Below are 140806 nucleotides of genomic sequence, written 5' to 3' on the forward strand. Positions count from 1 at the left end.
CAGGCAGAACACACGCATTGGCCCGAACGAGCGGTCACGACGGCCGTGCCAAAAGCGTGCGCAGCTTAGACTGTTAAATCCACCCCCCCCCCCCCCCCCAAGGTGTTAATAAAAAAAAAAAAAAAAGAAAATGTCCCACATTGAGTGTTATTGCGGACCATGCACCCGGCGGCTGTGGCGAGGTCGTTACGCATACTCGTCGGAACGATCAAGTGCTCCTACGGGGTCTATTACTCCTATAGATTACCTTTATCCCAAAGTCCTTTTCAAGGATTTCGTTAACGTCGTCGTGGCCCGGAGTTGCGTCATCGGTCAAATGGTCACGCACGCTCTCGTAGGCGCCCTTGATTTCGTCAAATTTCGCGGCGCTCGCAGTTGCGCTGCCGCTGTCCGGGTGGTATTTTCGGGCCAGCTCGACGAATGCCGCTTTCACCTCTTTCAAGCTCGAGTCTTCGTCTACGCCCAGAACTTGGTAACATTTCTGCGAGCCCAAAAATGAGAATAAGGACGATGCAAAAGTGTCGTGTGAACGAAATCAGGTGTTCGCGCGATGGTAGCAGCAAGACGAATGCATCGACAAAGCCATGAACGTGGCGCACCTGTATGTGTTTATAACTGCTGGCTTGTCGAAGAAGTGGGGGAGGTTTGAATTCACGAATGACACCCCGTCGTATCCCGAGTGACGGCCGTGCGCGAAATGATTTGCACGTCGTCAGCATCTCAACGAACAGCATCGGCCATTCCGAAACCGCAGTAACCGCAGCTGGAGAGGCTTGATTTTGTTTGCTGCTCGACTTCGAGAATGGCTAAATGTGAAAAATTAAACTATTTGATTTTTTCAACTCTACTGTTTAAAGTTCATATTTGTTAAAAAAATAAATTTACAAAAATATTAGCTTTCATTCACTAATAAAAATTCTCAGTACGTTTCGAAGTTAAACGTTATCAGCAACAACACAATTGACGCAGACATCGACCTCTCTCCGTGAAAATGGCGACAAGGTCGGAGGACGTTCTCGGCGAAAAATGGGATAAATGTGTGGCCGACACATTAATTAAGATCGGTGAGTCATTTTTAAGATAGCAGAAGCATTTATTGTCAGTCGCCGTAAGCGTCCCCATTCGCTAAAGCAGTCTCTGAGATGTTGTCGGTCTGTTTTTACGCTCAAAGCATGTTACTCCGGTACGTTGTTCCCGTTATTGCGAAGTAAATTCTGTAAAACCGTGGCTAGCGTTACGTTCACACATACCTATAATCATTGCTGACGTTACACCTAGACGCTAACGGGTATACCCCGCCTGGCTGGAGCAAGGATCACGCCCGCTTCACAGCTCGCGGTGGGAGCAGTCAATTTTTTTCCCTACCGGCGAAACCGCTACTGCTCGCTGACTGCTGGAGTTACTGGTAATAATAATTCCTTAAAACAATTACAGCTGATCTGATTTAGCTCCGGCGATGGCTACGTCTGGGCGTAACTTTAGCAATGGTTGCAATTACGTCCCGACCTCGCGTCCTATTCACACTGTGAGAAAGCTTTTTTTTCCCCAAACACTTCCTCTCGCTGACTATCCAGAGCTACTGGTTACTGTTACTATCAGGTGCTATCAATAACTACGAATGGCCGGACGTAGCTACGTGTGGACGTAACGCCAGACGCTTACTTTCGGAGAAGGAAGTTAGAAGAAAAGGTTGCACTGCAACGCTGCACGTATCCCTCAAAGCTTACACGGCTTTATTTACTATACGCCTAGGGAGGTTGGTAACAGGCGGCTGAAACTGCACTTTTCGATTTCAGGTACCGGCTTCGGTGTTGGGGCCATCTTCTCCCTAGTGCTGTTCAAAAGTGAGTAAAACACTGCGGCTTTTTGCCTCGCAATCTCTAACAATGTGTTTTGTCAAAATACATGCGTGCAATGTCGTCGAATCGCTTTAAAGAAGCGAAACAAAACAGAGTGGTGTGTGATTTCAACTGCTCCTCTGGTTTCGTCTGCGTAGGGCGTGCCTGGCCTGTCGTGTTCGGCATCGGTAGTGGGTTTGGAATGGGGTACAACAACTGCCAGCACACCTTCAACGAGCCCACCCTGCTACGAGCCTTTGCGCTTAAGGTGCGTATTGTGCTGTGCTGCAATGCACTGGTACGGATGTTCTGCTGAGAATGGTGTGAATCTAGCGACTTGGTTCATTATACTTTAACACTGAGGACACAGTCCCAGAAACAGACTATGGGTGATAGGGCAGCTTGTATGAACTACGGCCGAATGCTGCGAGGAATAAAATCTGCATCTAGCCAAAAAAAAATGTACCTATACGAAAAGGTGTCATCTGCAGTACCCAAGATAGCTTTAACTTTAAAAACAGGCGACACTTTTCACAAGGTGTAGTTCTTGTCTGTCGTTGAAATGTAGAATAAAAAATATCAATGCACGTACGAAATATTAGTCGAAACAGAGCAAATTATGAATAAATACACTTAATTACAAAATACAGCAAACAATCTGAAATGTATTTCATATAAAGTTCATGAGGCTTCGCACAAATTGCGCCATCCAAGAGCTGGCACATCAAACTACTAGTTTATTGAACTCGTACCACCTAATTTTCCCTTCGACACACGAGTACATGTACTGTGTTTAAGCTAGGAAGCTTGGTTTGTGCAGTACCACTGCCAAGCATAATCCGTAGCTTTGTCTTTTGTACTTGATATTACAGGTCTAAATTTGATTGCGCATTAATTATTTTGCAATCGTTAACTACTCGGGTGCTAATGACTTCCATGTTCTTCATACTGTCTCTGATGTCTGCTCAGAATGGTGTGAATCTAGCGACTTGGTTTATGATACATTAGCACTAAGGACACAGTCCCAGAAACAAACTACGGGTGATAGGGCTGCTTGTTTCTTTAACTGTGTTTAGTACCCTTGTTAACATGCAATGCAATCATCACACATTCAATTGCTGTCGTACTTTGCTGTAATCATCTGCAATTGGGCGTGTTTGTGATGATTAACTCAGGGGTCATTGAAGTTGCCCTTGCAATGGGGTCACTTAACAGTTAGATGCAAATCTCAGTGGGATTTACATCTGAAAACAATGTTGGTTCATCCAAAGCAGCACTCACTACCACTGAACTATGAGTGCACAATTTTGTCTACATTCGAACTTGGATGTGTCAAACTCTGGGGGATGGGACGATAGCACTGTATTATGCATTATTCGATGTACAAAAAAAAAGAAGCATCTGTTCTGTATACGCGAATTCGACTGTGCTATCCTGTTAGACATTTAGAAGTCCAAGAAACAGAACATTAGCTCACGATAAATCGCTTCATCATCACAAAAAAAGAGAAGTGGTATTGCTACATAGATCAAGAGAGTCCCATCCGGTTTCAAGAAAACCACCCCAGGCCCTGCTCCTTTTTTTGTGTGTGTGTGTGAGGGATTGGCCTACGGCGTAAGAAAGAAAACGCCTTCAAAGGTACAGCATTGCTCCCATCTTGCGCAAAAAATGCGAGAATAAACCAGTGCTGGTGCCCCCTTGTGCAACGCTTATGATCTGGGTGTCTCCCACGATGGAGCCCTGTCTTCCTGCTAGGCTTTGCTCTTTAGCCTGCTACTGCACAAGCGACACATGCTGAAGTTTGATTCCTTTTCATTCAATTTATGGGGAACAGACAGTGAGCTGTAGGCATAGGCTACAGTTGTCGTATGATCAGATTGATCTCTGCGTCATTTGTTTTACTTGGGGCTGCCTGTATCTTGACTTTGGTTACTTCGGTGCCTCGAAAATGCATTTTCAAACTTAAACGTAATTGCCTGGTGATTTGTTTCTTCTGCGTCCTCTACGGCTGTGTGCATGCTTTCATGGTAGCTTGCTTTTAGGAGGTACATTTTAGCAGTTCGTGCACTTGACGACTTCCTTGAAAAAAGGCGTAGTGTCATTTTCAATTGCTGCCCCACGGATGCAAGTTTGGTACCTTCAACAGGGATGTATCAATGTGCACTGGTTCAACGTTATTTCAGTTCATTGCCGACAGTGTAAATCGGGTAACGTGGAGAAAATTAAGTCAGCAACATGGTATTTTCTACATGTAGCAGAGTGCTAACATGTGCAGTGTACAATCAATAATTAACTCTGAGTCTACCTTGAACACTTTTTCGCCACTTATTTTGTTGCACCCCCCCAGAAATGATTCTCTGACTAAAAGGTGAGGGCTTAATGCAAGTTTGGCTTGAGCACAGTCAGCTTGACAGAGTTTTTCTTGTTTATTAGGCTTACATAACCTAATTTTTACCAGTTGACCATAAATGATAAACCTGAATGAACCTCTGATGAATTGTTTCTTGAAATAGCATTGCAGCCTTTATTGTTGACATAACGAATTAGGCCCTTCACACGAAGGACAGTAAGTTTTCAGCAAGATAGTTAATCATGAAACGACAAACCGTATTACATGTATGCTTAGGCTCGCAATCATTTTTTGTTTCATCGAGCTTTGCTGTTGCATTCTGTGCAGCTTTACTGCTGTGAATATCTTTTAATGTTAATGCCCTTGGTGCAAGTGCCTTCTCCCATATAATAGAGCACACTATTCAACCTGACCCAATGCTATTGAACCAAAACCAAACACAGCACACAGGTGCCTGTTGCACTTTAATGCAGAACCATCACGTTTAAAGCATTGACGAATGGGAATACACATTAGTTGGTTTCCTTTCATGAAATTTGTCAAACGCTGCTACTTTAGCCGCTCCATACGTTGCTCCCTAACAAACTTGAATTTCTTAAAAATATTATAGTACGTAGTAGTATGTGTAGAGAAGAGAACCACTTTTCATGCCCTAGGTATACTTACCACGTGTGGTAGTTAAACTCTCGCTCTTAATTCGGGTTCTAATGATTCAACACTTCTGTTTGTGTTGTGTGCCTTACAGCATTGTCATGGGCAGCGGAATGTTATTTCCATTTAAAGTAGTTTCATTTGAATAGCTGAAAAACGTTTGGCAGCAGTGTCATAAAATCATGTCGAAATAGCTTTTAGGTTGCTTCGTTAAGATATTTGGCCTCAAAATTGCATTTTCAAATCAACCTGTTAGCTGAAATGACGTTTCAAATTGCTGTGTGAGAAGATGGCATTACTTGTGTTTGACAGTCCAAGTAGTTGCATACAATAATCTGGGTGAAAACACTTTTTTTTTTTTTCAGGCAAAACAGAAGGACGCACACACGCCAGCAGCCACTGCCCAGAAGTGATCTCCCCTGGTCGCCTGCCACTTTCACATGGGCTGCAAAATTCTAGCATTATGTTTAATTAATAAAGGGTCAGTTGAATTTTTTTTTCTCATTTGTTGTTTGTCACTGGCAAATTAGTTTCATGTGGCAGTCCACTGGCACAGCCTGGTTTCACCAAGCAAGGTCCCCCTGCTACCAAAAGAAAAATTAAGTGACCTTTTCGCAAAGGGTTTCAATATTTTCAAATTTTTTTGTTTGAAATGTATGTAACAGCATGTCTGATTGCACAGCCTGCTGCGAAATGCCCTATTTGTAGACAAATACAGGAAAAGCTCGTTAGTTCGAACTAGTAGGGGACCATAAAATTGTTTGAATTAAGCGGAGTTCGAATTAGCGGGCGTACGGTAGAATGAATGGAGATTGCGCCACACTGCGCGAGCAGAACACAAAGAAGCCACCTCCGGGCCTTTTATCGTGAATTAAGCGCTAGCAAAGACCAGTGACCGCGGCACAAAGAAAACCTGCAACGGCATGCGCCGGAGCACTGGACCGGCGGCGTGGCGCCTGCTGTGGAAACAAAATAAGCTGTTGCAGCAGCATAGCATGATTTTTTGTTTCGTTGTGTTGCATCTGTAGTAAATGTGGTTTGATTTGGATTTGCAACACATTGCAATATATCTGGGCCGAATTCTTCTGCGAGGAGCGATGGAAGCCAGGGGATCCCAGTTTGAATTAACCGTGCTGAATACTGACGCGTTCGAATTATCTTGAGTTTTCCCCTAATGAAATATGCAGGGCTGTGCCGGGACCAGGGCTTCAGTTCGAATTAACGAGCTTTCACTGTAGTTGAATGAGACCTTCTGTGTGAAAAGACATGCCTGCTGGCTTGGCCACAACTGTTTAGCTGGTACAGCTTAGTACGTGTAAAGGGACCATGCAGACAGCAACAACTTGCCTCAGTCAAATAATTGCCGTAGCAGGATATGTGAAGTTCAACTAAAACTATTTTAGTTAAGACAGATATTTAAGGAGGGTGGCCATGCCCCTGGGGAAGCAATACAGCATTTTAGGATGTGAAGGGATTGTCTTGTAGAAGGTGTAAGGCAGGTGCGAAACCAGATTCAGTAGGCATGAATGATGGGTGGGTGGTTACCTAATATCTTCCACTGTGGGGTACTTGGGAGATTGCGGATGTGATGAAAGGTGGGATAAGAGGGGAGGGAGAGGGTTTGTACCTGAGGAATGTATGTGCCATATAGTTGTAATTTCACCTTGTGTCTATACAGACTTCGCAGGGCTGTTAAAATTACAAATTTTAAAATTTTGTGGGTTTCAAATGTGAAATAAATGTGCTTGAAAACCAAAATAGTGCTTGCATAGCGATAAGGCAAAAGAAACATGCAGCTGTGGAGCAATAACTTGTAGCAAAAATCGCCAGAGGTAAGAGTGTGGCACTACCTTTGTGTGGCTATAATAGTGCAAAGCCATCCAAATCAAAATTATCAGCAATTCGGTAGGCTGCAGAGCACAGAGTTAAGAGGACTCAAGTAGTCGAATTTCAGCCAATATAAGCAAGCTTAAAATTCATCCGACGCCAACAGGGAACCTGCAGCCATGCTGTTGTACAGGTGACGTCCTCTAATAAGGTTTGCATAGGTTAAGATTTCTGGTTCATGCCTGGCTGCATCTATCGACATGTAGTCAGAACGCTTACCCATTTTTATGTGCACCCTCAACTTCATAGTACTGTCTGTTGGTAATTTGGAATTTGTTTCAAAGCAAAGTTCTCTGTAATAAATAGGTTTCCAGCCAAACAAAATTAACTTGAGGTATGAGCAACCAAACCTTTCCAATAAAGCTAAGTTGCATTGCAACTTTATTTAATTGGAAGCCGTAGCTACAGCAAGTTGTGGCACTTTATAACTGCAGTAGTAACTACACATAGGTCACTGGTGACGGAGAAATCTGTATACATGAACATATCGATGGCTGGCAGGGGGGAACCCTGTGGTTTCTTCTACCGCAACCAAGTTTGTTGCCATTGAAACAATGCTGCGCAAGCTAATCCGTCAGATTATTCAATTACAAGTCCCCTCTCCCAGCTGATGCATTGGGTTATACCTGGGGAAAAACTGCCAGCATTCTTCATGTTGCAGCAAGCATCTCCGTCATGATGATTTCATGGTAGAATTCCAGTGGTTCTGTAGCACATAAAAGAGGACTATGGATCTGCCAATCAGCTTAGCACGGGAGGCCGATCATCTACTAAGTTGGTGAATCAGTCAGTACGCAAGCACCTCAAACAGCGATTGCATTCACCATATCAATGTATTGTGCCAAAAAGCCCGAGAATAAGAGCCCAGGCTTGATTGGTTGTCCAAGGCCAGGTTTGCCTAACCTCATTTATGACTTTGTGCGGTGTGCTTGGTGATGGTGGCCAGTTTATCGAAAAATGCTCTGACTCTAAACTGGACCCAGTAAACTTACTCCACGACTTCATAAGACTTGGAGGAGTTCCACAAGCTTCAAAGATGACGCATTTTGAAGAGGACATTGGACTCTTTGTGAAAAGGTGTGTTCCATCTCCTACTAGGGCTTAGGAGCCGCAGGACGTGGCACTAAGTGGTAATTTTCAGTCTTTCTGATATGGCATAGTGTTGCTAAGGCAGAGTAGTTAAGATGATGATTATATCTATTGATCGGGCTTAGGTGTTGAAGAACCTGTCCGGTGGGGGAGTCCCATGAGAGGCAAGTCCACCGTGGCAAACGCACTATCTCTGAAGCTACAGCAGTGCGAGGTTAAAATTAACGTAACTAAGTGAATGAGACAGCGTATGCAGCTTGGTGCACAAGGCACCTAGCCTGACATGTTTGCAGCAACTGCTTACTGCGAAAGCAGTATACCTCTAACCAGCCAAGGAAATTTTTGTGTCCGCATCAGCACAAAACTCCTGGGCTACTACTGACTACACAAACAAACAACCCAGGCTACTACTGGTTACACCCAGGCTACACAAACGAACTACTGGCACCACCAGGGAACGAACCTGGGCCCGTATAGAGAAGTGGAGCGAGAGCCCATCGTTTTGACTAAACTACGCCCACACATGGAGACAGGGAGACAGAAGTCGGTTTGGATGCAGCATCTGGGGGAGGGGGAGGGCACTTTTTGGAGGCGATACATGAACTAAGAGCGAGAAGGAGCTAGTGAGAGATGGCTCCATAACCATGCATGCTGCCCTCCTCCTCACCCTTCGAAAGACGCTCCTCTCCGTTTTCTTTCTGCCGATGCTGCTGCATTTGGGACACCGCCCCAACGAATCCCAGGTAATGGCTGGCAGAGTCTCTGGTTTCACTCTTTGTAGAGCCATGTGTGTGAATTCAAGTGATGCCGCATGGGTAATCGGTGTAGGTGGTGTTGACAGCTTCGCAGTCCAACCACCTTTACAGCGTGAATTGGAGCCAATTTTTATACTGCCAAGATGCATCTGAAAGCATTTGAAGCAAAGTTTTGGGTGGTCATGCTCAAACGTTATTCTCGGTTGGGGAAGTACGTTTTAATTCACAAGATCAATCTTATGTTGTACAAATTTTTATAAGTGCTGGCAAAGGTCACACTATCGTGGGAAATTTGGAATCCTGTAGCACAAGCACTGCAAATGCACAGCCACATCTGTTTTTGCTGCGGCCAGAAAAGCATTGAAAATTTGTACCGCAGACCCATAGCCGGATATTCCTTTTTCTCTCAACAGTGAAAAGAATAACACAATACCTAAACAGAAAGCACTGGTCTGAGTTTAGTACCACTTATAAATTTCAACATAAGGGTAAGGCAGCTATTTTTTGAAATCAGCTTATTTTTATGGTGAAACTTTTTAAAATAAAATTAGGTACTGGATAAAATTTATGCAAACAATTCACTGTGATGCAATCTTTTCTTGTTGAATTAGAGAATTTTACAATTTATTCAAGAAAACTAAAAAAAATTTGTCCTGACATGGGCAAATTTTGAGTTTGCATTTAAGTTGTGTTTGAGGTAAATAACAGCAGTATTGTGCCACCTAAAATGACAGTGAAGTGAATTGGTTGAAGATTGTGGCTTCTGCTGTTAAGTTTAACCTGTGCAATTTCTTTCAATATTTTGTACAAGTCTAGAGCCTTAGCTCATCTGTAATGGGCAACAAAAAAGAAAATACCATGTGTTGTTCATGGATTCTGCTGGTGATCATGACATCATGCTGGTTGTCAATGTCTTCGATCATGCTATCTCAGCCTTCATTTTTTTTTTTTCATGAACAGGTCTTAAGTTTAAAAAATACTAGCAACATAGCAACATGCTAAATTTACCCCTCCGCTCTTGCCAGCATATGGCCAAAGACAGCGTAAGCAGAACAGCAAGGAGAATGCTCCGAGACATGGCCCCCTAGAGCACAGCTTTCTCGTTAAGAGGCACGTGTAAATCAGCTGGAAAAACTCAGAACATGGCCTGTGCTTTCTAGATTTTAATCTGGTAGCACTTGCACTTTGGTACACAATTGCATTTGGCTGTTGGGCTCTTGCGTTTCAGATCAACGTAGATCATGTGTCAGGTGCATGGATTCATGCTCCACTGTACGACTGTGCGGACGAAAAACTTTTCCCATGAAAATACTGCTCACCTCGTGGTGTGGTGCTTGGGTGTCTGAGGCAATGCACAGCTTGTGTGAGTCTTGCCTATCAATTTCTTTCGATGTGTTGCCCCATTGCCTCAAACTAGAAATTGAATTCTCGTGCAGCTACTTTTAAATGAGTGCTAGGTTCCTTGCAATCCAACTGACATGACAGAACTTTTCTGCTGCAGAAACAGCCAAAGAATGCACTCGAAGACAAACCCAAACAGCGTGTTCTGTTGCTTCTGGTAGAACTGACAAAAAATTCGGCCACCTTTATAATTGAGATGCGAAGACCGAGAGAACAGTGGAGCTGGTTGCCGTCTCTCTCAACTAGGAGAACACCTGCAGGTCAGAGGTTTCGTCGTCACTAGCCACAGCCAATCCCAACACCTGCTCGTCGGCTCCTAGCCCCTTCACACTTGGCCTAGCATTTTCCTCCTCTCCACTTTGCCAAGCCAATTTTTGAGCGATGCTCGGCATGGCTGGAACTCAAGCTTAAACAGCTCCGCTGTTAAAAAAGGGGCAGAGTTTACACATACCTGACATGCTATTTCACAGACCGCAACAGCAGTTTGTGTCAGCCCAGTGTGACGCCATCTTTTTTGTAAATCAGCTGGAGTGCTCATCACATTCTTTGTAAACTGGAATGGCAACATCACTGGAATGCAGACTGTAATTAGTGCTGGTTCGAAGTCAGTGTGAAAAATTTCTGAATTCTGAAGCAACACCTCCAGCAGTGATTACACACAATTTTTGAAATTCTTGAACGGTTGTCTTGTAGGATCTACTTTACAAGCAGGTGATAACTGCTATATGAAATGACGCTATGATAATTTTATCTTGGTAAAAAAAAAGGGACACTGCAAAAGGAACTTTTGCTAATGCAAAGTGCAACAAAGCCTTTCGTGATGCAAAGGCAAAGATCCAATAACTGCTTATTGATTACAAGGAGAGGTTGGTAGTAACAACTGCGGTTACTACAGGCTCTCGAATACTGTCTACAGTCTGGGATTCGTTGATTGACTGTAGGGTTTAACGCGCCGACACAATGCAGGCTATGAGGTGCACCGTAGTGGAGGGCTTCAGATTAATTTGGCCACCTGGGGACCTTTGACGTGCACCGAAATCTCGTATATACAGGCGTTTGGGTTTCCGCTTCCATCAGAAAAGCGGCTGCCGCGGCCGGGAATCGAACCTGCGTCCTCATGCTGAGCAGCACAATGCCTTAGCCGCTGAGCCACCACGACGGGTAGACTGGGATTGGTAATGTTTGCGGAAGACCAAGGTGACAGTGGACTAGGAATTAAATGGAAAGAGCCAGACTACAACAGTCAAAGCAGAACAGTGACTCCAGGGAAGGAAAGATTAAATATATGCACTGAAAGCAATGCATATAGTCCTTTTCACTAGTTTTTGAGCTTGATTACCAGCTGCAAAGGCTGCATTTTTGATGTAGACAAAATATAAAAACGCCTGTTTGTGCAGATTTCTGCACATGTAAAAGGACTCAGGCGACCTAAACTAACGCGTCGCCCCCGTTAATGGCACGACTCATAGTGCCAATACCACATTGGAAACTTGGGCCGAAACAGAAGAGGTGAGATCTTTTTTTTATTTTGAAGGTGATGACAACAATGTGTATTGTATGTACAGCTTTAAGGTGAGTCGCTGGGAACGCAGCCTCTACTCTTGGTTTAGGAGTCTGGCATGTCGCCTCCAGGAACCATCTGTAAAAAAGAAAGGGGGGAGGGGGAGGCTTAATTACGTCAGATGTATTAAACTACACCGGTGGCGGAAGAAAATCAGTATTTGCCAATGGCAGGTCTCACCATGGTAATGTTGTTGCCATTCAAGAGAATCTGGTCAAGCTTCGTGATCCGCCTGCCTTCAGGTGTGCTCTCGCTGCACACACACACACAAAAAGAGAAGCCACTGTTAGTACACAGCACATTTGTCCCCCAAAATGTCACGATGTTTCAACACCAACGCGTTTACTTACTACTCTGTGACGTCTTCCAGCACCATATCTAGAGATTTGCAGTAAAGGGAGACTTCGGAACGCCCGCACTAAGGTTGGAGTGCAAAATACACTGTACAGGAGCGATTGTTTCTGACAGCAAACACATACCATGCACATACTCCGGACAGCAGAGCGTAAGACGCAATGAGACGACAAGACGGAAAGAACTACCAACCAACCACGGCAGCCTCGTGCCAGGAAATAAAGGATACTGACGAAGTCGTCAAAGCCACGGAGTGTTCCCACAATTTCCTTGTCGCTTTTCATGATTATGTGGATCTTAGATCCGATACATTTGTCAATCAGCTCTGAAATGAACAGGAGTTGCATATGAGGAGCAAGTCTTCGTGGCCTTGGCGCGAGCCGAGGCTGCCATATTACGACTGGAACATTCTGCGTTGTAGAGAAATCACTTTACCCAGAGGTAACAGACTGGACGGATTCACAGCCGACACAGACATTTCCAACTATGGTTCTGTTAACCGTTCACAGGAGCTGAGGTAACCGCGCAAAACGTTGTCCTATCGCTTTCAGTTGCGTGCTCGTCCTGGATTATTATGGCTGGATAGTGGATAGTGGCAGAACGGCTATGGCTTCGCCATTGGCTACCGTTTGTTTACGGTTTGCGTTTTAGCCAAGGAAAGCCAAGCTCCAGATTAAGCCCATAAGCCCTGGGCACACGTGCGTTGTGTTGTTTCCACGAGTGATCGTGTATTTTCCTGTTCTGCGCGAGTGCACGCAATGCGGCCCCTCACAAACGAAGAAACTCGGACGTTTTTCGATAAGCTGTCAAAATAGTATGTTCACACTTCTGTTTAGTTGTATATATTTCGCTAAACTGACTAAAATCGTCGCACGTTCGATTGCTCATGTGTCATAACCCAACTTGCCGCCGGCTCTCTTCTCTTCCTCAGCATATCCGAGAACATCAAGCTTCTTATTGACAGACCAGATGGAACCTACTGTTTCCGACTGCATAAAGACAGAGTGTATTACGTCAGGTAAGGAGGAAAAAACGAGTCGGGCGGTACTCGCCTACTGTCGCGCGTCTACATTGACGGTTTATGCACTTATGCAGCGAAAAAATTATGAAGCTGGCCAACAACGTAGCTCGAGAGAACCTAATCAGCATGGGAACGTGCTTTGGGAAGTTCACGAAGTCTGGCAAGTTTCACCTGCACATCACTGCCTTGGACTACCTCGCACCGTACGCTAAGGTGAGAACGTAACTCTGGGCACTTCCTTGCTTCATTCGTTGCTGAGATGTGTCTATTAAATACTGTTAGTTGCGTTTCGTGACCGAAAACCAAAACTTTTTGCAGCAAAAGGTATGGCTGAAACCAAGTGCGGAGCAGCAGTACCTGTATGGCCACCACGTCTTGAAGTCCGGGCTGGCGAGGATAACCGAAAACACAAATACGTACGACGGCGTTGTCGTCTACTCCATGAGTGACATTCCACTGGTACGGCTGGTGCTGTTTTTATGTAATTAAACTTCGTTAATGCGCGCTTGAAACCGTAGTTTCGCTTTTAACGTTGCCGCCTCTGGCCATGCCAACTTTTTGCATGTTTTCATCTGTTAGGCGGTTATTCTGGCAGCATTTATGCGACAATACACTCAGTGTGTTGACACTAAATTGAGTTTCCACAGAGCAAAACTACACTGATTATATACTGATTGCTTTTATAGCATAGTTCATTAAGTCACTTATCATGTTTCCTCTCAAAGAACAAAAAAAGTCTCGATTAATTGTGACAGTACAGTGTAGAAAGAAACCCGTTGTCACGTGTATCTGGTTTGATTTGCATCAGGTACTATGAGAGCAGGCACCTGCGAGGCCATGCAGTTCCAACATGTGAAGGCAACGAGTGGAAAGTTAATTTGTTTCCACTATTTTTTAATGTGCCATTAAGATACGCAGTCTTTACTAATTGTTTCCAGCTGAGACTGGATTTGAACTGCTGCATAGCAGAACTCCAGCTGGGACATAGCGAAACTTCTTGCGTCGTGTATGATCTTGGCTTCCGAAGAGCTGAACGATTGGATAGTCGCCAATGATTCACTGCAAGTGTGGCTGCAGAAATCAAAGTCACGGAGGCAGAAAATAACTGGTGATACTGTGCTAGAGCCTAGATTTCTCCTCTCAGTCCTGTTTGTAGAGAAGGGAGAAATCCGAGTACAGTGACTAGCATTGCTTAAAAAATCGGTTTTTGCAGCATCCGTGTTGCAGCACTCTGAATCAGCATCGCTCGGATGAGACATGCAACTTGGAGGTGCTGAAAGTAACCATTGGAGTGCACTCTAAACAGCTGCTAGACACCGTGCATTGGCCGTTTGTAAGCTCTGTATTAGATTTTGTGCCCTCTTGGCTTCATGAGACCAATCTTGTGAAAAAGCTCCCATGTGTGACCTGTGCATCCTGACAGCAGACATTCGACAAAATCTGCATACGTGTTTGATGTTAATGCAAGGAGGGACCTCTTAAAGTGACTCCAGAGGCACCACACATTGCGCAGTGGCGCTGACATTCTTTTTCTACAAAATTGGAAAGGACTTTAAAAGTGACAAAGAAGAAACGTCATTCAGAGTTTTGACCAGACGTAGGACGCAGATAAGGTATACTGGGCCAGTTGGCCCAGGATTTTTTAAGTGAAAACCAGTGGTAAAAGAAGACGCTGCACAAGGAGATGAGAAACACACGAATCACTAGTGGCTGTCCTCGTGTCTCTTCTCATCTTTGTGCGGCTTCTTTTACGACTGGTTTTCACTTCAAAATAGGAAACAGGGTTCAGCAGGTGTATCACGAGCAGGCGACGACTTGATGTCTTCAGCAGTGGGCGTAAACAATAGCCCCAGTTTCAGTTGCTGCATTATTATGCCTTTTAGCACAAAACCAACCCACTGACTGCCCGGTTTTGACTGCTTTTCAAAACATGTTGTGAGTTATGAAGGAAGCGGCTCAATTGTGAATCACCCACGATGTTTATTCTCTCTCTCTCTCGCTCACTCGTTGCAAATTACTCTGCAGTCCTAGCATTCCTCCAACCAGCCAGAAATGTAGTGGTGTACGAAAAGCTCAGCCTTTCAAGCAAAACAAGTTAGTAAGTTGTCTTTGTGTGAGCTTTACAGGGACTCTGCAACACCCTTTGAGCAGTGCAAGTCAACCTGTGCAACATTTAGATTTCACTGCCAGGAATACTTGAGCCAAATGTTAGACGTGCATGTGAAGCGGTGAGTGGTGGTCGGAAAAACCAACCGTGCTCTCTTCAGTTTTCCTCATGCACCCTTGGCATGGCCTAAATGACGTCAATTGCGGCCGTGGCTGTTCTATTGGATGTCGCTGGTCAACTTCGCACTTATTCATCACGGGCTTAACTTCGCCCGTGATGATCCACCATCATCGGTGCCGTGTACCAACCTCTTCTATGCCTGAACCTGTATGCACAGTTTTGGCGTTTCTTTTGTGCTTTGAGTGCGTGTGGAGTTTGAGTGATGAACTCAATACTCCCCTTTTGGCGAGGCGACTTGACAACAAACGTTTATTGCTTGAAAAACACCCTAGCTAGCAGCCTGAGCGTGCGCTTGCGAGCATGCAGCTATGCCTGCTTTTTCGTGGCACCAGACTGGAAATAGACTCCTCCCAGTTGCGCAGAAAAAAAAAGGAAACTCCCCGGCCTGTGATATGTCGAAGGCCACCAAAGAGAACGCTACGAGCCGCCCCTATCTCTGGGAGAGAGCGTGCCGCTTTCGTCGCGTTGTCCACGGTCGAGTTGAAAGGGAACAATTATGCGCGATTTCTTATCGCGCATAGTTTTGGTGATAGCGAACGGATTCTCATAATTCTTGTGGGAGGAGATTGCTGGGACAATAGACTTTACCCGAGAATACATTCCTAATAGTCGATAGCAAGTGCTGCAGGGTCCCTTTAAGGTGGGAGCTTGTCTGTGCAGGTAACTGTATCCTTACATCGCATGCTTTGACTGACACCCACATTGATGCTAGACATCTGGAGCTTACCTGTGATTGTGAATCTCAAATCAAATGCGCAAAACTGGTGAGTTCTACATCATGTTGGCATCTTTGACAGCAGCATTGCATTCCCACGCTGTGAACTTGACTTTGCTGCAGATCTAGCACCTACGTACCAGTGGCACATCTTTTAAAATGCCACCTCCCCCTCCCCCCCCCCCCCCCCCCCTTTTTTTATTTTCAGGGCTTTGGTGTTGCAGCAAAGTCCACAGAGGAGTGCAGGCGTGCAGACCCCATGACCATTGTTGTTTTCCACCAGGCTGACGTTGGAGAGTACATTCGGGCTGAAGACACACTCACATGATGAGCCAGATATAAAATGTCACGCTGTCATTGCTTTGGAAACCTCCTGGGTGTTTTGTTTCATTTCAGTCGTGACGAGTGAGTCTATTTAGACTATCTTATGTCACGCTACTTGGAAGTGTGAGCGGTGCTTGCAATATGTTGCGATTGTTGTTTTGAGGCATGGAGTATGAATGCAAAGTCCTGCGCCACTTTGCATACTTTACATCATCACTTGGTTCCTACCGTTTTTGGCGAGTCTTCAATTGAGGGATAAAACTAAGGCAAGGATGGCTTGTACGTTCTGGTAATCTGAAGGTAATAGTTGCAAATACAATAGTAGTACGAGTATGAATGAGGCAGGCTGCCTGGTAATGCTACCAGGCACTCCTAATAGTGCCTGGTAGCATATACTGTCGCAACTCCAACTCTATTCTCAAATGGGGCTTTATGTCGTTCACTAAGAAAGTACTGAACATTATGGAATGCTAATCAAGTTAGCATTGGTGTACGCAATATTTTGTTTCGAGGGTGAGGGGTGGGAGAGACAAAATAGGAGAGAAAGGGCATGAAAGGAGGAAAACGAGTCAAAAATATATTAAAAAGGATCATGAAGTCTGAACAAAAAAATCAAAGCTTATTGAAAAAAATTTTGAAAGGCCAAGAGCACACTTCAAATAATCTTCTGGCTATTTTGTTCATTTTCAGGGCATTGAAAAATGACATAGCCTTGATGAGAGCAGGCAACCAAGCTGCATAAGCTTAGTGCATAGTTTGCAAAAGATGGAATAATTACCAGTGGTCTTTATCTAATGACAGACAGAGATAGTGGCGTCAACCATCTTGTTGCATCTCCTGCCTGAAAGTCTCATCAATGGAAAACGTTACCCGGGAACCACACTTTGTGATCGGATATAGTCTCTGTCAGTATTCTTCCTTTATGTAGTTCAAGGGCATTATTTAATTTTCTAACTGGTGATGTTACTAAACTCCTATTGCACAAAACACCATCCGAAGGAATGTTTCTGCAAACTTGTTCGCAGCACTACCAGAGTAAGCGACATGGGGCAGACAAGGCAACTACCAGCATCCAACCGGATGACCATTCTCTTGATGAAAGATCAATGCATGAACTGCACAGATTACCTTTCTGACATGGTTGTTGTTGGATCTAGACTTGTAATACCGGCACCTGTTGCGTAAAAAAAAAACATGGCTGCCCACCGCGTGTCCACGAGTTCAGTGTCCTGAAAACAAATAAGCCGCAACAGCTTTGTGGTGTACTTCATAATCTTTTAGGAAGATGATGCCATCCATTATGGTGTGTGAGGCTGGTAGCTTTCACATTACCAAAAACTAGGTCCGGTGCTTTGTAGCATGCTCAAACTGCACATGGCATTATGTTGTGCATCTACCTCTGTAAACGGCAAGCGCAGGCCATTGCACGAGGCTAGTCTTGAATTGCCAAGCTATAGTTTTCGCTGAACCAGTTCAGATTTGATATAGCGGAGATGCATCTGCTTTTGTTAGCCCCGCAGAGCTTGAAACAATTGACAAGTGCTCGCTTGGAGATGGTCCGGTGGTCATGACTTTCACTGTTGGAGCTAATGGCAGCCCATTCCGAAGTAAAGTTGGTCGTGGCTGCCACTGATGCCAACACAGGATGGAAGCTGCTGAAATCAGAGGTTGAAACCCTCGCTGCTGGGATGTTGCACACGTTGCAATGGGCGTTGGAAAATTTTTCCCACGGGGTTCCTACACTGTAAAAGCTGTACTGCTGCTTTGGAATCCGTCAAGATTACGACTTGTCGTGGCTTGCCCAACCACCGCAAAGCAGTACACTCGCTTTCTGTAGAGGAAATCGCGTGGTCTATTTGAGCAGTCCAGGAAAGCTGGAATCGCATATGCTGTTCCGCTAGCTCCGTGGTGCTGATTAACTGAGCCATCTGTGACAACTTGCAGCAGATTCGGGCAGGTTTTCTGTAAGTGATCAGGGACTGGGGATCTGGTTTCTTCACAGGGGTACTGCGCTTGGCTCATGTGAGAAACGTAGAGCTTACAGTTGATGCTGTCATAAAACCACTGTGGAATCAGTCTGCTTTTTCTTGGTACTGTGGGCACAAAAGTCTCAAGGTGTTGAGTGCAGCGTGTGTGTGGGAGATGCTGTGCTTGTGCAAAGCCACGTAATTAATGGTTTTTCAGCATTAGTATCTCCCAGACAAGTAACCTGTGTTGGGTCAGCAAACTGACGCTCTTGAAGGACCTTCTTGTTCGCTGCTGCTTTAGGAACTCCAATTGATATTCTCGGCACTCTTTTGTGTTATGCTCCAATGCACTTTAACTGTGTATCTAAACAGGCTGGGGGAAAAGATAAAGAAGCAAACTTAAAACCGGGGCTTAGGGCAGCTGAAGCATGGATGATGGACAATTTTATCAAAAATGAAACAGTTGTGTTCACTGCCCATTTCCAGTGTAGTCTACTGTCAAGGGCGACTCCATGAAACCATGTTCAGGCGACTTGATGGTTGCCTGGATTTCCCAACCTTTAATTCAGGCAGGCAAACTGTTGCCAATGCCCAGGGAACAGAAGCAAGACTTCTACACTGACAGCATCAAGAAGACTGAGAAGATTGAGCGCGTTTCGAACAGTACAGTGAGCGACCCCTGCCAGCCGCTTGTGTTGGTACCCAAAAAACCAAATGCACACATTGTCAGCCCACAGAAGCATGTGTGTGGGCTGTTGGTCTCCAGGTGGTTTAGCTGCAGCTACTTAAAAAAGTGCAGGGCACAGAACATTACCCTGGGGGGTACATTCTGCGAGGTGCTCGTTTCTGTGCTCGGCACACTCCCTAACCATACTTGCATGTGCCGGTTACTGAGAAAGCCTTGCATGAAATAAGGTAAGCTGTCCGACGCCCTACTGGCTGTACTATGTCCTGTGCTTCCTCCCTTTTTGTGGCCCTCTCAAATTTTTTACTTTACGTTGAAGGTGCACCAACTCGCCCACCAAGTCCTTCTATACTATGTAGTCTTTCCACTATCAGTCTTTACAGCACACAATCATAAGCTTTGGAAACATAAAAAAACATAGCCAAACTTGTCAATTCACGAGGTGTTTAGGCAAGGGTGTTCTTGCCATGCTCTTTAGGAGTGATGCAACACACAACCAATGTTTTGAAATAGCATTCACTTACTCCACAGACCTTTGATCAGCTTGGCATACATTTGGCCTAATTTTCTTTAGTACACGATTGTCTCAGTGGGGCCGAAAATCACATGATCGCATAGGCAAAAATGATTATGCCCAAGGGGTGTCAAGAGAATTAATCAACCAAAAATTTGATCACTTTCAAGAAAAGTTGCTGAAAACAAATAATTCCATCCAGCAAAAATACCATCCATTTGACTTGTTTACTACCATTTACCTATTTAGATCATGTTGAATTGCTTGGTTCTCACTGGTTGGCAAAAAAAAACATGTCAGAGGCCATCCAGCTATACAGCGACACGTCTTTTTTTCACCAACACGTGCCGATTTGCACATTGGCAGTGTGCGTATTGTTGACTACCTGCTGTACATTTGCGGACATGCGAAAATAGTATCTACTGAATATAATTTATTGCTATCCTAAGGCCTCCAACAGCATGTATATGTAACCGGCACCTAAAACTTCTTCCCCAGCAGCAATGGTAATTTTTTGCGTTTAACGTTCTGTCAATAAACTAATCAAATTTAGCTTCTCTGCCATTAAAACTAATCCCTGGCTCGCTTCCATACCTTGAAGATCACTACACAGTATCCGCACTTTGACTGTTACCAGACTTGGTTGATTAGGGGATGTTATCTTCGGTGTTCTTCAGCCTATGTGGCATATGTTTGCAGGCATTTTGTTTCTCTGCAGCTTCATGCCACTTGTCTTCCTTGAGCTCTCTTAAAACTCATTTTACACACTGTTACCACTAGTGTCTTTTGTGGTGATTCTGAAAAAGCACAAGGATGCAGTTTGCGAGCCTAAAGAAAAATGGGAGCGGAAGCCCAAGCAGTCAAATTGAACAATGATGTGACACTTTATTTACAAAAAAATAAATTACCGGGTCTTGCACGTGCTTGTGCTCTCTCAAACAACATGGAGATTGCTTCTGGAGGAAGATGAACATCAGGATGATGATGGCTTTTTCACATCACTTTCCACAACATACAGCTGTACCTGAAATTCAAGAAAAAAAAGACACTTTGCAGTAAGCCCACATTTGCTACTGCACTGCTACTACCCCCTCGAGAAATTAAACAAAAAGGAGGGGCTTCATGCAACGGCTACTCTCATATGCTTTTTTTCCTGGGAGCCTCAAGCAGACCTGGGCACGAATATGACAGCCTCAATCCTCTAGCAAATATATTCGCACTGAATTGGGGGTGAAGGGGAGGTGGGGTGAGGGGTAAAAAAGAAAAAAAAAATGACCAGCAACTTTAGAAAATTTGATAATAAAAAAATGAACAGCTATATTGCCTAAGTGAGAGCCCAAATATTCTGTGGCAAAGTTACAAACAATATTTACAAACTGGTCTCTATCACGCTGAACTTAAATCGTCTATGGAAATAATTTATATAGCAAACAAGATTTGGTAATTGTTCTATTTTGCTCGGATAGTGTTTCTAGTGTTTCTGTCTTGTAAACTTGAGGGCATGGCAAAGGAGCAAGACATTCACGGCTCTGCTAGTAACAGCCACTTAGAAAAAGCCACAGGCTGCAGATACATGCAACACAATGCAGCACATTTCTGACAAAGCATGTTCGAAACATTCCAGCCTTTGTTGGTATTCTTCTGGCGAGCACATATTCTAATGCCACTCAAGTTTTCTTTTCGACACACTCAACTTAATCTATGGCAGCCTTATCGTGAAGGCGTTTTGTATTCAATTTAGGGTGTCAAATTAAATTTATGCACTGTTAAGCCTAGTCTTCTGGAAGGATTTCCTAGCCAAAAAATATTGATTGCATCATAGGGCACTAGCAGCCAGCAATGACCAGGGCATTTCGGACTAGAGGACGCCCCCCAAATAACCAGTGCTCTCAACCATTATGCACCAATGAAATGTTTATTCTCTCTCTCTCGCAGCAACCTAGAGCTCAGTGTTGAGTTCTGGTAACGCAAGCAAGGTTCTGCCAAATATTTTTGCTATTGTTGCTATGGCTGCACTATACTCAATTACGTAAATGAAAAAAGTGAGTTATTGCTGGAAGTTATTTCCACTTTTCTGCCAGACTAAAATGCCATATACTGTACAAGAATAGATGACGCAAGTTACATGTCAGCAGCACACAAACTGCCTCTCTGACTTCACTACTAGTCATTGGTATTTATAACCTAGTACTATCAACAGAAAACTTTCAACTTTCTTACGTGACAAAATTGCCTAAGAATGCTTTGTTTTAAACTAGAGGGGGGTTGGGGGGCAATTACAATTTAATTATGAGTGATTCCTATCTTGCCCATATTTTCAAGACGACTGGAGAAAATAAGGCTCACTAGAATAAATAAGATGCTACTAAACCTCAACACTGCGGCACCGTGGTGACACACATTTAACGCACACACACACACACAAAACTAGTCTTAAAACTTTTAAGGTGACTTTTAAAAGGGTTCAGCAAATGTTTTTGACCTGCAGCCACAAAGCGGAGCAATATTCAAGGCTACCCGAGACACCATCCTCCGGAGATTTTTCAGGTGGCATGGGCAGGCTCATTTTTAGACATCGTTGTGTACCACCAATATTGCTTGCTGCGTACCTTTCCCACGGTCGTGTTAGTGCACTTGAGTGGCACTATGCTTCCACCGGGTATGTCGACATCCTTGTCATCTGCTTCTATCCAGGGAAATGACTGCATCAAATACATCAGGAGACCACACACTGATAAGAGTAAACAATGATGTACACGGCGTGCATGCTTCAGTGCATGCGCTAACATGTCGAAACTTTAAAAAAGCGCAACACTTGAAAAAAAAAAAAAAAAAAGTGACACAAACGAAGGGAACACAGGATGAGCGCTTGTCCTGTGTTGCCTTCATTTGTGCCGCGTTTTTTTTTTGAAGTGTTGCGCTTTTTGATGGTTTTGACATGCCATATCACCAACTAGCCCAACTCGCTATTCTGCTGCAGCATGCACTAACTTTGCAAACGTTTGGTGCGAAACTTCCATTCCTTAGCATTAACTTTGCCAAGGCTGAAGACTTTGGGTATGGAAGATTTAAGAAGGCGATTCTTATGGAACCACAAGTGGTTCCATAAGAAACCACCACGTATTCAATTGACCTTTCTCTAGTCCCCCTTCCCGCCTCCCCTCACTTCAAATTAAGTGGCTGCCATTCACAAATTGCACCCAATGGACAAATCCATGTAGATAGCCATCACTTCCCTCCTTGTATCCAATATGGATGGAATAACAAAAGCAGCAGCAGTTTTCTCTTTATGGTAGCAACGTTAGGACAGGAAACAATACCAACAGAACTAACTTGGTCGGCAAAGTTCCTGCAAAGCTGCAAGCATTTAAGTGAAAACTACTGCTAAGTTGGCACATAAAAAGCAAGGCATGTGGCATTTTATGAAAGCCTTAAACATTACGAAGGCACGTAACTTCTATTGTGCTGAACATGACGTGGCTTGTGAACAGACTCCAGCAGAAGCAGATAGGTACACCCTTTGTCAAAATTTTTTAGGACAATCCTAAGCCTTCCGGACCACAAAGCATTCAAAGAATAAGCTTCACCTTTAAATGTGACAAAATTATGTTATGATAGTAAGAAAAATCTATTTTCTCCAGCTTTCCGGCATAAAACGTTTCAGCCCCACTCGGGACTTCAGCTTGTTCATTGAATTTTTCGCGGCCTCTGCACTTTCAGCATGACCTAGAAAATTTTGACTGAGACTTTACCTTCAACACGGCAAGTTTTTCAAAGCTCTGGTTACCTTGGGGTTTCAAGCAACAATTTTTTCGGCACAGCTGTGTGTAGTTTTCACTCATGGTTTTTAAAGAGAAGAGGAAAAACAACGCTTGCCTGATCATCAGGATCGTCGCTCAGTGAAAGCCTCATGGCTGTGCTCTCGGCAACATGTAGCTGGATGTTGAATGAACAGCCTTTAGTGAAAGGGAGAGGAGGGGGGGATGGGGAGGGAGAAAAAGAAAAAACAGCATGAGCCTCAAGTAACGACCAACCATCAGCAAATAGTGCCACTTCGTCTCACTGCAGCGGTTTGTTAAAGGAGCCATGAAGAGAAAATACAACTTCGTTTAATTTGAAAGAACTAGGATTCAGTATCTCACTCAGCTCCATTACAGCCACAAAAGACGTTATTTTAACAAAAGCAATGCAAGAAGTATTTAAAAACTTTCAAATTTTGCGCCACAGTGACGTGTTATTAGCAAGAATGACATCATACGGGCCAACAATAAAACAATTTTCAGTGCGTTAACTGCACGTTAGCATTCGAGTGATGCGGTCAAATGGAACTAGAGGCCCCATTACAAACGTCCAGTCATGTGTCGTCGCGACAGGTCAGTTAGGCAGCCGCCAAACGCACAAACAAGGTTCCGTGACGTCATAGAAAAGTTGAGGGAAATTGGCTAGGGGGTCGCGACTGCTTCACACGTTTTCTTTCATATCTCCGTTATTTGTTCGAAGATTGCGATGATATTGGTATCATTGTTATCGGGACTAAGCTGTCTTTCTAATAAACCGAACTTGTATTTTGTCTTCACGGCTCCTTTAAGCATCACCTTCACCAGTGCCTTAAAGGGGCCATGCAGCACAAGTTTGGTTCATTCGCAAGATTGCCTCGTTAGAATCATACTGACACTACTTTTAATGCAAAGTTCGCTCAAAGAAGCTGCATAATAAGGAAAGAGGGAATGGCCATGCGACCCAGAAGCTCATTTCCCGCAACAGAACCTAAGATGTTATATGCCCAGCTGTGCGATTGGCTGAGGCCGGCAAAAGCAAATGCAAAGTAGGCGGGGCTTATAAGCTTGCCGAAAGAGCTATTTGCGCTTAAATGTAATGCATATTCCTTTTACAGCAGTAAGAATGGTGGGGGCAAACAATGAAAGTTACGAAAATACACGTAAGCATTGAAGTACCGATGCGCACTGCTGCTGGTACTGGGCGCACTATGCTCGTTTCAGCTGCCCAGCAGTCCGCCACTTTGGAGTTGTCTTACACGACACTGCCCCACTGGTGTAAGCGACGCTGTCTTACGTGACCCTGTTTGTTGAGCATACCCCAGGTTTCACAAAACAATTATTTTCTACTGTAACAAAAACAAGCCAGGTGCAAATACGGTCAAAAATAAAGCAACGGCGTGCAACTGTCCGCGGCTCAGCGTGGTAGTGCCATCTGGGAGGACTCACGGTAAGCAAGGCTGCAGAGCATAATGATGCACTGGAAACTCATTTGAATACCCGCTCTTATGATTTCATGGCAGATGTCACCAAAACACATGATTTGGCAGGAGAATCAAAATTTTAAGTTACATTGAATAATTTTTCAGTGAATAAAGCACCGTCTGCTGCTGGACAAGCACTGGGGGGACTATAAAACATGAAATCTTTCGAATAGAGCAAACTTGTATTTTGTCTGCATGGCCTCTTTATTGATACTTAAAAAGCGCTAACTAGTCCCAATGTCACTCTCAACCTTTTTAAATTAACGGAGCAGCACTTTAATAATAGCGAGCCACACAAGTGTGCTCACCATAAACATTACAGCTATCTTTCGTGTGGCCTTATTAACTGATTTCAGCAGCCTTGAAAAAGGCACACAGCAGTCTGTAGAAGCTAAAAATAAATTCATTTTGTTGTACACACACCATTAGAATGCAACAACCAACTTTTATGCCAAGTGGTAAGTTGTTTATATAAAAGCACGTTATAATGGAGGTACTTTTTTGACTCATTCATCATATGATGAATCAGCAGAGATGCACCACTCTTTCAAACAGTCAGCAAGCAAGGACACATAATTGAAAGACAGGATCAGCTACATCTTCGGTCCAACCTTTCATTTTAGTCATCTCCTTCATGATGACTTTCTGTGTACAAAACATTTTCCTAGACATCCGACCTGTCTTTTGCCGTGCTTCACACCCTAAATACCTGGGGTGGAATTCGCAGTTTTGTCCATTTCATGTCCGTTTCAAAGTGTCCATTCTGAGTGAGCCCTGAATGGCTGAAAGCAGATGACCAGGTGTGACGCAGCCCATCTATTAGTCAGAGGCCTTGAGAGTGAAACTAGGTCAAGACTGAAACAAATGCAAAATGGACATTTTCGAAACAAGCACAACTCAGAATTCCACTCCAGGTCAGTGATGTGCTCTTTCCCACCACAATTCTCCATCACTAAAGGTCAGTGGGCCTTTAAAAATAGTTTCGTATGAGTGACTGCAAGCCACACTTGAGAATATACTGTACACAATGTAGCCTGTGAAAATTTAATAACATACAGCGCCAAACTGTCATCAATAAAAGCTACAGTGGCCATAAAAGACACACAGACAATCTGGCATGTAGGCTGAAATGATGCCAAAAAAAGCAGACTTTTGTTTGGATGTCAGCATGATATAGCATCTTTAAGTTAGAGCACCATTTCTTGCTTAAAAGGGTTCAAAGTGTCCAACAGCTGCATAATCCCCTCAACCACAATGACTCATCCTTCTATGAGCTCTTTACACCCATATAAAAATGCCAAAAAATGTGAGCGTTTCTTAATACTGATGGTTGTTGCAGTCACCCTTGGAGCATGCTTCTTTGCCTAGCATGAATATGAACACAAGCTGCCAACACATTTATGATGCCTTTCTTCCCACTTCACCCCAAGTGGAATGGAACAGTCAGTGCTGTCCAAACATGGCACATTTGGTCCCTACCCAAACAGTCAGTTTCTCCATTGTCTACTGGCACTCCCAGCTGCAAAAAGAACCCTGCCACGTAAGCAGAGCACGAACCTCGTGGATTGTCCTGCAAGACGGAGTCACAGGTGCCGACCTTGAGACAGATGGCACGGGCCGCTGCTTCCACATCAAGCAAGTACGTGTCTTCCCTGACAAAGAGAAATAGGCAGGGAAAAATTTGCGTGAGATGACAGTAAGGAGATGTTAGTGCCAAGAGATCACCAGTTTTCTCAAAAATATATGCAGCTCACCCCGTGTACCGACACTGCAGCTGGTTTTGGTTTCAGCCAGCTGCCGAGCTGTGTGTGTTGTGGTTGTGAGCGAATTATGCAGCCAAAGATGATGCCTGGTTGTCTTATTCCCGACCACTGTTTCTGCATGCAATGGATGTCGCAATAAATGCTGCCTGCAAGCAGCGTGTACGCCAAGCAAGGATTTTTGAAGACCGTGAAAAGGAAGAACAGTGCACCAGGTTAATAGGAGTTTGATAGAATGACAGGATGCATGAGGTGGATCCTTAACCGTTACAAAAATCCCGACTCAAATTAATGCATAACAAGGATACGAGCATATTGAAGTGAATAAATATGTACCGCTGGCTACCGATGCAATTCATGGTATAATACCAACAAAAGTTCTCGCCACTGATGAACCCCTCTCCCCAAAAATTTCGTGCATTTTCAATACTTTGTTTCCCCTAAAACAAATGTACTCTGACTACCCATGTTGCATGGAAACAGTAATTTGTGAGAAACTAACTCCACGTTGCTTTCTAAGTTTCTTATTTGACACTCATGTTCCCAAAAAACAGGCATATATACTCTGAATAGACCTTGCTGAGAGTGCGGAATTGCATTATAAGCTGGTCATGCCAGGAGAGAGAAGATGGGACTGGAGGGTCGGGAGGCAATGAAGAAGTTTTAGTGGAGCATTGAAGGCAAACCAAGCTTTTGTTTAAGCAAAAACATTGGATCACTAGCCCCTTTTTTGGCATTTCGGTGACAAAATAAACAAACATTGGACAATTAGTAGGTACCTTTCTTGATGTCTGGTACAAAAATTAAAATTTAATTAAAATTAAAATGCAGTAGAGAATTCTCGATTTCTCCACTCATTCGTTTTTTACATAAAGCAGATTTTGAAACTTGTTAGCAGGTAGTATTGAGCTCTAGCAACAGGACTATAAAGAGTAACCTAACATAAGTTGCCAAATGCATCATTTACATATCTGTGAGCACATTTGTTATGTTACTCACACCAAGCTTTTAGTGCAAAAGCCTTATAAGATTCTGCAGGAACTTCTTTAACTTAATGGAGCCTCACCCGTAAAATCTGATTTGTGAAGCCTTCTGTATTTTCTGGTTTATGACTCGCTTGTGCGAATATTGATCCGCAGCATAGGGAGAGAGTGACATAGATAGGCAAAAGGCTATCCCACTTTGAAATCTAATGTCATCAACTGGTACCTATTGGAAATGTATGCTGCTTTCGCACGTTATGCAGTGATTGGCGTAGCTAAACCATTTTTTAACTAGATCTACCAAGCCATTCTGTAATACCTTGAGGAATGGAGTGAAAAATGGTCCGCCTATTGGTGCCATCTGGGCACTTCCGTGCTTTCATTTTCGTCTCTTCAAGGAATGCTTGCCGCCGAGTGTGGTATTTTTGACAGTGACATACGTCAACATTTGTCTCCCCTCTGAAGGGATAGCACGATACTTCAAAGAATGATATGAGAAATGGTCTGGTTATTGGTACCATCCGAGCACTTCTGTCTTTCCATTTTTGTCTTTTCAAGGAACACTTGTACCTAAATTAGGTATTTTTGACAGTGGCATAGGTCAACTTTTCTTTCCCCTCTGAAGGGGCCATTTAGGTGAAGTCTTGAAATGGCTGAATGGCCGGGTGTGTGTATAGCTGCAGTTGGTGTCAGCAGCACACTCACTCTTCCTTGAGCTGCCTGGAGGGCCCACAGCGAGACGAAGCGCCTTCCACGGGCACGCTCACTTCGAAGACAAACTGCTCCAGAGGACGGTGGTTGGAGTCCACAATGTGCACCACCATTTTGTGCAGCTCGTTGCGCTGCAGCAGCTTGTGCATGGTCATGACGCAGCTGTCGATGTAGTCCACAATCTGGGGATGAGACGCGAGCTGCGCAGGAAAAAGATAACGCTCGATCAACCAAATCATCCTTCAGCTCTTTCAGAGAAGTTTTGTTTTCCGTTTACAAACACCAAAATCATCAACAGAAGACGTGGAATCCGATTTTCCGTAGCGCTCCCAAGAACTTTTCCCTGCAGAATTTAGGCTTCAAAGCTTCGGATAAGAACGTGTTGCTAGTGGTAAAGACATATAGCATGCCCACTTGGGCTTGGGCTGAGTCAAGCCTGTAGAGTGCACTGGAAGTAATTAAGTCACACCTGTTATACTTTCCGTGCCAACTCCACACTTGCTTCTGTTAGCAGGCTACCACAAGAAGCACATACGCACAGGCTTGGACATTGTGGTAACACGTGTTGCACAGCAATAAGCATCCGTTCACATGTTTGTTTAGATGTATCAAATGTACACATTATAGAGTGTATGCACTGTTTACCACCAGTCCACAGTGATAACATGCAGCAATTTGTTTTACGTTTGATTGCAAGCAAATAAGCGAGACGATAAAGCATGCACTCGTTGTTGACTTCTCAAATACACGACTTGAGGCTTGCGAAAACACTCACGTGAACGGGAATGTTGTATTTCCATGATTTCTGGAAAAGCTCCTCAGGATAGAGCTTTCTTGAGTAGAGGATGTTGTGGATCGCAACTTCTAGAAGCTCTGCCACAATGTCCGCCGACGCTGCAAATGAAACATTGTTTAGCATTTAAATCGTTATTTCGTCGCTCGCAAACTGCTTTTAAAACGCCGCCCAAGCGTGCATGTTAGAACAGAGTGGCGGCGGCTGCTAAGAACGTCATATTCCGCCAGTGGTTGTGCGGCATTCAACAATTCGACTCGGCCCGCGTTATTTAATACGGGCGCATTTCGCCAAGGTTAAAGGCGGTCCCCGGCCAAGGTTGCGCTCGAGATAACGATGTAATTGCCACATGCCACGCTGTGGAGCGCGAAAGCGTCGCGCCTCCGGTTATAGAATACAAGTAACTAGCATGGTTAAATGGAAGTGTCGACAAGAACGCCAAGTAAGTACTGAACAAGGGCAAACAAATCCGTGTCGAAAGCGCGTAAAGTTTAGCTCGGGCGTAGTGTATTTTATGTGACTTTAGCTTGCGTGCAGCGGTGCCTAACGCTTACGTGATAACCGTTTTGTAGACATTGCACGGCACAAACCTTGATGTTCGCTCATAATGGCAACTGTTGCAAGTACCGCAGAACCACACCGCAGCGAGAGAGCGGCCCCGCTCGCGCCAGAAGTGCAGGTGTTTTGACCAGCGCACAGCTGCCCGCGGCCCTAGAGGCGCACGCAAGTCTGTTCTTCTGGTTCTTCTGTGAAGCGCGCGCGCTGCGTCGCGCACTTCACAGCTGCGGTAGCAAGCTGTTACGACCGGTTCAATATTGCGGTCGCTTCTAGTTTTCACGAGAAACACGTTCAGCAGAAAGCGGAACCAATTTCTCAAAATTGACGGAAGCGGAGAAGCCGGAGAGGCCAGAAAATATATTTGCGGCGTGCGATGAGCCGCGCCTCCTGATTGGTCGCCTGCCGTCTCATTCATCCAATGAAACTGGCGCTTTCGGACCAGCTAGCCTGCTTCTAGTTGACATGCGTACTGGCAGTGTTTCGTGATGATTTTTGTGTTTGGGGTCTCGTAAGCAAAGCTTTTATTTTTTACTCCACGCTCATAGTGCCTTTTCATATACGTGTGTGTGCGTTTCCGTAAAAGTATGATGCTCGGTCGAGTGACAAGACATGGAGACAGCCTTCAAAGTGCCTGATGGCCTTAGCTTGCTCTTAAAAATGTGAGTACTACCCCGCTCCGAGTCACAAGGGCGGATTTTGACATCTCAAACAGAGGACCCCTGAAAGGGCATTGTTTAATCGGAGTGCGGTACTTATGTAGACTGTGTATACAAATACCGTTGTTCTGAGTTCACTCTATTGTTGTGGCGCTTAGGGCTAGTCCCTAGAAGCCGTTTTGTTGTTGCCCATCCTATGAGCATCATTGTGTGGTGCGAAGACTGCTCGTGCACCCTCGCGAGCTCTTTCACGCGTTTGCTCTCGCCTCCCTGTCGCTATCGCGCTCGTGTTTACATCTATGGCGCCTTCCGTACTATATTTATTGGCGGTTCATCGCCGTCGAGTTGTATCATCCGTTCTCGGCAACGGAGGGAATGAAAACACTCGGGACGGTGACATTAACACACAATCGATACATCCTCCCTTGACGAGTAGGGTAGCCGCCGGTCGCGATCATTGCTCGAGCTCCGGTGGAGCTTGTGCCCGTTTCATCACCCTTATCGCGACGTTTCTCTGGGGCACCGTGTTGCGTTCCGTCGTGCTCCCTTTTGTCTCTCTCGCTGCACTTTCGGTAGTTATTTTTTACCCCCGATCCGCCAGGAAGCGGCGATCGCTTATCTGCGAGCGATACGCAAGGCCCAGCGGTGATGCTCCCCGTCTGCATGGCGCTGCGAATCGAGCCAAACCCTTGTTCCAAGATTCGGACCTGTGGAAAGACACAGCGCGAAAAAAATGGCCATGGTTGAGGCTGTGGCGGCGTTGAGAGCCGTTTTTTTGTTGCTCGTGCTTTTTTCGCCGCAAGTCTCGGACGCGGCTACTGTTAAAAAGCGTCTGCCACGGAAATCGATATATCGAGCAGCTCGGCCGGCCGCGCTTTACGGAACGTGTAGCGGTAGTTTCACGCGCTGGCTTTGGCCGGGAAGAAAAAGAACAGACGGTCGCCGCCCGTGACGACGCCAATTACGCCGATTAAAATTCCGCCGAGGAGAGAAGCACCGGCGTGATATCGGCCTAGCGTCCCGTGTTGCTTGGGCCTGTCGGCCAGAGGCGGCGCTTTGAAGAACGAGCTCTTCACACTTTCCCGCTCGCGTCGATTGGGCTTCTGTTTTCCTTTTGTTATGCCGGTGCATGCATTTATTCTCCTTGCCTCCTCGCCCTCATCACTCCGTTTTCGCATCAACATCGTCGCGTGGGTTACCGCTGTAGTACGAACAAGATTCAGAGTGAGGGCTTGTGCTTTGGGGAAAAAAAATAATGCATTCCGACTAAAGAAACACCCTAGAATTTACGCAGTATGTAAAAGATACTAGAAACGTTGCTCCCTGTTGCAGTTAAACCATGGTGCAAGACTTCCAGCCCTCAAACTGTGCAGTAAACGTAAAGTAGTGAAGCTATCATGAATGCAGAGAAAAACGAGAATTCTGCCATTTTGGTACCTCCCGAAGCAATTATAAATTTTGGACCTACAAGTGATATTAACGAAATATTAATCCTCGCAACCATAATTACCTCGATGTCTACTCAGATGTCCAGCTACCGTGCCTGAGCTTATTTGTATTATTGGGCTGCCCCACTGCATCATCTGGTGCTGTCGGCCTGTTGTTTGTATGGGCAACAAACCTGTGGAATTGTCGGAAAACTCGCTCAAAGATGATGCCATTGTGCCGCTTCACTGCATGGCATCGATGTCGCGGACTGTCACATAACTTGTGAGGCATGCAACCTCCACTAAAAGTTGTTAACACAAGCCAGCAATGGTGCTGCTAGCATCAGTATTGCGTCTTCGCACGATAAATGTAATAAAGAGGGGAAAGACGCTCCTTTCATGGCCGAGCCAGAAACGTAATCCCATCAGTAAAAGGCAGCCCACTGATCAATATTCGAGAGTGGTCCAGTTCGGCGAAAATTCGTTGGCAGAAGTGTGATAGCACCAAAAATCCCATTTCTTGATTGGTGTCAACATCAGTCACTAATTGCAATTCTCGTCCCTTCATGTTGAAGTTATAAAGCGCAAACGGACAAAGGACGTAGAAGAACACACTGGACGGGCACTCCTTTTCAATTAAATACTAGCTGCGGGTCAGCGTAACTTAATAAGATCGCACTAAATAAGAGCAAGTCAGTTGTGAGTTATCCTGTGTATTCTTCTACGTCCGTCATTTGTTTGCTGCGTAGCACTTCAACATGAATATGCACCAACTCTCGCAACTGTCCATTTCGTTGTCTCATTCCTTGGGCTGTGGGCATGCGTATGTGCCTTCCTAACAACGTTCTCGCTTTCCTTGAGGGATGCGCCACTGTGGCTCGTTTCACCGGGAGGGATGACGCAGACTGTGTCACAACTGTGTACACCTTCTGTGCAAAATTATATACAACACAACTAGTAACCGCCCAAAGTGGGGCTTACAAAATGTGGGCCGAGGTCTAGCCAGCAGGACACCTTCCTGTGACCAAGAACAAGATGGACAGCAAAAGACCCCCCTCCCTCTCACGGGAGATAACATATATGCCCTCAGTGAGGGAAAAGGACAGATAAAAGAAGCAAGAAACAGCAAGGTAGGGTACATTGCGCCCTAACTGAGCAAGGGGCGGTCAGATAACATAACTGTGTGCGTCTGCCACTGACCTATGTCATAGAGAGCCGCATTCCCTGTCCTGGGTTGGGCATTGCCGAGCTCGCTTCCAGGCGCGCTTCCTGACCTGATGACTTAATTGTTAACAGCCCCTCTGGAGTGTGATGACTTGGTTGCATTTCTGTCATGGGGCGCAAATAGAAAAAAAGGGAAGAAATCAATCTACAGCTGTCCACGGACAAACCTTGCAGTCCGCATTAGCTGAAGTCTTGGGCAGTAACTAGTTACTAGTAACACATTACCAGTAACTAGTTACTTTTGTGATAGAGGACTTGTAACTGTAACACTTTTACTTTTTTACGCAGTAACTGTAACAGGAAATACCGTTACAGTTCCGTCCGTTTTTATCATAAAAATTTTCCAACTGCACCACTCGTTAAAGGCCGACGTAGAGTTTGCACTTTCCAGTTATTCAAACTTTTTTCTTTCTCGTATGCTCACTACCTTTCATCTTTCCACAACAGGGCTACCCTCACAGTATAGGACAGGAGTTCGCTAAGACGATTACCTTCCCGGCAGAAAACCGAGGTTGGAAATGATATTTTTTAAAACTTTTCCTTCATCTTGAGTGGAGCGGAAACAACAAAAAGAAAGAAACGGAAAACTAGACCCCCGAAAAGAGGGAACCTTTTGGATTCCTCGACGCTTGCATCAACAAAACGGTGAAACAAAATGAGCCGTACACGAGGATTGTTATTGTTGGGTTTGAGTGTGCCCCCTTTTTGGGTTCCCTTCATCTAGGGTCCGACTTCGTGCAATTTTAACTACCTGCATGCATTTGTACGGTTCTAATAAATGAACTCATTAATTTGGTTTGTGATCTATACTTATTGTTATGCTCAGTAACAGAAAAGTAACGATGTTGCTTTTTCACAGTAACTGTGACTGTAGCAAGTTACTTTTGGAAACTGTAACTGTAACGGTTATTTTTTAGCTCAGGTAACTTAGCTGCGAGGTGTCATGTGTCTGCTGACACAAGTAGGCTTTGGCTGAAAATGCAGATATGCAGTACCTGAAACCCCCATTGGTCGCAATGTGTCATGCAGCTGCAAATTCGTATGCAACAGCCCGACGTTAGGCCTAATGTTTAGCTTTGCGGTGTAACGTCAATCAGTACCTGCAGCTTGCAATACAATGAGTTTGATGTTGCTTGGCACGTTTTTAGACTCGGCGTTAAGTTCATGTAACATTACGGCTAAATTTAGGCCTAACGAAATTGTCACGGGCCTAGTAAAGGGGATTGGCCAATGGAGGTAACAGCTGCCATCAAAAGCTTGCATCTGATTCACCGATTCCAATTTGACTGTGATGTCAACGTGTCCACCCACAATTCCTTCACACCCACTAAAGGGCCACTGGCCACTGGTAGAGAGGCCAATTCACCGTTTCCCATTTCTTGTACGACGTCAACTTAAAGGAACAGTCGGGCAGTCAATCAGACATTAATTATTTCAAATTCACAACCCATAAGAAGGGCTTGCGTGCCTTGGGCGTTTTTCCTAGCAACACTCCCGTTCAAGCTCAAATGTCACAAGAAGCGTATATGGGTCTATTTATTTTATCATTGCTACTAGCGACAGCATTTTCTTGCTTGGTTATTTACCAATAAAAATAAAGTACAGCTACTGCTTATTTCTGCTAGATCGGCTTTGATTCTGCACGGGCTAGTAGAGCCCTGTATCGGCATAAAATTTAAACACGCTATGCAGAGGGAGCAAAAGCTGAATGATGCAATGAGTATGTCACTTGAGTGCCTTGAGTATGCCTTGAGTATGCCACTCACTGCTGCATAGGTTCAGTGGGGTTTTTAAGTAGTATTTCTTTATCCTCATGAACAAATACAACCAGTTGGCATTTCGTGGTTCAGAGTCAGGGTTGCTAGCCTTGATCTTGGTCGCTGTACAGCCCAAATTATGTCGGTGGACGTAAAACTGGAGTTTATAAACGCTTCATAATGTTTGCAAAAAAACCACTGTGGTGTTTGAGGTAGGGAAATTATCCTTTGGCTAGTTAACGACAAATTTCGTTTGTCAGGTCCTTTGTTTTCGTTACAGTTGTAAGCATCCTGAAATTCTTGGAATAATCCTACGTGCTTAATTTCAGCATCGTTTCATGAGACATGTAAAACTTGTCATTCAGAGAGGGTTCTATTTCCTTACACTTCATACCAAAGAACTTTGTACGTTGTGTTGGAAACTTGGCTGAATGTGATTCACTAACATTCTCGCTCCCTTGTTCATCACACCATATTTTTCTGCTTTGGTGATGCTAACCAGACAACTACAAGTCCTTTGGTCTCCGGTTCGATTCCCAGCCACGGCGGCTGCTTTTCTGATGGAGGAGAAAAGCAAAAACGCCCGTGTGTACGAGATTTCGGCGCACGTTAAAGATCCCCAGGTGGTCCAAATTAATCCGGAGCCCTCCACTACGGCGCGCCTCATCGCCTGCATTGCATCGGCGCGTTAAACCCTACAATCAATCAACTACAAGTCCTTTGTTTGAAAACGCCATTTGGTATTCGCTGTAATGGACTAAAACACTCACTTCGTGTATTAGTATGCTTTGATACGGTATAAACGGTAGCTAGCTTAATCTAAAAGCTGTAGCTGCTTGAATGTGCTTTACTCAAATTGCTTCATTTTGTTTTTATTGCTAATTAAAATGTAGAAGCTCAAACCCTGCTTTGGTGCACATGCCTTAAAAATATGTGAAGACCGCGCATGCTTTTCTGGCGGCCACTAGGGATTTAATTTGTTTTCGCCCTTCCTTTAAGAATGCAACATTGGGGCTCAGCTTGTTTGTGTAGCAGGCACTTGAGTGGTCTCGGACGTGGCCTTGTTTTCACTTCCTGTTTAAAATGCCTAGTTCGTAGTTTAGGCTGCATCCAAAGGCAGAAGGAGCAGAGGAAATTTCATTTCAGCTTTTGTGTTGACACAGTTCGTAATTTCTTTCACCTGCTGTTTTGGTAAGCCTGCGAAGTAAAAAACAGTTTAGAAATGTTCCTCTTCTTGTCGTCCTGACATTTTTGAATCAATGTGGGAACAACTTGTAAATCTGGACAGATAATGACATTACACAGTGAGACATTTTCCTTCTGGGGAAAGCTTCATACAGAGAAGAATAGCAAGTTGTGCTAGGTGGTATGTATTTGTCTTGACGGAAAAAAAAAAAAACAGCCTGACTAGGACACAATGCACTGAGTGAGTTCACAGGTCAAGCACTGTCACGTTACAATTGCTGCTTTACATTGCAAAGAATATGCCTTCGTTGGCTGCCAGTGATGCCATCTATAAAAAAAGCATTTCATTTTTTTTTTTTTTGCGGGTCTCTCTTGCATAAAAGCTGTTTGTTTTCAAGAACCTTTATGTGTTTGATTTTGTTGTGGATAGAGTTTAGTTGAGAGTCAGTGCTTGTCCCATGTATCTCATTCGTGCACATAAAGGGAACAGAAAAGTTGTGCTGCCACGTTGCATGACTTCCAAGGTAGGGACACGCTATGTTGTGGTGGTACATAACGAAGTCAAATCATTCCATGGTCTGGTCATTGGCTGATTTTTTGGCTTTGCTGACAGCTATGATTTTAATTCAGGAGTGTTGCAATGAGGCAGACGGAGGGGTTTTGTACGAGGACAACATTAGCGTGTACAAAAAAAGAAAGTTGGCCATTACGTGTCGACCGCAGTATCGTAAACACAAATACGCCACTTAGCAACAATTGTTTTTTAATGCAGAAAATGCGAAAAGAGTGGCAACTGGTATTGTGGCTCTGCACATTTTCCTGTGCTGTAACTCGTGCATCATGAATGTGAATTGGGACGCAGTATTGGAACAGCTTGTCTAAACTTGTTTTTGTTATTTCTCAAAAGAACAACAACAACAAAAGAACAGGAAGATGGGCATTTTCTAAATCAGCCTGGTATTCTTGTAGGTGGTATCTCCCTGGCATTTTGTGATACGCTGTTATGTCTAAAAAGGCAAAAGAAGACAAAAAATAAATGTGCCAGCTTTAATTATGTTAAAGTGAACAAGGCACCATTTGTTTCTAAAAAGGCTGAAAGAGCTGTGAAAAGTATGATGTTTCAGTTAAAAGAGAACATAATCAGCCCTTGGTGTCCCTTTATGAACGAGGGCCTTAGTAGTAACTAGGCCATCAAATAAACTGCACTTTCCTTTAGCCTTTATTTAGCGACACTGGGAGTAACCAAGAAACCAAAGTTCTCACTCTAAGAAACCATATGCAAATAGACAGGAACAAATAAAAAGCCCATGCACCTGTTTTCATGAGGGCAGTTGCTTGTCTTTAAAAGTGTGCGTGACTGATGTTAGTAAAGCACGCTATTCAGTGAGCACTGATTTTCAGCCAAAGGTCGCTGAAAAGCACATAAATTCAAGGTTAATTTTCCTTCGGGAGGCATTGGTCTAAATGTAGGCTGTGACATCCACTGAAATCTTCCATGAGAACATGTGTATATGTACACTAGAGGCATAGGTGTGATTCATTGTAAGCTTGGTCAGCAGCCTAATTCATGTGCAGTTTGTTCTGCTTTCGGTATATAACACTGAATATGGCCGTATCGAGGCTTACATCTGGTAGTTCCAGATAAAATTTCCCAAGCTTGCTACCAGGATTCAGACATTTTATCCTCCAACACGTCATGAGTGCAGACCGTCAAGTTCATGTTTCCACGAGGGAATCTTGTAACATTTTTACAAGCAGCTACGTTATGAGGGATGCCAACAAGGCTTTGATGGATCATGGCTTGAAGAGCACTGTGCTCGCCTTGTTGGGAACTTGAACATTGGAGTTCTTCATCTTCAAGTGCTCTGAGTGGTGTGCTTGCAAATATTGTGGATATTGTGGAGAGCGAATTCTTTGGAAGAGAAACCTAAAAGAGAGAGCGGTGAGGACGCTTTCTCTTTCCCAATGGGCATGGAATTATACAGGGTGTTGCGACGATAACTGGAACACTTTAAAAATTTTTCCTGAGCGATCCGCCGCTCTGTTCGCGCTCAAACTTCACACAAAGGTCGCATTTTGTGGTCTATTTTGTTTGACACCGGGAACAACAACGGTACTTACCTGTTTATTCTGAAAATAAATAAAAACGATTTTCGCCTATGGGAAAATTGCCGCTGATTTGGACGTGCGAGCCAGCGCAAGTTGATGTTGTAACGGCGGAACCACCTGCAGAGTGAAACGCATGTTTGGGATTCACGTACGGAGCCAAATTGTGCAGCAGACGATCAGAAAATGCACCTAGAAATGAGCTAACAGACGATCAGAAAACCCGGTTTTCGGGCTCGCACGTCCAAATCGCCGCCATTTTCCCATAGGCGAAAATCGTTTTTATTTATTTTCAGAATAAACAGGTAACTACCGTTGTTGTTCCCAGTGTCAAACAAAATAGACCACAAAATGCGACTTTTGTGTGAAGTTTGAGCGAGAACAGAGCGGCGGATCGCTCAGGAAAAAATTTTAAAGTGTTCCAGTTATCGTCGCAACACACTGTATATTTCAGGGTCAATGACATACATGTACATCATCGCTTGTATGTTTAAATAGAAAGCCTTTTTCGATCATTTCTCTCGCTTGGCATGTGCTGCCACACTGGGGTAATATGTGAAATTTCTTTTTTGATCCAATGGCTCTTGTTTTCTTTCTTTATGCTTTACTACAGTTATGCGCCGGCTATCGCTTGCGCATCTGGTCAAGCACGGGCGCGCACCGGCGAGTTTCGATTTCGTCCTCGGAGCACTTCCCGCTTCTTGCGCCTGCAAAACTGACGTGCTTCTTGCGCTTCTCCAAAACATTCTTGCGCCCGAGAAACTTCTTACGAATTTTTTTTTTTTTGTGTTACTCATGAGTAAACCACGTGTATGTAACAACACCAAACAATTTTTTTTTTTTTTTTTCACTTTATGGTCACCCTAAGAAAATTCTGACAATTTTTTCTCGAAATAGATTCGTCCAAAGAATGTAAATCAGCAATAAAAAAAATCTACCCTGGGGGGTTGCATTTGGCAAAAGAATTTGACCCTCAAAGGGTTTAAGGACGGGGAAAGGGCGCTCCTGTCGGGTTGTAGGTCCCCTGCAGAGAGGCTATGAACTTTGAAGCGCAGAAAAGAAAAACTGTGGAGGCTACTAGACACACAGATGGCGTTCCCCTGTTGTTGCAGTCCCTGCCTGGAGGCCGTGCCATGAGTCTCCGGAAGCGTCCCCGCCCCCCGGGGAGTGTCTCCTAAGGCTGGCCGGGGCAGCAATGTCTGCCAAGGCCCCGTACTACTACAGTGAGCTGGGGCCCGACAAGAGCCCCCTGGGGGGGGCGCTGCCACCGCCAGCACCCCCAGACGAGCCCCCCACAGGGGGGCTCAATGGCGGCGGCACCCCGCCCCCTGGTTCCTCCGATTCCACGGCCGCGGACACCTCGCCCGTCCTGGACCAGGGCGGGGGCTTCTTCAACCCGCTGCTCTCCATCGAGCCGGACGTTTCCGTGCCGGACAGCCCACCCAAGCACGCAACTGGCAACAGCAACAACAACAAGAAGAAGAAGAAGGCCAAGAAGAAGGGCGGCTCGCCCAGCAAGTCCAACGGCATCTACGGCACAACCACGGCCTATGCCAAGCAGCTCCTCTTCGGCTCCTCAAAGTCGTCCAGCACGGGTGGCGGCGGCGACAAGAAGAACCGTCGGGGCTCGGAGCCCAACATCTACGAGGAGATAACGGACGCCGAGGAACAATATGCGGCGGCGCGCAGTGAGCAGTGTCTGCGGGCGGGCGGCGCCCCCACCATCCCGCGCCGACCGCGGCCTCCGCCCTACGACGGTGCGCCGCCGCACGTGCGCGAGGAAGTGACGCGGGTGCACCAGACGCACGCGCACATTCTGGAGAACCTCAACCTGGACGTGGAGACCATGCTGATGCCGGACGCAGTGCTGCCCAACGAGGTGCGCGGTGGGGGCTGTGGGGAGATGCAGCGGGGGGGCGGTGGGGGCAGTGGGGACTACGGGACGCTGGGGACCAAGCTGGGCCGGTCGGGGGGAGTGGATGCCCACCACGCGCACGCCACGTGGAGGCGCGTGATGAACGAGTATGTGGAGCACCGGTCCGCGCCGTCTGACCTGCACGGGGGCACTCTACCGGCCAGGGCGTCCAAGCTACACCGAATTCCTTACGCTAGTCACAAAAGTGAGTGCATCGCCATCCCGTTCATTCCTAAAATGTTCTCCTCCACTGTGCTGCTTGTTAGTTCAGTTGATTGTTCATTCTCATTTAATTTATTAGGAACAAAGCAAAGGCGAAACAAGCAAATTTACATCAATTGACAATCGGTGTTTCCCCCATTACCGTGTCAAAGTATGGCTGGGGCTTGATAATGCTCCAGAGGGGGGTGTATAACAAACTCTTGCCTGCTCTTGCTGTAGCCTAAACCGAACCTTGAACTTGGCAACTCATTTGCCCTTGCAGAGCTCTCCTTGATTTAATGTCTCCCCCTCTTTCGCCAGCCCCACAATCAATGTGCCGGTGCCCTCATGGCATGTATGTCCGGCCTTTCAGTTGAAACCCTTAGTTGGTGTGGGTGTCTCTTTAGGTGTGTTTCATGTTTCAAGCATTGACTTTGAAGGTGACACATGGCTGTGTGTGAAGAGCATCCACTTGTCCCTGGTGGGTGAAGATTTTTTTTTTATGGTAATAACCTGTGCCTTACGCTACATTGGGCTTACCACACAGCCTTCTAGTCACGTAGCTTTGCTGGTTGCACTTTTGTTTTTGCCTAATTTTTGACCACAGGCACCGTTGCAAATGAATGCACTTGAGCATCGCTCATTCCTTTCATTGTAGCGGCCAATAAAAGGTGCCAATAACCACCGTTGCGAATGAGTTGCTAGTATTGACTGAAATAGCAGAGTCTGCACCGGCACGTGCATATTGAAGACATCAGAAAATTTAACGAACTGGAGAGGCTTGATGGCAAAGTAGATAGTAGGCTGCCAGTGTGCAAAACTGCTATAGCGAGGCAGGTTTGCCAACCATCGAATTACAGGGTGCTCTCTCTGCCATCCTTTTCACAGGCCGCGAGACAAGCCTACGGAAAAAAAAAAAAAAAATCTGCTATTTCTGTGTCATTGTGCCAAAGTCTCAGAGGAACAGTGCTGTTAATAGTCCCTGCGCATGTGCCTTGACAATTTACGAGTATTGGCAACACCTCATCTGGCTGCCAGCCTGTGCACATTTTCTTCCGATGCTCTAACCCAAAAACCTCTCTTGACCTTTTTCAGTCTGACTTCCTTAGTAATCATGCAGATGTACCAGGTGTTTGGCATGTGTATTAACCTGAGCTTCTTTTTTTCCGTGATCTTTTTTCCCTTTCTCTGTGGTGAGGGTTGACAGCTTGTGCTAGGCTAGCCCAACTTCTACAAAATGTGCTGCTTGAGCGTATATTGATGCCTTGGTTTCTTGAACGAATGATATGTAAGCTGGGGTATTTCTCCTTTTATGCACGGTCCTGTTCGTAACAGCTTGCATACAATGTGAGAAACACTGAGTTGACGGTTGCAGCATTCGCATGCTTACAGGTAGGATTACAAACAGATTCGTAAGAAACCTAGCAAGTAATGCTGGTTGTGTTGGGCAGGATAACCCAGGTTATTGTTGAATAGGCCAAATTTTGTATTGAAGCCAAACATGGCAATAGGCAGCAACAATAGGTACATAATAAATGCACTTGGTGTTGCAAGGGGTTTGTTAATTAATTTTTTGAGTTATCTGGCAGACTATGTAGTGGACCATCACAAATCGTGACATCACAATCGGCACATCACAAATAGCATAGGTGTTGCAATGCTAGCATGCCTGACGCTGGGGATTCCATGGCCCGTTTATTCAAACGCATCACTACATCTTTTTTGGCATGCTTGTTACGCACGGGTGATTGCCAGACATTAGGCAGCAGACATTAAGCAGGCCATCGTATTTCGGAGAAGTTTCAGGGTGCATGGGGATGGCATGCTATGGTGTGACGTGCAGCATTTCGGTAAGGCAGTAACTCTCGGTTAATTGGGACTTGCTTCTTTTTGAGCAATGTCAATCGTCAGCTGCGAGTTCAGTGGGCTGTGAAAGCTCCAGTTCTTTCTCGGGCTTTTTTCCACTGTTGACATCAGGTATTGTACTTTCTACATTCTACAAACAACTGATGAAAGGGACGGTAGACATTGTAAACAGGTAGTCCAAAAAATCAATTCAGATGAGCCGCAAGAGAGTTTTATCGAAAAAGGCATAATAAATTGTATTGAACTGCTGCGGGAAGTTATGTGCATAAAAAAACACGCAGTTTTCTCATGGATTTAGTGTAATTGCTCTAAGTTCGAATTGTGGAGGAAATAAGAGCTTATTTCACACATCACGCAACATGGATGTTGCACGTGCTTGAGTAAGTTTAGCTGCTTCTTAAATTGAAATAAATGGAGAAATCTGCGGTGTAACGGCTTCATAATTTGAAATTTAGAGAAAAACTATACAAATTTGTAACCAATGTAGGCCTAGAAGCCTAAATAGACAGCTGGGTGACAAGAATTTGAACAGGCAGTAAGAAACGCTTAAGTAAGCACGTCGCCATAAGCCATACTAATGATAAAGATTCTGTGAAAAGTTTAATGTCATAGCTAGTAGAAAGGTGAGGTACAAGCAGCTATAAAGCTTTTAAACTCATGGCAAAGAGGTTGAAAACGTCATTAGTTTTAATCAAAAGATATTTAAAATGTTACAGACCGTCTTTCTTATTTTTATGGTAGATAACTAGGTGGCTTGCTTTATACAGACAGCTGTCAGATGAGGTGCCTACTTGAAGAATAGGGGTGCACTCCTCCAAGCAAGCTCTCATTGGGAAAACGTGGCATTCCTCAGGGAGTGCCTCTGTCCCCTCTGCTGGTCGTGGTGGTGGTGGGGGCTAACGGGGGACTACTCCCTTCCTCCCCTCCCCCTTCCTGGGTCTGTTGCACGTGCCTGGCACTCAGCATTCCAGCCGTGCCAATCGGCCGCACCTCCTCCTTCCGCGATGGTCGCTGGGGCCTCCGCCAGCCCTTACGGGCGCGCGGTGATGCCCCCCAGCGATGTGGCCGCCATGCCCCCGCTGTCCGAGCCTCTGTACATGCTCTACGACGACGCGCACAAGCGGAGAACCACACCGCTGCTTGCCGCCGCCGCCGCAGGTTGGTGGTGGGACTCTCTCTCTCCTCCCTCCCTTCCTTCTCCTTCCTTCTTGCTTGCCCTTGCACTCACTTCTGCGCTTACACTAAACCACGAGTTGCAGCCTGCATTTGTCTTCGGCAGCATTGCTCAAAAGTATTCATGGGGTGTTGGCCACCTCACTAGTATTTGTGTTCACAATGCACAGTACTACTGTTAATGCATTATTTATGCCACTGACCTGTTATGGTTAGTGTGGAGGTCTTGACAGCATGAATGGCCGGCAGTGATGAGGATCGCAGGCTGTGTGGAACATGATTGTCCCAAAGGTGAAACCTTCCCAGTGGCAGGTGTCCAACTTTGTTATTCAACTGCCGTGAGTTTAATTTGCCAGATGGTTTGCAGCACTGTTAACAGAAGGTGGCATGTGAGTTCAGTTGCTGCTTTTCTTAGTTTTGGCTGTAGTAAGAAGCCATGCTGGGAAAAGTAGTGTTAAACGTGCGGTGCTTTGTGCACACCCTTGCAAGGCATTCACGGGGTCAAAGACAAATAGAGATTTTCCCTTCCAAAAAAGCCACCATATTAAAAAAAGCATTTTGCTTTGTCTATCAAGCAAGGAGGTAGACTGTTGTAGCCTCGGAAGGTGGTGGTGATCTTCTTTTTGGATGCATACCACTGCATGGTAGGGAGCAGATGGATTGGCTGGTTAGGGCATGATTACAATCTAAAGAAATAGCACTAAGGGCAGGACGTAGATGTAAGCAATACGGATGCAGCACTTAACAGCCATTTGTTTTATTGCTTGCAACCACCTTAAATGCATAAACTGCAAAGCAATGGTAAGGGAAGGACAACACACAAGTAAAAAATACCAAAAGGAAACGGACAAAACGGGCTAGGTTGTGTGACACGTAGCCTACATTCTTCACTTGTTCACAAAATATACAGTCTCATTTTGATACAAAAGCAGTGAAGGTTTGTGTACACATGCATTGCCACACTCAAAGAAGGGGAGGAAATCAAATATTTTCTTGCACGCTGTGGTCAGCAAATCGTTAGGTGGCCCTGAATTGATCAGTGGGGCTCACACCACTGAACCTTTAGTGAATTTTACTGTTCTTTAAGCCAAATGTTATTGCACCTTCGTGTCTGACAACTGTAGCTTCGACTGCATGACAGGAGAATTGTGTTGGCAATGCACTTTTTAACAATCCTCATGCATACCTTGTCATATGCGTCTTTTTACAAGCATTGTTCTTTTTACCGTCATTGTTCACTTTTGCGAAGACACCACTCAGTTTGAAAAACACTGAATCTTGTGCAATACTGGGTGGACATAAAGATTGACAGCAGTGAAGGTGTAAATCAGAGATTAAAACTATGCTGAATAAAGATGGGGATTATAACCAGAAACTCCAGGTTGATCAATGTGTACTTAAAGGGGCCCTGAAAGGCATTTTGAGCACACTAAATGAACTAGCGCAACCGTTAGATTGGGTCGTCAACGTCCTCTGTGCCAAGTATTACTATTTTACGCGCAGCGGAAAGCTCACACTTTTGTTGCAAAGTTTGTCGTTTTTTTCTCACCCTTTCCTTCGTGTTTTTGGACGCCGCCATCTTCACATGTCTACATCATCGATTCCCAGATGTTCGTCATGAGCTAGACATCCTGCTATTGGGCGGCTTTTTCACGCACTTCCGGCAAAGAGATGAGTCGTCTGCTCAGCGTCGACTCGCCGGCTGATCTGCCAGCGGAGTGCTGGAGTGCTTGGGCATTTTACGACAAACGAAACAAGTGTAAAACAAACGCTTAACCGTTTGTATTGAATGCAACACGGCCATAACACAACATGGATATTCTGTTACCTGAGTACGTTCCATAAAGAAAGCGTTGAAGCCCCGTGGCACTTCTTTCGTGCAATCGTAGAGAACGCCCTGAGCCGAATGCCCGGGTTTGACGCATACATTTTATTCAACTTCAAAACAATCCAGAGATGCGTTTCTAACGAACACAACGTCACAACATGCGTTGAAAGTCTGAACCACGATTGACAGAAGATGGGTTGCTTCCTGCCCGTCGTAAATTCGGTACTCACCTCGCGCGCGCTTTGTGGGGATGAGCAGCAAGTCACTTAACTCTGGCGCACAAGCTGATGGCTTTTAGCCACGCACACTGCACATACCCCATGCGAGGTTGAGTCGTACGTCGCTCGAGAAAGATAATCCAGACCATGGGAAGCACTATCCACCCGCAGAAGCACAACGTCGCATTCCATCGCGAAACAAAGGCGTCCACAACACACACACCATCGCCTCCTGTAATGCCAAACGCATCTCACACTTCCCAGTGGGAGTGAGTGGTACGCCTGCAGTGCCCACATGTCGCGAGGTGGGGCCCCGAGCTGAACCGGGATCACGCAACCGTAACTGACTTCTGGGGAGGTTTGTACCTTGTTTCCAAGGCAACCGATGTTTGAGATTGTCAAAGAAATGGCGCTCGCTCCAGCACTAGAAAGCTCAGAGCCGCGGTGGAGCATGTTTTGCCAACATTGCCGTTCTCCACCACACGTCGCCCCAAGACATGATTGAAGCGTTTTGTGCACGGGTTCTGTATCGGTTTAAAATGTCTTTTTCACATGCCGCCGGCAGGAATTACCACCACCGCAAAATAAGACCCGGCAGCAGCGGGGCCACATCTGATACGGCGCTTTTTGGATAAACAGTGCGCGGTGCATCAAGGGAACGCACGCACGACCCTCCCCGTGCGGCTGCGAGTTCGCCGCCGATAAAAAGTCGTGCCGCCAGCAATGTACACCGCGAAAGGGCAAGGCCAGGCCGTTGCATACATGCGGCCAGATTTTTTGTTCGCTTTTCCAGCCTTGAGCAGAGTGCGGGATTTATGGTGTCAACAAAGCGTGCCCGTAGCAGACGACAGTCTGATCAGTGCAATAGCGGAAGTACGTCACCGCTGCGGAGCGCAGCATCATGGAGAGTAAGTCGAAAGCGGAGAGTAAGTCGAAAGGAGGAGGAAACGCGGAGCGACAATAATGCGCGGTTTTTGATTTACGATTTCTCAGCTAATACTCGTCGCTTTAACAAAATTCTTGCGGGAGGAGATTGCAAATACATTGCTTTATTTGGGTACATGTACATCCATGCATCGGCGGAAGGTATTTCAGGACCCCTTTAAGGAGCACTCACCTGACCACATTCATATGGGACCCACGGCTTTAAAAAGCATCGTGTACTGATTGAAAAAGTTTTACAGATACATGAAAATGTCCCTGATATCCTAGTTTTTTTTTTTTTAAGAAATATTTGATTTCTGTACTGAAACAAAAAGTAAACAAGAAACACATTTTGGTTTATCCAGTTTTCACTAGATGGCACTAGCTGTCTAGCAGGTGAGAGTTTTATTTCTTTATTCCAGTACAGAAGGGGCATACAGTATAGCCCACTTATGGTAAACCGGTGATAATGAAATAGCGGCTATAACGAACAAATCTTCGTTTCCAGTTTCCATTAGTATACATAGATGTTGTGTCCGTATATAGCGAAAAGCAGATATACCGAACTGATTTCGGTTTCCCGATGTGTTCGTTACAAGTGGGCTCGACTGTATTTCCAAAATAAGCAGACTAGGTCGTTTGGAGCATTTTCATGTATCTGCAAAAGCTTTCGTATAGGTGCAGGATGAATTTTAAGCCTGTGGGTCATGAAGTTGTGAGTCCCATAGGAACGTTAACAGGTGTGTCCCCCTTAAAGCTGTGTTAAGTGAGGTTGCGAAGTATTTTGTATCTGTCATAATAGCCACACAGTGCTCTTGTATGAAAATAGGTTGAATATCTTATGAATAAGTGAACATGAGAGTATATGAGAGAAAGTTGGGGTCTGTCTTGACAGGCTCCTTTTGCATATTTAAATTTATAGGCTATCTATCTCTTTACGTTGCTTTGCAGAGTCCAATTGAATAACATGCAAGTAAATCATATGGCTGCTTCCAGGGATCTTTTTTGCCTCATTTTACGTCCTGGCCTTAAGTGGGCGCTAAAGCAAATAAATTTAAAATTTATTTGTGGCTGCAGTGTGCAATTTAATTACCCATGTGAACAAACAACATTGAGGGTACGAGGGAAACACGGAACAGATTCAATGGAAAAAACCATTGCCTCCTTGGCATCTGTCACTCAAGTAATCTGCATTTTGCTTGCTATTCTTTCTTTCACACTCTCACTATCAGGCCTGCATGGCTTGAGTGTTTCTGCAAGTATGCATGATTTGCTCGATTTACCCTCTCACTAACCTTATGACGTTTTTCAGGTTGGTTTGCCAGTGTGCTTAGAAACTGAGATAGCACTGTGTCATAGAAATTTGTTGGCCGTTTTAGAGTAGTCTACATTTTTGCAACATGCAGCCCTGTAAGCATGTAAATCGTACAGTTTATCTTCTCCTAAATATGTCAGCACTGCTATTTGATCTGTTAATCATGACTAGGGCAAACATTTGTGCCTTGCGTGTTTTTATTTTATTTTTTTTTTTGTAATTGAGTGCAACTCACTCTCACTATGTGGTATTATCATGGCTTTTGATTTTTGCATGACCTTATGCACTGGTGGCCTTGGCCTTGCAGGGCGATAAATTTCAAAACCAACTGGCAGTTTGTTCAAAATTAAATTAGCACGCCCAATTTTTTCCTCCCACCCCCATCTCTATTTTTGTTTTGTCAACTAGTATTTTATGTTTGAAAATCTGTGTTTTGACAGCATCTTAGTTGTATGCAGCAAATTGTACACCTCTTCTAAGAATTCTTTTGAAGAGGTTGATATGATGTTAACTGAGGATGGCGTTGAAATGAGAGAAAAGAAGTGTCGTGCTCTATCTCTAGCTGTGTACAGGCAATGCACTCCTTTACTAGCATTAGCAAAGAGACTGTGAAGCCCTTGGCCTTTGCCAGAGCCTTCGCTTTTGCAAAGCTGTACTAGTAAGGGGGGAGAGGGCACGGACAATCGAGCAGCAGCTTTATTGAACAGAGGGTACGGAGAGATAAGGGTAAACACTCATTAGGGAGGGCGGGAGATAAAAGAAGGGCCAGCGTGCATTTCTGCAGCGGCTCTGCCCTGATCAGAGCCGACCATTGTGGCCAATTGGCACTTGACCTAGAATTGCGAACACAGTCGCTCGTCTGGACCACACACGGGAAGTGGATACACACAGCGCGGGGCACGTTTCTTTTATTTGCTGTCCTCAGGGCAGCGTTCGAGATGTTTTTTTGTGTGTCGTGTGCATGAGAGGTGTGTTTGTGGGGGGGAAGGGGGGGATTGTCTTGCGAATTTGCATTGCTTTTGTTACTGCTCAGTCTGTGTTATACAAGCCATGGATGCTTGTGTTTCAAAGCGACGTTAAGCACCACTGTGATGAGTTTACTCTGCTTTGGCTGTTCGTGGCTGGAACACTTTTTGTGTGCACGTGCGTGTGTGTGGCCACATTGTCGGAAAAATTGCTGCATATTCCAGACTTTGAAGCATGTTTTTTATGCCATTAAAGAAGCTTGTTAAGTTCCAAGCTGGATGGGAGTTCAGGCAGCTGGGTCTTAACACTTTAACATCTGTGCAAGCATTTTTTTCTTTTTTATGCCACAAAATTGCACTCCACGTGTTCTACTCTTTTCTTGTAGGATGTTCCAATAGTTTTCATGTCTATGATCCTCCTCTTTTGTGATGGAGCTAAGTTTTTGCTTTACGTTTTCTTTATGGGTGCATAATGCCTTCTGCTCCCTGCTTCTTTTGGAGTGGGAACTGATAAGTTCAGATAGCGTGCATAAACAGTCGGTGCGATATCTATATTGCGTTGGTATATCTCGCAACGTGTAGGAGATAGCTTTTTGCACTGCTTCATTTCTCGTGTACTGTCATTCAGACACTGTGTGGGACAAATGTAGCATTACGTGTGTGCCAAGTCCTGCTTTTGACCGTGATGACAGTTTATGAGCATGGCGTATTTCACGTGTGGCTTCGTTGCACACATGAGAAGCTCCTACCGGAAGCGCCGGAGCAGAGGTAGGCGCGTACAAGTGGTGAAGTGCAGCATATGTTGGCACCTTTAATGTTCGTGCCTTTTGACAATGTAACAATAGGCTTAGTTTCATGCGGGCACTTGATCGTTTGGTCTTGAGCAACAGCACTGGGAAAGTGTTCTCTGCCTTAATGCAAATTCATCGTTTCTATTTATGGTAATCTGGATCAACTGTGATGAAAGCATTTGTTTGCACGTATCTCAATTGTGGGGAACTGGTGCTCACTGCACTTCCCCATCATTAGGCATACACTAGCAGTAAAGTGTCAGTGGGGCGTGATGTCAAGACGAAAGTGTTGTACTGTCCTGATTCCATTATACAAGCTACAATGGGAATTTTCCATTTCTCGGGCATTTTTTGATAGAAGATGACTAATAAAGTGTGTGCCGGAGTTGATTCCAGCTACATGGTCCACAAAATTTTACCGGTATATTAACTAATTTATGGTTGCATTGAAAGCGTAATATGCAATTTCGAGTGCTGTTGAGTGTTAACTTGTTTTTGAGAGCATATAGTATGGCCAAGGTTAATTTAATTTTGGAGGCCTCATTGTATTTTCAATCGCTGTTCAGGATATTAAAGGGGCTCGCCTCATCACATTCCTGTGGTGCTTGCTGATTCAGGACCTGTGGGTTAGAAAGCCATAGTGCACAACTAGGATTTTTTTACACATTCTTGAAAGTGTTCCTAGTGACCTCGTTTCTATATCACTTCAGCAATAGAAGAAAGTAATAAAGTGCTGAAAACACTTCAGTTGAGCTAGCTTGCCCTAGATAGGGCTCACTGTCTAGCTAGCAAGCATTTTATTTATTTTCTTTTCAATACAAAGGTGATATACGTATTTCTAGAATAAGTGAACTAGGCTATTAGGAACATTTTCATGAATCTGCAAAACATTTCATATTGGTGCATGTGGATTGGTACACATGGGCCATGAATTAGCAGTCCCATGGGAATGTGATGGTGTGAGTCCCCCTCAACTTCTATATCTGTATTATCTATCACACTTTCATCTCCAGAGAACTGTGGACTATAGTTTCTTTATATGGCTTCAGCAGGAAAGCGGAGTTGCACGAATTTCTGCCATCTTGGAATACAAATTGCTGTGGGAAAGCCACCCATGCTTCGGTTGGCGGCCATGCTTTGGCCGCTGCCAGCATCGTTAGCAACGTGCGGCAGTAGAGAGGGCTTTTTTGTGGCGTCAGGTTTCCCGTGTGCCGTAATGAGGGTGGGGTTTGGAAAAGGGTCATGCAACTCTGGCTCCGTGCAGAAGCTATATGCAGGAACTCTACTGTGAACCAGCCACAGAAGCCACCTAGCTGTAAACACATTGTATCTAACAGTCACTTCGTGCTACCAGATGGGAAGAACGGGGTGGGAGATTGGTGGGGACCATGTTGGAGCGGAGGCTGGAGTGAGTGAGGAGTGAGTCCTCCTGCTCCCAGATGCAGGGATGCGTCCCGAGGACAACATCTACGAGGAGGTGGACATCTACCGGCGAGACGCCTGTGAGGATGGGTACAGTGCGGCCGGCTCGGAGCTGGGCCTGGACCAGTCCGAGAGCTCGGAAGAGGGCGGCGACATCACTGGGCGCGTGCGCCGGGGCTCGCGCCTCAGTGTCAGCAGCAAGCCGGGCAAAAAGCGCAAGGATTCCGATGTGAGCATGGTAGGCCACAGCCCTTTTTAACCCGTTGCACAGAGACCGTGCATCAGTGCTTGGTTTGCGAGCAATTGGTGCGGAAGTATTGTAAATACACTGTAGCATGTGAAAGCAGAATTTCTCACCTTTAAATTGACTCAGATGAGACTTGTGGTTTGAGATTTACGGAGAATGATGGCGAATTCGGCAATTGTGAGTTAGTTCTTTGAAATTGACATGGAAAGTTGGAAGGCTGTGAACGATTTGAAGCTAACATTACAATGTCCAGCTTGTAAACTGTAATGTTATCAAGCGTATGAAATGGCCAAAGTTGACACATGAGGCTATTTTCTAGGTTGTGCCATTAGGCTTACACAAGTTTTGCAGCAGCATGAACACAAAATGGGAGCACAGTTTACGGTTTATTTTAAGGAAAGGAGATTCTGGTCTTGAGAATTGAAATAATTTTGTGTACTACATTTATTGGTTATCGGAAAGCTCCGAAGAAAATACTTGTAATGTATTACAGTCCTATCATTATTATTTGCCCAGCTGAAGCATTCCAAAGTCCTCTAAATGACAATTTTTGCCAACGCTTCCAAACTTCTTTCTTTGTTTCATCAAAGCAAACCCTTTTTTCTTTTTGGTCATGGGACTAACCTTTGCTATAGTATCTTGGGGTGCACTGGTCAGATTTACATCATTCTCACTGCATTCAAAACCTTATCAATTGGATAGTGAATAACTGCAGAAATGTGACACTTACTACCTCAAGTATAACATATAATCTGTACTTAGTCAACCAAATTGGTAGTACTTTATGATGTGAGACTTCACATGGGCATAATTTCTGCGACGAAAAGGCGAACTTTATCAGAGTGTATAGTTGCACTGTTCGGTCCTTTTGTGAGCACAAAGATGTATCAAGTAAGCCAGTATTTATTGCATAGCTAATTTGGGTGAAAAGGTGTGGCATAACGTATTACTTAGAGGTACAGACAACCGATTTCTGTCGTGCACATGTTCTCTAGCTCATATGAAAGCCAGTGTTTTATATAGTGGAGTAACCATAAGCAATTTATAAACAAATTGGAGGAAATAATTTTGAATTTGGCACTAAACTTTCCGAAATCTGAAAGGTGGTGGTTCGTAGTGTACAAACGTGACACTACATTACATGTCCTGGTCACTTGACTGGCAAACGTTGCAGCTACGGAAACTGCTGAAATTCACTTATTGAAAACCGTTTAACACAAATATTTGTGTAAGTTTAGATTGTATATGTATTTTTAAACATTTTTATGAAAAGACTTGCCGCTTTCCACCTCTTGGTTGCTCTCAATGTGGCTAACTGAACCTCCATGCTCAGAATCAACAGCAGCATTCAGTAACCAGACCCAGTGAAGGAGCTTCCTGCTTGTGTTGCCTGTTGCTTGACGATAGTGCCCAAGTCAGGGGCGTTCCTGCTGACGAATTATTTGTTTTTTAGTTTCCAAAAATTTAAATTGCAACATTAAAAAAAACGAAAAACAAAGGGCGTGCCCAGAGAGAATCGATCTACCGACCTCCACAACACAAAGCCAGCATTCTACCTCTCATCCATCCCAACAGATGGCGCCTTCGTGCAAAAGAGAGTATGTCATACTAGGCCATCAATACATACAGCTGGCTGCTTCTAGTAATTAAAAAACACGTAAAGGAATCAGAACACCTGCAATTCACAATTTTTTTAGCTGGGGACAAGTTTTGAAGTACCGCTTTTCATCTTGCACGCAAAGAAAAGTATGTTGCCGCGCTACTGTATGTCATGGGTGCGAGCACTATTTTTCGGAGGACACGTACGGCTTGTAGAACTAAAAATTTTGATTTAAAATGTTCTAGGGCGCTGTCAGCTAAACCGTTTCACGATATGGTTTTTTAGGGGATGCCCTTTCATTTTGGGTAGAGAACATATAGTACTCGACAAAAATCGGTTGTCTGTCCCTCTAACTTCAAACTTATGCTGCATAGACGAAAACTGGTTGCATTGTTGTTCCAAGCATGCCAAAAGACACTCGGTGACAAAATTGCAACGACATCGTTTGCAAAGTAACGAACGTAGCGTGAAGGCAAGGCTGTCCACTTCACTAGATGGCCGTTATGTTTGGCAGCATTGGAAGTAATTTCAATGTTTGCAAGCTTTTTGAACTGTCTCGAATTTTGTACACTTGTTTCTAAGAATCTTTAAACCTTTTATGGGTAGTGCGTTAAATTTTATTTAAATCATTAGAGTGTCTACTTTGACTATAGTTTCTGCATTTCATTGTATTTCCAAAGGGCCACTGGAGGAAGTAGCATGCTGCAGCTGCTTCCTACTGTGAGCCCCAAAACATTGACCTAAGAAAGACAAAAAGAGACAGCAACTGCTTTGGATGTCAGAGTTTATACCACATGTAAACATCAATGCTTCAAGCTTATTAATTGCATTTCGGGGCCAAAGTGAGAGCCTTATCGAGGTGTCATCACATGTTTCAGGGCAGGGGCACAGAGCTCACATGTTGACGCCAAAATGAGTTTTAAGTTACCAGAAATCACAGGTCCTGAGATGTTTTTCACAAAACTGTTGCTACATTTGTATTACAGAATAAGGTTACAAGTAAGTATTTGCTTCTGGTGAGTGCTTCCAATGAGTCCTTGTTTATGCCAGCAATTTTGGCGGTTTTTATTGTTCAAGGCGTGTAAAGTGTATGTGACCAATGCATTTCATACTGTGCATGCAGCTGGCCAGCAGCTTCACACGCTTCTTCTCTACCCGACGGAAAGACTTCGATTCCGACAAGTTGGGGAGTCGCATGGGAAGTCGACAGTTGTCAGGTGAGACGCTGCAGTTACTTTGGCTTTTTTTCTGTAAAGCTTTTGCATCCATCGGTAAAGGGTGATTGATGGAGAGGAGGTGTCCATGTGTGGAACTTTTCAGCAAACCTACGCGGGCTTTCATTCACAGAGGACGAAGGCTATGGTGATGTGAAAGCTCCGAAGAAGCAGAGGCCACCATTGACGCTACCGGCTGTGCCTCCTGGTCTTACACCTGAGCAGGTAAGTTGTTCATATTATTCATCATTAAGTGGCACTTGAAACAGGATGAAAGCAGAAAAGACACACACAACTTGCAACTATTTTTATTACGCATAAGCACAAATATACACTCCGAATCAAAACGTGCCCAGGTCAACCCCTCGATAGTGTGGTTCAATAAACTCAAGCTTACAATGGTTACAGGATTGCGGTTCGATAAACGCAAGGTTACAATGTTCACATTCAACAAACAGCCCACCAAACACTAAGTTAATGCATTCAGTAAGAAGAAAATTCCTTTTCATATAATGCCACGGATGCGTGGATGACACACTTTTCATCGTTCTTTCGTATTTAGAACGCTTCAACTATATCTCTTGTCAATTGATGATTGTGCCACCACAACACGCTGTTCACAAACAGTGGACAATGTTGCACTTGGTTCTTATCTGTGTGGGTCGTGCCGAGTGATGTGTGCATGAGGGTTGTTCTGAAGTGACCTCCGATGCTCCATGAGTCGAACATTGATACACCTGCCTGACTGGCCAGTATAGACGTTATCACATGATAATGGCAATGAGGGCACAATTGCCGTGTTGCACGGGAAAAATGGTCAAGCATGCTTAGCATTGCAACAGCTGCCAGATTTATGTCTTGACAACTTCCTTTCTACCAATTTGCAAAGCTTGCCAAGCTTATTTGGAGCAGAAAAAGTACTCTAACCCCATGACGTGCGGCAGCATTCTTCAAGCCATGCGATAAACGGTGCATGTACGGAATTACAGCTGTTTCCATTCTTTTGCAGCAAGACCATCTTTCCCAAATTCCACTGTTGCACCCACCACTTTTATTAGCTTCTGGGCAGTCGTGCGCATTATGTGCTCCGGAAAGCCGGCCGCGTTAAGCTGGTGATCTGCGCCTGGAAGCTCTCCCAGTTTTATGCGCACAGGACCTAAAACTTAAAAACAGCCAACTTTAACACAGAAAAGGCGATTCCACTTTTTACCAGTTTATAGTGCCCCAAACTGAAATTTAGAAGTGGTTGCGCAGATCTAGGGCAATATTCCCAGCAGACATGCCCTGGTTCCAAAAACAAGCGCAGCCCATTTTCGGTAGCTCACATGTCAAATTCAATCCAAGACTGTACCCTTTAAACAATTTCAGCACATCAACCACTCGGCGTGATACATTGCAATTCTCCACAAGGACAAGAAAATCATCAACGAATCTCACAATTTTGACAGCTAATCCACACAGGTTCTGCTGTGTGTGTCTTTAAGGGGAGACGCGGGTCTTGGAATCCCGAAATTTGGCCAAAAAAATCGATTTTTAGAAATCGCCATTTTCGGAAAGTAGAGCTATTTTTCTACCGGTTAGCAAAATATCCAGACCCAGGAGTACGTATTTGAGCCATAATATCAATTTATAGCACCGACGCCCGCTAAAATCGGCCAAGATTCGACGCGAAAATAGCATTTTTTCTACGACTCACCCCTCGGGTTTTACATGCCCCACGGCGTCCATCTTGGTCTCATTCGAAAGCGCGTCTTTTCGTTTTCAATTCCCCGCCAGAACCACTCCGTTTCGTCCATTGGTTGCGAGTAAAACCGGGGTAGAAAAGAGACGGAACGCGCCGCCCAATTGGCTACTGACTGCACGTGACCGCAGGGCGCAACCTCATTGGCTGGGCGCCGTGGGTCGTCTGCTCGGCACTCTCATCACAGTGCAACGGCTCATGTATTCATCTATGCGAGGACCGGAAAAAGCCCCGCATGGCGTAAAAATAAAGTAAATATGTCTATCGATAACTGAAAGGAAGAACTAGCAGTATTAAAAGCGCCTGGAGTACGATTTTCTGCGTGTCTGACGACGACTTTTCGCGAGAACGGCGCCGAGACGGAGGTAGGCTTAGCGCCGCCGCGGGCTGCCGAGACGATAGCGTAGCGATATGATTACGCCTGCGGGGGCACTAAGTTGCGTCTATCTTTCGATCAGCAGCAAATAGAAAGAAAAGAAATGATAAAGTGGAGGATGCCGCACGCCGACGTCGCAAGGGAAGTGCGTTCATTCTGTTAACAATGCCGCGGCGGGTCGGCCCGCACTCCGGCGCGCGCTTCCTTGTCGGCAGGTTACCATATAGATGAGCGATTTGGGAATTATAAATGCTCGCACTGAGCACAATGTGCGTTAGTGCCGTGATATACGAGTAGATTAGACCGAAAACGTGGTTATCCCACCTAGCCAAGCACATGCACGTTTCAGAACAGTGGCGGGCATTCCGTTACCAGCCCCTTCGCTGCAACTCATTTCACGCGATGCAAATCCGATTTGATTGCTACAAATGAAGCAGTAACATAACAAAATAAACGTTTACAACTGTGGTGCACGATCGGCACCTGAGCCCTAGTCGCCAAAGAGTGACGGCGCGCTGCCAACAGCATAAAAATTGAAGCAACGTTCTGGCTTTGCTTTTGTTCAGTTTTTCTGCCAGGTGCCATCTGTAGACAGAGGATTTCATAATTTTCCCACCAACGGATTTCAGCAAACTTGGTATGCTCTTGTTGAGCGAAAAGCGAGCTACATTCTAGAACCTTTCTTTTTTTCATATGCTCAATAGATAAAACTGTCACTTGTAGTAAAATTTCAACTGCGATTTTCTCAGCTTCCCTTTTTTTGCATATGTGCCTAGCCTTACAGGGGTTTTGAGGTAGTTTTTTTCAAAGGATTTCTACAAGTGTTATACCGTTGAATTCAGGATAAAATGAACTGCATGCTGAAGCTATTTTAATTGGCTCATTTTGCCTCAAATAAATGCTATGAGTTGTAATTAGAGGTCATTAAGTTTTCAGAAAACTGTACTTGGCATAATTTTATTAATTCTATCCAATCAACTATCTTTACAGGAATATAAATAGCTTCAGCATGCATGGCAGGTCTTAAGCTACACATCCATACCATTTATTTTAAGAAAAATTTAATAAGAAGTTCCTTAAAGGCCCGTAAGAAATTACTTAATTAGGCTCTAGTGTTTTCTTTATAACTCAAAAAATAATTATACCACTTGAAAACTAATTACATATTTGAAATGAGGAAGACAAAACACATATGGACAGTGATTTTCATTATCACAGACCAATTAATAAAAAAGTTCATTTCAAGACCCACGTCTCCCCTTAAACAGCACTGAGATAGATGTTGCTAAGGACAGAAGCCACCCTGGAACCAATACATATACCGGTTTGCTGCAAATGTAAGCCCCCATCCCACTCTGCAAACGTAGACTTTTTCTTAAAAGACAGAATTTCGAGAAATCCACTTGTTGGAACTCCCGCAACTATTAGCAAACTTCATTTCATCAGTTCATCGTCCTCAACATGGATGCTGAACATTTATCACGTGCCCGGGTTGTCCGTACTCAAAAATTCTACAAGGCTCTCTGAGTTAGGGATTAAAAAAGGGATCACGAAACTGTAGGCAGTCCAGGTGTTTTTGCAAATACCCTGACACTAGGAAACAATAGCTCGAAACGGCACATCGGGCTTATGCATTTGAGCAGAGAACAATAATTCCAGTATTGGACCTTCCTTCTGCTTTACATCGCCTGCTATGCTTTACATCGCCTGCTATTTAGTAGGGAAATAGCGCATTTTTTTACTTTGAGGCTTTTGCACCTATAGGCCGAAAATTCTTACAAACTGCCTCAAAAGCTTCCACGGAAAGCGTTCTTGTTGGAATGATGACAAAACAGCCTTCTTTATCTGAGGTCATTTTGTACAACCGGTTACTCACAGGAAACTTGACACACGTGTACATTCTGAGTATATATTTGTGTTTATGCGTATTGAAAACAGTTGCGAGTTAGCGCCGTCATGCGTCTTCTCTGCTTTCGTCCTGTTTCAGGTGTTACTTAATAACAATGTATCAACACCAACTCACCCAGCTGTCGGTTTTACTGTTGATGTTATTGCTTTTTGGGCATCTCTTTTATTCTTTTTTTTTTCTTCGTATATCACTGTCGCTTTCGTTTCTCTTTCACGGTCTGTACTGTCTTAACAAAAGAAAATAAGATGTTGCTCAAAGAATGAGCATTGTTTTTCACGTTGACTTTCTGACGTGCTGATGATGTGCTTGGTGCGGTGTTTTGCCTTCCAGATCAAGAGGCGACTCATTGTAAATAACATTGTCGAAAGTGAGAACTCTTACGTCGGATCTCTCCAAAGGCTCATTCTTGTGAGTACACTTTTGATTGTGTTGCCTTTCGTTGTTCTTGTAAGGGGTTCTGTGCACCAAGAGCCTGACAAATCTCCTGGGATGTCTTTTTATTTTTTATTTTTTTTTTCGTGGAATGTTTTAAAGTTGTTATCCAGCCTGTTACCCCAAAAGTAAGAAAAAAAAGTACAAATGATCAATAGCCGGAAGATTCAAATATTGCACGCGATATATAGTTAATCAAAAATGTTTTCTTTTTCTTGAGGCAATAAATCGTCATGCATTTAATGATTACAGTGGTCACTATATATGTGACCATAGTAGCCGATGGAACCGTATAGGGGTACTGTACCAGCAAACAGGTGTAATTTATTCAACAATACGCTGCACCCTTGTATGATTACAGTGAAACCTTGTTCATTTGTCGCCTGCTCGGCCACAAAGGGTACTCAGAGTACGCAAATTAGACCTGTATATTAAACGTGAAAAAAATCTAGGGGAAAGAAATTGACTCTTGTGGGCTAACGTACCAGATAGCAGAGGACCCTGGCCAGCTTCGCTAGAGAAAGCTACGGCGCCGTACACTAGCCCCTGCGGAATCCGAAGACTCACGCACGGGTTCGGGTACTCACATGCAGTAGACAGGCTCCGGCAATCCAAAGTGAGGCTTTATTGCCTGGCAGATACAGGGCATATACCAGACAACACGACTATCGCTTGCGGGGAGACAGTGGCTCCTGTCGCTCGCTCAAGCCGCAGGACTCAGACCTCGATATCCGTCATCACAGCCGCGGGAGGAAGGGAGGCATCCCGTGTGACCAATCAGGGCAGAATCTCTCAGCAGAGTCCCTGCAGGTTAACTCGGGGGGGGGGGGGGGGGGGAGAGGAGTTCTCCCCCGGCAGTCGGGGAGAGGGCGGTGAGGGAGAAGGCGACGAACCGGTCCTCCTTCCCCCTCGCCCTCCGCACACGTTCGCGGAGAGCCGGTTCGGTACGTCGCGCAGGGTCATGAAGACGACACGACTTACGTGATGCGCCGGCTACCCAAAATTGCGGCTACCAACTAGCCCAAAACCTGTGCGGACAAGGCAGAGGGACACTAGGATCCGCACACTCTGAAACTGTAGTATCTGTGCAGCACCATCACTTGTACTCATCGTCAGTGCAGGCCCGCCGTGACCTGTAATGCACCGCATCCGGTGTCATGTTCCGTGCTTGGTTTGCTCCACAGTGGAGTAATGTGGATCACATTGCAGATTTGATCGTATTGTTGCTGTCATCGGCAGGTGCACACTCTACAGTAGCACCCTCAATGTCAGAATGAAGAATTTGCTCACCATCATACCATTTTGAGTATTCAGCAAAGTTGGTTTTGTTTAATAACTACTGTCTTCAGTTAGCAAGAGGAAATAGAATGACAAAGCACTCAACCTTCATCATGATGCCCCAAAGCGTTGTTGACAGCGGAACTGCAGGCCCTGTGCAGCTGTTTTAATTTATTTGATTCGGAGTTCTGATTCTAACTTAAATTTATGAATAGGAATAGGAATCTTCTCTTAAAAAAACTTTTTTCATTTTTGAGTAAACTGTGAAACTTGTCAGTCTTGTTGCTTCTTTCCCACTGATTTCAAATATGGCATTATTTTTTGAGTAAGTCAATTAGTTCCCAGGATAATTAGAGATAATAACCATTTTTGGAGGAACATAGACAGAATACTGTGGGTCATAAAACCGTAATCTTTGAATTTTCTGACACTATGAACACTGGTGAATGCAATAAGAATCAGTTTTTTGATGCACCGCTTGGAACTAATTTTACAACTCGGTAGAAACTTTGGTGGCGCCAGTGGCAAGGAACCATTTTGAATGCCCATTTAAAATACCAAAGTTTAATGAGCTGTAAAATTAGTTCCAAGCGGTGCATAAAAAAAACCGATTCTGTGATTGCATTCACCAGTGTTCACAGTCTTGGAAAATGCAAAGATTATGGTTTTATGACCCATACTGTTCTGTCTATTGTTCCTCCAAAAATGGTTAATTATCTCTAATTATCCTGGGAACTAATTGACTGACCCAAAATATAATGCCATATTTGAAATCAGTGGGGGAAAAGCAGCAAGTCTGACAAGTTTCACAGAGTTAACTCAAAAATTAAAAGAAATAGTTTCAAGAGCCACGTACCGCCTTAAACGCCCTGCCTTCTGTCTCCTTCCTTGGCTCGGCTTGGCTTGGTCGGAGATGAATGGGTGGGGGTGCCCTGTGCAGGACTTCAAGCGGCCCCTGCTGGGCAGCCAGCCCCCCCTGGTGAGCCAGCGCAAGGTGGACACCATGTTCTTCCGGCTGGAGGAGATCCTGCAGTGCCACACCCTCTTCGGCATCGCCCTCACCCAGTGCGTCTGCCAGTGGGACCTGCAGGAGCGCATCGGGGAGGTCTTCCTCGCATCGGTAAGCTATCTGGTCTTGTCAAGACGGACGGTGGCCGACGCGATCACTCCCCTTTTTCTTGTCTTGCAGTTCTCAAAGCCCATTGTGTTGGACATATACAGCGACTTCATCAACAACTTCAGCACGGCCATGGAGACAGCTAAGCAGGCAGCTAAGAGCAAGTCTGCCTTTGCAGAATTTCTCAAGGTGTGTACTACGCTTCCTGGCATCTTAGGAACTGCTCTTCTGCTGCCCACTATGTGCTCAATTTTCGGAAAGGATTGAGTGCTTTTGTGAGGAGCATTGTTAGAGATTGTAGCGCTTTAGTGTGTTTGGTACTGCTCATTCTGCTGTTCTTTTTCGCCATGTTAACTTCCTTGCTTTGATAATGCACATGACCAATGCGCTTTCTTATTAAATGTGAAGGAAAGTTTGACATCCACCTCAGTGTAGCCAAACGGCTGCATTGAGGTGAATGTCATACCTTTCTTCACAGAAACTTACTCCACCTTGGGGATTTCTCCTAAATCTGGGCGATTAACACCTTAGTGTTTTCTTAAGTGCCTGTCATCACTTGGTTCTTGTTGGGATGAATTGGTTGAGAAGGAGGCTTTTCTTTGTATAGCTGTGTTTTTGTGTAGTCGAATGCAGTGTTGATGACATTGTGATTCAATGCAATCATGAGAAAGTTCGTGAAAACACTGTATAAAAAAAGGAAAAAAAAAGATCCTTCGTGTTTTGGCCTGGATTTCATCATGAGGCCTTTGGTTCTTTTTCTTTCTCTACAGAACAGTGCTGAATGCTTAGGTGGGCATTATAATGAGCGTGGGATTCCACCACAAGTGCAGAGGCTCAAAAAGTTTCATTCCCTTTTGAAGAAAGTTCCTGGGTGCATTTCTACACAAAGTGACAGTGCTAAGCACTAAATTTTTCACCATGAGCTCCACTGAAGCTGTGGCACTCAGATTTTGCCAAGTGTTTATCTTTGTCCTCGTTGGCTGTCCGTTTCGCTTTGGGAGAAACATTCTGTCCCCCTGTCTCGTTTGTGACACCCTCAGTCGCGGGCTCCACCACCTTCAGAAGAAGCGCCAGGCAGGGAGGCGCACAAGGTGAGGAAGAAGGAACGAATTGAAGGAATGCGGCGACGAGAGATGATGCACAGCTTCTCGCGTTATATCCCCCACTTTCCTGCACTGGTGTGGCCTGCAGCTCGGGGCCTTGGAGGCCCTCCAAACGCCTGATTGCTTGAATGAACGACCCTCCCTGCCTCACAACGTCACCTTTGGTTTTTGTCTGCGCTTTTTTGTTTTGTTCTCGTCCGGTTAAGTTTGGTTTCGCTTTCTGTTTTGTTCTCTTTTTTTGCTTGCCCTGGCGTGACACCATCTGCCAGGCCTTGAGGTGTACCGTGCATACAATGGGGGCCAGCTTTATTTACCTTTTAAGTGCAGAGCACTTTAGGGGCTTGCCTTGTCGTTGTAGCTCGCTCGCTGGTCCCAGGTAGAGCCACACGGTGTTCTGTCGTAGCGGCTGTCGTTGCGGCGTAACCCAGAGGCTTCGAAAGCCAAGCGGTTTATATAGTCATAAGCGTTTGAAAATCGTGAACCGCTGCCCTTGCCATACATCTCCCGGTTGTTTAGCGCAAAGAAAACTGCAGGTACATTTGAGGCATAATATACGTAATTAACCGGCAGCGCCCGCGTTCAATTAGTTAGGAATGCTTGTTGGGTTGGCTTTTACGATAGCAAGTGAAAAAAGTGGCGGTGCAACGCTGATACGTGCGGGAGGAAAAGCAAGCACAAAAAGAACAGAACTCCCGCTGGCGCAGTTTCAGGCAGGGGGTGCGTGAGCACTGCGAAGGCGGGAAATTTGAATTGCATTGGGTGGTAGTAGAGAGCGGATAACGGCGCTACAGCCCATTATGGTGAATCACTGCTCTGCGCTTCCGACAGCTTTCATAATTTTTTAGCTTTGTTCCAGTGTAGAATATTTGCGCCAGTGAAGAGGTCTGATGTTCTGAGCCTTTGATATCTTTTTAAAGCTTACTTTGCTTGCACTACCTTCATAGTGAAAGGACCAATGGTCTCTTACTTTTTTCTCTTCCCCTGCTCCCGTTGAAACAACCGGTACCACTTGTCTGCACTGTTCGCATTGTTTTGTTCCCGGTATGCATTTTGTGGCTCCTTTTTAATTTTGCACCTCCGAAAGAGTACCTTGGCGATATGTTTGCACCGCTGCACTTCATCCTTAGTTTATCCCTGTGCACATGTAACATTGTGACGTAGTGATGCTTCCGTGCACACTTAAATTCTGCCACCAATGTTTTTTTTTTTTCTTTTTTATTGCAAATAATCAGCATTTGTGTTGTGTGTGTCAAATGTGTGTAGTGCGGATTTATCCCACGTATTTGTTGTGTAGCGAACTCATAATGAACCTGAGCCTCACGTAAGCTTGTTTGCCATAACCCATGTTCTTAATGAGCAGTGTTTTGTTGCACTGCCTTCTTTGTGCCTGCAGTAATGCCCAAAACTCGAGCGGTTTGCAGCTAATGTAAATTGCCTCATAACTGCTGAGTGTAAGTTGGCAGGTGTGTTGTTACCATTAAGCATGTTCACTTCAGAGGGCTTTGTAGTAGAGGAAAACTGATCGCTGGGTGGATGCAGCATATATAAAATCAAAAGGGCGTTTTTTGGGATATTGCTTCGTCAGTATGTTTGTGGCTTGGTTTTGGGAGCAGAATGGGAACTTATTTCCAGTAGAGGCTGAAGTGTTGCGTTGTAGAGGCTGAAGTGTTGCGTTAATTACATTGTCAATTTCAGTGGCCGTGGCACTAATTAAATTTTTGAGCTTCGGGACTGCCGTGTTGAGAGAAACGGCGGCAGTTGCCTTGCAAAGAGGGGGGATAGGAATTCGGGGAGCAGAGAGGGGAAGACATGCACACGGTCTCTCCTTCCTTCTCTTCTTCTCCTCCTGTGGCAGATGAAGCAGATCTACAGTCCCGACCGGCTGTCCTTCTTTGGGCTCATGGTGAAGCCCGTGCAGAGGTTTCCGCAGTTCATCCTGCTGCTTCAGGTGAGCTCCTCTCGCCTGATATTGGTTGAGGCCTCGTGGCAGTCTAGGGGGCTAATTACTATGTCTGTGGGAGGTGCACACCTCCCCAGTTCTGTTCTAACCCATAACGCCCACATTTTAAAGATTTTAAAGCGAAGCTTCTTACCTCTACCTCCCAAGGGTTCTGTCGCGACCATTGGTGTCAACAGAAAACTCTCGCGAACAAGTAAAAGAAGTTACTGGCACGACCAGGAATCGAACCTGAAAAGAATAAGAGAAATGGAGCGAGAGCCCAAGCAGAGATGGGGGAGACAGACGGTGCACTCACTGAGCACATTTGCGGGTTTACCTTTTGCATTGTCACTGAATGCCACGTGATGGCGTCACGCGACCTCTCGTGCCGCTGTGTGCTTCGCCCACGGCGCGTGTAGCAGCCATGTGCGCGCCTTGCGCATGCACTAGGATTTATGAAAATTAAAGGAGGCTCGTACCAACGCGTGGCACCTCACTTCTCCTCCATCTCTGCCGCCGATCTTGTCACCTCCGTCAGCGGCAGCAGAGACGGAGGAGTAGTGAGATGATCTAATACCCGGTTTGAGCTTCCTTTAATTTTATAAAAAAAGAGTTTCCACTAATGTGCTGCACCAATACAACTCAACCAACCACCGCTCATAGATCATGCATTGATTGAACCTTAGCAGCATAGAATATGTCTTTGAAGTAATAAAGGGTGTGGTTAAGTGAATTTCACTTGTCTCTGGTTTCACTCTTTGTAGAGCCATGTGTGTGAATTCAAGTGACATCGCATGGGTAATCGTTGTGGGTGTCATTTACAGCCTCGCTTTCCAACCACTTTCTTTCACAGGGTGGATTGGTGCTTTTTTTTTTTTGGTGGGGTGAGGGTGCTAGGCGCGAGTGTTTTGTGCGCACCATTGAGTAGCCTGTGCTGGGCCCTTGCAGGATCTGTTGAAGCAGACGCCCAAGGGGCACGAAGACCGGATGTACCTGCAGCTGGCCCTCACCCAGCTGGAGCAGCTGGCCGAGGCACTCAACGAGCGCAAGCGCACCGCCGAGCAGCATCACGCGGTGCTGCAGGTGCTCGGATCTCTCGGATCCAAGTTCTCGCTCAAGGCAAGCGGACGTTGCGACTGGGGTGTCTCTGACATCATCAGTTTCGAAGGCAGCGTTGCTGAGCCCACGTCGGAAGCTTATGCTTGGCCTTGTCCTCCCTTTTCCAGGCGTTGGCAGCTGCGTCATCCACGGTGGACAGTACCGACCATTACCTTTTGCGGCAAGACGATGTGCTTCAGCTGGTGAGCAGTGCTGGCCAGCTTGTCTGACCTACTGGTCTTGCATTTCTGTGTGTGTGTGAGGGCGGAAACTGGGCTAACTTTATAATGCTTTGGTTGGTTGCCTCCCTTTCTTTTTTCTGCTCTGCAGGAAGTTGACCAGAGCGGGCTCGTTGTCAAGTCGAAAGCGCGGCGCATTTTCTTGCTGAACGACCTTCTTGTCTGCGTGACGGTGACCTCAAGGTGCTTACACTCTGTTCTCTGGCCACACATCGGCTGTGTTGCATTGCCTTTAAATATAATCCAGGCGTCGTGGTTTTTTTCACACCTCGGGCAAAGCTTCGGTTAAGTGCTTGAAAGGAGACAAGTGGTCTTGACTACAAATTGTGGTCCCCTCTTGTGATTCCTCTTGTGGTCCCTCTGTGGTCTAGACCACAAATTGTGGTCCTCTCTTAGACCACAATTTGTGGTCTAAGAGTGGACCTTGCTGTGAATTGTTAGAGTAATGTCATTTTGTGACCATGCATAATGAAGCTCTGTGGGAGCATGCAGGGAGGCTGCGTGGCAAAACGTTTGGAAAGTTTAAAGAATGCTGGCCAGTCTGAAATAACCCTCACTGTTTCACAGCACCATCCTTCCTGCCCAGCTATCGGCACTGATGTAAGGACGGCATTCTCGGAGTAACTTTAGTGGCAATCACAATGTGCAGTAAGGGAGAATGAGGTGTGTGTGAATGTACCTGATGTGGCATCACTTTTGCTTAAGTCGTTGAACTCTTTCCTGTTACAAGGCATAGCCGAAATCAGGCAGACCGCTGGGCTGGTCAGGGTAGTGAATTAGTGCAGCAGCCACATGGTGTTATACACAAGAGAGCGTGAGTATAGAACGCTCACAGTGTCACAAAACAGACCTGAAGCTCTCACTCCATGTCACATGATAGATATGCTTAACTCCGAACAACTCCAGTCCGCACCTCCTGTTCTTTCGTCGCTCACAGGGTGAGTGCTTTGAATATTTAAAGCCTGCACGAAGACATATCTCTGTTCAAATCGCTCCTCTTTTACTCCCTGCTTGGGTAGCAAGTCATTGGGTCAGGTACCCGTACCTTGCAGCCGTTAACTTTAGTCCAAGACACAAAGGTGGGAACTGCAGGATGTTGGTGCAACTGCTGCTGCTCTTGCCCTGGGCACGTTGTCACGCGACCCTTTGCCCGTGCAGGCCGTCGGAAGGGGGCCAGGGAGGCAGGGAGCGGCTGAGCCTGAAGTGGGCGGTGCCCCTGCAAGAAGTGGACGTGCAGGAGGACATTGCCCCAGCCACTCGCAACCTCCTTGCCTCCTCCGGCAGGGGGGCACGCAACTCCACGGGCCGCCTCGTGCCCATAGGACCCCCCGGGGGGAACAACCCCGGTCAGTAGTAGTGTGCCTCTCTGTCTCTTACTTTGCCTCTGTCCTGTCGGTCACCGGACCGAGCTGCCAAAACCGGTTCTACCGCTTCAAAGTGAACTCCTTAGTGCCACAAAATCCCATTTTGCTGCTTTGAAATTTGCACCAGAAAGGTCTTGCGACAGTTGCATCACTGGAATAGTTGTAAAGAGGGTTTTTTAAACTTTGGAAGGCAAAAATTGAAAGATAAGAAAGGTACCACCTCTTTCTCTTCCATTTGGCAACCGCTCGTTTGTGTGGCAAAGGAGTAGCAGAGGCCAGATAGTAATTGGTCCCAATCGCTTTGCGCACCCCGTTGCCCTCTAATGTGTGGGTTCCCGCTGTGCCGCAGAGGGCGCGGGCTCCATGCAAGTGCTGTACGACGAGCTGACTGACCTGGTGCACGACCTGGAGGTGGTGAGCCGCATCGCCGTGCTAGTCAAATCCCTCAGGAGGCCCTACCCGGTGAGTACTGCAGGGTTTGTTACTCGCGCTGTTGCTGTTGCCATGTGCTGATGGTGCCCTCTGCCCTTGTTGTTGTCCAACAGGAGGTGTCGGTGGAGAGCGTGCAGAGCATGGCCCGCAGCATCCAGGATGCTGTCCGTCAGAAGGACGAGGAGATCACCCTGCTCGACAGCTGCTGCCTGCAGCTGGCACTGCCCCAGAAGTCCAAGTGAGTGGCACCCTGCTTTTTTTCACGCTGCCCTGCTTTCCGCCTCTTTTCTTTTCTTTTTAAAGCGAACCTTTGAACCTCTACCCCCTAAGGGTTCTGTCGCGACCGTTGGTGTCAACAGAAAACTCCTGCGAACAAAACAGAAGTTACTGGCACCGCCTGGAATCGAGCCTGAAAAGAATAAGAGAAATGGAGCTAGAGCCCTGTGTACGAGCCCACGCGGAGACAGGGGAGACAGACGGTGCACTTACCAAGCACATCTGCGGGTTTACCCTTTGCGTTCTCACTGAATGCCACGTGATAGCATCATGCGACCTCTCACGCCGCTGTGCACTCCACCCACAGCACATGTAGCGGCCGTGTGCGTGCCTTTTGCATACGCTAGGAGTTAGTAAATTGCGTTATTTCACTTTTCCTCCGTCTCTGCCGCCGATCTCGTTGCCTCCGTTGGCGGCAGCAGAGACGTGAGTGAGATTGTCTAACATCGGGTTTGAGCTTCTATTAAAAAATGTTTCCACTCATGTGCTTCACTGTTACAACTCAACCAACCACCATTTATGAATCATACATTGATTTAACCTTAGCAAAGAATATCTCTTTGAAGTAATAAGGGGTGTGGTTAAGTGCATTCCACTTGTCTCTGGTTTCACTCTTTGTAGAGCCACGTGTGTGAATTCAAGTGACGTCGCATGGGTAATCGTTGTGGGTGTTGTTTACAGCCCCCCCCCCCCCCCTTTTACTTGCTTGCATGCGGAAGGAAGCATCCTGTTTATGGGGGGCCGTTGTAGGTTGAGGATTGTTTTCTGTGGGTCTTCCTTTTGAGATGCTTTTATTACTTATTTACATGCTGGTGTCAAGGCAGCATTTGGGAAAGTCATATCAAAATTAAAAATTTGTGTGTGTGGAGGATTTTAAAGGAATTGCAGTAAGGAAGTCAAGGTAGTAAACACTGCATCAGATGCGATTTCTTTTTTTTTTTTTTTGTGAGTGTACCGTATTTTCCGGTCTATAAGTCGCACCTTTGCATAAGTCGCACCCCCCTCAAAATGACAGTTTTTCCAAAAAAAAAACGTATATAAGTCTCACCGTTGTATAAGACGCACCGGTATATAAGACGCTCTTGTTAATTAGGTAAACTCATAGTGAATCAGATCGTTAGAAAGTGCGGCGAAAGTACATGGTTGTGGCGGCCGCCGCCTATTAACGCATCCCCCTGTAAGCAGGGCTCGACACGGGCATATAACATCCAAAGTCTGGACATAACTAACTTCAAAAAATTGTTTATGGGTACACACAGATGGCATGTACTTACGGACGGCGTTTAGGCAAAACCATCGAAGTCTTTTTTCTCAGACTCGCTAACAAATAATTCAGCATCTTCAGTGGGAGTTCCACAGGTGCATCACTGTCGTCCTCCGACTCTCTGATGTCTTCTTCGCCAACATCGTTACCACTCACAAACCAGATTACTCCGGCCTTTATCAACCCGGCTACAACTGTTTTTGTAAAAATGGAGTCCCAAGAGTCGGAGACCCATTTGGCCACCTCTCCAAACATCGCGCGTTTCTTGTGTGCTGTCGTAAATCAGCGCAAAAAAGGTGTCATGGCGGATAGAAGTGACGCGACGGGAAGCGGCACGAAAATCAAAACTTATCTCCAAGCTGTCATTTTAAAAATTAGCAGCACGCTTACCTCCTTCAGAGTAACTGTCTGTAATAATTCATGAGCTGCATTTTGTTTTTGCAACCCAGTTTGTTGTTACTTTGAATTTATTCTGAACTGTAGTTACTGCGCATGGCCTAAAGTGGTGCGTGGTTGTCGCAGGCCATTATAATTCTTTTTGACTAGAAAAAGCTGCAAATTCTTTGGTGCAATGTCCCGAAGCGACATATGGGCTATGAGAAATGCCGTACCGGTAGACTTGGGATTGATTTACACCATAGAGCTGTGTCTCAACGTGCGCTGGCCACACGCGGCCGCCGCGAACCAGATTTATTCCATACATAAGTCGCACCGGTGGATAAGACGCACCAACGAAAATTTCAGAAAAAAACCGCGACTTATACACCGGAACATACGGTAGGTATCACTCATTAACAAGCAAAGTGGTTAATTTTGTTTGGCATTGCATGTCCTTCTCCTCAGTTCCTCCCGCGGGGCTCAATTTAATCTTTTGCATCGTGTTGTGATAAAGAGCCCTAGCTGCATTTGTAGTAGGTGTGGAAAAATAAGTAAAATGGATAAACAAGTGCCACGCTTGCCCCTGAAATTGCATGCCACTTTGGCCAATGCAGGTCCCAGAAAGTGCAAGTCAGTTTCCAGCTGTCAAGCCCCGCTGTCAAGAGAGACTGGACGACTGATCTGCGGCTCGCAAAGCTGGCCCTTGGTAAGCTGCCTGTCTGTCCAAGGGTGCTTAGCAAAGGTGCAGGTTGGTAGTGGATTAGTGTTAGGCTAAGCTTGTATTAAGGCGGCGTCTAATCTCACGGCAGCCGTGACAATTACCTCTGGGAAATTCTCACGGCAGTTTCCATAAAAGCTGGCTGGCCTAAAATTTGCTGAATAATATTACGTCCCAACGTAACCTAACAAAACATAACCTCACCAAACCTAACGTAACCTAACCCAATGCATCATAACCTACCCATGTCCAGCGCACCTGCAAGAAACCTAATTAATCCATCCCAGCGAAACAGAACCAACCTATATTAAACGTAATTCAACCCATTTTAGAAGTCCTGTGCGTTGATCTTTTGATATAGTAAAAACCAAATTAAAAAAAGCATTAACAAAATCACAATGACCGAAAAATTCCGAAAGCTTAAAAAAAAAGATGATTGCATTGTCGGACTTCAACGTGAGCCTTCTCGTTTAAAACCAAGTACTATACCACAGCACTACAGGGGCAGCTGCAAACACGACTTTTTAGGGAATCTTTATCCCATAGAATCTCCGCGTAGCATTCTTAGCCAATGAGGGGCAACTGCCGTGAGAAATTTCTGTTGTCACGGTTGCCATGATAATAAACACTACTGTGTATTAATGTGGCAACAGCTTTCTTTGATATTCGAGCTGAGTCATCACTGGGAAGATAGGCGAGGTGGGCATGCAAGAGTGCCTTTTCACCATATTTGGTGCAACATGACCGTGTGTGGCCTTTTCTTGTTATGCGTACTTACACGAGTAAGTGTGTGTTGCTCGAAGGCATAGCTGCTAGCCAGAGTAGTGTAGTACTTGGGTGGAGCATAATTTACCTCGTCAAGGTGCAGAATCCACTGTAGCACCTGGGTGAGGCACGTTGCCTCGGTGAGCATGCTGACGAAGCCTGTTTTGGGGGCGTGCTGCAGACCCCAACAACATGCCAGCCTGGGATGTGCCAGAACAGGACAAGCGGCCGTCCAGCAAGCTACCGCTTCTCGTTCGATTGATGCCCCTCTATCCAGCTTCGACACCCACCGAGGTGAGCCCCTTCTACCTCCGTACTCCGCACACTGTGCAGGGTAACATTAGCCAGTGGACCAACATGTGCGTATGGTTTTCAGAAAAGCATTGACAAATCATGCGAAATTGCTCACTTGTGGTAAAAATTGAGGTGTGCGGGGGAAAAGGTTTTAACTAATCTTGGTCAGTGTCAAACAAAAGTTTTTGGGACACACTGTCGGTCGAAAGGAGCCGACCCGTGTGTGACGTGTGTGTGTGTCACTCCCGCTCCCTTGTGCAGGTGAAGTGCGGCTGCTTCTACAGTGTGGCCCCAGTGACCCCCGGGGGCGTGCGTGGCCACTTCCTGTGGCTGTGCAGCACGGACGGGGTGAACAGCCACCTGGTGATCCTGTCTCTGCAGCACATTGCCCTGCGCTCGGTGGGGGCCTTCGACCTGCCCGAGTCGCGCATTGCCGCCATGGAGGCCGTGCCCCCGCCCCCCGACCCTGAGCTCAGCCCACCCCAGCCCCCACCGCCGGGGGCCGCCGAGACCGTCTGGATCACCACCGAGACCAAGAGGTGCGGGGAGTCGGGGAGGGCAAGAGTCTGGTTGCAGGTTGTATTGAAAACGCTGCCCCATGTCAACACTTTAGGATGAGGGCGGAAGTTGATGCTGAAGGGTTTAGGAGTGAGGCCCCTTAGGGGCTGGGGCTTTTGGGGTCTCCTCATGTAGTCACACTACTAAAACACCGGGAAACTCGTGCACGCCTCGCGCTAGAATGTAGCGCGTACTAAAAACACCAAGACTTTCGTTTATGCCTCGCACTGGAGCGCTTCGTAACGCGTACTAAAAAAACACGAACACTCGTTTACGCCTCATGCTAGAGAGCTTCGTGCTTCAAAGGCAAGAGAATTTTACAGCAAAGTTGTATACCTCTACCCCGCAACGGTTCATTTCCGTTGGCAAAAACGCCAAGGCGCCACAAATACACTTATGCACTGCATGCTTTGCCCCTCCCCAGGTTTCACGTTAGTGAGATGTCCCTGGATTTTTTTATTCAACGTCTCCTCACACCTCAAGTTGGCACTGAAGACAGTGCAGTAAAAGCGTTTCAAACGACAGGATCATGTGGCATCTAATAATGCAATAGTAGATTATTGAGACAAAGCATTACATTGCGAGGCCTCGCGTCACACTTGCTGTCACCATCTGTGTGGAACAGTTCATTGCGTTGCTGGTTACGCTCGCTGATAAAGGCACGGTTTTCAGTCGAAACCTTTGACCGACAGGCATGCTTGGTTCTGGTGTGCAGACTGATCCTTCTCCTGGCCTCGTCGCCAGACAAGTGGACCGAGGTGGGCAGCACCACGGTGTTGGCCCCGGTCACCCAGATCCTGTACCACTGCGAACGAGTCTATGTGGCCCTGAGCAGTGGCTCCCTCAACATCTACCAGAGGGACCCAGGTATGCTGAGGCCTCTCCTTCTGTACACCGTGCGGTGAAAGTCAGAAGATTGCTTGAGGCTGCTGTCTGATTGGGCGTGATGTAGCTGTGAGTGCAGGCTGTACGGTATCTCTGTAGTGTGAGAGTGCACAGGGACCAGCTATTCCAGCATCTGTATAGTGGCAACAACGTAGTAGCCGGAAGCAAGTGCTGCACTATCAACGATCGATCAGGTTGGGGATAGTGCAGTTGGAGAGAGTATCGGTGGCCTCTTCCCCTGCACTCTTGTCCCTCGAGTCGTCATTCTCTAGTCATTTGTTAACTTGCCTTATCAGTTGATAAAGAATTGTACTACTTTGAATTTCAACTATGGTTTGTCCATTCTGCATGCCCGCAGTCATCTTTCTTGTGCTGCTGCTTTTATTGATGTCTTCCAAGCACTGTTCAGCCAAGGCGCCACTGAGGGAACGCCAAAAAAAGTTGCTGGTGTATACCCACGGCTTGTGCTGTTCTTATTGCTGTCCAGTGGAAGGGATTACAGTAAAACTGGCCTGTTTGTCATTCCAACAATGCAATCCCTGCTACAAAGCAGAACTTTCTTCATAGTCCCCCCTCGTCTCTTCGTGTTCTGCCGCAGTGACGGGTGGCTGGGACCTGAACTCCCCGGGCGTCCTGGTCCTGGGCACGGAGCCCATCACCTCCCTGCTTCCCCTGGGCACCCTTCTGTACTGCGCCTGTGCGGACAAGATCTACGTGCTCGACGCATTCACCTCAGACATCCAGGTGGGTGCTGCTGCCCCACTTAGGCACCAAGAGAGGCTTGCGGGAACGCCTTCTGCCTGCAACACGGAAATCCCCTTGCCTCAAAGGCAGAATCTGGGAGCACAGAGTAGAACCCCAGTTAAAACTAAGTCCTGAGGGCAGGAATGCGGCTTCGTTACAAGCATTGCTTCAAGTGGGCATGATTTGCTGTCAACGGTCTGCAGGGGGTCCAGAAACACTTCGAAGAATAGAATGCCCACCGCGACAGGCTCAGTGGCTAAGCATTTTGCTGCTGAGCACGAGGACGTGGATTCGATTTTCGGCCGCCGCGGCCACTTTTCTGATGGAGGCGAAAAATAAAAAAACGCCCGTGTGTTCGAGATTTCAGCGCACGTTGATCCTCAGGTGGTCAAAATTAATCTGTAGCCCTCCACTACGGCGCTCCTCCTCAGCTGCGTTGCATCGGTGCATTAAATCCTACAGTCAATCAATCAATCGAATGATAGAGTGAGATTTCAGATATAGTGATTTCGTTATGTACTTACTGCACTTGCATGTACCGTATACAGTCTACGCTCGTTACAGCAGATCCGGCAACAACAGACTTTCGGTTACAACAGACCATTTCTGTTGGTTTGTCTGGTACCCATGCATTTTAAATGGAGTCCACTCCGCTCACAACGGACCCGGCTAGAGCAGACTATCGGCTACAACAGACTAAATTTTAGCCGAAAATTGTTTCGACTGAACGTTTATAGCGGACTTCCGCGGGGCCGGCGCCCGGTGTGCTTTTTCGTTTATTTTGGCAAGAAAACTATTATGTCTGGCAACATTGCTGGCAGCCGGGTCGTTGGCGCAGCCAAGCCAAGCCAGTGGCTTTTTTTTTTTTGTGCGACCAGCGGCATGAGCGACAGGGTAGCTGATTTCACTGTCGGATAAATTCAGCGTAATTAACGCTGTTGAACACGAGGAAAAACAGGCTGACATCGCCAGAAGTACAGGCCTGTCTAAGCACAGTGTCCGCTGTACCGTCAAGAACAGGGCCGCTGCCGATAAACGCGACTCCGGTGAGATTGAAAACAGGGCAATCGAATACTCGAAGTGGTGCACTCGGAGGCGAGTCTGCCCTCGTCAGTTTTTTTATGTAATAAAAAACTCGGGTTCAGTGAAGTTCGGCTTTTATTATTCCCACGCATGCATTGTTCCCGTTCCGTTCGGTGAAAAAGGTAAGAAATGCCTCAAGTAGGGGTTGTTCCCCATCCATTGTGTGCAATCTGTCGGTAACCGTGCGCAGTCCAACTGGTCTAACTTTCGATTTTACAGCTGACTGTCATCAGATTATTTCATTACATCTGTTTCAATGACCAGAATAAAATCGCTAAAAATGTGGAATCTGCCTTGAGGGAACGTCAGGCAGCGATCCGATTTGTTTGACGAACGGTTTCGGGAAAACCTGCCTCGTCGTGAGGGGATTTAAAAGAGCCTAGCTAATGCTGATGGGCACGACTGATGTTTTATAGCTGGTTTATAATTGCGCCTAGTTATATTCTTGCGTTATTTGCTCAGCTCATCTTGCGTCTTTACACGCTTGACCACATGCGCTAGGCCTTTTCGAAGTGCCGGTGCTAAGTTTTGGAAACAGTGTTTACGCGATTCTTTGCCCTCGCGCGAACACTGTGCAGAGGTGCTGCAGGCGTGTAGAAAGAACAAAGTGTATGTACTATGCATGCAATATCGGTCAAAGTACCCACTGTAGGGCTCATAGCCCCCCCCCCCCCGTGTCGGATACTGCATACTTCGGCTACAGCGGACGTTTTTTTCCGGATTCAGAGGGTCCGTTGTAACGGGCGTAGACTGTAATGCGGAATATATGTCGAGATTTTTTACAGAAAAATTGGCTGAAAAGTCACCCCTCGACCTATATTGCAGTCACTGACAGTTGTCATCTGGCGACCGGGCAGCCCATCGAGCCCATCCAAACCCCAAAGGCACCATCGCCACCACCATCAATCGGACGCGACGCCATCTTTGTTTTGTTGCTTCTCTCGCTGTCGGCGAATGTGCGCGTGCTATTTTCTTCTTGCTCAAAATGAGTTTAGGCACTTGGTGCCAGTTCACAGCAGCATTTAAAAGAAAAGTTGGGCGTTTTCCAAGGCCAATGACGTGTCCGCCTTGCGCCAGTTCGGTATCACCAAACCAAGTGTTGCTAGCGGCGTTAGCTGAAGGGGAAGCTCTCGGTATGCAACGCTCGGAAGACCTAGTTTCATGGGCGCTGCTCTGTGCACCTGTGCTGCTGTACAAAGGGGCAAATTTTGTCCGCTAGCGTCGTGCGATGTCTCTACGAATGGATAGCCCAAGATGTTTGCTGACCCCCTGCACAGACTGGCTGTCGCTCCAGTCTGCACACGAGTGTCCCATGCTTTGCGCTCGCTTCACGATCACATGGCGAGTGTTTTAGAAGTGCTGCATAAGCAATTCCCTGGACTGCACCGAGGACGACCTGCTGTGTGGGCGACAGCGAGCCAGAAGCAGTCGTCCGACAATACTTCAGACAGTTTTAAATGAGTAATCCGAGACAAAACAAGTTATAGTCTCAATAAAACAATGGTTAGTAACTATTTTTTTTTTTTTTTTGAATTTTTCGGCTGCAAGGTAAGGGGGTCGACCTATATTCCGCCTCGACCTATATTCCGCATTATACGGTACTAATCCACAATGTACTAACCTACATTCGAGTCGACTTACAATCGTGTAAATACGGTAACTGTCACATTACAAGAGTTACTGTGGAGAGCCAGGCTGTGAAGAAGTCCCCGTGTGTGCGTGCATGTATGCAGCGGACACACACACTGAACCAGGAGGACGGCAGCCAGGCCTACCTGATGGCCCACTCGGGCACGGGGCTGTGGATCGCCCTCAAGAACTCGTCGCGCATCAGCCTCTACCACACCGAGACCTTCCAGCACCTGCAGGACGTCGACGTCGCCGAGGGCGTCGGCCGCTTTCTCGCGGGTGAGTGGTGGCACTGGCAAACGGATTGGCTTGGCTCATGTTGGCCGTAAAATGACTAGATAGCATGAAATCATACCATGCACAGCTGTCGTTGCGAGCTGACATTGGTTGCTGTCGCTATTTGCTTCGATGGCTCAAAATTGGGCCAAATTTATTGGGGCACTGAGCACATTGAGCGTCGGTGCCATTAAAAGTTTGAATGGGGGTGAAATTCTAGCACTAACCTGCGTAAACTGAGCATTTCCACAAGCAAATACCATTTGAGCCCCACTACAAAGAATGTCACAGCAACGAAACTGCCGCTTGAGCACAGAACTCTCATTTCGCCGTCAGTTTCCAGTAAGAGTTGAGGAACACAAGTTCCCATCTCAACATACAACTTCCTCTGGACAGATCCACTTCATCTGAATTTTTTTTTTTTAATCTTTCAGATTCTTTGTTTACCATATTTACTCGTGTAATGAATGCACTGCCGACTATGCTCATCTGGGAAATGTTTTTTTTTTTTCTCCAGCACAATAACTACAAAATACAAGAAGAATACAAAAGTATAAAGCTCGGCTTTTGATTCTGGTCACTTTTTTTTTTTTGGCATCACCTGGCGCAGCAGTGTGGGGTGCTAGGCACAATGTTTCTGCACAGGATTAAAAGTAGGGGTGTGCGAATATGGAAATTTTTGAATACGAATCGAATATGAATAAGGCAAAAAACTGTCTTTGAATATCGAATCGGGGAGTAATGCGCTCATGACAAATCATTGTGCAGGACTAAAGGTTGACTACTCAATGTATTCCGAAAGTATGCCCTGACAGCACTTTTGCAAAAGGAAAACAGTAAGAAATAGTAAAGCGAGAGTTTTCTTCACAAGACGAGCCTATTGTGGCTTCCAAGAACTTCAGTTATTATCACACTGGGACGGTTCTCGCCACCCTCAAATACAGTCTACGCTTGTTACAGTGAATCCGGCAACAGCGGACTTCCGGTTACAGCAGACCATTTGTGTTGGTTTGTTTGGTCCTCATGCATTTTAAATGGAGTCCATTCCGCTTATAATGGCCCCGGCTAGAGCATACTATCGGCTACAACAGACTAAATTTTAGGTGAAAATTGTTTCGACTGAATGTCTATAGCGGACTTCTCCGGGGCCAGCACCCGATATGCTGTTTCTTTGTTTAGTTTGGAAAGAAAACTGTTATGTCTGGCAACATTGTTGGCAGCCGGGTTGTTGGCGCAGCGAAGCCAAGCCAGTGCCAGTGACCTTAGTTTTTGTTTGTTTGTTGTTGTTTTTGTTGTTTTGTGTGACCAGCGGCATGAGCGGCAGGGTAGCTGATTTCGCTGTCGGATAAATTAAGCATAATTAACGCTGTCGAACATGGGGAAAAACAGGTCGACATCAGCGGAAGTGCAGGCCTGTCTAAGCAGACGGTCCGCTCGACTGTCAAGAACAAGGCCGCTGCCGATAAACGCGACTTCAGTGAGATTGAACAACAGTGCTATAGAATACGCGCAGTGGTCCGCCCGGAGTCGAGTCTACCCTCGTCACAGTTTTTTTTATGTACTAAAGAACTCGGGTCCAGTGAAGTTCAGTCTTTATTATTCCCACGCATGCATCGTTCCCGTTCCGTTCGGTGAAAAATGTAAGAAATGCCTCAATTAGGGGGGTTGTTTCCCATACATTATGTGCAATCTGCCGGTGGCCGTGCACAGCCCAACTGGTCTCACTTTCGTTCTCACAGCTGTCCGTCAGATTATTTCATATCAGCTGTTTCAATGACCAGACTAAAATCGTAAAAAATGTGGCAGCTGCCTTGGGGGAACGTCAGGCAGCGATCCGATTTGTTTGACGAACGCTTTCGGGGAATTCTGCCTTGTCACGAACGGATTTAAAAGAGCCTAGCTAATTCTGATAGCCATGACTGATTTTTGTAGCTGGTTAATAATTGCTCCTAGTTACATTCTTGTTTTATTTGCTCCACTTATCATGCGTCTTTACACACTTGACCGCATGCACTAGGACTTTTCCAGGTGCCCTTGCTAAGCTTTGGAAACGGTCTTTAGGTGATTCTTTGCCCTCGCGCAAGCACTGTGCAGAGGTGTTGCAGATGTATAGAAAGAACAAAGTGCCTATAGTATGTATATGCAATATCGGTGAAAGTACCCAGTTTTGCAGTCATATACCCCCCCCCCCCCCCCCCCCCCCCCAATCCCCGGACGGATACTGCATACTTCGGCTACAGTGGACCTTTTTTTCCGTATTAAGAGGGTCCTTTGTAACGGGCGTTGACTGCATCAACATACGGTGCATTGGGGCCGTGGTGTTTCCAAACTTAAAGAAGCCCAAACTCGAAAAAATTAACAAAAAATGTTCAGCGAGAGGCTGTTAGAAAGTGGCAGTCCTTTTACTTGTAGCAAAGGGCACACTGCGTTGTACCACGTTAGCTGCTCTTGTCACTTTCGTCGAGGAAAAGCAGGGACTCTAGCTATCTGCAGGACTTCCTTTTTATTCACGCAAGATTCACGAGGCTCCGTGGAGCCCACCTCCTTCCCCAACAGCTGCATGTGGCCTTTGTGGCTTGCAGATAACACACCTGCACCCACAAAAAGTGTTTTTGTCTGTGTGTGTGTGCATGTGCGTGCACACATGTGCAGCCGTACAGCGCTGGCGCAATCACGACCGCTTCTGGGGGGGTCGCTCGCCCTCTCCGATGTAGTGTGCGTTACAGTGCGTACTTCTACTCACACTTATGTGACTCGTGCGTACATCGGTAATTACAAGACCATGTAGTTGGGTTTTTAATTAAGAGAATTCGTAGCGTGCATATAATTAGTTACGCAAATTTAGCTGCTTTTACGAAATATTCGGTCATTGCCGAATATTCTGGAACTTTTCCAATATGCATGTCTGAAATCGAATATTCTTCGTATAATGAAGATGCTCGATTCGTATTCAAAATTTCAGATATTCACACACCCCTAATAAAGACTTGATGCCCACCCATGGTGGCAGCATTTTTGACGTGAACGAAATGTGAGAGCCCTTGTGCATGTAACCTTCTGTCAGAGAGTCTCAGGTGGCCTAAGTGCCTCGCCTAAGCCTAAGCCCAAGGCCTAAGCCTAAGCGCCTCGTGAAACTCGTCGCAACCAGCCTGCTCTTCCGCATTGTCGTCCCCGCAGCCAAGCAGGGCAGCGTGCGGCCTGCGGTGACGGTGACCTCCCTGGTGGCCGGCCCGGGGCTGCTGTGGGTGGGCACGAGTGCCGGGGTGGTGCTGACGCTGCCCCTGCCACGCCTCGAGGGGGTGCCCATCCTCGGGGGACGCACCTACCTGGCCCACCATGGACACCGGGGGCCCGTCACCTTCCTCCTCTGCCTGCAGCCACGGGTGCACCCGGCACGCCGCTCACCCAGGGCCCAGCAACACAGGGTGCGTGCCTGTCGTCGTGAGCTGGGGGGTTCCTACATCCTGTGTGGCCACATGTATATCCCGTAGAAAAGAAAAAAGAAGGAAACTCGCACCAACTTGTAAGACTTGAAGGTAGCGAAGCTGTACGCAACCTTCACGACCATGAGGACAGTGTAAGTCCACGGTTGCAGCCGATTTGCTTCTTCTTCACTGCCGCAATGACCTTTGCTCCATCATTGTTGCTATAAGTGTGAGCTTATTAGAGTCAAACCACACCCTATGGCACACTCGACACGAGTGTCCAAATTCGACTGAGAGAAAGTTGCGGCTGAATCGAGCGTCTGCTCCCGTTACCGACAGACGTTTCTTCTGTTGACGAGCAGTATCAGCTCGACATTGCTGGTACCGTTCAAGCATCTTGGCCCGTTTGCGTTGGACAGATTCGTTGTTCCGGGCCCACCAATGTCTCTGGGCAGTATTCTCTGCAGCTACGTTGTCTTTCTTTGGAGAAATTTCTTTGGAGAAATGGTTCACGCGTACACCGATTTTGCACTGACTTTCTCGTGCGCTAAATCTTTCATACTCAGCAAAGCAACTCACGCCTGACATTAGCGCGTGGCGGCTGGCAATCAGCTGATCTGCGGCGGCTACTTCATACGCGTCTGGCGATAGGTAGATCGTACTGTGCTGCATTCAACAGCACTTGGCGTCAAGGTATTACTTTGCGTTCAGTGGGCATCGGAAATGATGCAGTTCCTGCTGTCAAACGGACCACTGCGCTCACGTTGCAACCTTTGTGCCACGACCGACTCGCATTCACTCGTAGGTGTGCGCGAAGGCTGTGGTTGAATTGCAGATAAGGTTGTCACACTCATGAGTGGGATCATGACTTTTCGCGCAACCAACGCTATCGCGGTACAACTGACTATCGAATCACTCGCACACGCCTTGCACGGAAACACAAGGTCACGTCGCGGGCCGCGGCCTGCCTGGCCGCCATGAAGGCATGGAGAAGAAGAGGGGTGCCTGATCTGCGGGCCGTGCGCACACCGTCGCTTTGGCAACAGACGCTTGGCCACAGATATGGCGGCGCACTCGCATGGTTGCCTGCGTGCATTCCACACCATTGAATACCGGCTATAGGTCGACCCCCTACCTTAAGGGGACGTGCTCCTCCAAACAACTTTTTTTTTAATAATGAAGTTAGGAGGCTGAAATTTTCACAGCTTATAGAGATTGAGCTCCTCTGGTCATATATGTAATCAAATTTTGAATAGCTGCTCCGGATAAAATGTTACGCAGCATGACTTCCAGAAAAATGGCTTTTTTGTGCACACTTTTTTTATAGTAAAAATTTTTTCTGAAACTTTTAAAATAGCCTAGGTGGTTCCTTATGAACTGCAGAGTGCACAAATCTACCTAAAAAAGCCTCATCATCATTTTCCTCACCACGAAAAAAAAATGACTGGTAGTGTGCCTTTTTTTGCTCTGTATATTTTTGTTTTATGACCGCCAGAAATATCTAGGGACACAAAATGCATAATGAACAAGATTTGTGCACTCTACGTGTTATAATGAACATTTGTGCAAAATTTCATCCTGATACGACAACTTTAACTGGGAAAATAAGTGTGCACAAACTCAGAAAACGGACAAAAACAACAAGCTGAGAAAAACGCAATTGAAAGTTTATTTCTTTGGCAGATTCAGAAATTCTTGCTCGAACAACATGAAATTTGGTGGGGATACAGTCTGGAATGTCCACATTGAGGTACTAAAACTAGAATGCTCCTGCTGCATAAGTTGCACCCTCACGGTTTTTGCTGGGGTAGTCCTTGGTGTGGGACCGTTTCACCAGGCTGCGGCAATGGGGGCTAGCCTTAGCAGTCAGCTTTGCACACATCTGCCTGACCCTCCGCTGGTCACTTGCATTGCTTAGTCTGACCAGTTCTTCTGAAGGGAAGATTCCCAGTTCTTGGAGAACTTGCTCAAAGCTAGTGTGGCCTCTGTTGAACCACAACCCTGTGAGGGCAGTGGCAGTCTCCACTACAGTGAACTGCAGGTTGTACGATAGCGTCCTGTGCCAGATGCGCAGTGCTGCTTCCGTCTCCATGGCATGGGATGAGCAGTCAACATTTTTTTCACACACAAGAGGCATGAAAGGCTTGCCACACTTCCTCCTCTTGCTCATCAAGCTTTTGGTGGCGGCTACAAGTACAAGTAGTTTGACAGCACCTCAAAATCCAGGCAGAGACCAGTGTCAAGAGAAATGGCAGTGCTGTTGTGTCTCGTGTCTTTGCTTCTGCCAAGTACCATCAAAAATCACACTGAGGTCAGTCTGACCAGCTTGCAACGCAGTTACTTGCCTTGCTTCAGCAAGGTTGTCAGAGATGCCTTTTGTGGCCGCAACATGAACTTTCTTGGCAGTGTTGTAGAACGTCATTTGATGCTGTGGTTTTGGTAGACCAAGAATGGCACAAAACCTGCATAGCTGATCGTGTCCGATGCCAACCGCGTGTGCAGCGAGTACCGCTTTCACATTGACGGCGAAACTATCACGGGGAGGCCGCAAACCGGAACTGCAGAGTTCCGGTTTGCGGCCTCCGCGACCGACGGCGGCAGCGCGCTGCGACGAATAAACAGAAGAAATCACTCCCGAAGCCACTCCCGCAGGGCACTTCTCGTTTTTGCACTTCAGTTCCAGTACCGATGCGAGGCCCTTCCGCTTGTTCGCAACCTCGACTACGACGAGTTCGCACTTCCCGCACGTCGCGCACACGGCGGCACTCAAGGTCAGTCAGAGCGCCGACTCCACAGATAACTGCACCGCTCCCGTGGCTGGCTGTCTCCTCACCTTGGAAGGCTGCCGACTTCTTCTCCGATGCGCTTATAAAGTCGATATCTTCGCTGATAAAATCAGCCCCGCCTGGTAGAGCCGCGCTTGCAACGCTTGAAGGCCCGGCGCCGTTAGGCCTCACGGTGCCGGTCGTGCCGGCATTGGCCGTGGTCGTCACAATGCTGCGCCGCTTGCGCTTTCCTTTGTACCGGCATGAAGTACGCTGCTTCCGGCGACAAAAGTCACGCTTCTCCTCACCGTTCACGATTAAAAACACACGATAAGGAAATAGAAAAGATAGCGCGAAGTAGCGAACGGAACGATGCGGGCGATGGCGGCTCACAAGCGGCAAGAGCCAATGGCGGTCCCGCTTTCGCGTCACGTGATTTAAATGCCCAGTGGGAGCTCGCAAAACAAGCGGGAAGAAACATTTTTTTTTATTTTTTTTACGCGGAGATACGAAGGTGGCGAGCGGCTCAATCGAGAGAAGAAGGCTTGATCTACCTCTCTCAAGTGACCAAAATGGCGGCGAGCCACGCTGCCGTGCGGAATAAATTCTCAAACCTGGCCGAAATTTGGCTTGATTGCGCGATTTCTTGGGTCACCGCGAGTCATTCAGACACATTTTTCACTAAGTTCTCGTTCGTATTTCGTTTTCATTTTTTTACTCATGAAAGAAGGATAGTCAAAGATGCTAATGCAAGGGAAAACAAAAAATCGGTATATTTCGAAAAAATCGCGTTTTTTCGACCCGCGTGTCCCCTTAAGGTGGGAAAAGTTGACAAAAAATAATTCGGCACAGAAGCGCACCCACAATGTCTATATTTATTTTCGACGCCCGTCCGTCACTGCTACCCATTATGCCTGCTGAAGTCACTCGTCCGAGCTGTCAGAGTCACCTGAGGATGACTGCTTCACACTGTCACCTTCAGTGCCGTCGAGCGTGTTGCTGATAAAGCACTTACTAAACGCTCGTGCAACCATGTCGTCGGGCAGCGACTGCCAAGAGGAAGACACCCAGCTTGACACGGTCGCGAGGGATGGTGTTCGCAGCCGGCCCGTAGATTGTCCCCGGCTATCCACTCATTGTACAGTTCGCCGAGCCGGTCCACGGATGGCCTCCGCTGTAACCGGCAGCGATCGTGAGCAAAGTTCCCGGACGAAGTCCACCACTCTATTCTCCAACACGGGGTGCACCGCTTGACATCCACGGAACGATCTGTTCCAGGGGTTGCACGTGCACAGCTTAGTTTTCTGGCTCCTCCAGTACCGCACACTTTTCTCCGAAACTCCAAAGTGGCGTTGCGCCGCCATATTCCCGTTCTGCTTGGCAACTCAATCGCCTTCAGCTTAAACGCAGTGGTGAACTGGCATCGGCTTCCGTGGGTCATGTCGGAGCAGACACGTACAGAAATGCACGCACGCAGGCACGCAAGACGAGTAAAGGACGAAAAATAAGAGAAAAGAGAAAAACAAATGACGGCTTGATAGTGAGAGAGAGCAGTCCAACACAAAGGGCAATGGCGATGGACTACACTTGCACATTGTTGCCAAACAACAATTTACTTTCTCTCAATGACCGCTATATAAGACGAGGGGTGACTTTTGAGCGGATTTCTTTGGAAAAAAACTCGACCGATATACTGGTTTATACGGTACTTGGTGACCGGCTCCCCCTGCATCTCCGCATGATCTCATCAGGGATATTTTTTAGATTTGCATGCGTAGGGATTCTCACTGCCAGTCATATGAAAGTGCTGTTCAGTGAAGGCGATGCAGTCCTAACTGTGTAGCTGTGCTCTGGTGGGTGAACCGCCCTGTCTTGGTGTTCTTGTGCAGGGCTCTGTTGCACCCGAGGATGCTGAGCAACTCCCCGAGGAAGAGGAGGAGGAAGAGTGTTTGGCCAAGGGAACCAAGGACGTCGAAGAGGCTGCAGCAGAAGAGGTCGACTTGGATGCCGCTGGCAGCACTGGAGTGCAGAAGCAGAAGTCCGATTCCGTGCTGCCCTCAACGCCAGCCAGCCACAAGCTGGGAGCCAGGGGTAATACTTCTCTCTTTCTCTCGCTCAACCACTCAATCATTTACTCAAACAGCTTGTGTATTATGCAAAATGCTTTTAGTCACCCTCTGCCCTCAACCCCTCTGCCATGCTTAGGTTTACTGAGCCGGTCATGAGAAAATCACGCTGCCCCATATCTGCATGTACCATAAGTCATTTTAGAATCCAAATTCTGGTATTCCTGTTAGGCTGGATGTCTCTGCTGGCACCGAAGTCGAGATATGTTTTGGTCTGAGGAAGAACACTATCTTTCCTAAAACACCTCGTGTGCATACACAGTGAAAGGGGGCGTATGCAATGACCCTTACAAACTTGCGAATCCTATTCTGGAAGTCCCTGCATTTCCCAAATACGTCTGACGCACCTGAGTGCTCAAGTGGTCTGTACTAAATAAAAACAACCAAGGAATGCCAGCCCCATAGCTCATCACTGTTACATTGGCAGAGGCATCCCAGAACTGACCTCCGTCAATGTCATGGTAGCATGGTGGGCGAGCGGCTAGTAGATTTGCCTCCGTTTACTACTAGCACGGAAAGAGCAGTCAATATTAAGAACAATTCAAGCGGGGTCGCTGGCCCACCCAACATTGCTACACACCATGTTCCCGCAACGATATGAAGACACATGCCCCTTCCGTCTCCAAGAAAAAGGCACCTTGCGAAACGTTATTGCAGAGTGTACGTCACTCGAAGCCCCCCCTCCCACAAATCCCATCCCCAACCAGCACACCTCTCCCTCCTTCCCTTAAAGTGTGATGGGAGATCCTACGGTCCAGCCCCGCCGCAATGACCCACGCTGCCCTAGTGGCCCGGAGCCTGGAGGTGCTGGCCGTTTATGGGCCCTGTGAATTAGGGACCAACCACCGCGTTGGAGGCCGCCTCAGCTGTGACCTCAATGGCTCAAATAAAGTTGTATCTATCTATCTATCCGTTTCGACGATGCAGAAACAAGATCAAAACTTAACTGTTTTAATGCATGGCGAAAAGAGAACAGCAGTGATACAGGAACAGCACCCTGGCGTGCTTTACAGCATGACAGTCGAACGGGCAGAGCAACACTCTCAGTCGAGCCCGATATGCGAACTGACTCAGCTCGCCAAAGGGTAAGAATTTATAGCCAGAAGTCCCAATGATCCACGGCCTTTCAGTGTGTTGCACATGCCACCGAAAAGTACAAACAAACACTTTCCATATGTCACATGACAGGAGCTGGCAAACGCTGAGGACAGAGGGGGGAAAGGCGTAGCCCCATGTACAGTCGTTGAATGCGGAGATAAGCTTGAACACGCCGCCGCAGGAACCTGTCCGTTCTGGATTTTAGCTTCAGCAACAGCTGTGACTGATTTCGAGCCACTTTGCGGCCTGCAGGCTCCGGCGTGTCGATGCATGTTAAAGCTCAGAATGCGCTGGCTTCACCGCCACACGGGTAGCTTCCCTGCGGTGCAGCGAACTTTTATCACGCACGCACAGAGTAATAGTCGAGCACTACGTGCAGAATCGTAACACCACCCTGTTGCTCCTGTTGTTGAGCTAACCGGCCACCCGATGTGCTCCCCTGCCCCTCTTCCCTTGCAGCGCTGCGACGGACGGCCACGGAGAACGTGCACATGTCCGGTGCCAAGACGCTTCCCCGCGGCCTCTCGCTGTGCGCCCGCGGGGTGGCCGGCAGCGCGGCCAGCAGCGGCCTGACCCTGAGCAGCGCCGGGGGCGTGAGCACGGACAGCGGCAACGACAGCGGCAGCAGCCCCGAGGCGAGCCGGAGCGAGGTGTACGGCCTGTACGCCGACCTCATGAACGTCCACAACTACGAGAGCCACGAGCAGCTCAACCGCAGCGACCCCGAACTCATGCACTTCCACTTCGCCACCCTCGGACGCAGGTGCGTACACTTGGTACACACTCGGTGTACACTCAGTGCACACTGAGTGCATATTCTGTGCACACTTAGTTGCAACTGGGAGAAAGATTTAGGCAAATTTGGCGTAATGGCCAGGATATGAGGCTTTAGTTATTGCTGCTCCTGTTGCTTTGTCGGTGCCCCATCGGAGCAAGACTATCACTCTAGGAGAAACGTGTGCCATTTCGTAAATCACACTGCAGGTCAAGGGGCAGACACCTCACCTGATCTCTTTTTTTTTTTTTTTTTTTTTAGTGGATATATTTGAACGAAACTTGCAATGTTTATATATTTCAATGTGCATGTCCAAAATGTGGAATCATTTCTTTTTATGTGGCAAGTAATTTTGTTAGTAAATTACCGAGTTTATATTCATCGTCTCTCTTTCTCTCTTCTCATATGGCAAAGCAAGCTGGGTGCAGTGGTTCAGCTAAAATCACCTCCACAATTAAAAACACTCCTCCTCTTTCTTAGTCCCATTGCTTGCAAGTGCTATTATAAGATTCTTGAACTTGCTGCTTTGACCTTGTGTAAGCCTTCACACTGACCCTGCCATAACAGGTTCCCCACGCCTTATCCCGTTGTTCGGCTTTGTTTAAAGGGGGTAGACGTGCCGACGCTACTTTTCAATTGCGTAGTTCTCACGAAGGTCGCCCTTGATTTCGTCCCGCAGATCCCACCGGCCTGGTAGACCACGTTCTTGGGATCTCTCCACTATGGAGGTGTCTGGAGACTCTGACTCCTCCGCGGCTACCTGCGACGCCCACGCTGCCGCAGCCGCCGCAAATGCGGCCACGCAGGCGGTGCCCTGCGGGGCTGTGCTGCAGGCAGCCGGGACGTCGTCCTCTTCGTCGGACGCCGGACCCAAGTCTTCGTTTGCGTCGTCCCCGTCTCCGTCCCTGTCGTCGGTGGAAGGGACGGCGTATGGCACCTTGCGGCAGCCCCGGCGCGGCCCACCCTTGCCTCGCGGAGCAGACGCCGGGCCGCAGAGCAAGACGCTGCTCACTTTGACGGGGGGTTGCGGATACGTGAATTGGCGGAGGGCTGCCGGCGACCACCTAGCCACCTCGCCAAGCGGCGACGCGCTTGTGCTCATCTGGGAAATGAAGGTCTGAGGCCCCCTTCCCATGCTGGAGGAGTCGGAAGGCCTTCGCAGTGGGGCCTTCTCGCTTTGTACTACCCCCAGTCTAGCGCCGCTCCCAAAAAGTCGCTTGCGTAAAGAGAGCGGCAGAATGGGTTGTCTGGTGTTACACGCCATGTCCAGGCACTCTTTGTAAGAACTCGTTGTGTAGAGCTCGTCGGCTGGCGCCCTGCTTGACACTTTCGCGCGCTGATTCAAGGAGGACAGATGTTGCGGTGTGCCCAGGAGCGGATGTTGGGTTCTTGTTTGTGCAGCTCGAAAAACGACTTTTTAGCCCAGTCTTTCTTCCGTCTTTTCGTTTGCCCTCGTGTTCCCCTAGAAGTGCTGCTGTTCCCTTGAGATGCAGCTTGTCTTTTTAATTTAAGCGATGACTCACACCATTAACAACAACTCCTGTTGGAACCCGGTTCACAGCCTCACTCACTTTCTGTTCATAGCAGGCCTAGCTTTGTGCCGCTCATAGTAGTGCTCCTTGCGAGGTGAACTTTCTGAAGTGTAGGTGTCTAGACTCAAGTTCTGTTGGGGCATGAGAAAGGAACATTTGCAGGATACGCGAGATCGTGCACTACTGCTACGGTGCTTTATATTGATGTGGTGTGGAGCGGGAAATGTGTCCGTGGAGCCTGTCGTATCTCTTAACGGTTGCGCTTGTGAAGCGTTCGAGCTATCAACCGAGCAGCACATTTGGAACCACCTGCGTTGGAAATGCAGAGCTACTGGTTGTAATCAAGGCAGCCTATTTTTTTCTTCTGAACAAAGCAGCTATTGCTGTTGTCTTTTTGGCAACATGGCACAAAACTTCTTTTGTGCTGCCACTGCCTCTCCCGTTTTTTCTATTTAATTTAATATAAGGAAGATATGTTTCTTCCCACTGTAAGTTGTCGCATAAAGTTGAGCGTAAGCACCGTGAAAAAGCAGTTATAATAGAAACCTGCCATGAACCGTTGCGTTCGAGGGTTTTGCCACTGTACGTGGCACACCGGTTGCGGCTTATATGGCTTTGATAAATGATTCTTAGGGGAAGACCCTATTTTAGACAGCAGGAAAGCTGTGAAAGCATTGCTCGAGGACAGACAAGGTCGACAGGACACGTGCTGCTTTGTGGAACTGTTTTAGATTTTGCCCTGTGACCAGTGTATTTGAGCTGTCACAGCTCCACACAGCAGAAAGAAAAGAGCGTGGTGCGCAGGTTATTGCAATGCCAAACAGCAGTAGCAAGTTGGTAGAAATACTGCCGAGTGTATTCTCCTTCTTGGTAAAGCACGGAGCCCAGATTGCATTTTAAGCTTGCCAATGGGGGGACCGGGCAAAGGTTTGTGTGCGTTGTGCTGGCGTTTTGTTTTTGTGTTGTTGCTTATCTCATAATTATCATTCCCCAAAAACAGTGATGGCCTTCTGTAGTTTTTCTCGTTGCGATAGGTTTCATGTTTCTGAACTTTGGGGCAGCTGGTCAGCACTTCATTATGTTTACGGCTGCGAAATGCCTCGTCAAAAAAAGGAGTACATTTGGCTTCATTTTTAAACGAACACAAAGTGATGCTGAACGTTTGTTCAGCGTGTGTGATGTTTGTGTATGCGCCACCTGTTTTGTCACACCTGTATGGCTGCTTAGGTGGGAAAGATACCATTCTAAAAACAGCAACTTTAAAATATCACCTGTTTTCTTTCCTTTCCTTTTATAAAAATGGCAGAAAACGTTCAGAAATGAGAAAAGAGTTAACCGTGGCAAAAATGGCTTATTTATTGAGCTCCTTCTGCACCGAGACATTTGCGATGCTTTGTATCGGCCTACCTCATCTTATTTCAGCAGCTTTTGTTTGTTATGCAGTTGAATGAGTGTCTTGTTGAATTAGCTTATTTATTATCTTCACAGCCACTGCTAAAGTATATTCAGCTCAGATGAGTTGCCAAAAATTTGAATTATGCCCATGTGCTAGCAGGTACCACACATTGCAGTACGAACCAAAAAGGGGGGTTATTTTGTGTGAAATATTTTGCGCCAAGCATTTTTCACTTGTCTTTGTTGCCGATTCGGCCTTTTGTAATAGCTGCTACTGCTTCAGTTTAGCTTTTGTCGTGTACTCACATACTGTATTGCAACAAATAATATTCCACTGTGCGCGCAGAATCCACAAGTTTTTTGTAAATACCGAAGTTGCGCTAGTTGTGTCGTGAAATGAAAAGCGCTTTGTGCCGACAAATTCAACTTGTCCACGTGGAAATTGGACTTGTTGGTGCCTACAGAGCATGAACACAGCCCGTTTCCTCTCTTCAAGCTCCTTATGTTAATTTCTTTGCCAGACTCTTTTTTTTTTTTTTTTGCTTACCCATGTTGTAGCTTGCCTGATCCAGTAGCTGGCATAACGCAACCTACAAAACTCAAGTTGCCAATGCTTGTTTTCATTCCCTCAATAGGGCTTGTAAGGCACACAAATCTTCATGCTTATTTTCTGTTACAATCTGAGAATTGTAACTTAGGCAAACCTTTTTAGAATAAGCAAATAGTAATTTTTTGCAACTTGGTGAGTTCAGTTCCTGAACACATCTGGCCGTCCCTCATTTTACGCAGCTAGCGACAGTCTCATTTCTGTAACCATTTTTGTCTGTACAAGCGTCACTTAAAACGATCCGAAATCGAGGCCTGTACTTTTGTAAGGTTTGGGGCCTTGGTTTCAAAGCTTTTCCAAGTTCATGCAACAGGGGGGCACTCTTATGTGCGGCACATAGGCAGGTTTCTTTACGATGCCCTTTCCTGTTTTTTCTCTTTTAGAAGGCGTCTTCCAAAACGGGCGATTGTCTCCCCGGTCTGAAAAAGACAAGAAAGCTTGTTGCTTTTATTGCTAGTCATTTTCACTTTTGCTCATTTTCTTTTTTCTGCCTCAGTTTATGAGCTGCCTTACTTCTTCCACCTGGTGCGGTGTTGCTTGGAAGAGAACTAACTGCCGTTCCAGCAGTTTCGCAGGACAATGCAAATGCCTACTCTTTTTGTGCAGCCTGGCATCTTTAGTTAGTGCGTCACACATTGGTGTGAAGGCTATCAAGAGCTTTAGTTTTTAACTAATAAGATCGGTGCAGAGGCTAACACGGAATGTTCCTTTTGTTTGCAAATGCTGTTAAGTTATACGAGTTCCTTGTTCTTAATTTCTTTAACGTGAATAGTAGCGTTGCCCCCTTCGTAATTATCCTGGGTATGGCCACTCCGGAAATTTTCCACGGACATCGACGACACCAAGTGTTGCTTCAGTTTGCATAAGTATAGAGGCTAAAGGGTTTGCAAACGGACACGTAAACATGTTTTCTTTTTAAATCTACCAAATACTAACGCTCTTTTAAATGTTAACCTGCCAGTGCTCCCTTGTTTTGATAAACTCAGTGTTCAAGATGAACCTTTGGCATCAGCAGCATTTGCGGGACACACTGGTAGATTTGAAACCAAAGATCATAAGATGGCTTCGGACGGCTCGTTCGTTGATGCGCAAGCGGTCGTGTTGTTTAGTAAAAAAGAAGACCAGTGACCAGAGTAGCTTTGCTTCCCATTGAAAACTCGTCAGAAGTTTGTCTCAGCGTTGCCAGGATGTGTAGGCCTGAGGTTGCTTGCAAACAACGGCACTGTCGGGACGGGCTAGACGCGCAGTCTTTGTGGCAGTCCACTGCTCGTACACACTCGCCGAAACTTGCTGTTGTGCCTCAAGACCGCGAGTTTTGCCTGCAAGCAGTGTTTGTAATAATTGCTGCCGCTCACTAACGCAGAAATAGGTAGGAAGCATAATTCTTAGGGACATGTATCGTTCTCAAGCGTGCCTGTATTGGTAGCCAGTTTTGCGGACGGAGCCGGTTAGGTAGAGTGCTTCTTTACCAAGTTTTCAGAGCAGTGTGTCGCGAATGTACTGGAAGCCTCGCAAAGCACAGCGAAACCTCCTTGTGGTTGGCTGCAGAACATTAACAAGAATACGCCTACAACTGAAATCGTAAAATTTTCGAATAAGATCCTGCAAGCCCCCCTATAAACGAGGCTTCATTGTACTTGACCTTGGAGTGCGCCGGGAACATAGACAATGTGGCTGACTGTGAACATTTGTCGGCGCTGTGTTCGCACGGTACTAGAACGAATCTCTCTCTCCGCTGCTGTTGGCTCAGCCAGCAGACGATGACAATGCCATGACTGTGCAGCAAAGCTGTGGTCGGCTGCTTTCACAGCTCTTTTTTGTACGATGGTAGCCCTTAGCAGCAAGGTGTGTGCATGCGTGTGGGCGTATTTGTGAGACATGCGACATGCCATTTGTGGCTGCTTGCGACACATTTTGCTTCCTCGTTGCTGTCCGTGTGTTGTGCGCCTTCTCTTCTTTGCTTGCGAGACTCTCCGTGTCATTGTTGCTACCTCCATTATTTTACACATTGTCTATGTAAATCTTGTGTGTGTTTCCTTTTCACCTGTTGTATTGAAAACATTATAGCGGGAAATAGCTAAGAAAATTGTTTTTTGCGTGTAATTTAATGCCTCCTGTGTACATAAATATATACATATTATACATATATATATAAATATATATTGCGTGTCCATGTGCGTGAGCATGTATAGTCACGTGTGTGCGCTGTGAAGAAATAAGCCAGAAACAATCTTTGTACACTCTTGACGAGCTAGCCTAAGCTTGACAGTTGCGTTGTTTTCTTTTTGGTTTTTCTTGTTTTTTATTTTATTTTTATGTTATATTGCGTAGCTGCAGCGGACATTGTAAGAGCAAACACAGCCGCTTCCAAGTCAGTTCAAAGAAAAGGCAGCATCTACTTCAGCTTCTCACTTTATGTAAAATTATTTTTTTTTAAGCATTAGTATTTAATTGCATGAATACCTCATGTTGTTTTACTGTTGCTTTTATAAACTCTGTTACACTTCTGAACTTCGGTTTCTTTTACAATGCCTGCACAAATAAGAAAAAGCACAGTTTTGTGAGTGGGAGTTGATGCGTTGCGTGCGAGTACCAAAACTTGGGATGTACGCGAAAAAAAAAAGTCTTATGTTTAGTTGGTTAGAAGTGCACACTTTTGTCCTGCCTTGTTTTTAGAACAAATTTTTCTTCAGAGAGAGTTTGTTTCCTTCTGTAAGCATTACACTTCTACAATAAAGCAAATTTGTCTATATACAGCCTTGTGTTTGCCAACCACACTTCTGTTACCCTGTCAAGGATTACCAGAAATATCGGTAAGAGCAGCGATGGTTGTAGGAGTTTGTTTACAGCACAGTTACTTGGGAGTGGCCATCTTGGGCAGTGTCACCTCATTCGCCATTGGTGGCCTTTTACATAGGCTTCTCACCGCCGCCTCAACTGAAACGGAACTTTCAGGGTTTGTTTAGGTGCTGTTTTGATGGGCACCTGTCGCCAAGTTTCCCGTTCATGCATTTGGTTCATATGAAGCTGTCTGACAGCTTTCTATGTCTACGTACCTTTTTACAAGGCACAAGCGTAGCAGGTGCGATTTCACGCCACGTGAACTGCAGCAGTAACACGCGACTAGGCGAGGGTTTAACAGCTGCTTCGCTGGCTCTTGGTTACTCAGTCTCACGATGGATGGCATGCAGCTCAGCCCATCTGTGCACGCGCTTCAGTGCAGTCAAAAGTCTGAATCCAATCATTTAGCAGATATAGCTACACGGCAAACTGCAAAATCTCGAGAAAAGGCAAAGTTGGCTGCTGAAACACCAGAGCAAGCAAAGGCATACCTTTAATGAAACACCGTGTGTATTGTCTGAAAAACTGAGCCGACCAGACATTTCGCTCATAACTAGGTTTACAAGACTTGGCCCATTTTTTCGCTTATTTTCCGCGCTTTGCCTTATGTACCTGTCGTAATCGGCACGCTACACTGGGCCTGAGAAGGAAACCAAAATTGTTGGAAGGGCTGGCGGCGCACCAGTGCATTCATGTGCTCTTGTGCATAGGAATCCTTCCACAAACATTGTTCCATTTTGCAATGACCAACATGAACTCTGACTGCATCAACAGTGTTAAATTATGGGCTTTCACCATCCCTTCGAGATTTCGCCGACGACACACTTCACAGTATACCATGGCTGTCTGTGACGGAAATCAAAACTCGGGCGCACCAAGGTCACTGTCGGTGAGAGCAGTGCGCGTCACCTAATTTAGGCGAGCCTCACTGCTCGCTGTAAAGGCCCGTTCACAACTGCAACAGGAACAATTCAAGCAGTGTGGTTTTTGTCGCATTAAGTCGCTCTTGTCATGGCGACAAAAATTGGTTGTGACCAAATGACAAGAGCGATGCTGGGGGACTAGAGCGACAGAACTCGCGTCGGTTAAGTCGCAAGTGTGAACGGGCCTTAAACAATCTGCATACATCACTCTGGTGTGCCTATGAAATTGTGCGACTTTACTTCGGCGTGAGTAACAAGTTCGAATTTAGTTGCAGTTAGCTTTTCTCTTGTGTACAGCAAACGTTGCACCGAGTGTACTAGCTCAATTTCGCCACCGAGACCGCGGCGCACGAGACAGCCGGCGTTTGGCCGGCTGTAGGCAGCAGTTAACAGAACCGAAATGAATACTGAACTAGCATTTATTCTCTGCATCTCAGTAAGTCGTTGCGGTGCGCTATCGACGCTCATGCAACGCTAGTTGCGAAGGACCTCCCTGTCCTTAAAGCCGTAGTCTGCATAGTCCGACGGCTTCGTCCTGTCGGCAGGCCTGGGCCAGTCGGGGTCGCCGGGCAGCGAGACGGGCCGTGAAAAGCGGAACACAAGCCCGCTGTGACGCTTCCAGCTGTGCTGATTGTACTTGTAGTTGTACATCAGAACCAGGCCACCCACGTATATGAACAGGACCTTGGGGACGAACCAGCGCAGTGCGGGGGTCGCCGTGGGACCCAGAAACGGCTCGAGGCGGCCGAAAATGTAATCCATCGGGAAGCGGTAGAACCTGCGGAACGGATTCTTCAGCGCCCTCTCTAACTCGGGCACGTGACGGGGCTCGTTGGGTGACAAGTGCTGGTCCTCGAGCCACTTTTTACGCCAGGCGCGGTCGGCATCGGTGAACTCTGCGGACAGACGGGTCCTCTCGTCGGCGAACCGTCCCTCGATGCTCATGGGCCGCACGCCACCCGTGTGGGAGTGCGGCAGCTTGCTCTCGTCCATGGCGGCGGCTTCGACGGCCGGGACGCCGACCTGAACGTGAAAGGCAAAGTGAGTGCTCTCCTAGGTACAGCGGATTTCAGATTTCACGTTACTGCTCGATCTCACCTTGCCTGTCCGTGAAAACAAGCGCAATCCCAAACCACTTGTGGAGATTTGCCCGACGCAATAATTTTTTCCGCACCGCCGAATAGTGGCGCTAGTGAAAGGGTAAAATAAACACTACGCATTGTTTCTTGCGTTTTTATTTCCACAAATTTGCCTACACAAAGCAGAAAATTAGTGCTAGTTTCTGACATGATTGTATATGGGATTTCATTGTGAGGTAAAACTTTATTGTAACAACCGCGAAGTAGCGACAGCAAACGTTCGCCACCTGCCCTTCAGGAGAGGAATTAACCAACCTTCTGGGCGGGTGAGGAGCATCGCTAGGCGGATGTGACGTCACGTTTGCTCGCAGCGTTCCCGCGCGTTATGTTTACATTTTTCCGAGTGCTGCCTACACGGCGTACGTGCCGTAGCGATTCAAGTAGTCGCGTTCGACTTATGCGGTCGACGCAAGAATTCATAAACTGGCGATGGTTGTCGCCCTGTCAGTCGTCGTTCAACAGCTCCAGCGTCTTCTGGCACTACAGCTTTGCAGTTATCTGTGGGCGTTCAACTGTCCACCATCGGCCGACCAGGTGAGTGTTTTTTGGCGGGTTTGCAATCAGTTCGCATATCTCCTACTGCAAAGCTTGCTTTCTGCTCGCGGCAGTTATATTAGCGACGTTTACGAAACTCTTAACGGCGCGTTCTCCCCGTCTTGCATTATTGTCGCTGTTATGCTGCTCGTTCGCGTCTGTCGGCGATCGCGAGCTGTTGACGGTTTGTTGCACGGCGCGGAAACTCGCTCGCATTGCAAACCCGTCTCGCCCATGTCTCTTTAATGTGGCGTCATTAACATCACTTGTTTTCCTCGACGCTTTTTCTAGACAACGTGCCTTGTGCTAACCGATCTTAATATTGTAACGAAAATGAACTTGCTGTACGATCTGTTGGTGAAGTTAGGAGCGTGACAGGTCCCTGTTGGCAAGGTTTTCGTGTGTGCGTGTGGTTCGTGAGGGCGTTGTAACACGCTACTTTAGCCTGTTGCACTCGTTGCTGCATCCAGCACTTTTGCTGTCAGGAGTGCCTGCCAAGGAATGCTTACGTCGTTATGTGTTTTCATCTCATCAATCGGCGTTCAATAACCGATGGAAATTCAGCGGGAACGACCCGGATAACGCAGGGCGGGCAAGAGCACTGCTTGTGTGGTCTTCGCTTTCGTTTGCCCTTTTTTTAGTCATCCTAGATTGTTTATTTACTGCTGCCTCAACGGTGCTTCATTCCTCATGTTCCATTTATTTCTCTTGCAGCATCTCCTGACTGCAGTCACGGTGCCCCTAGCCTGCCTGCAGCACTCATCCTGCCATTCTAGTGGGAACTGCCATTCTAGTGCAGGCCACTTGTCACAACCAAACGGGGTCCCGACTTTTCCTGGCTTCTATTTGATGGTATACTTTAGATCCACCAGTGCGTTCTCACTCCGTGTACATTTCAAGCGAGGGTTTACAGTAACACGGTAGTTGATAGCCATGAAGACAGCAGCGTGTGTACTAAAAATCAAGTTTAGTTATTTATGCCGATGTCAAAAAACCAACCTGGTCTATGCATCCATTCCAGCCTGACATTTTCAAATACAAGTCTTTCAGTAGCTAGTGAAACAATGAAGAGGTAGGGATAGCTCATGCACTGCTTAATTACTACCTTCATTTTTTTACTGTTGAAAATTTATGGATGATGCTATATGTACCACCTAGTGAAGTCCCACCAGAAATTGTTATATGCACTACCGATATAGCACAATCTATGAGGTGGGCTGGCGTGACCTTTGTGCAAACAGCACCGTACGTGGTTTCCGTCACGACAAAGTTTGCACTGTAGTCTTGGGCGTGTAATGGGTTATGGCTGACCGCAGGGCCGTTTACAGTGCTTTCCAGCTTCCAGTGGAGGCAGGAACATAAATTACGTCGTCGGCCAGGGCACAGTACATGGTGTTAGTCAACATCATAGATATACCGTGCCTCGGATGGCCGCGTCATATATATATATATTTTTAAATTTTACTTTTGAGTTTTGTGTAAGCAAGGATGTATCTAGTGCCCCTGTGCTGTCTATCCTTGGTTTTTGTAAACACTAAGTAATATCGCACGGTAGCTTTATTCATCGTAATGAGATTTCTCAGGTGCCAGATTGCTCAGATCTCACATGGTTTCCTATGGCTGCAGGGATGTACAATGTCTTGGGTTCTATTCTTGGCTGCCGGGGCTGCATTGAATTTATAAAGCCAAAAAAAATAACCTTCTGTACACAATGTCTTGGTTTACGCTAAAGATCCTTGAGTGAGAGGTCTACCACACTGCCCTGTGCCTCATAGTGCGAAGTGACCTCAATTTACTCGATTATGGTGCAATTACTTAATGCCTTCTCATGTAAACTCTTGAGTGCAAACGGGAGAAGATGCACCTACCTCGCCTTGAGCTGTTAGACTAAGTTGCCTTTTTCGCACGACATCTAAGCTGTGTGAGAAAGCCATACAGGGCTAAGAATGTTGTAAGAAATGCCTCTTACGTGAGGCAGCTCGTACATAATGTTTAAAAAAAGCGTGTCACATTATTTTGCCGTAAGCTCTTTAAACGTTTTACACCCCTCCTACCGCCCTGCTTTTATTGTTAATAAAGGCACTTTGCATATGTAGACACAGGAAAATGAAGCAGAAAGACAAAGATATTTTTTTCAGCTGCACAGTGTCGCAGGCTATGCACCTGACGCAACGCTGCTTGTTCATCACAGTTTGCACTGTGCTTTGAAACAGTTTGTTACCAAGGTCCAAAGATTCACTTGGCTATTTCATGTCAGGAATGATACAAAGGGATCATCTGTGGAAGCAATGCCCATCTTATTCTTGTCCTTTTGTAATTTATGAGAGCTGCTGCAGCCAAGCATTCTATGGTATATTTATGAACTAGAAAATACATGGAAAAGGCAGTCTCTAAGCTGGAGGGAAACTATCGAGTAGCATATGCATTTAGTTTAAATAGTGGCGGGCAACCGCATTAAGTTTATGCCGTGCTTGTGATTTGCTCAAGTATGTGAACTAGTCTTAGGCATTTACGTGTTGATGAAAGAATTCCGTGCTATCTTCATTCATTCACTGCAACTCGTTTGTGCTCATGGGGAGCATTCGGAATATGACCCTTAGCATGATAAAAATCAGAATACGCTTTACTTAGTTGGACTCAAGATATACCTGATCAGGACACGTCTACTCCTGAATGCTTAGATACCTGATCACATAAAAATTGGCCAACTTAACAAGCTGCAGGAAAAGAAGCAGCCCCATTCCTTCACCATAAAATAAAAAGAAGACAAGAAGAAACTATTTCACATTTGCAAAAGGTCCAGGCGAGGCTGTTGTTTCTTACGCTTTCAAGAATACATTAATACTGTTGTTGTTTTACAATATAAAGTGAATTTTCCTTACACTACTTAATCGACTTCAGTTGTTTTCCTTTCTGGGTGACCTATGAGACCAAAGGTGCAATGTAATTAGCAGTATGGTCATGTTGGTTGTAAACATGATAGAAAAGGAGCACAAAAATATGCATGGCAAAACTCAGGACTTTTGTTGTGTTGTTTTTCATTTATAGTTAATTTTGTTTTGTCCTATGGCACAATGCAATTCTCGAAACCAGCTTTCCTCAGAAACCTATTGAGCACAATTTTTCATACTAGGCAACATTACATGCAATGGCTGCACAGCACTTTCTGCCTGAATATAAATGTGGCTAAAAAATGTCTTAGTTATTTTGAAGCAGGCAGTTTTCATTGCCAGTCAGACAAAATGGGGCCAGATGCCATCTGTGCAAAACCGCATGTGACCGCACCATGGGAGGAGGAGGACAAACATTTTATTGATCCTTTAAAGGCCCCTTAGGGGACGTGGTGACCGGCGTACCGGTGTCCACAGCAGCCCTCGCCGTCACCACCCGCTGGGTAGACAGGTCGAAGCTGCCCAGTGCCTCAGCCCAGTGCCCACCGTCTGCTAAGAGAGGATAGGGGTTGTGGGGACAGTTCCAAAGAAGATGGTCCAGTGTTTCCACTGCTCCACAGGCCGTGCAGTTGGTGGAGGGGTAGACGGAAGGATAAATACGGTGCAGGTGGTAGCGACATGGGAGGGTATGGGTTTGCACCAGTCACCATAGCCGTTCTTCCCTGTTGGATAAATCCGGGTGTGCGGGGGGGAGCTGGCGGCGTGAGAGGCGGTAATGTGCCGTAATGTCTTGGAAGGTCAAGAGACTGTCCCAAGCTGATAGGGCTCCGTGAAAGGGTTCGAGGCTAGGGCCTGCTTGGACGGTATGCTCTCGAGCGGCCCTATGTGCTGCCTCATTTCCCCCCACGCCCATGTGGTCTGGAGTCCAGATCAGCTTTATTTGTATGGTAGGAGGATTTTTGAGGAGAATTTTGAGCGCCAGGGGCGAGATCATGCCTCTGGCGTAATTTCGAATGGCCGTTTTCGAATCCGAGATGATAGTGATAGGGGGCGGCCTATGTGTAAGGGCTGGCGCGATAGGTGACCGGTAAAAAGTGCAAAGGCTCATGGGTACGTTGTCTGCTCCAGCCACTTTCGGTTCGAGATCTCGCCTGGCCTCCCGTACGCCGGCGGCTTTCACGCGCGTGTGTGCGTGTTGTTTATTTGTCACAGAGTGCTAACCTTTCAGAGAAGCCCCTAGTAGAATTCATTGTTGTTACACATTGAATGTGCGATGCATGAGCGTTTTTTTTTCAGTGGAAACAGATAAACAACAAGCACAAGCGCGCGTGAAAGCCGTCGGCATATGGGAGGCCAGGAGAGCTCTCGAACCGGAAGTAACGGAACTCCGCGGGAGCTGACAATGCACCCATGAGCATTTGCACTTTTTACCGATCATCTATTGCCGCCTCTTCCGCCTCAGCGGTCAGTTGGTGCGGTCTGTTAGGGATTTAAGAGGAGGAGTGTTGGGATGGTTGATTACTACTGCGACAGCGTATGCATCCTGCCATCGATAGCAAGCTGCGTCCACGTAAACCGTAGTGGGGTGGACGGGGTATTTCTCTGTAAGTGCTTGTGCTCGTAGTTCCCTAGGCTGCTTGTTGAAAACAGGGTGATATTGCGCGGTAAAGGGTGGATAGTGAGGGAGCCATGAATGTCGGCTGGTACCGGGAGCCTGTCATCACAGAGGATAGGGGCTTTAAGGTTAAGAGTAACAAGGAGAGTGTGACCGGTGGGGGTGGATGAGAGCCTATTTAGCTGACCGATAAGGTGGGCTTCAATGAGTTCCTCCGCAGTATTGTAAATGCCGAGTTTCTCGAGTCTGGCAGTGGTAGTGCTCTGAGGGATTTGTAGCGCCGTTTTTTAGGTCTTTCGAATGAGGCAGTTGACTTTAGAGAGTTCGGTACGCGAGGGCGAGAGATACGGGAGGGAGTAAGTGAGAAGGCAGAGCCCAAATGCCTGTATCAGCCGGATACGCTCCGTTTCTTTGAGCCCCTTGTTGCGGGCAGCAATCCTGCGGATGAGGGCGATCGTCTGATTCACCTGAGAATTCAGCTGTGCTAGGTACTTAATGTTTGCGAAATTGCGCTGTATGCAGAGCCCAAGTATTTTCAGGACTTCCACTTGGCGAACATCCCTACCATCAATGCGGACCTCAATGGTGGGTGTCTGGGCCGGGTTGCCGGTTGATTTGGCGGGGTGGATTAAAAGCTCAGATTTTTCAGGTGAGCATCCAAGCCCAACTTGCGCGGCGGCGGTAACTAAGTCAGCTCCCTGTTAGAGAACCTCCTCGATTTGAAAGTCGCTGCCTCTGGTGGTCCACAGCGTAATATTATCGGTGTATATGCTGTGGAGTAAGCAAGGGATCGCGGCGAGCTTACTGGGAAGGTGGGTTAGGGCAATGTTAAATAGGAGTGGGGATAATACTGTACCTTGAGGCGTGCCAATGGTTGGGAAATGGATAGTGTCGGATTGTAGGTCACCGAGCTGAATAACGTGAAATTGACGTGAACCTTTTTCCTCCTTACCTAAAACAGATTTCCTTTTTTGTTGTTTGATCCTGTTTACAGCAAGCCCTTTTTTGTAGAGAAAAGGAACTGCCACCTGAAGAAAACCACCTCTGCTTCAAAAATGCACTGATCAAGATTAGTATCATACTACAATGAGAACATATAAATGTTAAAAAAAATTAGCCATATACACAAATAACTAATGAAGTGTGCCGCTGCACAAATTTGTTTTCAATACATAAACAAAGGAGTGCTTCAAAGAGAAAGGACAAGAAAGAGGGCAGGGGTGTTTTCTGGTCTGCTTCACTACAACCTAAAATGATGCTTTGGCTCTCGGTAAGATTAAGTACACTATTTATATGGTACTAGGAAGTGTCCAAGCAGCATTTCTGACTCGCCCCGTCTTTCTATGAGCATTACTGACAGTTTCTCTCTTGTTGATCGAAGAAAGGAGTGAAATGCGCTGAAAGCATCAAATCTGCATTCGCACCGTTCAGTTGCATGTTCTGGCTCATTAACAAGGAACCACACGACAAACAGACGTGCTCACACGTCAGCTCAGAGTTGCGTATCGAGAAATTCTGGGTGAGCTAGAGAAGCTTGCCAGGTCTTGCACTTAAACATCAGTAAAGCATGCATTATGCGACAAACCAACGACGACAGAAATAGCTACCTTCATACTGGGCAAGTGTTCGAACCACTGTGGCGTGTTAACGCCGCGATCAGAAAGTTGCCACGCCAGTTTGACAGCCCTGGCGCGAATCGTGTGTGTCAGTCCGGCCCACAATTGAAGACTTCCGCGTTATTACTGTGATTTGTGGCAGCCAGATTGGTGGTATCGACCCATGGATGATCGGTCAGAAGCAGTGACAAGCAGCCATTTTGACCCTCCGAACGCTTGAAAGTACGTGTAAACATAAAAAAAGTGTTGCTGACTGCAGCTAGATAATGCTATATCGGTGGTGGGTATAGCACTTCATAGGTTGTATTCACTGGTGTGGCCCACAAGTGGGCGACCCTGTGTGTGCGCCGCCATGTATGTGCCGCAGCGTCTGTGATACGTCGGACTCCATGAGATTGCGGTAATGGACCTTTTTCTATTAGCAATCTGCACATGCGCGGGCTGGTAATCCGCCATTCTGGACACTCGTCTCGGGCAAAACAAACAAAAGGGTGCCCCCTCCACTTGTTGCTGGGGTAGTAGCTATGCTTTCTAGTGATGCACGTTTTTATTCCTTCTTTTTCGACAGCATGTGGTGAGTTGTGCGTGCACACAAAGGATTTCAAAGGAAAGGGGTGAAGACTTGAGGTTGACCACGGTACGAGCACATGGCTACCAGCAAGGGGGTGAGCGGTGCAAGCATGGCACAACTCGGGAGATGGCATCACGTGCACTGGCTTCATTTAATATAAATATAGAATATAACTATAAATTGGCGTGTCACTGTTGGCGTATCAGCTGAATCACTGTTCCAGAGGAGGCTGGAACAACTGCGCTATTGGCTCCGCTTGTTCCCAGGCTTGGGTTGCGACATCAGTGTCCTGACCATAGGCGTGCGCAGGGTTCTCGATTAGGGGGGGGGGGGGGGGAGTCTTACCTGAGCGCCCCCCCCCCCCCCCCCCTGGGAACTCCTGACCTCCTCCCACTGAAGCCTTAGCGGTCGAAACGCAGTGGAAAGACGAGGAATTGTTATAAAATTTTTATTTCAATGAAATGGAATTGCAACACCTACAAAATATTTCTGGGCAGAAGTTTTTACTTTCATGTGTACCATCGGCAAAGGGGGCAGGTCCCAGGGCGGATGCGGCATCAATTTCACAACACGCTGCTGAAAAAACTTCCATTCTCCCTAAAGCACAGAAACATATGACACATCTGTCTTTTGTAAACTGCAACGTGGTACCCGTGCGTACCGCTCGAACGCTAGCTTTTGAAGTTCGTAAGAATTTAAGAAGGTAATATTGTATGTTCTTAAATTCTTTTTACGCGGCTATTTTGCTCAGTACTAGGCACATTATTTGCGAGGAAAAGTAGCTGCAAATATGAAAATTAAGTGAGAACGTGTTTCTCACAGCGACCTGCTTTTGGTCCCCGCCTTTCCGGGGCTGAAAGTAAACAGCTTTTGGAGGGTAACATGAGGGTTCTTCGGCTGCCATGGTCGTGAAAGCACACGCGTGGTCGACTCATAACCCTACGTGACAGGTTCAATTGAGTTAAGGCATGGGGCAAATTTGGCGCCCCCCTCCAGATTATTAGGGGGGGCGGCCGCCCCCCCCCCCTGCCCCCCCTGTGCGCACGCCTATGGTCCTGACAGCACTACACCTAGCTTGCTCATCCCAGAGCTTGCAGTCTCCTCCTGATGCATTTTTCTTGCTCTTTGCTCCGCCTCCTTTCCATCTTGAGGTTCGTGCCTAAAATACTCTCATCATGTCTTTGCAGCACCTGCTGACTGGGCTCTAGCCTGTGCCTGCTGGTGAAGAGAAGTTTGCTGTGAGACGAGGGTCTTGACGAGCACGTAACTCCTGTTGTTAAAGTGAAGCTTTCAGGACCTCACTGATTGCATTCAATGTGGCTACATAATGCACTGCAGGAAAGCTAACTTTACACAGTGATTTTCACAAAGCGATGAGGATGATAAGCAAAAGCACATGCACCTCAAGAAAAAACGCTTTCCATGGTCATAATGGAACCAGTGTCCCTTGCATTATGAAACCATTGTCTGTCAGACTGCGCCCTTCTGATACGGTTGAAGCAGTTTAGATTTTGGACTTTGACTCAAGCCGCAAGAGAGAGAGCGAGAATAAACTTTAATTAAATGCACAAAATGCTTCAGAGAGGTGTCCTCATTCCAGGATGCCTTGAGCTCAAGCCGCGTTGACAGTCCTTTTGATCAGGCGCAGCTGACCTTCGAGGCCGGAGCTGGCCAGAAAGCTTCGAGTTAGAAAGGAACATCAGTTTTTGATCAAAAACTTTATTTTTACAGTTATGATGATAAGAATCGGGGGATGCATGTGGTTTTTCATTGAAACTGTAGATATGAAATTTGTTTCTGTGTAATACGACTCTATTCACATTTATTTGGATTTTTATGTTTGATTTTACGACAGCCTTTATAAAAAAACTGCTGGGGGGGGCGCAGCTGAATAAAGTACCAGTTAACTGTGCGCAAGTCAAGGAGTGTAATAATACTAGCATTATCATTCTATCTGGTCTGTAGCAGAAGTTACAGCCATGTGAAGTTTGGGCCTAGAAAATGGGAACCAGGAAAACTGGTGTTGCCGTCCAGGCCCAAACTTCAAACAGCTGTCACTTCTGCTACAGACCATATATAATGATAATGTTAGTCTTATGGCAGTCAGTCCTTGATTTGTGCACAGTTCACCGGTACCTTGTTCAGCTGCATCCCTCAAGCAGTTTTTTTACAAAGGCTGTCAAAAAATCAAACATAAAAGCCAAATAAAGTTTAATGTAGTTGTTTTACACAGAAACAAACTTCATATCTACAATTTCAATGAAAAACCACATGCATCACCCAATTTTTATCGTCCTAACTGTAAAAACCATGTTTTTTTTTTTTTTTTTAAGACCAGGTGCCCACTTAGAAAAAACGAATTTGAGTTTTTTGGTAGACAGCCCGGTAAAAGACCTCCCAAAAGCAAAGATTGTGGTGTGTTTCCACCATACTACTCTAGGGTGCTGGTGGCAACTGCCCTGGGTGAACTGCTTTTAAACTTTATTTCAGGAAATGAGTGAAGATCAATCCCCTTTTACGGTGGGGTGCTACATGAATGGTTCATTTTTAGCCACTAGATTCAAATGTCATGTCTTCATCCTCTCTCTAAGGGGTTTTGGCACCTCCCCTTAAGGGTGATTGACCTTGACTTGTGACAGCCACGCAGCACTTATTTCATTTGTAACGTCATGGCAATTCGCAGTCCCACTTCCAGTTTGTTTCCTCCTACTGTGTACTGTGGAGTACAGACTACTGGGTGGTAGTAGTGTCGCCAGCAAGCAGTCCTCTAGCTCCCACGTTGCTGTTCATCTATACCATCCAGCCACACGCCTGGTTGATAAGAAAGTACAGTGGCTACTAAGACTCCCAACCCTTAATTTTGTCCATTTGCCGTATTCTTCGTCTCTGTTCAGCTGCGTGGGAAGGTTCAGCCGCAGCTGCTGTGCTCTTCTATTGCTCAGTCTCCTATCCAGAGAGTTCCTCTCCACAGTTATGTGCAAATCTGTGGTTGTCAGTTTCATCATTGCTCTCTGTTACTTGTTCTGTCATGTGTTCATTAGTTGCTGTAATTAATTGCAAGGAAAAAAAACGTGCACGCTTTTGTCTTACGACAATAATGGCTTTTTTTTTAACGTTTCTTGAACTGTTAAAAAAAAACACCCGGGGGCCTCTTGCTAGTGCATCAGACCCCCTTAGAAGTAGCGATTAGTTAAAGTTCACGACGGGTATGAGTGGGAAATAGCAAGGGAAAAATAGTGGGTCGGTATATGAAATGCAGGAGTGTGTCCCACACTGCCTCCGCTAAATTAGGTGGGTAGGAGGGACGCAAGAGATCATTTAAGGAATTTGGTTGTAAGTTAGTGGGAAGGGTGTCTAGGAGAAATTGTCTTTCAGTTTACCTCAGTTTTCTCGCGAGGGATTTCTTGCTAGATTGTCATCTGAGCTTGGACGTTGCCTGTTTCAGCTATCACTTACTTGCATGCTGTTTGGACTTTTGATTGCAGTGGCTTTGAAACTTCGCCGCTTGATTTTGCTCGTCGAAAGCTTCGCGTTCAAACTGTCGTCGTCATTAGAATGTGAGGTGCACCATTTTTGTCTAATTTTGCATCTCGATGCACCGCTATCCAGATTCAAACTAATGGTGTCACGGAATAGATGTTGGTTTCACACCGCGAGGGTCCCGATTTGTTTCTGACTGCAGGAAGCATTTTTTTTTTCTGCACTTCTTTACCCACGATCATTATCATTGTCAGAGAAAGTTGGCTTTTCTGTAATGCCTTTTTGGCATGGCATATTCCACTGGTGAGACATAGAAAGTTTTGCTTTAAAATCAGGGTCTTCAAGCACTTTTGGTCCAGTGAGTAGCAATCTGCACGTATTTGTAACCATACAATACTGAGTTAGCACCCTTCGATCCTTCCTGTCTTGTGCCAGCAGTCTCGTCATCCAACACATGAAAGTGCCCTCGACTTTTGCCCGCAATTTTCACTTATGCCTGACCCAATAACTTTTGTTGATTTCCAGTGTTGCGCATGTCACATTTTCATTCAGGGTCACCTTGGGGCAGATAAGCACCTGCTTGTATTTTTATCAAGTGGTTTTAGCCACGGCGCATACTTCGCACTATTGTGTGAGCAGCATTATGGTGCCTTGTTGCTTGTCCAGCAAGTGATGTGATGCCATGTCAATAAACATTCTTCAGTGTTTGTGATGACTTTGGTGTTTTCTTGGCTTCACTTTCATATAGTGAGAGTTGCTATCCATCAAGAAGCATACACTTACATATGCTAGGTATTCTTATTTTTTTCTTAGGAAGACATTTACAAAGTTTCGTTGGCAACACAGCATAACATCAAAACAAATAAAACCAACTAAAATGGCAAATGTGGCATATTTTTAAAATTAATAAACTGGAAAAACAACACAGCACGAGAGAGAGAGCACGAAAAGTGACAGCACTGCCTGTTGGTACCATTCTGTTGTTTTCGTGCTAAATATTTTCAAATAAATAAATATGCAAGGAATGCAGTTGAAGTAGGGTAACTTTTTATTTGAGCTTGTCTCTTGGACATACAAGTACATTTCTTGAATCGATTGCTGGATGCAATTTTCGATATTAGGCAAGCACTGGATTCTCGAATGGACACAACAGACATTTGTTCAATTCTTATTTGCAATTGCATTGTGCAGTTTAACCCGTACAAAACATTTCGCCAAAGTCCAAAGCATTGGTTTAGGTAGAACCAAAAAAATGCCTGTGTGCCAAGATTTCGAAGCATGTCAAAGATTTATAGGTGGCCTGACTTAACCTATAGCCCTACACTGCAGTTACCCTTCATAGCTGGCCCAAGTTATGCTGAGCTTTTCCTCGTGAAACCTAAAAAGTTGAATTTTGATGTTTACAGCTACGCTGTGCAATGTATAAGCCTAGCATAATTTACTCTTCAGTATTTTTACTCTATCCAGGTTTTATGTTAATTACACCACAATAAAAGTTTGCAGCCAGTGTTCAATTGACGAGCGTCAACCAATTCAGGTTGAAAGCACAAAATGCTCTAACAGAAATCGCAGTCTTCACATGTGATCAAATACGTAGTTCTTTAACACTAAACAAGGCTACTGCAGAATGCTAGGAGCGTAAAATATACTCGAGGTGCAGTTGGCCAGTGTGTAATTTAAGCAGCATTGTTTTAAGACAAACGGGAATTGGTGAAACAGCCATGAGCTTCTGACAGCAGCTATCATCGTGACTGGCCAATTCACCTGAGTGGGGATGTTACAGCTATGTGCTGGCCTAATGAATTGCCAAGAAATTTAAAACTCATTGTATGTCGGGTTGCTTGTACCTGTGGACTTTTTTTCAGTTTAAGGTCATAATGCACTCCCTGGGTCCACCTTTAGTCAGCTAGACCCACTGAGCTATAGTGGTGTCAAGGATGTGGTGCTGGACTAGCACTAGGGATGTCCTGGGTTTGATTCCCATGTGGTTTGAACTCTTCCCAAAGTTTTGAACTCAATCCACTCTTTGCACTGCCGGCCGGTTTAGGAGCTGTTGTGCTAGTACAGACAGCGGATAGTGGCTTCTTAGTCAATGGGCCACTTATTGCTTTCGCGTTGATAAGGTAGAGTTTTCAAGATTGTGTGTAACGGTCGGTTACACTTGCCACATTTAGGGTGCTTAAATCCGACCATGTGCAAATTGCAGGCCTGTGATAAATGGGTACAGGTGATTATCTAGATGCATAAAACTGCGCCTACTGTCAAGGCATGCCGTGAATTTGTTGGTGGAATGGACATTTACAAACATGTATTCGCATGATTTCCACTGCAGCATAAAAAATTGAGGTAAAAAAGGTGCATTGTAATAAAAGGTGCATTGTAATTTTGCAGCTCCAAAGTAGTACACTACATAAGACCAGCACTGCTTCCCCTTGTGGTGCTTTGGACGGCTCACAGCAAAGTCCACTAAGCATCAGAATCAGCTAGTGCTTGATGTAGTTGCTACATCTATTCCCTTTGAAACGCAAGCTGCTGGACACCAGATTTCCCTACACTAATAACATTAGAATTGGGTTAGAAAAGTGAAATGAACTGGAAAGCTGTGGGTGAAAAGTATGATCAACATGACAATTCCAACAGGGACAAGACCACCCTGTTTTGGGAGCTTTACCCCAAAAGACCAAGGCACTTGGCAACGAAAGGAGCCCCAGCTGAAAACAGAGCAAGGCCTCATGGCTTGTGGAGGGTGCTTCTCGTGGTAGAATATAACTGCCTGTCATCATGCGATTTCGACTGCCCAGGAGTCTTCACCACCACTGTGGTGACATTGAAGGAAGGTGACAGGAAAGTGTCCGCAAAGTCGCACATCAAGGCTACTATTCCTGTTGACACTGGACAGATAAGAGCCAAAATTACAACTAAACCAGTTTTCTGCACAAGAAAGAGGTCACTTTCTTGTTTTGCCAAAGCTAAGAACACGCCCTTAAATAATCCATGCATGACATATGTTCATCACAGATGGGTTTGGGTGCACCAAATTATTTGTTATACGGAACCTTTTTTCCCCGCACTGAGCAGTGCGAACTCGCAGGAAGCAGTTTTATTTCGTGTAAGGCATTTCTAAGAGCAACGCAATCACTTTGTTCTCTGTCTACTTTACTCATACCATCAATTCGTAAATTTATACCAGCAAATAGAAAACAAACAGAAAGAAGAACACAATTTAGTGCACGAGATATCCCCAGCTGTCCATTGCTTTGACACTCGCTGAAAGATTTGTAATGTTCAAGCTGGCATAGATCTGTAGATCGTTTGGTTTTGTTTTCACTGGCATTTCCAGTACACACGCTGCTGTCTTCATGGCTATCCACAGCTGTGTTAGTGTAAACACTCGCTTTAAATGTATGCAGAGAGAGAACGCAGCAGTGTATCTGAAGTATACCATCAATTATAAGCCAGGCAAGGGCGGGAACCCGTTAGGTCGTGACAAGTGGCCTGCGAACATCAGTTCCCACTAGAATGGCAGGATGAGTGCTGCACGCAGGCTAGGGGCACCGTGACTGCAGTCAGGAGATGCTGCAAGAGAAAAATGAAACGTGAAGAATCAAACAACGTTCACGCAACAGTAAATAATCTACGACGACTGAAAAGAAGGGCAAACGACAGAGAAGACCACACAAGCACTGCCCCTGCCCTGCGTTGTTATCGGGGTCGTTCCGCCTGCATTTGCATCAGTTATAGAACGCTGAGTGGTTCACTATTAAATATGAAAACACATAACGAAGCAACCATCCCTTGGCAGGCACTCCTGGCAAGCAAGAGTACTAGATGCAGGAAAGAGGTGCAAGAGGCCAAAGCAGCGTGTTACAACGCCCTCACGAACCACACGCGCACACGAAAACCTTGCCAACAGCGTTCTGTCACGCTCAGTTCGCACAGCAAGTTCATTTTCGTTACAACATTAAGATAGGTTAGCCCAAGGATAACAAGCGATGTTAATGACGCCACATTGAAGAAGAGACAAAGAAGCGCCACGGGCGAGACGGGTTCCCGCGCCGTGCAACAAACCGCCAACAGCTTGCGATCGCCGACAGACGCGAACAGAGCAGCATAAACAGCAACAATAATGCAAGACGGTGAGAACGCGCCGTTAACAATTTCGTAAACGTCGCTAATATAACTGCTGCAAGCAGAAAGCACGCTTTGCAGTAGGAGATATGCGAACTGATTGCAAACCCGCCAAAAAACACTCACCTGGTCGGCCGATGGTAACTGGTAACCGGCCGATGGTAACAGATAACTGCAAAGCTGTTGTGCCAGAAGACGCTGGAGCTGTTGAACGACGACTGACAGGGCGACAACCATCGCCAGTTTATGAATTCTTGCGTTGACCGCATAAGTCGAACGCGACTACTTGAATCGCTACGGCACGTACGCCGTGTAGGCAGCACTCGGAAAAATGTAAACATACCGCGCGGGAACGCTGCGAGCAAACGTGACGTCACATCCGCCTAGCGATGCTCCTCACCCGCCCAAGAGGTTGGTTAATTCCTCTCCTGAAGGGCAGGTACGTTCGCCGGTGTGGTTCATCGTCTGCTCTTGGACCGCAATCTGTCTCGTTACAGCTAAAGCCCCTTCATCAAAAGCCAATGAAGGGACTTTAGTTAGAGCCACTAAATAAGCTTTTATTTAGGCTTCATGTATTCCTGTAGCCTTGTTTAATTGTCTCCGTGGGAGGCGATATGCAGTAGAAGCAACGACTCCTTGATCAGAGCTGTGGCTTGAGAGCGGTGTGCTGCTTAGCAGTGCATTCCTATCCTGCTTGAGGCGTGCCTTTTCGCGACATCTGCTGTTTTAGAGGAGTTGTTATGGCCTTTAAACAAGCTTGAAGTAATGCCAGAAGGTGCAGCTCTTGAGACAGCAACAGCTCTATCGCGATGCCGTCACGGTGATATGACGTAACACCGTCCCGTTGTCACAGGACCATTGTCGGCGTTGGCCACGTATCAGCGTTGGCCACACACGTTACCTGGATCTAAATCCTGTCTTATTCACCGCTATATCCGGGTGTAGCCCGAAACAACCCATTCCCGTTTGAACCCGTACCGTTTGAACCCATTCCCGAAACGCCTTTCCCGTTTGACCCGTCCCGTGTGCGCCCATTCCCGATACGACCTTCGCGTTTGGGCCCTTCCCGTTACAACCCGTTCCCAAAGCACCCTTCCCATTTGAACTCGTATCGTTACTACCAATTCGAATTTCTGAAAATACACGTTACCGTTTTTGAAAGTGTTCCCCAAAATGTATACGTGCGTCCAAGGAACGAGTCATGCATTAATGTAAAAGCTTCTACTCAGCAATTTATCTGGAATTATTTATTACTTTTATTTATATATAAAAGTTGTGAACGCCTGAAACCGATACTGTGCTCTTCAAACTTTTTGAAGAAGGAAATGCTTTCGCATTTCTCCTTCGTCTGGATCCGTTCACTCGGCTCTCCTCAGAAAAGATCGCGCTGAAGCAATTAATTATGCTGTCGAAAGACTTTTTTCCCAGTACCGGGGATCCTACCGGCCACTACGGCAAACTTATCAGGCAGGATCACACCGTGGGCAGGACCGAAAATATTTCACCATCAAAAAATTGTGAAGGGAACATTGTGCATTGATGTGGGTTCAGATCCCGTAGTAGCAAGGCTTTTTTTATATAATCAAGAGGCGTGCATCCGTGTTCCAATGCAACTACTGGAAGAATCAATTCGTCGAAATTGCGTGCATTGCATGTGTTGCATGTTTGTGCTGACATTTCAAAAAAAAAAAGGCAAGCTCCACCCTGGCATGGTGCACAGCTCTGAAACTTCTGAGAATGACCAGTAAGAACGACACTCTAGACATCTATTATCAAAATGCTCGGGGTCTACGTACTAAGTCCTCCGAATTTCTTAGAAATGGTGTGTGCTCCAAATTTTCTACTATTGTTATTACTGAAACTTGGCTTTGCGATGATATCTCATCTTCCGACTATTTTCCTCCGACCTATGAAATTTTTAGAAGTGACAGAAAGTTAACTGGGCCCAAGCAAAAGGGTGGCGGTGTTCTCATTGCCATCGATCGCTCAGTGCAATGCGTGCGGCGTGCAGACCTCGAGACTGAGGAATCAGTCTGGCTTGAGGTAGGCCTCAAGAGGGGCGAGAAGCTGCTCATCGGTGCATTCTATATAACCCCGGATATTTTACCTGCTGAATATAATCTAAAGCTCACATCTATTGAAAATGTTTCCAATTCACACTCCAACCATAAGCTAATTATACTTGGGGACTTCAACACCCCAGGTATTCACTGGAACAGTCTTTCATTTCAGCATAAAAACCATTATGCAGCGCAGAAATGCACCATGTTATTAGATTTTCAATCATTCACCTCCTTGCAGCAGTTCTGCCACATAGACCACTTCTGTGGTAATGTCCTAGATGTGTGCTTCTCGAACTTGAAAAACGTAGAAGTGTGTGCCTCCGAAATATCTCTTGTACACCCCGACAAGTTTCACCCCCCTCTTATTGTCTCTGTCTCTGTCGCTGCCCAGCATTGCTATGGTGGTGTTGACGATTGTGCAGTCCCGCGATATGCTTTCAAGCGTGGAGATTATGTTGGGCTCTATCACTTTTATTCATCTGCTGAATGGTCTAGTGTTTTTGATGTCAATGATGTTGACGAACAGGTTCGACGTTTTACCGAAATTGTCAGGAGTGGCATGGAAAAGTACATCCCTTGTTATATGCCTGTTCATTCCAAATTTCCCCATTGGTTCTCTAAAGAACTTCGAAGTTCGCTTAAACTTAAGGACAGCGCCCACAAAAAGGCCAAGCGTTCTGGGCTCGACAAGTGGAAAGCGGAGTTTAGTCGGTATCGCTCACTTTGTAAAAGCCTCTACCGGCGTGACCACCAGCTCTATATAGAGTCGTTAGAGGCTTCTGCGTCTCAGAAACCGGCTGACTTCTGGAGGTATGTACGCGGCCGTTCTAAGGAGTCTAAAGAACACATTAGCCTGCTTAATTCCGATGGGGAACAGGTTGAGGATGTCGCCACTAGCTTTGCTCAGTACTTTCATTCTGTCTTTCAACTGCCAGATGGTCACGACGAACGCCTATCGTTTAATAATATGTCTAATTTTAGTACACTTATGTTCGATGAAAAACTTGTCAATGATAGCCTTAAACGGATGAAACCGTCATTTTCCTGTGGTGCAGACGGAATTCCAGCAGCCCTCATGAAGGTTTACGGCAACATTTTTGTGCCTGTCTTAACTTCCATTTATAATAACTGTTTACTTTTCGGCAAATTTCCTCGTGCATGGAAGATTGCTCGAATTTTTCCAATATTTAAGTCTGGTGATAAGTCAGCCGTTACCAACTATCGCCCAATCTCACTCCTTAGTGTCGCCTCAAAACTCTTTGAGTCAGCTCTGCACAACGTTCTTGCTGCCTGCGTCAAGAACGTTCTGATACCAAATCAGCACGGCTTTTTCTCGGGTCGATCGACGGTTACAAATCTTGCAAGCTTCATGACTCAGGCTTCGGCGGCAGTTTGTGAAAACGGCCAGTTGGATGTTATCTATTTTGACCTCAGTAAGGCGTTTGATGTAGTGAACCATAAATTATTAATTAACAAGCTTACTATGTCCGCGGTGTTGATGCAAGCCTTGTTGCCTTGTTGTCCAACTATCTCCTTGACCGGTCCTTTTACGTAGATGTAAACTTCAAAAGGTCTAGTGTTTACACTGCAACGAGTGGTGTACCTCAGGGTTCTGTGCTGGGTCCACTATTGTTTTCTATCTTTATCAATGATGTGTCAACAGTGTTAACAAAATCTTCATTTCTTCTCTATGCTGATGATGTAAAACTATTCAGGCACATTAGCAGTTTTCAGGACTGCTGTGCCTTGCAGAGGGATGTGTCGGAATTATCGGTCTGGTGCAGCAAAAACTGTCTAATTTTAAATCCAGCTAAAACAAAGGTTGTCACGTACAGCCGGAAAACCCATCGTCTACTGTTTTCCTACAGTATAGAGGGAGCTCCTTTGCAAAGGTTTGAGGAGATTAGGGAACTCGGAGTTCTTTTCGACAGTACCCTCTCTTTTTCTTCTCATATTAGGCTCATCACCCGGCGAGCGCTCCGAAGTCTTGGAAATGTGTGTCGGATTACAAAGGAATTCTCTTCTCCAGATCCATTTCTAATGCTATACAATGCAATATGTATCCCCCAGTTAGAATATGCTTCTGTTGCCTGGAACGGCATCTCCAAATCTAGTAGTGAATTAATAGAACGTGTGCAGAAGAAGTTTTTATCCATATTTAAGCACCGTCATCACAATCACAGTCCGGGTCCTGATTCTGACTTACCCATAGTTCCTTCCATTCCTTCGTTGACCTGCAGACGTATGCGTGCAGACCTTACATTTCTTCACAAAGTTGTTCATGGTGACCTTTCTTGCGCGGACCTGCTTAACTGTTTAGAGTTTAGTGTTCCACAGAGGCCCACCAGGTCGCATCGCCCTTTCTCCGCTGCGCGCAACTCCAATCATTCTCCAGTGCGCAGAATACAGAATTGCTACAATCGCTTCTCTGAACGCCTTGACATCTTTCAAAGCTCCTTTACAATTTACCGTACTGCGCTGTTGAACACGGTATGTTAAACATCTATGATATCTCTGTCGTTCGTTTTTCTTTTTTTTTATTGCTGAAATTTGGTTTCTCTGCGGTTCTGTTTAACCAATATAGTTGCCTGTTTTTGAAACTGTTTACTTATCATGCTTGTCTTATCATTTGTCTCTATACTCTTGTCATTGTTTTTGTCGTCTTACTGTCAAACTTTGTTCTCTGCTTGTTGTGTATTCATTACAATAAGCTGAGCCACAAAGGCATCTTCTTTTTTCTTTTTTACCAGTACCCAGGCTCCGCCTGTGCTTTATTTTTGTAATTTTCGCTACTTCAATGTGTGTGTCTTGTCGCTTGTTTGTTTCTTGCAATATGTTTCTTGTATTTTGTTTTCATATAACTATCCGTGCGCCAGCACTCAGGCCTCTGGCTGTTCCTGGGCACGTAAATAAACATGATTGATTGATTGATTGATTGATTATTATTATTATTATTATTATTATTATTATTATTATTATTATTTATCTTTACTTTATTGTTTCTTTCATGCATACGGTTTTGTGTGTTGTGTTGTCTTGATTTTAGTTTGTTTTTATGTACGATTTGTATATGGTGTACCAGTACCAAGACCCTAGGGTTGTTCCTGGGCACCGAAAATAAAGGTTGATTGATTGATTGATTGATTGATTGTAACGCTGCTTGTATTATTGTAGTGCTTGTAACGCTGAACTTCGTTTTTCCATTTTGAAACTTCCTAAGATCTTGTTACAAAACCTTTGTTTTATGTGTATAATCTATCTCCGTCATGTTCATTGAGTATTTGCTTGTGTATTTGCAATTTTTCACGTGCCCTCAACGTTTTGCTGGCCGGGTGTCATGGCTTCTAACACTAAGCTTCCTTTTTTTTTTTTGCTGTTTTGCTTTCTGGGATCTCTGTAACTATTTTTACTTTATTGTTTCTTTCATATATATGGTTTTATGTGTTGTGTTGTCTTGATTTTAGTTTGTTTTTATGAATGCTTGTATATGGTGTACCAGTACCAAGACCCTAGGGTTGTTCCTGGGCACCAAAAATAAAGGTTGATTGATTGATTGATTGATTGATTGATTGATTATTATTATTATTATTATTATTATTATTATTATTATTATTATTATTATTATTATTATTATTATTATTATTATTATTATTATTATGTATTTCGAACAATCAGCCTATTGAAGTGTCACTTTCTGACGTTTTTCTTGTTCGTCCCGATAAATTTCACCCACCACTTAAACTAACACTCTCTCTGTCAGGGGAAAAACAGAGCTTTCAAAATAACATCAACAAATCGCCAAATTTGCTTTCAAAAAAGGTGACTACGTTGGCGTACACCATGACTTATCCTCCATTGACTGGTCTATGGTAACTGAAAAAACCAATGTTGATGACCAAGTAGATCAGCTTACGGAACTTATCTTAAGCAGTATGCGCAAATATATTCCACTATATACTCCTAAACTCCATAAATATCCCCCCTGGTTCTCGTCTGAACTTAGAAGTGCTCTAAAGCATAAAGATCGCGCACACAGAAAGCTTAAAAGCACTCCATCTCTCGAGCGCAAGGAAGATTTCCGATGCTTTCGAACTCTTTGTAAACGCCTATATAAACGGGATCACAGTTCATATATTGCACACTTAGAAAAAAGCGCCTCTGACAGGCCGGCTGAGTTCTGGAAGTATGTACGCAAACGGTCTAACAAAAGTGAAGAGCCTTTAATACTACTGGACTCCAATGGAACAGAACTACAAGCCGTCGCTGACTGTTTTGCCACGCAGTTCTCTTCCGTTTATAAAGCCTCTGACTCTAGCACTACTATCGAACAACACTTGGAAATCAACACACCCAATGCTCTGTCGCTAGATGAAAATCTCATCAGCGAATGCATTAAGCGCTTGAAACCATCCTTATCATGTGGTCCAGATGGTATCCCCTCAGCCATACTAAAAGCTTATAGCAGTATATTGGTCCCAGTACTGACTAGCATATTTAATAACTGTCTGATTACTTCCACATTTCCTAGCATGTGGAAAATTGCTCGTGTTTTTCCAGTATTTAAGTCTGGCTCCAAAACTGATGTCTCGAATTATCGACCGATTTCTCTTCTCTGTGCCATGTCAAAGATTTTTGAGCTGGCCCTTCACCACATACTGTCTTTTAATGTGAAAAACGCATTGAATAATAATCAACATGGATTTGTCCCTGGCCGCTCAACCGTCACTAATCTTGCCAGTTTCATGACGCAAATATCTACACCTGTATTCCAGAGAGGACAGGTCGACACCATTTACTGTGACCTCAGCAAAGCGTTCGATGTAGTCAGTCACTCAATGCTTATGGTTAAACTTGCTCATTTTGATGTTGATACCGCTGTTGTGAATCTATTGCATAGCTACCTTCGTGACAGATCATGTTATGTTGCCGTCAATGGCCAAACGTCCTCCTTTTACAAAGTGACCAGTGGTGTACCTCAGGGTTCGGTATTAGGCCCACTCCTCTTTTTAATGTATGTTAACGACGTTTCTTCTGCCATTCGCAATTCTTCTTTCCTTTTGTATGCAGATGATATAAAGATATTTAGGGAAATTCATTCATTTAACGACTGTCGCTTGTTGCAGTCTGATTTGTGTTCTTTTTCAGAATGGTGTAAAAACAATAACCTTTCTCTCAATATTTCAAAGACAAAAGTCATGAGTTTCACTCGCAAATCATCTAGCGTATCTTTTTTATGCTCTGTCAATTCTGTGTTTTTATGTAGGGTTTGTGAGATCAATGATCTCGGCGTTCTCTTTGATAGCACCTTGCATTTTTCAGCTCATACTAAGCGTGTTGCTATGCGGGGTCTTCGTTCTCTCGGCTGTGTTTGTAGAATATCGAGAGAATTCAATTCTCCTATGCCACTCCGCAAATTGTACACCGCAATATGTCTTCCTCAACTTGAGTATGCATCTGTGATCTGGAATGGCATCTCTAATTCCTTAAGTAACGTAGTTGGGCGTGTCCATAAAAAATTTCTAAGCGTTTACAACCATCGCTTCGCTAAAAATGACTCTGGCTCGTGTTCTAACACCGTTCAACTATTGTCACTGCCTTCACTTCGCTGCCGGCGAAATCGCGCCGATCTCTTCTTTCTTTTCAAGCTCGTTCACGGTACTATATCCTGTCCTATACTGCTCAATAGTATTAATTTTCGGATTCCGCGGAAGCAAACAAGAGAGAGCAGGCCGTTTCTTGTAACTACCCGCCTCTCTCAGCACTCAACCCTCAACAGGATACAAAGTCTTTATAATTTTTATTTTCTTGACCTTGATGTTTTTGATGGGTCACAGTCATCGTTTTCCTCCAAGGTTTCTACCGTTATAAGATAACATACATATGTGCAATTTGCTCTATCCTTCTCTTTTAGTTTATCTGGTGCATTGTTGTATGTATCTATGTATGTATGTATGTATATTATCTGACTTTTCGTCATTATCATTAGCTATTTCTCATACTGTGTTGATCTACTTTTGTCCTGTCATCCTAATATTTCTGTGCGCATTGTATCTCTGATAGTTTTCTTCTGAACAGTCATCTTGTTCTATTGTGTTATTCTTAGTTTTTTTGTTTGTTTTTTTTGTGCGCCAGCATCAAGACCTCTCGGTTGTTCCTGGGCACGTTAAATAAATGATTGATTGATTATTATTATTATTATTATTATTATTATTATTATTATTATTATTATTATTATTATTATTATTGTTTCTCTGTGGTTCTGTTTAACCAATATAGTTGCCTGTTTTTGAAACTGTTTACTTATCATGGTTGTCTTATCATTTGTCTCTATACTTTGTCATTGTTCTTGTCGTCTTACTGTTAAACTTTGTTCTCTGCTTGTTGTGTATTCATTACAATAAGCTGAGCCACAAAGGCATCTTCTTTTTCTTTTTTACCTGTACCCAGGCTCCGCCTGTGCTTTATTTCTGTAATTTTCGCTACTTCAATTTGTGTGTGTGTTGTCGCTTGTTTGTTTCTTTCAATATGTTTCTTGTATTTTGTTTTCATGTAACTACCCGTGCGCCAGCACTCAGGCCTCTGGCTGTTCCTGGGCACGTAAATAAACATGATTGATTGATTGATTGATTGATTGATTATTCAAACTCAAAGAACGTGCGCATAGAAAGATGAAGCGCTCTGGTGCGAACCAGTTCACTCAGGAGTTTCGGCGCCTACGTGCCTTATGCAAAATATTGCACAAGCGTGATCATGCTTCGTACCTGGCATCAGTAGAAGCTAAAGCAACCCATCAACCGGGAGACTTCTGGAAGTACATTCATTCAAGATCTAGTAAAACTAAAGAATCTATTCGTTTACTAGACTCCAACGGCAATGAGGTTGCGGAGGTGGCCGACTGCTTTGCTCGTCAGTTTTCTTCTTTTTTTGGAATTAGCGGTGGCAGTGATAACAGTAGCGCCCCTTGTCACCAGGGCGGTAACTCTGGTTGTTTCCAACTGGATGAGAACATCGTGCGGACCAGTATCAAGCGGCTAAAGCCCTCGCTTTCTTGTGGACCAGATGGTATTCCTGGCGCCATTCTAAAAACGTATGCAAACATATTCGTTCCAGTGTTCACTTCAATGTTTAATAACTGTCTCCGGTCTGGCACGTTCCCTCGCTCATGGAAAATCTCTCGCGTATTCCCTGTATTCAAGTCAGGCCCAAAAACTGACGCCATAAACTATAGGCCAGTCTCGCTCCTTTGTTCTGCCTCTAAACTATTCGAGTTATCTCTTCATATGGTGTTGTCTTTCTCACTTAAACACGTCCTCATTCCTAATCAACATGGCTTTATGCGTGGTCGTTCAACTTCCACAAACCTCGCGTGCTTCATGGAGCAGGCTGTCCCAGCAATCGTTGGTAGAAGCCAGCTTGATGTGGTCTACTGTGACATGAGCAAGGCCTTTGATGTAGTCAACCACTCGTTATTGCTTGCCAAGCTCATTCTGTTAGATGTCCACGCTTCTTTGGTGGGTCTTATACGTTGCTATCTCCAGCAGCGATATTGCTATGTAAGTGTTAACGGTCAAACTTCATTTAGGTACAAAGCAACAAGTGGTGTACCCCAGGGATCTGTTCTGGGTCCCCTTCTTTTCTCCATTTTCATTAACGATGTTGCTTCTGTAATTCAAAATTCTTCTTTTTTGTTGTATGCTGATGATATGAAAATCTTTAGAGAAGTGCGCAATATTCATGACTGTAATTATCTTCAGGCTGATATTGCGTCATTCCATCGTTGGTGCACCAAAAACGACCTAATTTTGAACCCCTCAAAAACGAAAGTTGTCTCCTATAGTAGAAAAACTCAACAGCTGCAATACTCTTATAAAATTGCAAGCACTGCATTGCCGAGGGTGACTGAAATTCGAGACTTGGGAGTACTATTTGATTCTTCTCTGACATTCTCTTCCCACGTTACACAAATTACCCGTCGCTCTCTTCGATGTCTGGGTGCTGTTTGCAGGTATTCTAGAGAGTTTAAAGGTCCTCTTCCTTTTTTAAAGTTGTATTCGGCTCTCTGCCTACCTCTTCTCGAATACGGCTCTGTTGTTTGGAATGGAACTTGCAAGTCCAATAGTGACCGTATCGAAAGAGTTCAAAATAAGTTCCTCTTTATCTTTAAGCACCGCTTCCGTCATGTGCTAGAAGACGCTAACGGCAGTGTGCCTTTTCTGAAAAGTCTTCCTTCCCTTCGGTGTCGACGAATGCGAGCTGATATTATCTTTCTTTATAAACTTCTTCATGGGGATATTTTGTGTGACGACTTGGTTACACTTATCAATGTCAACTTGCCGAACAAACTTTTCCGAACATTTCGAACTTTTAGAACAGATGCTTTAAGTAGAAGACGCTCGTCCATCTGCAGAATACAATGTGCATATAATGAATATTCTGATCGTCTTGATATATTTCAGAGCTCTTTTTCTTTGTTCTCAAACGACTTGAAAACTGTCGTAGCTTAAGTGCCTTTAGTCATTGCAAATTTATGTGCTGTATTTATTTTAGGCAAATCATGTTCTTGTTTGTTTGTTTTTCACATTTCCTGGTTTTGCGTTGCTTGAATTTCTGTAGGTTTGAGTGCCAGTGCTTGTAATGCTGAACTTCTTTCAAAGTTGAAACTTCCGAACATTTTGTTATAAAACCTTCGTGTTATGCGTATAACTTATCGCTGTCATGTTCAGTGAGTATTTCCTGTTTTTCACGTGCCTTGAACATTTCGCTGTCCGAGTGTCATGGCTTGCAACGCTAGGTCTCCTGTTTCTTTTCTTTTCTTTTCTTTTCTTTTTTTTTGCTGTTTTGCTTTCTGAGATTACTGTAACTATCTTTACTTTCTTGTTTCTTTCATGCATACAGTTTTGTGTGTTGTGTTGTCTTGATTTTAGTTTGTTTTTATGTACGATTTGTATATGGTGTACCAGTACCAAGACCCTAGGGTTGTTCCTGGGCACCGAAAATAAAGGTTGATTGATTGATTGATTGATTGATTGATTATTATTATTATTATTATTATTCGTTCCTGTGTTCACTTCAATATTTAATAACTGTCTCCGGTCGGGAACGTTTCCTCGCTCATGGAAAATCTCTCGCGTATTCCCTGTTTTCAAGTCAGGCCTAAAAGCTGATGCTATAAACTATAGGCCTGTCTCACTGCTTTGTTCTGCCTCTAAAATTTTCGAGTTATCTCTTCATACGGTCTTGTCTTTCTCATTTAAACATGTCCTCATTCCTAATCAACATGGATTTATGCGTGGTCGTTCAACTTCCACGAACCTTGTATGCTTCATGGAGCAGGCTGTCCCAGCAATCGTTGGTAGAAGCCAACTGGATGTGGTCTACTGTGACATGAGCAAAGCCTTTGATGTTGTCAACCACTCGTTATTGCTTGCAAAGCTCACTCTGTTAGATGTACACGCTTCGTTGGTGGGTCTTATACGTTGTTATCTCAAGGAGCGATATTGCTATGTAAGTGTTAACGGTCAAACATCATTTAGGTACAAAGCAACCAGTGGTGTACCCCAAGGCTCCGTTCTGGGTCCCCTTCTTTTTTCCATTTTCATTAACGATGTTGCTTCTGCCATTCAAAATTCTTCTTTTTTGTTGTACGCTGATGATATAAAAATCTTTAGAGAAGTGCGTAGTGTTCAGGACTGTAATTCTCTTCAGGTTGATATAGCGTCATTCCATCGTTGGTGCACCAAAAACGACCTTATCTTGAACCCTTCAAAAACTAAAGTTGTCTCCTATAGTAGAAAAACTCAACAGCTGCAATACTCTTATAAAATTGCAAGCACTGCATTGCCGAGGGTGACTGAAATTCGAGACTTGGGAGTACTATTTGATACTTCTCTGACTTTCTCTTCCCACATTGCACAAATTACCCGTCGGTCTCTTCGTTGTCTGGGTGCTGTTTGCAGGTATTCTAGAGAGTTTAAAGGTCCGCTTCCTTTCTTAAAGTTGTATTCGGCTCTCTGCTTACCTCTTCTTGAATACGGGTCTGTTGTCTGGAATGGAACTTGCAAGTCCAATAGTGACCGTATCGAAAGGGTTCAAAATAAGTTCCTTTCTATCTTTAAGCACCGCTTCCGTCATGTGCAAGACGACGCAAACGGCATCATGTCTCTTCTGAAAAGCATTCCTTCCCTTCGGTGTCGACGAATGCGAGCTGATATTATCTTTCTCTATAAACTTCTTCATGGTAATATTTTGTGTGACGATTTGGTTACACTTATCAATGTCAATTTGCCAAATAAACTTTTCAGAAAATTTCCAGCTTTCAGACCAGTTGCTTTAAATAGCCGACGCTCGTCCATCTGCCGAATACAATGTGTATATAATGAATATTCCGTTCGGCTTGATATATTCCAGAGCTCCTTTACTTTGTTCTCTAATGAGTTGAAAACTGTTGTAGCTTAAGTCCTTTATGTCATTCCAAATTTATATACCCTATGTATTATGTGCAAACTGTTCTTGCTTGCTTTTCACTTTTTCTTGTTTTGTGTTGCTTGAATATTTGTACGTTTTAGTGTCAGTGTTGGTAATGCTGAAGCTTTTCCCCCTTTTTTTTTTTTTGGAACTTCCTAATATGTTGTTAGAAAACCTTGGTTACATACGTATACTCTATGTCATGTTGATTCAATATTTGCTTGTATAGTTCCTATTTTTCACATCTACTGAACGTTTCGCTGGCCGAGTGGCATGGCTTGCAACACTAAGCCTGCCTTTTCTTTTTTGACTTTCTGTTCTTTTTTTTTTTCCTTTTTTGCTTTCTAAGATTTCTGTAACTATTTTTACTTTATTGTTTATGTCATACATATAGTTTTTGTGTGTTGTCTTGTCTTAATTGTAGTGTTTTTTTTTGTATGGTGTACCAGTACCAAGACCCTAGGGTTGTTCCTGGGCACCGAAAATAAAGGTTGATTGATTGATTGATTGATTGATTGATTATTATTATTATTATTATTATTATTATTATTATTATTATTATTATTATTAATATTATTAATATTAACCAATATGTGAGTAAATTCGTTTCACACTGCAGCATATCCTGCCGAACTCACTGGCATCCTGTGATGAGTGCGCTTTAAGGTTCACCCTTCATCATTAGTATAAACTCAACTCCGTGAACGGCAGGAGCATTGAAAACAAATAACAGTTGAACCTCGTTATAACGAACACTGATACAGTGAATTTTCGGCTATAGCGAAGTAAATACAAACTTTGGTTGGTCACGCTTTATTTCAACGACACTCATTCTTTTGTAACGGTTCGAAACTGAAACTGTGAGAGCTGCGCGCGATATCGGATATAACGAAGAAATATTTGACCAGGAGTCTGACAGGCTACCTTAAAAAAGTACCGTCGTCCGTAGCTGCAGAAGTGTAAAGGCCCTTTGTTCGTAGACACGGTGGAAAACTTCATCCTGCTCAGCGCTGTGAGTAGCCACCAGGCGAAGATCACACCCTTCATCAAATAAATAAGGACGCAGTGCTGTTTTGTAAAGCGAACGTTGTTCTGTTGTAATTTCACATAATTGCGTTGAGGTTGAAATGCAACAAGGAGAAAGGTAAGGGTTACCTTGTTTATAGCGGATTCGAGTCCTGAAAACATACATTTTTGTAACAAGTATTTCTGCGCGAGCCAGATTTTCGATTTGTTAGAGCCGATTTTTACCTGTAATGTTCCAACGAATATCGAATATAACGAACTAATTTTCTGTCCCGATACTACTTCGCTATAACGAGGTTCAATGGTATATATTTGTTTGAACCACGCAAAGTATTATGTCAACCTTCTAGTAACTCATTGCATCAGTGTGATGTTCTGGATATAAACCTTTAGCAACCGAGCACGTGCGTGCACAAGTACCAGTTGCTGCCCTTGGCAAGGTTACAAAACATAACAGAAGCTATAAGTTCCCAAACTTATGGTATAGGAAAAAAAAAGGCCCAATTCGTTTCCATGGACAGAACCATTCACAGGAAAGTTCTCAAGTGATAGCCGGTCTATGATAGTCTACGATAGCCGGCCTTCGGCGAATGGGCATGACTCCTCGGATTTCGTTGTCCAGAGGCCTACGCAAAAGGACCTCCAGAGATCCAGAAATGTATCCCGGGTGTACCAAATCAAAGGGTGGGAGCCCACAACATGGCAGCTAACACAATATTACTCATGAACTTTGAAAAAAAATGTGGTTGTTTCCTCTTCCATAGGAACCAGTAAAACACGAAAGTAAAAGGTGCCTTCCCAGGAGCAGTTGAATGTTTATTGTGCATCGATGTGAACTTGCACGTCGCTATTTATATTTCGTCGGTATGACACCGTTAGACGCATCAACGTTAGACACTGGATTGCAGGCGTCGGAGCATTGCGTAAATCCCACTGAAAACACAAGCGCTCGCAAACATTCCGTGCGAACGAAACCAAATGGGTTATCAGCGAATCGTTTGGTAAACACACGGTCCGCTGCAGCAAAAGGAGCAGCGGACCGCGTCACGTCACGAGCGCGACATCCGCAAGTCGGCTTCTCCGCATAGCGGACGCTAGCCGCTATGCTAAGGTGCTAAAGGCTCTGACTAAGCGCTTCCAGCCAAGGCGTTTGCCACAAGTTGCGGCGGCAGGCCTTTTTCCCTGCTAGTCAGTTCACACTTATTTGTTCCTTATTCCTGGCTCTAGTTTTATATCCTAAAAATATTTTCTGTTCTCTAATTTCTTTTGTAATTTTGGCATCTAAAATAACATAGCTCATATCCCCATTAGGTACACGGATTCTTGGTCAATTTCCCGCGAGGGTATGTGCCGTACTCTGAAGCAAGCAAGCAACCAACCAACCTTGATCGGCTTCGCTGATGACCGAATTGTAAATTCTACATCGTTTCACCACCAACCTTGGTTCGTCTCATCTGTCCTGCCGCCACGTAACAATATGAACAACCCGAAAAATTTACGAGCCATTTTTCGAAAGTGTATTCTTCGAACCTCCTGCCTTGTTTGTAGCAAGGGTCGTGCGGCAACGGCTCAAGAGTAGTAGTAGTAGTAGTAACTTTATTTGAGCTCGAGGCGTTTTCAGACGCCAGACGGAGCGGTTCCCAGGTTGCGGGAACCGTATTGGGCCAGCAGCTCCTGGCCCCTGGCCGTCAGCGCGAGCTGGGTCGGCAGGGCGGGGCTGGACCGCAAGGTTTCCCATCGCTCATGGAGTGGGGTAGGGGGGGTGGAGGGAGGGTGGGGGGGTATAGGGGCCTTGAGTTCAGTGCACTCCGCCAGTATGTGTGCGAGCGTGCCGCTGTTTGTTTTACAGAATGGGCAGCGGTCCCCCTCGTGTTCAGAATAAAATGTATGCAACAGGACGGGGTGGGCTAGTGAGCCCGCCTGGATGCGCCTGAGTATTGTCTGTTGCTCCCTGGTCAGGGTGCGGTGTGGCTCGGGGAGGGTACGCCGCTCGTCTTTGTATTCGTTCGTAATTTCTTTATATGTGAATGCCGGAGTTGGCGTGTCCGTGTCCTGCCCTGCCCGGAGGGTCATTGCTCGGGCGTGGTAGTCAGCGATGACGTTGCCGGCTACCTTTGTATGGGCAGGCACCCATGTGAGCTCTATGGCTCGGTCCGGTGCCCTCTTTTTCGATAGTATTGTGGCTGCCTCTGAGGAGATCACCCCCTTTCTGAAACCGCTGTAGGCTCTCTTTGAGTCAGTGACCACCACCCCGACGCCCGGTTGAACGAGCGCCAGGGCTATGGCCACTTCCTCCGCTGTCGTGGGCTCCTTAGTCTTTACCGCCGCGCTGTTGATGAGTCGTTCTGCATCGGTGACCACCACCGCTGCGCGATTGCTTCCTTTCACAAGAGAGGCGTCTACATAGAGCACTCCATTTTCTTGTTGTAGTTGCTGGGACACTGCTTTGGCTCGAGCCTGCCTCCTACCGTCGTCCTTGCTCGGGGAAGAGATTTTGGTTAACGTTGATGCTTGGGCGAGTTCGGGCTCCATATTCTTAACTTCACAGCGCAAACAAGATACAAGGACGATAGGGAGAGCAGACACACAGGCGCTGACTTTTACCTGAAGTGTTGCTGTGACTCGTACAGCAGAAATCAAGGCAATAAAGAAATCGACACTCAACCAACAGACCAAAACAAAAAAAAAATGCCGCGTATCTGCTCCTTTCGTTGCAAATGTCGACGAAAGACGATAGTCGTCTGACGCCCCTCCCAAGTAAATGCCACCCTTCTCTCTCCCGCTCACCTCTCATGCCGTTCCTCTCCCGTCTAGTTCCTCCCAAGATAACACGCTAGAGGTTTGCTCAAGTCAATTGAAATTTAGCGCGTTTCACTGCTCCACGCCGAGTGCCTCGATGTCAGCGCTGCCGTATGGCGGAGACGGGCGTGAATCGAGGCACCCTACTACAACGTTTATAGAACCACGTTTCCCTACTCTACGTGTGTTCCTAGCAGAACATGGAATCTATCTAGTGGAACCTTTCGTTACTGTTGTCGTTTGACTTCTTAAAATTCCGCCAAGAGCTATATTGGCGCGGGCGTAAACAGGCTATTTTTTTCTGCAGTGGATGCAGTATTTTGTTTGCTCTCGCTAAAATCAAGCGTCCATGAAATTTTTAATAAAGGAACACTGCAAATATCACTTTTGTATAATTTTCTCACTCATATTTGCGTAATGTTTTGTTCTTGTTCAACAATGTTCACAAGTATGAACATTGCCACCGGACTTAGATGTTTAGATTTGGCTGTGGGTATATAAGACTATTGCACAGGTGATGTTACACTTTGGCCGGCTGGGTGAATCGAGCTACAGACAGACAGACAGACAGACAGACGAACAGAGAGACTAAATTTTTGTGTTCAAGTAGTCCAAGAATTACTATCGTCTTAAATAACAAATCCTCGACGACATCACTACCGCCATGTGCTTACACACTGTCTAGATATGTTATTTCTTTTGCTGATAGGGCGACAGACCGTGCTGTAAGACTGTTTTGGGTGCGAGCCTATCTTCAATAGTACCGCAATATTGTACATGTTAACTGACAAGAGAAATTATTGAGGATCGTGAAAAAGCAAAGAAAGACGATAAGTGTGTAAGCGTCCCTTCTGCCGCGCTATCAGCAAAAGAAATCACCTATCTACAGTGTGTAAGCGAATGGCGGTAGTGATGTCGTGGCGGATTTGTTATTCTGTTTTCATGTGTTATGTATCGATTTATTTGTTGCCTTCATTTCTGCTTTATTTATATACTAGGCGTTACAGCAATACACTTCAGTTGTAAGTCAGCGCCTGTGTGTCTGCTCTCCCTACCATCCTTGTTTCTTGTTTGTGCTGTGAAGTCAAGAATGGGGGGAGATTTTATTGACCCCGTTTGTGTTGCTTCAATCCTTCTCGTGTGTGTTACAGTTTTAGTTTTTTACATTCTTTAATTAAATGGCAAATAGTACGCCGGAAGTTCTGGTAGAATCTCCGAAATCTTCACGGCATAAACCACATCTTAAGCTACACATATATGGAAGGTATTCGCAGTTTCTATAGAATGTATATCATAATGCTAGGCATGTCACAAGCGAACAACGTGTAAACATTTGCAGAAAAAAAGAACCGACCGGGCGCCTTTTGGTGGGGTTTTCAGAGTTGCCCCGTGCGGAGCTGTCCCACGCCAACAGTGGCCGTGCGGTCGGTGAGAAATTCGCGCACATAACGGTAGACTTTCCCACCGCATTGGGTGGATTGCAGGCCTTCGAGTATAGCTTGATGGGTAACATTGTCAAACGCACTTTTGACGTCAAGTGCGAGCATGGCGCTCTTGTGTTGGCTGCTGAGATTATCCAATAAGTCTTCTTTAATTTGAAGAAGGATGTCCTGCGTTGAAAGTGCTGGGGGAAGATTTCAACGTGGATGTCTCACGGCCCCCGATGCCACCTGGCTGCTGTCCTGCGAGGTCGAGAGGTTTAGGTTGGCGGGTTACAAGACAGTAGGATGCCTACGACGTGGGAGGGAAACGGGCAGCCCCATGTTTATCCTGTATAATAAACTGTTGTCCTTCCAAGTTTCATTCAGCTAGGATTTATGCTCAATCGCAAATTACAAGCAAACGTGTTTTTTTTCGTGCAGTCCTTGCACTGAGCACAGCTTCGCTGGTCATCTTTCTTTAGAAAGTAAGATCAGTAGGCCACTGGTTTTTGGCTGGTCATTCAACTGTTTGATGCGTAATTTTTCGCAAACATCAGTTGCCGATGCGCCTCTAATATCCAAATCAGGGTTATTTGATTGAAACGTCTTGAGCCTTGGGGGATCTAGCAATCTACCTATACAAAGCTGGCGTCTGGACAGCTGAGGGCCCGATGATTGGCTTACTATAAAACAACCAGCATGCAGTCTACAGGAAATAGCGAAGCAGTGCCTTCCCGGGTACTCACCGTCGTCTACCAGTTTCCGCGTACCGCGTACCGCGAAACGCTAAAACACTCGACATCAATTAAGGTTTGCTTTTAACACGGGAAAAGAGGGGGAAAGAGCAGTGTGAGAGTGGCTTGAAGAGAGCGTGTGAGGGGACGGGGGTGGGGCAGAAGATTTGTTCTTCGCGGACATTTGCACCAAAGCAAGCAGATACGCGGTCAATTTTAGTATTCCTGGTGCCATTGCGTCGGAAAATTTGTGTATCCGTGCTTACGCGCCTGCAACGAACCTTCAGCAGAGTCTCCTTTAAAAGTTGTGTCTTTATTTTCTCTTTATCCAGGAATGTAAATGAGTGCACATATGTGGGCGCAGTGCGTGACGACGCGATCACTTCTTGAAGCCCCAGTGGAATATCGGGCTGAGTATGGGCCACTTGATGTACTTGGGCGAGGCGAAGTACTCCTTGATCTTGGGCAGCGCCTCAAAGTCCCGCAGGTATCGCTGGACGGCCGGGAAGTTGCAGAAGGCCTCCTGCTTGTACTCGCGGTTCCAGTCGAGCCCTTCGTAGAGGATGAAGTCCACGTACGTGAGCCGGTCCCCGGCGGCCCACTTGTGCGTCGTGAGGTGCTCGTCCCAGCACTTCAGGGCCTGCGTCAGGTTGGCCTCGTGCATGCGCCGGCCGTCCGAACCGCTCGGGGACATGGCGGCCACGATGAGGCCCCACATCAGGTCGTTGGCCTGCTGCTCCAGCAGGTCCAGCAGCGCCGTCTCTTCAGCCCCCCTGCAGAGGGAAACGCAATGAGGGAATGCCTGTTGCACACAATGATCTGAAGGAAGAGGAAGAACATGAATGAATGAATGAATGAATGAATGAATGAATGAATTAATGATTTTTATTAGGGTAAGAGGTCTGAGGCCCTGGTTTGAGTTAGGGCGAAACGGTGATGGGAAGACGCATATTACAAAGGTTAGAGGAAATCGTAGTTGTTTAGAGTTTCTGTTCGTGTTAGTTGCAAGCACAGTTCGAGTGTTCACATAGCACTAGTCGTCTGTTATGTGAAGCATTGTCCAGGAGGTTCACACAGTCCCATTCACAAACCCTTAAGAAAAGTGAATGGAAAGGGTGAGTGAATCCGCCACTAATCAACATTGTATAGAGCATTTCGGGCAGCAAAGTCGGCTACCCTTTCAAAAGTTCATGGACCGCTTCTAATTAGCTCTGAGTGCGCCCTTAGAGACTGCAGGGTTGCTTGAAACTTGAGGAGTTGTTCTCTGCCAGTTGAGAAAGCTGAACTAGACCCAATTAGATGAAAGAGATCGGAGATAGCCTGCGCTGCACACGCAAGGTCCATTTAGACAAAGAAATGCGTGTTCCTGTCCATTTATTAAGCATTTATTTAGTTCTAGATTAGGGGCAGTTTGGTGGAATCCTTAGTCCAGGCAGCCGCGTGCTTTCGCTGCTCGGGTTGCCCACAGGATCCAGCTCCGCTGGTCCCGCAGGTCCGAACTTTGGCTGACTTTTCAGTTTCGTCCATTTCGTGCCCTTTTCAAGGTGTCCATTTCGATCGATCCCTGGCTGGATGAGAGTAGATGATCTAGGTGCGACGCAGCACAAGAAGGCGAGGAGTCAGTTTTGTGCACGTCATTGGTCAGAGGCCTCGATGGTGCACCTATGGGACCGTTGAAGTAGACGCGAAATGGACATGTCTTTCTGAAACGGACGCAAGTCAGAATTCTGCACCTGGTCATTGCGCATTCCCGGATTGCTCCGGAGTAGGCTAGGAGACTAGTGAGAGGCAATGGTGTAGGCAGAGGTATACTGGAGTTCCTCTATACAGCTCCCTGCGGTAGATAGTGGAAGTGTAAGGTATACGAGGTAAGGGGAGTGGCGGGGGTGTCGTATTCAGGGAGGCTTTATGTGAAACGGCTTGAAGTCGGTAGGGGGGGGGGGGGGGGGAACGCAAGACCGGCTATTTTTTTTTTGTCCGAATAAGTGCACGGTGCTTGACAATTTCAGACAAAAACAATTCTGGACACATTTGTGCCAAGGCCTGATTGACCAGCGGAGCTATGTGTGTCCCTCTGCCAGAGCTGAATTCGCGGCATTTATAAGCTTTCTCGACCTTTTCCCGTCAGTCTTAGGAAACATTCTGTGCGTGCCCCTTACTGTTTTACTGCACTGAATATTATCAGAATCTAGTAGTTCACAAGTGAGGACGTCAAAAATAGGAATTTATGTCAACATATCCGGAATCGACACTGCCCCGCTGGCGATGTCGCTGATGACGTCAGTTGCTGTCGCGACGTCGCGTCTGACGCTTCAGTTTTGCGGGAACCTGGTGGCCCAAAACGAACACTTTTCGAGCAAATCACCTCAGAGCGTCCTTGTGGTGACGTTGAGGTTGTGCCTTTATTAGTAGAACTCCATGGGGGTCGGGCTATTTAGACAGCGGGCGAGCGGAGCTGTTTATTGGTGGCTTTGCCTGGAAGTTAACTTTCACTGTAATGTCGACTTTGCAAAAAAAAAAAAAAGTTTTTTGCGTGCCTCCAGTAATTAAAAAAAATCAACAAATAATAAAAAAAATTCTACCGCGTAAACCAGAGCGAGACGGGAGGAAAAAAGGTACAACGAAATTGTACTGCACTATATACATACATGGCGGAGAGAAGGACGAAAAAAATACGTTTTTCGGTATACAACAACAACAACAGAGCCAACCTCTAACTGATCTTTATTCGAACGTAAAATAATAAGCAGAGGCTCATATACGAAAACATTTTCCGCCTTAGGGACGTCATGAATTCTTGTTAGGACATTAGAAGGTAGTTTGTTAAATGTCGGCCAGTACAACAGACGAGGGTATAAGCGTCTCGAGTGGAGCCAGTTGGTTCGTTCTGAACATACAAAACGGCGCAAAAAACGAAGACTGAGATAGAAGGGAACAGACGAGCGCTCAGAAGGGCACAGACGAGACGAGGGTATAATGCATGCCCTTCGCACACATCCCTTTCCTGTCTGTCACTAGAACATGCTAAGATAGGTGCAACCCAGAAATGCATGGCACTTGCAACGCTTACAACGTACGGCCGATATTGCCATAGGCGTTGTTACTTTATAGTGGCTAACAGCGTCAAGTAATAGTGGTTAGGAAGAGAGCGGGTAATTTAAAATCGGTCTTTCCAAATGCGAATGCCCTGTAATCGAAGCGTCGTTTCCCGCCGAACAAAATTCTATCGTGGTATATAGTGTCCACTCACACAAACAAATGAGAGAGAGAGAGAGAGAGAGAGAGAGAGAGAGAGAGAGAGAGAGAGAGAGAGAGAGAGAGAGAGAGAGAGAGAGAGAGAGAGATAGACTTTTTTGCAGCAGGAAGACACTTGGGCAAGTAGGGGAAGTGGGAGTAGAAGGTGGGGTGTTTGTGGCTTGGGACATCTTGAAAACGTGCAGTTCAAACCGAACCTGGTGGGCTCTTTGAGAAGGCGGGAGAGGTCGGCCGCGTGGGGTGAGAAGAGCAGGCTCACGGCTCTAAACTGCTTGCTTTAGACCGCTTTCTAGAGAGTAGCGCGCAGTTAAAGTCAGCGTGGAGGGTTCCAGTGCACGAGGGTCAGTGTATGAGGAGGAGGAATTTAGAGGAGGGTTGAAGGTCCTGTAACGCGTAAATTTCGGACAATGCCAAATTAGGTGCTGGAGATTGGCGGGTGTGAGGGAGGCGCAGAAGGGACATCGAGGCGGCAGGGATGGGGTGTATCATATACGGAATGTCTCTGGGGTGAAGCTAGCATTGGCACAATATTTGTTTGTAGAAATTTCGGCTGATCTTGGGAGCGGGATGGGGGGGGGCACTAACAAATGAAAGTTGCACGTTTTAACCGTGATCTCTTTAAGAGTTGAACAGAAAGCAAAACCTGAACTTGAAGCCAGTCGTGAATGTATATGTATTGCTAGGAGGCGCGTCATTGGCCGGAGCAAAGGCAGCGGGTATAGCCTCGACACAGCAGGGCGTGAATACTCACTTGGGCGCCAGGTCGTGCTTCCTCCCCAGATAGCGCATGATGGCGACGCTCTGCGTCATGTTGACCTCCCCGTCCGAGTAGTAGGGCAGGTTGGGGAACTTGAGGCCCAGGCAGTGCTTCTCCTTCAGCCACTCGGTCTTCTCGTAGGCGGGCGCGGGCCCCAGCTTGTACTGCTTGTCCTCGAACTGCACGCCCTTGTACACGAGCAGGTTGCGGATGCACTGGGCCAGCCCCCGCACGTTGGTGTAGCCCACCACTGGCGCCATGGCTCTCCTCCGGCTGGTGACGGAAGAGGTGAGGAGAGCGAGCTCGGGATGCGTGCAAGAGAGTTACTGGGGCGAAGTAGTCAGCTTAGCCTGTGTTCTTCTCCGTCCGTGCTGCGAAAACGGGCCTCGACGGAAGCGATTCTGTAAAAAGCCGCTACTTGACTACATCCGGCCTTTCTTTCGTATATGGCGAAACACATTAGCGGAAAAATACGCGTCTGCGTACGCGTCTCCCGCCCCGAGGATTGGGTTGGATGCCGGAAGACCCCCGAACCGGCCGCTCCTGCGCCTATATTTCGCCGCACCGCGTCGGAATATAGGTTATAGGTTACAGGCGGGAGACCGGTTATAGGCGGCAGACATGTGTCTGCAGCCTATAACCGGTTTTTGGGGGAACGAATGGAGCCGTCCGCTGGGGCCCGTTTCTGTAGCCCGGTGGGAGAAAGAAACAGGCTCAGGAGTGAAACTCGTGCACAGCAGTGTACGCGGACTCGTGCACAGCAATGTACGCGGAGTATCTGCAGGAGATAAATCATCCGATGAAAGCGCGCAAAGAACAGCACAGAAAAAAAAACAATGTGGAAAAGGACGTACGCATGGCAGATTGTCGTATTGTAATTATCGCAAAAATGTATTCATTCTGTCCCTATTGCTGTCGAGATACGCTATCTCTCAGAGGCGAGTCGTGCTACGGAAGATACGCTCTCGCGGTATATATGCTTTCATGAATTTGTAAGGCATTGAGTAGCTCGCACCTTCATCTATCTCGATAGTGCCCAAGTGCTCCGAGTGCTGAGCTGTGCTGTTTGAATTATCGCCGGCGGGGTCACGTGTGTTACGTCAGAACAATCTCGGTAATCAGGCTAGCTTTGCATTCCACGGCTCGTACACTTTGTGGGCCTGTTTGGAGGAAGCATCCATGAATATTTAATAAAGGAACACTGCAAATATCACTTATGTATTGATTTCCTGCCTTATATTTGCGTAATGTCTTGTTCTTGTTCAACAGTTTTGGCAAGTATAAACACTGCCACCGGCCTTAGACGTTTAGATTTGGCTTTGGGTATAAAAAACTATTGCACAGCTACTGTTTCACTTTGGCCGGGTGGCTGAATGGAGTCACAGGCAGACAGGCAGACAGGCAGACCAAAATTTCTGCGTTTAAGTAGCCCAAGAAATACGTCTTTAAAATTGCCTGTACGCGTGCTATCCAGCTGACGCGTCAAGGACAGGCTGTATTTGGAAGGGAGCGGTTTTGCATATTTTTACGTTTAGTTACGTACGCCCCGCAGCAATGAAGTAGAAATGATCATTTCGTGTAAAATCAAATCGAGAATATCAGGTAATCTCAAGTTTTCTTAATCCTCACCGATATTCAGCTTCTCTTTTACATTTTTATGTGGCTGAATTCGACTTCCATAAGTTCAGCACAATTTAATTTCCTTTAAAAGTTAATGTTAAAAATATATACTAAGATCAGTGAAATTCAGCAAAGTACTCACTTCAGCGGCGATGTTGTTATTCACGCTTTAACGGCAAATTATCTGGCTGAAACGCCGGTGAGGCCGCGGCTTCCGACTAAGTCCAACCGTCCGAGTGAGATTGGAAACGACTGTCACCCTTGTTCTTTATAACTCCATCCGCATCGGGGGCGAGGGGTTCTGATAGCCTATTATGGCTACAAATATAATCTGGCGGCGGTCGTCAAGAGCTCTCTAAATATCACGATAAAAGCCAACACGCCCCCATTTCCCTTTCCCAACCCCCTTGTCTTCGTTCCACAACTTTCTCTCCGTCGGGAACGCACTCCGCATTCACTGCACATGTCAGTCCTTTCTCCCACCTGCTGCATTGGTAAAGAAAGGTTAAAACAACTTTCCAGCTGGACAGAGATGATGTCTTCCGTTTAGCATGCGCCCGAAAGCATGCAGTGTACTATACGAAAGAGAGGCCGAATACTGGTCATGTTTCGCAGCGTGTCATCCGGCGTAATTATGCCGATGCTCGATGATGACGCACTTGTTCACCGCAGAAATATTTGCGTCAGGAACGGGGGGAGCGTTGTTTGTTATTACTTTCACATGCTCGGTGGTTAGCGAACTTTAAACTTCTTTAAGCAAACCATATCTTAGCGAACCCTGCAGGACTCTTTGGAATCAATTTTCCGGAGCCGCTTTTCTGAAGATTTGGGGGGGGTAAGGTTCTGACGTCAGGCTGCATCGTATGGTAGCCAACTTGCCGTTAGAGGTCAGTCAAGAACACACAAGGTGCATGAATCGCCAATACCAACGTTTATTAGACACCCGATCATTCCTGCTGGACACGTCGCTCGATCACCGGCAAGACCAACTGGTCAGGCCGGGAAAGCAGCATGAGGTGGACAAAGGAACGTAAAGGAAAAAAGTTGATTGATTGATTGTGTGGTTTAATGCGCCGACGCTACGCTGGCGATGAGGCGCGCCGTAGTGGAGGGCTCCGGAACAATTTTGACCTCCTGGGGATCTTTAACTTGCGCCAATATCTCGTACACACGGGCGTTCTTGCTTTTCGCCTCCATCAGAAAAGTGGCCGCCGCGGCCGGGAATCGAACCCGTGACCTCGTGCCCAAGGAATCTTTAACGTGCGCCGAAATCTCGTACATACGGGCGTACAGGAAAAAGGCGCCTACCTGGTTGTGTTCTCAAGTCCGAAGAGCCCCCGATCTTCGGTCCACGCTGTAGGACCAGCATTCCCAGAACTCCGGTCAGGCTAGTCTCGGAGGAGGGGAAGAGGGGATATACCCGGCATTGGCTTCACTGGATGGTCGGGAGAACCTCTCCTATCGCTTTCGCGACTGGCCAGGGAGAAAGAGATACTGCAGAATTCCGTGATTTTCACAAGATTAATGATATAAGCATAAAATATTACGTAGTGTTTTCGTCCCCAGCTGGATGATTTTTCAAACAAATAACATTAAAAGTAGGCACAGCAGGGTTTTCGAAGTTCGAATGTGCAAATACGCCGCACCATAAGAAACAGACAAAAACCGTCTGTGACGAGTTATACCGCGCGTGCTTCACTTTTTATAAAGCGCACTACCATTTTCTTTTTTATCAATGCTAACGTCCAATTTTTTCTGTCTCCTTCCTTTCCGCCTATCACACTGCGTCGAAATGGGGGAAGTACTCATAATTCATTTTTTTTTCACGAATCAAGACATTGCGAAAAAGAGTACACTGCGAATTATGCCCTTTTGATATCGTGCACGGCTTACTCGTTTCGAAAAGTTGGAAAGAATGACTTACAAAAATGGTTTTTGTAACCCAGAACACCTTGCCTGATAATAACGAAATATCAAGACAAACGGAGCACGCTAAAGGTTCCGACATGGTAAAAGGCGCGACAAGACGGGGATTCAAGAAGAGACAGTTACGCGGGACGAGGGCTAGACATAGCGCTCGTCCCATGTAACTGTCTCTTCTTGTGTCCCCGTCTTGCCGCGGCTTTTACCATGTCGAAGTCGTATCGCCAACTAGCCCAAATTTCGGCGTTGAACGTCAAAGGTGTCATCTGAATGAATCCTCACGTATTACCGTATTTACTCGCATAATGATTGCACTCGCGTAATGATCACACCCCTGAAGTGCGTCTTCAAAATACGATTTTTTTTTATTTCCCGCGCAATGATCGCACACTGAACTTGCCGCAGCCATATGCTGTGTGTGTGCCAAGTCCAGCTGACGATGGTCGTGCTTACCTATGTTTCCTCGGAAATTCCTCCTCTTTCAAAGCGAGCATGGCTACATCATTGCCGCAGACTTGCCGCTATTAGCGATATCGGCATGCATGAGTTCATTATTGGTGCGGGAGAAACTCTCACTAAATGCACATAATGTACTCACAAGATAAAGAAGAAAACGCGCTCAGCTTGCTGCGTCGGCAGCCGTGTCCCGCACTGTGACATCAGCTGCCACTTATTGGTCGACCTGTTCTCACCTCGCAGCAAACTCTTTCCAGCGCGTTCCGTAATTCACGAAAACACCAGATTTTGAGTCACTTTGCTACGCTGCTGGCGGTGGTCCATGGAGTATTGTTATGTTTTTATTGATTACGTTTATTATGTTCATGAGACCTTCCGTAAAAGTTCTGACCCCCAACTTGCTTGCGTTTTCTGCGCTGAAACTTTTTTCGTGAAAAATTTACCTCGCGTAATGATCGCACCCCTAAATTTGCATCATATTTTTGAAAAAAAGAAAGTGCGATCATTACGGGAGTAAATACGGTACTTACCGCACCAGCTACAGTGGCTCCGTGGATAAGGCATTTCGCTACTAAGCGCGGGGTCGCGACTTCGATTCCCTACCCTGGTTGCTATTGGGATGCAGGAGAAGAATCAAAACGCTTCTGATGCACGAAGCTTCCGCGCTCGTCGAAGGAAACTGAGTCGTAACACATCATTACAGTGTTCCAGGTAGCACAGTTCTAGCTTCGGCGCTTGGAATATCACCTTCAATTTTTATTTATCACCGCTGAGGCAACCTCAGCCTGGACTCCATTTATAAGTATAAGTGGTATGCAGAATTATAAAAGGCAGAATCAAAATGGAACAAGTTGTCGGTAATTTAAAACAGGTAAAAATGGAACAAGTTGTCGGTAATATAAAACAGGTAAAAATATTTTTGAGGTCAACGCTCTCATACGCAAAGCGTACAAGGCAGCACGGACTTCTCGACTGCACAAGCACCGAAAAGTTCCTGGGCCTGGGAGTGCATAACACCTTTGAGGAAATCGCCGAGGCGCAGAGGACCGCCCAGCTCGTGCGGCTATCGGAAACAAGAACGGGCAGACAAGTGCTGCGTGACCTAGGCCTGGAGCCAAAGCAAGGGGGACCCGAGTGTACAGACGCGCATGTACCAGAAGCAATGAGCAGACGGCTGCGGGTATGTCCTGTGCCAAGAAATATGAACCCCGAGTTCAACAAGGACGGCGGGCGGCGAGGGCCAAGGCCCTCATCGATCTCCATGCCAAAGACAGGGCTGCTGTGTTTGTGGATGCGGCAGAGTATCCAGATGGCAGAAGAGCTTTCGCCGCAGCAGTTGTAGGGGCAGCGACCGGTGCAACACGGACTGCGGCGAGTGTGCGGACTCGAGCGGCGCATCGAGCAGAGGAAGTGGCCATTGCCCTAGCCATCGCCGACCCCGAGTGCACGACTGTGCTCTGTGATTCTAGGACGGCAGTGAAAAACTACGCCAGAGGAAGAGTGTGTGGTGAAGCCGCACGTGTGTTGCGTGCGGTCGATCTCGCGAGTGAAAGTAGGTGTGTTGGGATTAAGTGGTTTCCGGCGCACATGGGCAGTGATGTCTCGGATCGCGGCAACGCAAACCACAACGAGACGGCGAACGCTGCGGAGCGAGGACTAACCAACCGTGCCGCTGCTACTGCGGTCGACCCGACGTGGTGGTGGGAAACCAAGGACAGGATGACCTCTTACAATGAAATCGTGAAGTGGTACAGACTAGATAGAAGGACTATGCCACCACCTCATCCGGGCTTGACCCGTGAGGAAGCAGTAATATATCGACAACTACAGACAGGGTCGTTACTCACCCCGGTGCTGATGAAGCACATATGTCCGAGTGTTTATTTAAGTGACCTTGGTTGCGTGTGCCGAAAGGAGAGAGCCACTGCGTCTCACATCCTTTGGGACTACGGCGCGCCAACTCAACGCAGGCGATGAGGCGCGCCGTAGTGGAGGGCTCTGGATTAATTGTGACCACCTAGGGATATTTAACGTGCGCCGAAATCTCGTACACACGGGCGTTTTTGCTTTTCTCTTCCATCAGAAAAGCGGCCGCCGCGGCCGGGAACCGAACCCGCGACCTCGTGCTCAGAAGCGCAACGCCTTAGCCACTGAGCCACCGCGGCGGGTGATTCTTCAAGTGCAACTGCATGTAGCCTCGTCCTATTCTCGGAATGGCTGAAAAATGTCAGTAGAATATCATCCGATTATAATCTTAAAACGGTCGTCTTCATGTTTTAAGCTTGGGAATGCCAGTGAACTCGCGTTGTGGCCTGCTACGATAACATTCTCATTGGCCGTTGCTCTATAGGGCCATAAGCCGCGGTGACACGACAGAAGCGCATCGCAGCAGCTCGAGCTCCGGCCAGGGAATGCGTCCAAGCCTGCATGCTGGAGCAGTGACTACGCCTTCCGATCGATTCTGCCGAGTGAATCCTGCGCTTCTGTCGCAGCCATGTAAACGCGACCATAGACAGTCAGTTTAATAGTCGGGAAAAGCAAAGCCTTCCGTGTTCTATATACATTCACTCTGCCCGCCATATTTCACAAGCGGGTGCAATTCTGTGATTTTGAAATTATCGCGGATGGTCACTCTGAATCTGGCAGCGTGATATCTGCTCCCGTTCGTTGCATATATTACACCTGGTAGCTCGTTACTGTGATCTGCATACTCGCCATTTACACCACACTGGTGCGTGCACAGAAATTCCTTGATAACCTTCGTCGTAAAAGATTAGACCATTTGTTGGAAAGTCTCAATATTGCCAATGTTATCTTGGGAATGGTCGTTGTGAAAGCGGAAAGTACCCCAGTTTATAGTGCATTCCATCTTTGGCTGCTGCGTCAGGTAAATTCATTGATTTTGAAATAAGACAGGCAGATGGTCGCTCCCGTGAGGATCAGACACCACGTTACGCCTCCGATGCAGCGTCTGAAGAGCATATAACGTCAAATCAAGCAAACTACTGTAGCGTATCCCTCCAAGATACGTAGGTGCCCCGTGATTCAAAACAGTAAGTCGTTACGCTAAATAATTTCCTCCAGTAATCGGCCCTGACTGAGAGAGAGAGAGAGAGAGAGAGAGAGAGAGAGAGAGAGAGAGAGAGAGAGAGAGAGAGAGAGAGAGAGAGAGAGAGAGAGAGAGAGAAGGCGCTTTATTGAAAAAGCAGAGAGTTTTGCCGGCTCCTACATGCTTCTCTGCTAGGGGTCGGGGATGTAGGAAAAACCGGCCCTAGAAAGAGGCGGGCAGAAAGAAAAAAAAAAAAGAACACAGGCGTGGCTTGATGTGCTTGACGGACTATTTTTCAGATTGCGTCACAGAGTTCACAATTTTAAAATGTGACCAATGTGCTCCAAATAAGAAAAAAAAAACTTTTTAGAGTTTGACACTGCTTTGAGGGGCAAGTCCATGGTTCTGGGATAGTCTTTAAAGGGGTCCTGAAATGCCTTCCGCCGATGCATGGATGTACATGTAACCAAATAAAGCAATGTATTAGCAATCTCCTCCTGCAAGAATTTTGTTAAAGCGATGAGTATTAGCTGAGAAATCGTAAATCAAAAACCGCGCATTATCGTCGCGCCGTATTTCCTCCTCCTTTCAACTGTTTCTTCGCTGTTGGCCTCCCCTCCCATGATGCTCCGCTCCTCAGCGGTGACGAACTTCCGCTATTGCGCTCCCACAGACTGCCTGCCGTCTGCTACGGGCCAGCTCTTTCGGCTTTTTCATCTTTGTTGCCCCCATGGACACTCCTCTAAAGGCTGGAAAAGTGAACGAAGGACCTGGCCGCATGTGTGCGGCCTGGCCTTGCCCTTTCGCGGTGTACGTAGCTGCCGTTGGTATCGGCGGCGAATTCGCAGCCGCGCGGGGAGAATCGTGCGCTCGTTCCCTTTGGTGCACCGCGCACTGTTTATCCAAAAAGCGCGGTCTCAGATGTGACCCCGCTGGTGCCGGGTGTTATTTTGCGGCGGTTGTAATTCCTACTACCGGCGGCATGTGAAAAAGGACATTTTAAACCGACACAGAACCCGTGCACAAAACGCGCCGGATTGGATCGCTTTATCAGCGGCGATGAACGGGAAGGCGCAGAGCAAATTTAACCAACGCCGCACTCGATCAGCGAGAACCCGTGTTCTGACAAGCTGCACCCATGTGTTGCATTCAACACTGACGGGAAAGCGTATGTTTGCACTTGTTTGGATAGTCGTAAAATGTCCAAACATCTCTATGGTCCAAACACTCCGGCACTCCGATAGCAGATGAGCCGGCGAAACATTTCGGAAAACATTTGACAGATGGCGCCGTATGCATTAGTGTGTCGCTACGCAAAACTGATTAGACGCTCTACCGCTCTACTAAAACTCCCCTCGTAGTGTTTACGTAGCGGGATGCAAAAATTTAGCGTTTAGCGTATGCAAAGGCCACAAACGCTGTACTAAAACTCTATTAGCAGCAAAATAGCGTGCGTATGTGAGGCCGTTTGCGTTTACAAAGCTGCACGCCGAGCGCGTACGTTTCAAACCTAGTGACATCGTTTAAATACACTGGCAAGCACAGTGTAACGTAGTCAGATATAAACCGTATGCTCAGGCGATAAGCAAGAGCTTGTTTTATGTGATTGCGCATAAAGGCCCGTTCGCACTTGCGACGAAAGCGAGTGAAAGCGGCAGGAATTCCGTCGCTTTGTCGCGCGACGATCGTTTTTGTCGAATGGTCGGGACAAATTTTCGTCGCGCGACAGAATTTCCGTCGCATTCGCTCGCTTTCGTCGCAAGCGGGAATGGAAAGTTCTGCCGCTGCCGTCTGCGCCGCAGCTCGGAGGTAACCGCGCGGTCTGCTCGGGCCGAACGAACGCGCACACTCCCGCACGGCAGCGCCCCAAGCTGCAGCCGGCCGCGTACATCGCTCCCGGCGCCCGCCTGGAGCCCGCCCTCGGCACACTAGCCAGTATATTTCAGGCACTATTGGCGGTGAGATGTTTGAGTGGCGCCCCCTGGCTCTGACGTCAGCTTAGGGACTCGCGCCGCTGTCGTCTGCTACACTCCGCTTGTGAGGGGCAGCAGTGTCTGTGCTAGAAATCGCCCGCTTTGTTGCTGTAGTGCATTAAAAAGCATATTTCTAGTGATTCAGTTATTTTGCCAGCTTCTGACGCATCTGAATAATTTGAAGCTGCATCCCCCACAAGTTTGCAACACACGAGGAGATAGAGAACAACATTCTTCAGAGCATCGGTCACAAGATCGTGTGTAACTCGTCCTTTCTAGCTTATTAGCGAGGATCAGCGATCAGAGCTTCTCGATAAGTATTCAAAATGCGTGGGCTTCCTTGCAGTATTTTTTAGATGATCTTATGAAGACTCAACAGTATAATACTACGAACCAAGCAGCGGCCCCT

General features: G+C 46.1%; 9 protein-coding genes and 1 long non-coding RNA gene across 16 annotated transcripts in view; 4 read left to right on the forward strand and 6 right to left on the reverse strand.

Moving 5' to 3' along the window:
- LOC144145681 (dnaJ homolog subfamily C member 28) overlaps window positions 1-748 on the reverse strand; it is an 11594-nt gene extending 10846 nt beyond the window's left edge. The window contains exons 1-2 of the mRNA XM_077677344.1: window positions 600-748; window positions 248-481 (exon numbers count right to left, since the gene is read on the reverse strand). Of these exons, the coding sequence (XP_077533470.1) occupies window positions 248-481; window positions 600-734 (369 nt within the window). The 5' untranslated portion in view covers window positions 735-748. The remainder of the gene's footprint in view (window positions 1-247; window positions 482-599) is intronic.
- Window positions 749-944: 196 nt separating this feature from the next.
- Window positions 945-5343, forward strand: LOC144145682 (MICOS complex subunit Mic10-like). Its single transcript, XM_077677346.1, has 4 exons — window positions 945-1064; window positions 1797-1844; window positions 1997-2106; window positions 5205-5343. The coding sequence occupies exons 1-4, from the start codon at window positions 992-994 to the stop codon at window positions 5250-5252; spliced, it is 279 nt and encodes a 92-aa protein (XP_077533472.1). The 5' UTR covers window positions 945-991; the 3' UTR covers window positions 5253-5343.
- A 6129-nt stretch (window positions 5344-11472) lies between these two features.
- LOC144145684 (U6 snRNA-associated Sm-like protein LSm5) lies at window positions 11473-12481 on the reverse strand. Its single transcript, XM_077677348.1, has 5 exons — window positions 12322-12481; window positions 12116-12211; window positions 11883-11910; window positions 11713-11785; window positions 11473-11610 (listed from the first exon to the last, which is right to left on the reverse strand). The coding sequence occupies exons 1-5, from the start codon at window positions 12362-12364 to the stop codon at window positions 11578-11580; spliced, it is 273 nt and encodes a 90-aa protein (XP_077533474.1). The 5' UTR covers window positions 12365-12481; the 3' UTR covers window positions 11473-11577.
- Window positions 12482-12540: 59 nt separating this feature from the next.
- Window positions 12541-16282, forward strand: LOC144145683 (60S ribosome subunit biogenesis protein NIP7 homolog). The gene is made up of 5 exons (XM_077677347.1): window positions 12541-12700; window positions 12818-12904; window positions 12982-13120; window positions 13226-13366; window positions 16118-16282. Exons 1-5 carry the CDS (start codon window positions 12645-12647, stop codon window positions 16235-16237), a joined length of 543 nt encoding a protein of 180 aa, XP_077533473.1. The 5' UTR covers window positions 12541-12644; the 3' UTR covers window positions 16238-16282.
- Window positions 16283-20259: 3977 nt separating this feature from the next.
- Window positions 20260-29769, reverse strand: Polz2 (DNA polymerase zeta subunit 2). The gene is made up of 7 exons (XM_077677357.1): window positions 29497-29769; window positions 28889-29007; window positions 28108-28313; window positions 26217-26311; window positions 23276-23355; window positions 22009-22101; window positions 20260-20423 (listed from the first exon to the last, which is right to left on the reverse strand). The coding sequence occupies exons 1-7, from the start codon at window positions 29510-29512 to the stop codon at window positions 20373-20375; spliced, it is 660 nt and encodes a 219-aa protein (XP_077533483.1). The 5' UTR covers window positions 29513-29769; the 3' UTR covers window positions 20260-20372.
- LOC144145686 (uncharacterized) lies at window positions 29234-91879 on the forward strand. 6 transcript variants are annotated; one of them, XM_077677350.1, is made up of 27 exons: window positions 29234-29348; window positions 38932-39939; window positions 42765-42959; window positions 50455-50675; window positions 53408-53501; window positions 53632-53723; window positions 57855-57932; window positions 60175-60354; window positions 60424-60540; window positions 61392-61442; window positions 63310-63402; window positions 64342-64512; window positions 64620-64694; window positions 64822-64913; window positions 65889-66076; window positions 66444-66556; window positions 66640-66764; window positions 69059-69150; window positions 70109-70221; window positions 70483-70760; window positions 71495-71646; window positions 72263-72408; window positions 75225-75399; window positions 78574-78821; window positions 83476-83677; window positions 85270-85573; window positions 86265-91879. In XM_077677350.1, the coding sequence occupies exons 1-27, from the start codon at window positions 29324-29326 to the stop codon at window positions 86704-86706; spliced, it is 5070 nt and encodes a 1689-aa protein (XP_077533476.1). In that variant the 5' UTR covers window positions 29234-29323; the 3' UTR covers window positions 86707-91879. The 6 variants fall into 6 exon arrangements, with proteins under 6 accessions (XP_077533476.1, XP_077533477.1, XP_077533478.1 ...); XM_077677351.1 differs by having other exon boundaries at window positions 50455-50666; XM_077677355.1 differs by lacking the exon at window positions 29234-29348 and adding an exon at window positions 29944-30123.
- Window positions 91880-93284: 1405 nt separating this feature from the next.
- On the reverse strand, window positions 93285-94107 carry LOC144145688 (uncharacterized). The gene is made up of 2 exons (XM_077677358.1): window positions 93982-94107; window positions 93285-93906 (listed from the first exon to the last, which is right to left on the reverse strand). Exon 2 carries the CDS (start codon window positions 93874-93876, stop codon window positions 93358-93360), a length of 519 nt encoding a protein of 172 aa, XP_077533484.1. The 5' UTR covers window positions 93877-93906; window positions 93982-94107; the 3' UTR covers window positions 93285-93357.
- A 253-nt stretch (window positions 94108-94360) lies between these two features.
- On the forward strand, window positions 94361-105621 carry LOC144145689 (uncharacterized). 2 transcript variants are annotated; one of them, XM_077677359.1, is made up of 4 exons: window positions 94361-94556; window positions 95271-95408; window positions 101247-101343; window positions 102437-105621. In XM_077677359.1, exons 1-4 carry the CDS (start codon window positions 94452-94454, stop codon window positions 102472-102474), a joined length of 378 nt encoding a protein of 125 aa, XP_077533485.1. In that variant the 5' UTR covers window positions 94361-94451; the 3' UTR covers window positions 102475-105621. The 2 variants fall into 2 exon arrangements, with proteins under 2 accessions (XP_077533485.1, XP_077533486.1); XM_077677360.1 differs by lacking the exon at window positions 101247-101343.
- A 133-nt stretch (window positions 105622-105754) lies between these two features.
- LOC144145690 (uncharacterized) lies at window positions 105755-109267 on the reverse strand. The gene is made up of 2 exons (XR_013317571.1): window positions 108984-109267; window positions 105755-108305 (listed from the first exon to the last, which is right to left on the reverse strand). It is a non-coding gene; the product is annotated as an uncharacterized LOC144145690 (long non-coding RNA).
- An 18394-nt stretch (window positions 109268-127661) lies between these two features.
- Window positions 127662-133292, reverse strand: LOC144145691 (glutathione S-transferase Mu 2-like). Its single transcript, XM_077677361.1, has 3 exons — window positions 133139-133292; window positions 131371-131649; window positions 127662-128137 (listed from the first exon to the last, which is right to left on the reverse strand). The coding sequence occupies exons 2-3, from the start codon at window positions 131634-131636 to the stop codon at window positions 127744-127746; spliced, it is 660 nt and encodes a 219-aa protein (XP_077533487.1). The 5' UTR covers window positions 131637-131649; window positions 133139-133292; the 3' UTR covers window positions 127662-127743.
- Window positions 133293-140806: the final 7514 nt, after the last annotated feature.

The sequence above is a fragment of the Haemaphysalis longicornis genome, unplaced genomic scaffold (genome assembly GCF_048455015.1).
Source record: "Haemaphysalis longicornis isolate Haplotype H1 unplaced genomic scaffold, Haemaphysalis longicornis Haplotype H1 scaffold_7, whole genome shotgun sequence".
NCBI classification, from domain to species: domain Eukaryota; kingdom Metazoa; phylum Arthropoda; class Arachnida; order Ixodida; family Ixodidae; genus Haemaphysalis; species Haemaphysalis longicornis.

Excerpts from the sequence above, each read along its gene's own strand:
- LOC144145682 (XM_077677346.1), top strand. The coding sequence starts at position 992 with ATGGCGACAAGGTCGGAGGACGTTCTCGGCGAAAAATGGGATAAATGT. Across the intron at positions 1,845-1,996 it reads CTCCCTAGTGCTGTTCAAAA|GGCGTGCCTGGCCTGTCGTG; the intron begins GTGAGTAAAACA and ends TCGTCTGCGTAG. Across the intron at positions 2,107-5,204 it reads TACGAGCCTTTGCGCTTAAG|GCAAAACAGAAGGACGCACA; the intron begins GTGCGTATTGTG and ends TTTTTTTTTCAG.
- LOC144145684 (XM_077677348.1), bottom strand. The coding sequence starts at position 12,364 with ATGTCTGTGTCGGCTGTGAATCCGTCCAGTCTGTTACCTCTGG. Across the intron at positions 12,212-12,321 it reads GTCCAGTCTGTTACCTCTGG|AGCTGATTGACAAATGTATC; the intron begins GTAAAGTGATTT and ends TGTTCATTTCAG. Across the intron at positions 11,786-11,882 it reads CTGGAAGACGTCACAGAGTA|CGAGAGCACACCTGAAGGCA; the intron begins GTAAGTAAACGC and ends GTGTGTGTGCAG.
- LOC144145683 (XM_077677347.1), top strand. The coding sequence starts at position 12,645 with ATGCGGCCCCTCACAAACGAAGAAACTCGGACGTTTTTCGATAAGCTG. Across the intron at positions 12,701-12,817 it reads TTCGATAAGCTGTCAAAATA|CATATCCGAGAACATCAAGC; the intron begins GTATGTTCACAC and ends TCTCTTCCTCAG. Across the intron at positions 13,121-13,225 it reads ACCTCGCACCGTACGCTAAG|CAAAAGGTATGGCTGAAACC; the intron begins GTGAGAACGTAA and ends AACTTTTTGCAG.
- LOC144145686 (XM_077677350.1), top strand. The coding sequence starts at position 29,324 with ATGGAAGTGTCGACAAGAACGCCAA. Across the intron at positions 39,940-42,764 it reads TCCTTACGCTAGTCACAAAA|CATTCCAGCCGTGCCAATCG; the intron begins GTGAGTGCATCG and ends CCTGGCACTCAG. Across the intron at positions 53,502-53,631 it reads GGGAAGTCGACAGTTGTCAG|AGGACGAAGGCTATGGTGAT; the intron begins GTGAGACGCTGC and ends TTTCATTCACAG.
- Polz2 (XM_077677357.1), bottom strand. Across the intron at positions 23,356-26,216 it reads CTTGCAGGACAATCCACGAG|GCTGTTCATTCAACATCCAG; the intron begins GTTCGTGCTCTG and ends CTTTCACTAAAG. Across the intron at positions 20,424-22,008 it reads CTAACACGACCGTGGGAAAG|GTACAGCTGTATGTTGTGGA; the intron begins GTACGCAGCAAG and ends CTTGAATTTCAG.
- LOC144145688 (XM_077677358.1), bottom strand. The coding sequence starts at position 93,876 with ATGGACGAGAGCAAGCTGCCGCACTCCCACACGGGTGGCGTGCGGCCC.
- LOC144145689 (XM_077677359.1), top strand. The coding sequence starts at position 94,452 with ATGGTTGTCGCCCTGTCAGTCGTCGTTCAACAGCTCCAGCGTCTTCTG. Across the intron at positions 94,557-95,270 it reads GTCCACCATCGGCCGACCAG|CATCTCCTGACTGCAGTCAC; the intron begins GTGAGTGTTTTT and ends TTTCTCTTGCAG. Across the intron at positions 101,344-102,436 it reads ACATGGCTACCAGCAAGGGG|CACCTGCTGACTGGGCTCTA; the intron begins GTGAGCGGTGCA and ends ATGTCTTTGCAG.
- LOC144145691 (XM_077677361.1), bottom strand. The coding sequence starts at position 131,636 with ATGGCGCCAGTGGTGGGCTACACCAACGTGCGGGGGCTGGCCCAGTGC. Across the intron at positions 128,138-131,370 it reads AAGCACGACCTGGCGCCCAA|GGGGGCTGAAGAGACGGCGC; the intron begins GTGAGTATTCAC and ends TTCCCTCTGCAG.